The sequence below is a fragment of the Pungitius pungitius genome, chromosome 10 (genome assembly GCF_949316345.1).
Source record: "Pungitius pungitius chromosome 10, fPunPun2.1, whole genome shotgun sequence".
In the NCBI taxonomy this organism is placed as follows: Eukaryota; Metazoa; Chordata; class Actinopteri; order Perciformes; family Gasterosteidae; genus Pungitius; species Pungitius pungitius.
This window is the reverse complement of record NC_084909.1, coordinates 2,658,344-2,795,870: the sequence shown is the minus strand read 5'-3', so window position 1 is coordinate 2,795,870 and position 137,527 is coordinate 2,658,344. Positions and strand designations below refer to the sequence as shown.

The 137,527-nt window shown below is 42.2% G+C and overlaps 18 protein-coding genes and 2 long non-coding RNA genes across 21 annotated transcripts; 14 read left to right on the top strand and 6 right to left on the bottom strand.

The window, feature by feature from the left end:
- Window positions 1–1,526: 1,526 nt before the first annotated feature.
- Window positions 1,527–2,847, top strand: LOC119229098 (trace amine-associated receptor 13c-like). Its single transcript, XM_037489232.2, has 2 exons — window positions 1,527–1,699; window positions 2,028–2,847. Exons 1-2 carry the CDS (start codon window positions 1,527–1,529, stop codon window positions 2,845–2,847), a joined length of 993 nt encoding a protein of 330 aa, XP_037345129.2.
- A 2,049-nt stretch (window positions 2,848–4,896) lies between these two features.
- LOC119228871 (trace amine-associated receptor 13c-like) lies at window positions 4,897–6,105 on the bottom strand. Its single transcript, XM_037488850.2, has 2 exons — window positions 5,936–6,105; window positions 4,897–5,710 (listed from the first exon to the last, which is right to left on the bottom strand). The coding sequence occupies exons 1-2, from the start codon at window positions 6,103–6,105 to the stop codon at window positions 4,897–4,899; spliced, it is 984 nt and encodes a 327-aa protein (XP_037344747.2).
- Window positions 6,106–13,319: 7,214 nt separating this feature from the next.
- LOC119228867 (trace amine-associated receptor 13c-like) lies at window positions 13,320–14,380 on the top strand. The gene is made up of 2 exons (XM_037488841.2): window positions 13,320–13,405; window positions 13,576–14,380. Exons 1-2 carry the CDS (start codon window positions 13,320–13,322, stop codon window positions 14,378–14,380), a joined length of 891 nt encoding a protein of 296 aa, XP_037344738.2.
- A 15,625-nt stretch (window positions 14,381–30,005) lies between these two features.
- LOC119228849 (trace amine-associated receptor 13c-like) lies at window positions 30,006–31,090 on the top strand (the record flags this gene model as incomplete). Its single annotated transcript, XM_062565230.1, has 2 exons — window positions 30,006–30,148; window positions 30,286–31,090. Coding segments are annotated over 2 exons (948 nt in total), but the record flags the coding sequence as incomplete, so codon positions are not given.
- A 4,521-nt stretch (window positions 31,091–35,611) lies between these two features.
- On the top strand, window positions 35,612–36,696 carry LOC119228863 (trace amine-associated receptor 13c-like; the record flags this gene model as incomplete). The annotated part of the gene is made up of 2 exons (XM_037488836.2): window positions 35,612–35,754; window positions 35,892–36,696. Coding segments are annotated over 2 exons (948 nt in total), but the record flags the coding sequence as incomplete, so codon positions are not given.
- Window positions 36,697–39,113: 2,417 nt separating this feature from the next.
- On the bottom strand, window positions 39,114–39,862 carry LOC119228894 (uncharacterized). The gene is made up of 3 exons (XR_009957026.1): window positions 39,639–39,862; window positions 39,429–39,483; window positions 39,114–39,191 (listed from the first exon to the last, which is right to left on the bottom strand). It is a non-coding gene; the product is annotated as an uncharacterized LOC119228894 (long non-coding RNA).
- A 3,234-nt stretch (window positions 39,863–43,096) lies between these two features.
- On the top strand, window positions 43,097–44,439 carry LOC134132842 (uncharacterized). Of its 2 annotated transcripts, XR_009957035.1 has the most exons (4): window positions 43,097–43,424; window positions 43,505–43,666; window positions 43,913–44,115; window positions 44,241–44,439. It is a non-coding gene; the product is annotated as an uncharacterized LOC134132842 (long non-coding RNA). The 2 variants fall into 2 exon arrangements; XR_009957034.1 differs by having other exon boundaries at window positions 43,097–43,666.
- Window positions 44,440–55,553: 11,114 nt separating this feature from the next.
- Window positions 55,554–56,698, top strand: LOC134132795 (trace amine-associated receptor 13c-like; the record flags this gene model as incomplete). The annotated part of the gene is made up of 2 exons (XM_062564886.1): window positions 55,554–55,699; window positions 55,882–56,698. Coding segments are annotated over 2 exons (963 nt in total), but the record flags the coding sequence as incomplete, so codon positions are not given.
- An 8,142-nt stretch (window positions 56,699–64,840) lies between these two features.
- On the bottom strand, window positions 64,841–65,931 carry LOC119228847 (trace amine-associated receptor 13c-like; the record flags this gene model as incomplete). Its single annotated transcript, XM_037488812.2, has 2 exons — window positions 64,841–65,642; window positions 65,792–65,931. Coding segments are annotated over 2 exons (942 nt in total), but the record flags the coding sequence as incomplete, so codon positions are not given.
- A 1,845-nt stretch (window positions 65,932–67,776) lies between these two features.
- Window positions 67,777–68,890, top strand: LOC119229064 (trace amine-associated receptor 13c-like; the record flags this gene model as incomplete). The annotated part of the gene is made up of 2 exons (XM_037489173.2): window positions 67,777–67,916; window positions 68,086–68,890. Coding segments are annotated over 2 exons (945 nt in total), but the record flags the coding sequence as incomplete, so codon positions are not given.
- Window positions 68,891–76,350: 7,460 nt separating this feature from the next.
- On the bottom strand, window positions 76,351–77,436 carry LOC119229056 (trace amine-associated receptor 13c-like). The gene is made up of 2 exons (XM_037489163.2): window positions 77,264–77,436; window positions 76,351–77,152 (listed from the first exon to the last, which is right to left on the bottom strand). Exons 1-2 carry the CDS (start codon window positions 77,434–77,436, stop codon window positions 76,351–76,353), a joined length of 975 nt encoding a protein of 324 aa, XP_037345060.2.
- A 1,311-nt stretch (window positions 77,437–78,747) lies between these two features.
- On the top strand, window positions 78,748–79,868 carry LOC119229323 (trace amine-associated receptor 13c-like; the record flags this gene model as incomplete). The annotated part of the gene is made up of 2 exons (XM_037489602.2): window positions 78,748–78,890; window positions 79,064–79,868. Coding segments are annotated over 2 exons (948 nt in total), but the record flags the coding sequence as incomplete, so codon positions are not given.
- A 3,535-nt stretch (window positions 79,869–83,403) lies between these two features.
- On the top strand, window positions 83,404–84,554 carry LOC119229103 (trace amine-associated receptor 13c-like). The gene is made up of 2 exons (XM_037489238.2): window positions 83,404–83,576; window positions 83,750–84,554. Exons 1-2 carry the CDS (start codon window positions 83,404–83,406, stop codon window positions 84,552–84,554), a joined length of 978 nt encoding a protein of 325 aa, XP_037345135.2.
- Window positions 84,555–88,523: 3,969 nt separating this feature from the next.
- Window positions 88,524–89,642, top strand: LOC119229006 (trace amine-associated receptor 13c-like). The gene is made up of 2 exons (XM_037489080.2): window positions 88,524–88,696; window positions 88,838–89,642. Exons 1-2 carry the CDS (start codon window positions 88,524–88,526, stop codon window positions 89,640–89,642), a joined length of 978 nt encoding a protein of 325 aa, XP_037344977.2.
- A 4,526-nt stretch (window positions 89,643–94,168) lies between these two features.
- On the top strand, window positions 94,169–95,367 carry LOC119228839 (trace amine-associated receptor 13c-like). Its single transcript, XM_037488796.2, has 2 exons — window positions 94,169–94,377; window positions 94,548–95,367. Exons 1-2 carry the CDS (start codon window positions 94,169–94,171, stop codon window positions 95,365–95,367), a joined length of 1,029 nt encoding a protein of 342 aa, XP_037344693.2.
- An 8,516-nt stretch (window positions 95,368–103,883) lies between these two features.
- On the top strand, window positions 103,884–105,059 carry LOC119229182 (trace amine-associated receptor 13c-like). Its single transcript, XM_037489365.1, has 2 exons — window positions 103,884–104,056; window positions 104,243–105,059. The coding sequence occupies exons 1-2, from the start codon at window positions 103,884–103,886 to the stop codon at window positions 105,057–105,059; spliced, it is 990 nt and encodes a 329-aa protein (XP_037345262.1).
- Window positions 105,060–109,696: 4,637 nt separating this feature from the next.
- LOC119229013 (trace amine-associated receptor 13c-like) lies at window positions 109,697–110,794 on the top strand. Its single transcript, XM_037489088.2, has 2 exons — window positions 109,697–109,869; window positions 109,990–110,794. Exons 1-2 carry the CDS (start codon window positions 109,697–109,699, stop codon window positions 110,792–110,794), a joined length of 978 nt encoding a protein of 325 aa, XP_037344985.2.
- A 1,967-nt stretch (window positions 110,795–112,761) lies between these two features.
- LOC134132808 (protein FAM133A-like) lies at window positions 112,762–114,317 on the bottom strand. Its single transcript, XM_062564961.1, has 3 exons — window positions 114,198–114,317; window positions 113,712–113,900; window positions 112,762–113,052 (listed from the first exon to the last, which is right to left on the bottom strand). Coding segments are annotated over exons 1-3 (405 nt in total). The 5' UTR covers window positions 114,199–114,317; the 3' UTR covers window positions 112,762–112,837.
- A 15,660-nt stretch (window positions 114,318–129,977) lies between these two features.
- On the bottom strand, window positions 129,978–131,087 carry LOC134132781 (trace amine-associated receptor 13c-like; the record flags this gene model as incomplete). Its single annotated transcript, XM_062564808.1, has 2 exons — window positions 129,978–130,782; window positions 130,942–131,087. Coding segments are annotated over 2 exons (951 nt in total), but the record flags the coding sequence as incomplete, so codon positions are not given.
- A 4,162-nt stretch (window positions 131,088–135,249) lies between these two features.
- Window positions 135,250–136,425, top strand: LOC134132792 (trace amine-associated receptor 13c-like). Its single transcript, XM_062564875.1, has 2 exons — window positions 135,250–135,422; window positions 135,609–136,425. The coding sequence occupies exons 1-2, from the start codon at window positions 135,250–135,252 to the stop codon at window positions 136,423–136,425; spliced, it is 990 nt and encodes a 329-aa protein (XP_062420859.1).
- The last annotated feature ends 1,102 nt before the right edge of the window (window positions 136,426–137,527 follow it).

Below are 137,527 nucleotides of genomic sequence, written 5' to 3'. Positions count from 1 at the left end.
AACATGGCTGCGTTCACCAGCGTCAAACTGACAAATGACTGCAAAGGTTTCCCGCATGCTCACTGCATCACGGGAATGGCAGGTGTTAGATGGTAATCAAAAGTCAGGGCATGCATGAAAAAAATAAGTTGTTATTTTTTCAGGCAGAGGAAGCTGAGGGAGGGTGTGGGAGGAGGTGGGAGGAACACACACACGCAGGACTTGTGTTCTTTATTTTGGTGAATTTTGTGGTGGTAGTGACATTAGTGACGTTGCTTCAGTGCGTTGTTTCATGGACACACACTAGCTGTGTGTGGGGGGGGGGAGAACAAAGCCAACGGGTGTTTTATGTAATCTAGTCCTGATGGGAGCACTGAGGCATACTGTAGTAACTTGCACAAAAGGAGCCCCCCCCCCCCCCCCCCCACCACCACGCAGAGCTGAGGGTTGGACCGTTGATCATTCATTTAGATGTAGATTCTGCCATCTGCTGGCAGTCATCAGAAATGAGAGCCGGGGAGCTCTTCATTAATCAGGAAGAGGCCGAATGTTTTTTATTATAATAACCAAAACATGTGCGTGGAATTACAGTCCAAGAGGTATATTTGTGTTAACAGTTGTAAATGCAGAAACTCAAGATTGCCTGTCTTGAATATATACGTGTGTTGAACTGCACTATTCTTTCATTGATCTTCTTTCTCAGAAGCTCATTGGACGATATTTCACAACGACCCGCTGATGAAAAGGTTCTTCTTTCAGAGTAATGCATTTATGATGCATTTCCTGAATGTAACTCAAACATTTTGTTTATTCATGCCACACTCCTCCAGCTGTAACCATCATCACGTCTAATCGGCTAATAGCCAATCACAGCCCCCTCTCTCTCTCTTGCTTCATGAGGTTCAGTTCATGTGACCCCCCCCCCTCCCCCCCCTCCTCACAGATCCTTTCCCAACCAATGCGGTTACGAACCGTCCTGCTGGCAAAGCCCAGCCTCCAGCCTGTTTATCTCAGAGTTCACTTTACATAGCAAATGGTTGAAATGGAGTTCATTGTTTCATTCTGGCTCGTTCTCATGTACCCGGGTGGGAAGGGGCGGGGTACCCAGTGACCCCCCCCCCCCGCCCCCGTTTTGGCTGCTTGGCTATTCCGGGGAGCGCTGTAAGAGCACAGCCAAGTATAACTGCATTTCCACAAGTCCCAATCAATGCATCATATTTCTATGTGAGGCTGATCCTGTATGAACGGACATTAACGTATACATACATGCATATTTTTTGATTGTGCTTCACAATGAAAGAGAGAGAGGGGCCTGGACTAGTGGTGCAGGAAGCTATGGTTTCAGGTTCTTTGAGCGAGACAGGAACTCCTCCCCCCCCTCGTCCATCGGACTCTCTTCCTAACTGGCTCTGAATGTTCTTGTTGTTCCTTGGTCATGGGAATAGAGGGAGGAGCCAGATCCGATCGGCTTTATGACTGAGGACTCCGGTCAGAAAGCATGCGAGAGCTCAGCAGCCTCTCGCCCACTTCCCTCTCCCTCTCTGATGATGGAGACACTCGAAGGGGCTGAACTCTGCTTTCCACAACTGCTCAACACCTCCTGCAGGAAGCCCGCCCGGCACGCCGCCGAGGCCGGGTTCCTTTACGTCCTTCTGTCTTGCATGTCTCTGCTCACTGTGATTCTCAACCTGCTGGTCATCATCTCCATCTCCCACTTCAGGCACGCAGATAAACTCACAGTCATATCGTAACATATTAGCAACATTAGTTGGGATGATGATGCACGGTTGAGATCATTTTGTTTTGTCCATCAATAACTGCTTTGAGGATATATGGTCTAGATGTATTATGATGATCCCTCCCATGTCAGATATCATAGTTATACTTATACTTGATAACACGGTTACAAATATAACCAGTATTACAAATATTGATAGAAATGTTTGATTCTTTGACTTGTCATGCTCTCAGCGATTACAATGTTCTTATGACTTCCATGACTGCTTCGTATGACCCCGATGTTGGATGATGTCGTTGCTCCTCTGCAGGCAGCTCCACAGCCCCACCAACCTGCTCCTCCTCTCCCTGGCCGTCTCCGACCTCCTCGTGGGCCTCCTGCTGATGCCGGCTCAAGTCCTCCTTTTAGGGGGCTGCTGGTTGTTGGGGAGCGTGATGTGTGGACTGTTTTACTATGCCTCTTTCATCCTCACGTCGGCCTCGGTGGGAAACATGGTGCTCATTTCCATCGACCGATACGTGGCCATTTGTGACCCCATGTGTTACCCCACCAAAGTCACCCACAGACGAGTCCAGCTCTGCATTTGCCTGTGTTGGTTTTCCTCTGTTTTCTATAATGGCGTGATCCTGATAGAGTTCCTCAAGCACCCAGATAGTTTCAAGTCCTGCCACGGAGAGTGTGTGGTCGTAATAGACTTCGTCACAGGAGCTGTGGATGTCTGGGTGACCTTTGTGGGCCCCGTTTGGGTCATCGCGGTCCTATACGTCAGGGTGTTTGTGGCGGCTGTGTCTCAGGCTCGAGCCATGAGGTCTCACGCTGCCGCTGTCTCACTCCAGGGTTCGGCTGGTGTCACCGCCAGGAGATCTGAGAGGAAAGCAGCCAGGACCCTCGGCGTGGTCGTGGTGGCGTTTGTGATCTGTTTCTGTCCTTATTTTTATCCCTCCTTTGCAAGCAAAGAGATGTCAACCAGTACGGGGTTTTCTATTTTCGGGGTGTGGCTGCTCTATTGTAACTCTTGTCTAAATCCAGTAGTGTATGCTTTCTTCTACCCCTGGTTCAGGAGATCCATCAAACGCATTGTCACCCTCCAGATACTGCAGCGTGACTCCTGTGATGCCAAAGTAATGTAGTTATAGATGAAGAGGGAGAGGAATGTAAAAAGATGTTTGTTGTCTTTTCTCCACCACTTAGAGCTGAGAGAACAACACGAAAAAGCAACTTGGTAACAATAACTGACCTAAGCTTGATTTTAATCAGAGAACCTTTGTCAGAGGTTTTGACCTACTAACGAGCAGAGGTTTTTGTTCATGTCTTTGTCTTTAACAACTTGATACCAAGAAATGTATGGATTTTTCTCTGAAAACACCCTGAACTTGAATGTGAAAAAAAAGTTTTTTCTCCCTTGATGTTGTTAAAGTGGCCTCAGCTTGGATGTGGATGTATATTTTGCTCATTATACAAGGGACCTATTTGCTTTAAGATGCCACCATCCTTAAATCCTGTTGCAAACACTTGATTACCAAGTCATCAAGCACCATTAAAGTTATATACACACTACAAAAATGAACAACAATAAAGCACATAGTTTTAATTGATAACGTCAATTGTGTATTGATTGAAATGATTATCACCTAATATGCAGTGACAGATTATTTTTTCAGGCAGAGGAAGCTGAGGGAGGGTGTGGGAGGAGGTGGGAGGAGGTGGATGGGCCCAACACACACACACGCAGGACTTGTGTTCTTTATTTTGGTGAATTTTGTGGTGGTAGTGACATTAGTGACGTTGCTTCAGTGCGTATTTTCATGGACACACACTAGCTGTGTGTGTGGGGGGGGAAGAACAAAGCCAACGGGTGTTTTATGTAATCTAGTCCTGATGGGAGCACTGAGGCATACTGTAGTAACTTGCACAAAAGGAGCCCCCCCCTTCCCCCCCCTCACGCAGAGCTGAGGGTTGGACTGTTGATCATTCATTTAGGTGTAGATTCTGCCATCTGCTGGCAGTCATCAGAATCACACCAGTGTTGGAAATGAGAGCCGGGGAGGCCGAATGTTTTTTATACCACACACCTAATATGCAGTCACAGATCAATTTGCAGACACGTTGAGTTGTTTTTATTATTGACATCATTTGATTTATTTATTTCGACTTTATTGTAACTCCTGTCTAAATACAATGATGCATTGATGATGCACTAAACTGTATCGTCACACTTTAGACACTGCAGCGTGTGACGGCAAAATAACATCAGCCAAAATCAGAAGAAAAGAGTCAAGAGTCGGTTCCTCAGCCGTATTTTAGCACATGAACCTGCGGGATTTCAAAAAAATTGGTAGATAAAGAACAATTTTTATTCTTCTTTTTATCACTAAGGTAGAAACTTTGTCAATGTCCCGATCAAGAAAACTTTCATGTGAACATTATGATAAAACTAAATAATATAGAACAAACAATCTTTATTTGTCTCTATGTTACTGAAGTTGCTCAAACATTCTACTGTACATTTGACTCCCTGCTACTGACTCACTATTTTACCCGACATTTATGAAAATTTGTGGTACAAACAGTCAAGACGGCTCAGTAGATTAATAAATCCTGTTTAAATGTCATTTCACTTTTGGGGAGTTTATGAACAAGCAAATTGATTCCTCCCTCAGATAAGGACATTTTGAGCTGTAACTTTAACGGTTTGACAGCTTCAGGAGGAGATTTCATGGATCGAGGCTCAGGCACGATGCATACGCTCTGATAAGGTCCCATCCGTGACAACGGTTCCTTTAACAGTCCTAACAACACACGGTACACGGTACACAGTACGCGGATGGATTAGGAGGCACCTTTCGTCTTCTTATAGCAAGCGACCAACGACGATTGTGTCATCCATTTGAAAATAAACCAAACTTAAACACAAAAGGATAAAATGATCCTTTTTATCTTACATTTCACATCTTTCACATAACTGTGACTATGTCCATGTTCAAAGGGTTATGGCCAAAGCATTTGAATCACAATCTACATGAACTCACAGACACATATTTGCTAATCAGCAGGTATGACTATTGACAGCAGATTATTAGACCAACAGGTTGACACCCGAACCTCGATGATCAATAACACCCCCCCCCGCCTGTTACACATCTCTAATAAAGAACGACTCTGTGTAAAGTCTCAGTACACTATAGCACGTTGGCATCACAGGAGCCGGGCTTCAGAATCTGCAGTGTCGTGATGAGCTGAATGGATTTTCTGAACCAGGGGTAGAAAAAGGCGTAGATGACGGGGTTCAGACAGGAGTTAAAATGCGCCAGCCAGATGTCAAATGCAGCGGAAGAGGCGTCGATTGAGGTGTCTTTGCCTGCCAGCGCGGGGTAATAGTAGGGGCAGAAACAGAACAAAAAGACAATCACAACCAAACCCAGGGTTCCGGCGGCTTTCATCTCTTTTTTCTTCGCCGTCACGGCCCGTCGGGCCGTCGGAGCCGCAACGCGGGGCCGCATGGCTCGGGCCTGAGACAAAGCCGCCACGAACACTCTCAGATACAGAACTATGATGCAAAGGATGGGAATGATGAACGTGAACACGAGGTCGGCTACTCCCGCAGCATAATTAATGACGACCACGCACTCCCCCAAACAGGAGTTGGAGCGGCCCGGTTTCTCCAGGTGATCGTGTAAAAGGAAAAACCTGAAGATAGCAGACGAAATCCAGCCGAAACAAACGTAGTTCTGCACTCTTCTCGTGGTCACTTTGGTCGGGTAATGCAGCGGGTCACAAATAGCTATGTAGCGGTCAGCTGATATGAGCACCATATTGGCTACTGATGCCGAGGTGATAACGTAGTCTACGAGATAATACGCCGTGCACAGAATGTCACCCAGAAACCAGCAGGCTTCTATGTAGAGGATTTCCACCGGCATCAGGAGGAGGCCCACGAGGAGGTCCGAGACAGCCAGGGAGAGGATGAGGAGGTTGGTGGGGCTGTGGAGCTGCCTGCAGAGGAGGAACGACATGGCTGAACATACTGTAATCATACGGCCAAAACATGCAAAGCTCCTGTAAACACGTTGAAGCAATGTGTGCAAATGCAAAAGGAAAATAGAAAAATTGCATCCATCACTACTTGTGAATGACAACCACAATATATCTCCAGTGTCTCAACTTTCCCGTTCAAGATAACAATTTCATCTCATTCGTCAGGTTGATCAATGTATGGACCTAAAGTGGCAGATGGAGATGATGACCAGCAGGTTGAGGACGACAGTGATCAGTGAGATGGAAGAAAGCAGCACATAGATCAGCATGGCCTCAGTGTGTGGATGAGTAGGCTTCTTGCAGGAGGAGTTGAGCTGTGGAAAGCAGAGGAAATCTCCTGGCAGGGTCTCCATCGGTGGAAAAGAGAAGCTGTTGAGGCGTGGCAGCTTTTCTGGACTAGCGTCTATCAACCCCCTGCCCCTCGCTCCCACTCGAGTCTTTATGGGACTGGGGACTAATGTCCCCTGTCGCTAAATGACGACATCGCGCCGTTTCATATTTTCTCCTATTATCCAAGTCAATACTTTTTGGGGGTTAATTCTTGAAAAACAGTGCTAACTGGAAATCCACAATGACCTGCAGACATTTTACATAAAACGAGAAGGGGAAGAACACTGAAATGCTTTGTGGAAGTGAGGGCATGTCCGCTGAGTGTTCATCACTACGACACTTCACAATACTCAGTGACTCGATGAATTGTGTAAGATGTGGTTAGAGTTGATGATGATATCTGTAGTGATGACAACATGAACTGGTTGGACAAAGCCCTTTACTACACCAAAGTCCACTTGCTTTTCCTGCCCTCATGTTAGCATGTGGGGGGCCTGCAGGTGTAATGGCAAAAATATATGTAACCCTTCTAAATGCTTCATTGTATGACTAGAGATGGCGAGGCCATGGGAAGTGTCTCACACTGAGGAGATGTCCCCAGTGTCCTGACTGTAGAGCACATGTGTCGAACTCATGGCCCGCGGGCCACATCCGGCCCGTGAATGACTTATCTTTGGCCCGCATGATTTGCTGTTAGAGCTAGTACATCGCACGCGTCACCATAATGCTACAAATCCCACAACGCACACATTCATGCCTCACAGTCTGAATTACATACCGCTTGTGTCAACTTTCGTTGTGTCGCTTTTACCGTAAAAAAACCATACCAACAACTTTTTACTCCGTTCATTTTTTTTGCGGTTTTTCCCATAAAATGAAAATACGAAGTGTAGCCGTGAAACCGGAAGTACGTAGATTCTCACAGTAAGAATCGACGCAACCGTCTGTAATGACAGCGGTTACCGCTGCTCTTGGCTCTGATATTTATTGTCCACGTATTGTGTTGCTTCAGTGAGCAGAGCAGAGGCAGTTTGAGGAGATCGCAGAGTAAACGGTCCGCCACTGGAGCGCATACGTCCCGACGTCAGCGAACCGTTGTTCTGTTTGTTTTACCTTCCATGCAAAAAGCTCTCTCCGTTTTTAACTACCATCTCGTTCTCTCCATCTGAGTGACTGGTGTCCTGTCAGAGGTTAAAGCACGCCTGAAAGAAACAAAGTCGCATTAACTGCAATAAAATATTTGATTGCGTTAATCTCGGCCACAATAAACGCATTGAATTAACGCGTTAAACTTTTACAGCCCTAATTTTGACCAATGATCTGCCTCGAGTAATTTAGAATGTCAACATTGTAACACCATCTATAGAGCTGCTTCAAACAAAGATGCATCATCTGGAATCATGTTATATAGAGAGTTTCTAACTGGGTGAGAGTGAACACCGAAAATTGACAAAACTAAAGGTATTGAGTTTGGTCCTCGTAGTGTTTTGAGTGGTGAGACACAGTGTCAGATGAACATGTCGTGGTCACATCACTGAGACTAAACTGGAAGAGGGGCTATGAGGTAAAACACTCATTTCACATCGTCTATCAAAACTTTTACAACTCAGAGCAAAAACATTTCTATCCCACCAAACGTTTGATACTAAAATTCAGAGGAATAAATGATATTTTCACAACAAAGATGTTAGTCCTCTATGCTTTTACGTAAGAATGCACGCTCATTGTGTTTAATGTCACTGCTTTATTTATTCTATGATGTCAGATATGTCTAAAAAAGTCCTTTGTGTTTCTCACAATTACAATAACATTATGTTTTATGGAGTTTTGGTTGATCAGGTCCTCTGAGGGGTTGCATCACAACTATTTCATCATGGAAGAAGAAACTTTGTCAGCCAAACAAGAGCAACTTTTGTTCAATGGGGATGGTTGGTCTGTTGTGCAACGATTGCATCATGTTTTAATATTACATTCTTTGGTCTCACAGCAACATGTAAAGGGCAACATGCCGAAAGCTGTGAGGCCCAGTGGGTCTCAATCACGGTGTGTGTGTGTGTGTGTGTGTGTGTGTGTGTGTGCATGTGTGTCGTCCATAACAACGAAAACAAACTCTAAAGTTTTGTACCGATACTTTCCAAGAGCATGAAAGGATCATGTGAGCATTGATTACACTTATTTTAAGCTCCAGAACTATCAAAAATAAGATAAGACGATAAGATAATACCAGCAATTAATTGTATTCATGATCTTAAATCAAGCATGAAAACCTTTAAGGACATAATGGAGCTACAACTGTGTATGACAAGAAAAACTCTAGGCAACAGAGGCCTCTGGGTTCCTCAACATTCTGCTCACCACAGAACTCATGAACACTGCAGAGCATGTCCTTACAGAAGGCCTGAAGGACAGCAGCTGCAAATGCACATAGAGAAAAAGAAGTTAATATTGGGGAAGAGTAGAGGTTCACCTCGGATGGCTACCAGTCAATCTGACACAGAGGCACACACCTATGGCCAATTTAGAATCACCAATCAACCTAAACCCCACAATATGTCTTTGGAATGTGGCAGGAAGCCAGAGCACCGGGGGTGGACCCACGCAGACACGGGGAGAACATGCACACTCCACACAGGGAGGCCACTGGGTGTAGCCGGACCCAGGACCTCCTTGCTGTGTGACCACCACACCACCGTGCCGCCTGAAACATAATGCGAGGTAATGAAACTAAGCCTCACAGCAGCCCGTCTTTATCCTTCAGCTCCCCATCGTAACATTGCTGTGGTGGTAGCAGGCCCTGCCGTGGGCCTCCAGGATCTGGCACCTGAGACCAGGATCTTGCACAAAGTGTTTGTGCAGTCAGCTGTGAAGGGCTTCAGGTTGATGAGCTTTTTGCCAGCGCTGAGGGGAGCCTGCTGCAGGAGAGTACACCAGTTGGTCTATGTCACTACATTACATTACATGTCACAAGCTGACGCTTTTATCCAAAGCGACTTACATTGCATTATAACCCTTGCATCATATTTTTCCTGGGGAGCAAATAGGGGTTAGGGGTCTTGCTCAGGGACACTTCCACATGGCGCAAGTGGCAGCCGGGATTCAAACCGCCAACCTTGCGGCTCCCAGAACATCACACTACTCCATGCGCCACCATCACCCTACATATTATACATATTCTGGGTTCATTCCTGAAAACCAATACCAGTCTGTTTGCCCAAAAGGTGTAAATCCACAACAAGCTGGACACATTATACATAGGATTACCAAGCAAGGGAAAAGGCACTGAAATGCTTTGCAGAAATAAGGGGATGACCACTGTTTGTTACTACAATATACAAAATACACAAAGTGATTGGAGGATCTGTTCACACATGAACACATGAAGAAAGGGAGGTGCAAAAAGGTGTGGAAAGCCAAGACAATATCTGAAAACTATTAGTAATTACAAAGCAATCCAGACCTTTGTCAGTGCAAATTAATATAAATAATAAATAATATTTTCACAACAAAGATGTTAGGCCTCTAAGGTTGTACATGAGATTGCACGCTCATTGTGTTTAATGTGACTGAAAGTAAAAAGTTAACTGCTTTGCTTTATTTATTCTATGAAGTCAGCTATGTCAGCTGTTCAGTGCAGGTCTCCATATGAAACATTCACCAACTAAAAAAGTTCTTTGTGTTGCTCACAATTACAATAACATTATGTTTTATGGAGTTTTGGTTGATCAGGTCCTCTGAGGGGTTGCATCACAACTATTTCATCATGGAAGAAGAAACTTTGTCAGCCAAACAAGAGCAACTTTTGTTCAATGGGGATGGTTGGTCTGTTGTGCAACGATTGCATCATGTTTTAATATTACATTCTTTGGTCTCACAGTGACCTCTCTGATTGCACTGTCAGCATGTGACACTAATGAGAGCAGGTGTGAAAGTTGCCTTGGCTGCAGAAGTACACAGCAACATGTAAAGGGCTACATGCTGAAAGCTGTGAGGCCCAGTGGGTCTCAATCACACTGTGTGTGTGTGTGTGTGCGCGCGCATCGTCCATAACAACGAAAACAAACTCTAAAGTTTTGTAAAGTAAACAGATACTTTTCAAACTGCAACAAACAGCCATAAACATGCAGATAGACATGCCATCGTCTCCTTTCATATTTGATTAAGAGCTTGAAAGGATCATGTGAGCATTGATTACACTCCAGCGTAGGGCTGTACGGTTTACCGGTATAAGATCTCTTTCCGGTGTGATAGTCTAAGCTCTTTCATAGTGCTCATTTAGGGAGTTACTACCTTGTCCTGGTTGAGGAGTGCAAGGTCAGAGGGTAAAGCAGAAAGTGCCAACCAGACAGACACAGATACTAAAAACTGCAAGATCTGATGACCATATTTTCTCTGTTGATACCAATATAATTGAGTGTTAGAAGGTATGGGGGGGACTGGGCATTCCGGCGCACAGGCATTACTCTGTCTGGGCCAGACTGTAAGGGGGAGTCCGATGCAGGGGGTGGACCCGTTTTTATTAGTCTCGTGGATAAAACAAAACATAAATGCCTATGAACTGTAGGTGTTTCTACCAAAACGTATGAACTCAATCTCTCTTAACAAAGGAAAACAAAAAGGCCAAGTGTTCTAAAACAAGGCAAGACAAGACAAGACAAGACAAGACAAAACAAGGCGAAAAGACTACTGTGGCTGTGGGAAGGCTTGGGTGGACAAGATGTCGTACACTCAGGCACAAGACAAAGGGAAATGCAGACTATAAGACACATTAGGGCAATGGGAAACAGGTGGACACAATCAGGAATCAGGGGAGACGATTTGACTGGTGACATGAGGAAGGGCAAGTGACCTGAAACGAGAGGAAGGTTACTGCTTTCAAAATAAAACATGAAGACAAGTCCCCAACTTGACCTCACCCTGTGACATACTCTGCCCAACCCGCAACTCCTTTTTGGCAATGCTAGTAGACTTTATCAGTCTTGGAAGGTGTAGAAGGAGAAGTAGTTAGACATTCCCAGTCCTTTGCTTTCTACCGTCTGATCAGCAGGGTTGGGGCAGCTATTCAAAAGACAGAAAAGCCGACATAAAAACAGGGGGTCTGATCAGAAAGAGCATTTCTGTGTCCAAACTTTTGATGATGAGGTCTGTTAGGAATTTAAGTAGAAGTGCACCCCTAGCGGTGAGAAGTATGTTACATGTAACAATGTTTAGTATAGAATTGTAGTTTGTGTGATGTTAGATAGTAGATATTACAATTGGATGTTAAATGAAGTGAATGTATTATAGTCAATAACAATTTAAAGTCTGTACACATTAACATCCTGTCATGATGTAATGTTAAAACCTGGATTACCTTATGGATTTCTCCTACCTTTCCCCAGAGAGGGTTTTTGGTAGGAGTTTTTCTCCTGTCAGGTAATAGTTAAGCAATTGGATGCAAGACAGCTGAATGAGGCAATGTGTGGCACCAGATAAACTGTGATAAACCATTAAGTACTGTGATCTTATATGTTGTGTTGTAACTGAAGTGTACTAGTTATAAGATGAAGACAAACTATGTATATGATGTTATTTTCACTCTTTGAGGCATAAAGCCGAGATGTGTTTAAATAGAATGAATTGTAATGTGAGGGAGAGAGAGACAGAGAGGGGGATCCAGAGTCACACGTGGCAGTTCACACCTTGATGTGAAAAGGCTGGACCAGGAGGAGATACATTGAAGGAGCCAATGACATTCAAATACACCCAGAAGACCACCCCCCCCCCCCCCCCGGGAGCTTCAAATCATCAAACCGGGAGAAGAACAGGCAGATTCTTCCTGCAGCCTGAGGAGTCACTTTTGACTTGGCCGGGGAAATCTCTATTTCGCGAAATATATCACTATTCACATTGTTTTTCACTTTATAATTGTAGGCCTTACTCTTTGTTTAGTTATTAAATACTTTTTGATTTTTAAAACCCGAGCTAGTTGACTTTTGATTCACCGTATCCTGCCAGGACCAGAACAAAGGGAAGCTGGTCTCCCCTTCGGCCTTCAGAACCCAACAGGTCATATCCCAAGCTTACCCTTGGTGAAGGCTGATCAGTGGCCAAGCAGGAGTCAGTCACCAGAACAAACAATTTTTCATCAAGCCATTCCATCTTTTAAAATTACACAGCTAAACTTTAACAATGTAAAGAATGAAGCTAACTTAGTAGGCTAAACTTCAGAAAGTTAAGCTCCGACAGTGCAAAATGTGCTTGTAGGTACTTGTAGACCTAGGCTTGGTCCTCCAACAACCGCAAAGGCTGAACCAAAAGGTCTCTGACATGGGACGATCTGGCCTATTGGGGGGACTTCCTGATTGCGTCATCAGCATTCCCTCCACTGCTGCCGTTCCCCAGCAACCTACTGAGCTTAACAATAAGAGCATCAAACCCGAAAAAATATGTCAATACACACACATGGTCACACAGGTGACAACTAATACGCTAATACGAAATACAGTTTGGAGTTTAACACCAGTCATGTGGGAGACATTGCAAACATGTGGAAGAAGGTGCTATGGTCAGATGTGACCACATTTGGTCATTTTAACATCAGGTTTAAAAATCTAGTTAGGCGCATTTGCATACCATGATTTACTTTTTTGTAGAGCATGCCGAAGAGGACCTGTGTGCCAACTTTCAAGTTAATCGGACACGGGGGGCGGAAACTGGCCTAGTGTGAATTTCTAGAGGCCGCTATAGAGACATATCTTTAAACCCAAACATGAGACCCAAAAATTATCAATATTTTTAACAGTCTAGATATCCATGCCAAATTTAACAATTTTTTGAACATGATAAAGGCCGCAAAAAGGGCCGCGGTTTGTGAGAAAAATAATAATAATAATAATAATTCCTTGAAATACAATAGGTTCCTCTACGACTAGTCGTAGCGATTACCCTGAAAAGAAAAATGATTACAGAGAAAGTAAAAGTAATAAAAAATCCCTGCAATAACACTTAAACATGCCCAGAAACTAATGTTCTTCCATCTCAGTAGAGAAATAAACAACAGCAGAAGGGATGAAGTAGGAGGGGTGGACCCAAAGTAAAGAGACAAATCAGTTGTAAGACGAGAAGCTTTGGCCAGTCAGCTGAAGCTGTTCTGCAGCTTCTCCTCTCAGTGATGGAAACCTTGGTGGGAACTGAACTTTGCTTTCCACAACTCATCAACACCTCCTGCAGAAAGCCAACTCGTCCTCACTTAGAAGGAATGTTGGTTTACATTTTGTTGTCCTCCATCTCTCTGCTCACTGTAGCTCTCAACCTGCTGGTCATCATCTCCATCTCCCACTTCAAGTAGTGACATATTTTTTTATATTTGTAAAACTGATTGAAACAAATGTTGATTAATCACAAATTTGTGAATTATTCTAGTTTATTTTTTGCATTGTGGATTTTTATCTGACAAATCCTATCTGACTAATTGATAAATGTTCATATGAAAATCAATGTTTGTTTCCCTCCAGGCAGCTCCAGACCCCCACCAACCTCCTCCTCCTCTCTCTGGCCGTCTCAGATTTCTTCGTGGGCCTCTTAATGATCTTTCAAATAATGTTAATAGACGGCTGCTGGTTATTCAGTGATCTCATGTGTTCTCTTTGGTTATATATATCATCCAATATTATCTCTTCCTCAGTAGGAACCATGGTGCTCATATCAGTGGATCGATATGTGGCTATTTGTTATCCTCTGCATTACTTCACCAAAGTCAAACCAAAAACAGTTATAGTCTGTTGTTGTCTGTGTTGGATGTTTGCTGCTTTATTTTACAGTTTGCTGATGAAGAATAATCTGCAACATCCAGGCAGGTATAACTCCTGCATAGGAGAGTGTGTTGTTGAAATGAACTACATCGTTATTCTTTTTGATCTGATTGTTACATTCCTTTTTCCCATTACTCTTATTGTCATTCTATATAGTAGAATATTTGGGGTGGCTGTGTATCAGGCTCGTGCCATGCGGTCTCACATTACAGTTGTGACAATGAAAGTAACTGTTAAAAAGTCTGAAATGAAAGCAGCCAGGAATCTTGGTGTTGTTGTAGTTGTGTTTCTGATATGCATTTGCCCATATTATTGTTTGGCTCTTACATCCCAAAATAACTTTTACACAGCTTCATCTGTAAAAATTGTAATATGGTTGTTTAATTTTAACTCCTGTCTCAACCCTCTGATCTATGCCATTCTCTACCCCTGGTTCAGAAAATCAATTAAGGTCATTGTTACACTTCAGATACTGAACCCTGGTTCCTGTTGGACCAACATGCTTTAGAGAAATGCTGCATGGGTCAAACATTTAAACCTGAAGAGAAGGTGCAGAATTTTATGTATAGTGCAAACCAATTAATATTTCCTTTTTCACCTCAATTTATTGCGCCAAAGTTGGAAAAAGAGCATTTTTTTCTCAGGTCGCTTGGCAGACCCACAATAACCTGGTGCAGCTGGGTTGTACAACACTATCCATTTCCCCTTGTTACCCTTCAGCTTCTTTGCTTCACTATGAATTGATTCACTGTTAAATGTGCAAGCACAAATCGATGATCTGAAACATTTTTCACATGTCCTTAAAGTCAAAATTTTGAAGAAGCCATGACATCTTTGTTGATTCCTGCATTGACAGACTTCTTGTGTGTGCTGTGAAAAGATTCAGTCACATAACAATAGAGTGTGTGCTGATTTGTTTTGGGTGTTTGAGACGGTCTTTTTCTAACAAACCATTTATTTGTGTATAAATATCCACATCCCCTATTTCTCTTCTTGTCTCTCTCTTCATACTATGAAGGGGGATCAGCACCCTAAGACCAAGACTGAGAGAATTACCAGTCAACCTTTATATAAAAAAATTAATAAAATCTAATGGAGAGCTATAAAGGAGGCTTTTTTTTCTTCAAACATTTATTAAATGTAGCTGTATTTGATTGATTTTTCCAATTTTAGTGCATTAGAAGTGAGACAGTTTACCTCACATCTAGTGAGTGGCCCAGTCCTTTGTATATTTTTCTTCAAGCGGTGCTCGGGAAAAAAAGTTTTAGTTGATGATGATATCTGTAGTGATGACAACATGAACTGATTGGACAAAGCCCTTTACTACATCAAAGTCCACTTGCTTTCTATCTTATTAGCCTGTTAAAACAACGGGAGACGGCCTGGGCCATATTCCTCCAGACTGAAGATTTGGGTTTCCATAAAGAAGTCCTCATGCCCTTTGGACTACTCTACCTTAATGATCTGCCTCTCATAATTAAGAAAATATAAAAGACCAACATGCAGGGGTCCCAAACCACTAGGCCGATCCATTTGGTACCAGCTGGAGGTACAAGTAATTCTCTCTTAATTATGTGCACTCGTTCTTCTTTCCCAAGCTATTTTTTTCATGTTTACAATCGTCCACTCACTGCGTATGGCAGTTTCACCCACTAGCAGACAGAGAGCACGCGACATCAAGGCTGGTGACACCTTCTTTCCAATAGGGCTCTCAGTTGCAGGCTGTCAATCATCAGCTTAGGTGCTAAACGTTGAGCCTGATGAGGATCCTGCTTCCAAGGGTCTGCACCTAACCATCAAGGCTCTGTCGCCCTCGGCTGGCATGGCTGCTGTTTACTTTCGTTTAAGTTGAAGTTCGTGCCACACATGATGAAATCTATAACCATTGTAATATGGTTGTTTTATTTTAACTCCTGTCTCAACCCTCTGATCTATGCCATTCTCTACCCCTGGTTCAGAAAGTCAATTAAGGTCATGGTAACACTTCAGATACTAAAGCCTGGTTCCTATCGGACCAACCTGCTTTAGAGACACGCTGCATGGGTCGGAATTTCAAATTAGCCCCAACAGATTGTGAAAAATTTCATTTATAGTGCAAATCAACTAATATTTCCCCTTTCCCTCAATTCATTGATTTATTGAATTGGCAGACCTACAATAACCTGGTGCAGCTGTATTTTACGACACTATCCAATGGCTGGTGACACCTTCTTTCCAATAGGGCTCTCAGTTGCAGGCTGTCAATCATCAGCTTTGTGGAATGAATAAAAAATCCCTGCAAATACACTTAAACATGCCAGAAACGATTGTTCTTCAATCTCCATGGAGAAAGAAACAACAGCAGAGGTGATGAGGTAGGAGGGGTGGACCCAAAGTAAAGAGACAAATCAGTTGTAAGACAAGAAGCTTTGGCCAGTCAGCTGAAGCTGTTCTGCAGCTTCTCCTCTCAGTGATGGAAACCTTGGTGGGAACTGAACTTTGCTTTCCACAACTCATCAACACCTCCTGCAGAAAGCTTACTCGTCCTCACTTAGAAGCAATGTTGATTTACATTTTGTTGTCCTCCATCACTCTGCTCACTGTAGCTCTCAACCTGCTGGTCATCATCTCCATCTCCCACTTCAAGTAGTGACATATCTCCTTCATTTGTGAAATGAATCAAGTGTTGCTTAATCACATCTTTGGGAATTTTCTATGTATTTGTATCTGACCAATTAATGACTAAATATTGATATCAAATATAAAAAATGATTTCCCTGCAGGCAGCTCCAGACCTCCACCAACCTCATCCTCCTCTCTCTGGCCGTCTCAGATTTCTTCGTGGGCCTCTTCATGATCTTTCAAATATTGATGATAGGTGGCTGCTGGTTTCTCGGTGATCTCATGTGTTCTCTTTGGTTGATTCTAGCATCCATTATTCTCTCGTCCTCAGTAGGAACCATGGTGCTCATATCAGTGGATCGATATGTGGCTATTTGTTATCCACTGCATTACTTCACCAAAGTCAAACCAAAAAGAGTTCAAGTCTGTGTTTGTCTGTGTTGGATGTTTGCTGCTTTATATAACTGTTTGGTGATGAAGAATAACCTGCAACATCCAGGCAGGTATAACTCCTGCATAGGAGAGTGTGTTCTTGACATTGACTACATCGCTAATTTTTTTGATCTAATTGTTTCATTCCTTTTTCCTATTACTGTTATTATCATTCTATATATTAGAATATTTGGGGTGGCTGTGTATCAGGCTCGTGCCATGCGGTCTCACATTGCAGTTGTGACAATGAAAGTAACCGTTAAAAAGTCTGAAATGAAAGCAGCCAGGAATCTTGGTGTTGTTGTAGTTGTGTTTCTGATATGCGTTTTCCCATATTATTGTTTTGTTCTTGTTAGGGCTCGACCTGCCAGAGAGTCGCACACCTGACGCCGCTCTGCTCATCGCCACAGCTGCAGCTCGTCAGCTCATCCCACAGGGAGGTTAAGAAGCAGATCTGCCAGTGGCTCGCTGTGAGTTCGTGCTCTGTGTTTCCCCAGAGAGGGTTGATTGTTCTTCCCCTGTGCTCCTCTTGGAAACCCTTCCGGAATTCCCTACGCAGAGTTTTTGTTTTCCCTGTGAGTATCGTGTGAGTTTTCATTTTTTGATTGGACTAAGAGCGCCCACGGACTAGAGAGGTTTTTTGGAGTTGCCTTTTTTTTGTTTTTTCTCCCCCCTGCCAATTAAGGAGGCAGTTCTCGTTTTTTGATTTGTTTCTCGTATTTGGTTAATTTGTGAAATAAACTACGCCGTTTTCCGGCTAAACCTAAGCTGTGTCTGGTGTCGTGCACTTGGGGTCAGAGACAATCCATAACAGTACGAACTCACCATGATGACCCCAGCCGACACAGACCGTGGCAGTTTAGAGGCTGCCCTGGAGAGACAGCTTCAGCTGACGGACAATCATACTCACCAGCTGGAGGCGGCCGCCATTGCCGTGCAGAACCTCCAGGCCCAGGTCCAGCCCCTTCAAGCTTCGGTGGAGAGCCTGACTCAGCATCAGGTGGCGTCGGCGGCCCAGCAAGCCGAGATTCTAATACAGCTACGGGCATTGACGGCGGCTCTCACCACCCAGCCGCCGAACCAGCCTCCGCCGGTGAGGGCAGTGATCCCGCCCCCGGGGGATCCCCTCCCAAGTAGCCCTGCGGAACCTGCCTCGTTACCCTGGGAACCCTGCCTTTCCAGCCCACACCCGTTCGGGGGTGACTTCGAGACTTGTGCCACCTTCATAATGCAGTGTGAGTTGGTGTTTACTCACCAACCCAGCCGCTACACCTCCGACGCTGCCCGAGTCGCATATGTGACGAACCTGCTTACCGGCCGGGCCGCCCAGTGGGCTGCCGCTTCCTGGTCCATGGGTGCCAGTTTCCGTCACTCCTACAGGGAGTTCGTGGCCGAGCTCCGCAAGATGTTCCACCATCCAGTAAGGGGTAAGGACCCCGGCGCCCGGTTGGCCAGCATCCAACAAGGCAGCGGCTCGGTGGCGGACTACTCAGTGGATTTTAGACTGGCCGCTGCAGAAAGCGGGTGGAACGACCCAGCCCTTCGGGTTGCCTTCCGAAGGGGACTCTGCGAGGCAGTGAAGGACCAGCTAGCTACACGGGAGGAGCCCGCCTCCCTCGACGACCTCGTCAGTCTCGCCATCCGCATCGATGGACGCCTTAATGAGAGAAGGCGGGAGCGAGTTCCCCGGGGACCCCTCCCTATCCCCCACATCTTCAGCACACGGGAGAGGAACCCGGTCGCCCATTCGACTTCCCCCAGTCCCGTCCGGCCTTCCACGTCACAGACAGCGACCGAGGAGGAGCCCATGCAGCTGGGACGCACGCGCATCAGCCCAGCCGAACGGGAGGCCCGATTCAAGGGAGGGCTGTGTCTCTACTGTGGCCAGAAGGGGCATCGCATCAGCGGCTGTCCCACACGGCCAAAAGATTAGGCTCACCAGGACCCCGGGAGATCCTAGTGAGCCGCCTTTCGTGTTCCCGTAGTCCTGCATCACCTAACCGGCGGGTTAGCGTCACCCTGGCTTGGGCAGATCAACGGATTACGGTAGGGGCCCTCCTCGATTCAGGGGCGGATGACTGTTTCCTGGATTTGGGTTTCGCTGTCCAGGCTAACATTCCAGTGAGGACACTGGAGAAGCCTTTGGAGGCCTTTGCACTGGACGACCGTCATCTAGCCCGCATCACCCAATGCTCCCACCCAGTCTCCCTCACTGTGGCGGGTAACCATGTAGAGACCCGCCAATTCTACCTCATCCAGTCCCCGTTGGCCCCAGTGATTCTCGGGTACCCCTGGTTCGTGCAGCACGAGCCACACATTGCCTGGTCCTCTGGGACTATTCTGGAGTGGAGCGCCTCCTGTCACGCCCAGTGCCTCCAGGCAGCTCCAAGTCCGTCACCCCGCCCGACTCCCCGTGCCCCTTCCCCGGACCTTTCCGCTGTCCCTCGGGAATATCATGATCTGGGAGAGGTTTTTAGCAAGTCTCGGGCTCAGTCTCTACCTCCACATAGGCCATACGACTGTGCAATCGACCTCCGCCCAGGGGCCCCCCTTCCCAGCAGTCGGTTGTACAGCCTGTCCATTCCTGAAAAGGCCGCCATGGATGATTACATCTCGGAGTCAGTGGCAGCAGGGCTCATTCGGCCTTCATCCTCCCCGGTGGCAGCGGGGTTCTTCTTTGTGAAGAAGAAGGATGGGGGTCTCCGACCCTGCATTGACTATCGCCAACTAAATGACATTACGGTCAAGAACCGGTACCCCCTCCCCCTCATGAGCTCCACCCTCGAGCCCCTGACCCAGGCTGCCATCTTTTCCAAGCTGGATCTCCGGAGCGCCTACCACCTGGTCCGGATCAGAGAGGGGGACGAGTGGAAGACCGCCTTCAAGACACCCCGAGGTCATTACGAATACCGCGTAATGCCATTCGGCCTTACCAACGCCCCGGGGGTTTTTCAGGCGCTCATGAACGACGTGCTCCGCGACATGCTGGATGAGTTCGTGGTTGTGTACCTCGATGACGTCCTGGTGTTCTCCAGGACTCTCGAGGAGCATGTCCAGCACGTTCGTCGGGTGCTCAAGCGTCTCCTCCAGAACAGACTCTTTGTCAAGGCGGAGAAGTGCCGTTTCCACTCCGCCTCTGTCGACTACTTGGGTTTCATTGTGGAGAGAGGGCAGACGCGGGCCGACCCCCGCAAGATCCAGGCGGTGGTAGACTGGCCGAGCCCTACGTCGCGAAAGAAGTTGCAGAGCTTTCTGGGATTTGCTAACTTCTACAGAAGGTTCATACGGAACTACAGCGTCGTGGCAGAACCCCTCACCAGGCTGACCTCCTCTTCCCAGCCGTTCATCTGGTCCCCGGCCGCCGACGCCGCTTTTCGGTCACTCAAGAGGAGGTTCACTAGCGCCCCAGTGCTGCTCCATCCCGACCCAAAGCGACAGTTCATTGTTGAGGTGGACGCCTCGGACACCGGGCTGGGGGCAGTCCTTTCCCAACGGGCGGTGGGAGATCAGAAGGTGCACCCCTGCGCGTTCTTCTCCCGGCGTTTTCTTCCCGCGGAGATGAACTACGACATCGGTAATCGGGAGTTGCTGGCAGTAGTAGCTGCTCTGGGGGAGTGGCGCCATTGGCTGGAGGGGGCAGAGCAGCCATTTACCATTTGGACAGACCACAAGAACCTGACATTCATCCGGGCGGCCAGGCGTCTCAATGGGCGACAGGCTCGTTGGGCCGGTTTCCTCAGTCGGTTCAATTTCTCCCTGACCTATCGTCCCGGTTCCCGCAACATCAAAGCGGATGCCCTGTCCCGACTACATCAGGGGGGGGGACTGGCCACCGAGGAGTCGGCACCCATCGTCCCCGAGACCCGGGTGATCGGCATGGTGGCCTGGGGCATCGAGACTGTCGTGAGGGGGGCGCTGCGCTCCCACCCTGCACCGAGTGGCGTACCCCCACGTAGGCTTTTCGTCCCGGAATCTGTCAGGCCCCGGGTACTTCAGTGGGGCCACGCCAGCCAGTTTGCCTGTCATCCCGGGGTCCACCGCACCTTCACCTTCCTAGCTCGACGTTTCTGGTGGCCCACAATGAGGAACGAGGTGAGGGACTTTGTGTTGGCCTGCCCCGTTTGTGCCCGCAGCAAGGCCTCTCACCAGGCACCTGCCGGGCTGCTGCAACCCCTCCCTGTTCCTAGCCGTCCCTGGTCCCACGTGGCCTTGGACTTTGTGTCTGGATTACCGGCCTCCCAGGGTAGGACGGTGATATTAACAATAGTAGATCGGTTCAGTAAGGGGGTGCACCTGGTGGCCCTCCCCAAACTCCCTTCGGCGTCAGAGACGGCGGACCTCCTGATGAGCCATGTGTTCCGGCTCCATGGCCTCCCCCAGGATGTGCTCTCGGACAGAGGACCTCAGTTCATATCCCAGGTATGGCGGGCATTCTTCAAGGGGTTGGGCGCCTCTGTCAGTCTCTCTTCTGGTTATCACCCACAGACTAACGGGCAGACGGAGAGGATGAACCAGTGTGTGGAGACGGCACTCCGCTGTGTGGCTGCCAAGAACCCGTCCTCCTGGAGTCGGTTCCTCCCATGGGTTGAGTACTCGATTAACTCCCTTGTCAGCTCTGCCACAGGTCTCTCCCCTTTCGAGGTGTCGCTGGGGTACCAGCCACCGCTGTTTTCGGCACAACAACCTGAGGTGGCAGTTCCGTCGGTACAGACTCATCTGGACAGATGTCGTCGCATCTGGGGAGTCGCCAGAGCCGCTCTACTCCAAGCGGCTGAACGTAGTAGCCGGGGGGCCAACCGTCGCCGGAACCCAGCGCCAACATACCACCCCGGGCAGAGAGTTTGGCTGTCCGCCAAGGATCTTCCCCTGCAGTCAACCGCCAAGAAGCTGGACCCCCGTTTCGTGGGCCCCTTTGAGGTCACGAAGGTGCTCAGTCCTGCCGCAGTGAAGCTGAAACTACCGGCTTCTATGCGGATCCATCCTGTGTTCCACGTATCAAGGATTAAGCCCGTCGCCTGCAGTCCTCTGATGCCTCCTGCCCCGGACCCACCTCCACCCACAATCGTGGATGGACACCCTCAGTGGAGGGTTCGCCGACTGTTGGACGTTCGGCGTCGGGGGCGAGGGTACCAGTTCCTGGTGGACTGGAAGGGCTATGGCCCGGAGCACCGTAGCTGGGTATCTCGCCGGCTCATCATGGACCCGGGGCTTCTGACCGCCTTTTATCGAGCCCATCCCGAGAAGCCTGGCAAGTCGCCGGGTGGCTCCCTTGGAGGGGGGGGTAGTGTTAGGGCTCGACCTGCCAGAGAGTCGCACACCTGACGCCGCTCTGCTCATCGCCACAGCTGCAGCTCGTCAGCTCATCCCACAGGGAGGTTAAGAAGCAGATCTGCCAGTGGCTCGCTGTGAGTTCGTGCTCTGTGTTTCCCCAGAGAGGGTTGATTGTTCTTCCCCTGTGCTCCTCTTGGAAACCCTTCCGGAATTCCCTACGCAGAGTTTTTGTTTTCCCTGTGAGTATCGTGTGAGTTTTCATTTTTTGATTGGACTAAGAGCGCCCACGGACTAGAGAGGTTTTTTGGAGTTGCCTTTTTTTTGTTTTTTCTCCCCCCTGCCAATTAAGGAGGCAGTTCTCGTTTTTTGATTTGTTTCTCGTATTTGGTTAATTTGTGAAATAAACTACGCCGTTTTCCGGCTAAACCTAAGCTGTGTCTGGTGTCGTGCACTTGGGGTCAGAGACAATCCATAACAGTTCTCACGTCCCAAAATAACGTGTACACAGTTTCATCTGCAACCATTGTATTATCGTTGTTTCATTTTAACTCTTGTCTCAACCCTCTGATCTATGCCATTCTCTACCCCTGGTTCAGAAAGTCAATTAAGGTCATTGTTACACTTCAGATACTGAAGCCCGGTTCCTGTCGGACCAACATGCTTTAAAGACACGCTGCATGGGTCGGAATTTCAAATTAGCCCCAACAGATTGTGAAAAATTTCATTTATAGTGCAAATCAACTAATATTTCCCCTTTCCCTCAATTCTTTGATTTATTGAATTGGCAGACCTACAATAACCTGGTGCAGCTGTATTTTACGACACTATCCACTCTGGTACTTCCCTGTGTTACCCTTATGCTTCTTTGCTTCATTATGAACTGATGTAAAAAGTGCTAGCACATGTAGAGCCTAAAAAAAATAAGTCATGATTTTTTAACCCCGAATTTTGAAGTAGCTATGACATCTTTGTTGATTCCTACATTGACCGACTTTGTTTGTGTGTGCTGTGAAAAGCACTTCTTGTCCCTCTCTCTATACAATGAAGGGGGATCAGCACCCTAAGAGAGACGGAATTACCTGCCAACCTTATATAAAAATTAAATAAAAATCTACTAATGGAGAGCTATGCAGGAGGCTTTTTTTCTTCAAACATGTTCAATTATCAAACGTAATGTACTTGCATTTGATTGATTTTTCCAATATTAGTGCATTAGATGTGAGACAGTTTACCTCACATCTAGTGTGTGGCCCAGTCCTTTTTTCTATGTGTGGTCCTCCGGGTAAAAAAGTTTGGTTAGTTTTAGATGATGATATCTGTAGTGATGACAACATGAACTGGTTGGACAAAGCCCTTTACTACATCAAAGTCCACTTGCTTTTCCTGTCCTCATGTTAGCATGTGGGGGCCTGCAGGTCACTCAGTGTCGGTTGGTGGGTTGAACGACTTCCTCATGAGGCCATGTTAGACCGCTGCCTTTGTTCAGCTGGATAGATGAAAATAATATGAGTTAATTAACCTCGATCAACTCACACCTTATTAACCTGTTCAAATAAAGGGATACGGCCTGGGCCTCCAGTTTAGTCTCAACGCTGTGAATTTGCTCAGACAGGTCTTTTCCTTCCAAAGACTGAATCTTAGAAATGAGTGATCCCTTTAGAAAGCGTGTGTGCCGCTCATGGTAGATGTTGGAAGTAGCCTAGCAGCTAGCTTAGCCTGGCAGCTACCAACATGTTCCGGGCACTATCAGTCCTAAAGTGGTCCGTTTGCCACTGGTCCTCCTTTCTGTGTGACATGTGGAGGAATGCCTCCGCAGTTTTTCTCTTTGTTTTACCTTCAATGCAAAAAGCTCTCTCCATTTTTAACCACCATCTTGTTCTCTCCATTTAAGTGACTGGAGCACGCGGTGGTGTTCTGTCAGGGGCTAAAGCACACCTGAAATAAACAAAGTTGCATTAACTGCAATAAAATATTTGAGAGTGAACACTGAACATTGACAAAACTAAAGGTATTGAGTTTGGTCCTCATAGTGTTTTGAGTGGTGAGACACAGCGTCAGATGAACATGTCGTGGTCACATCACTGAGACCAAACTGGAAGAGGGGCTATGAGGTAAAACACTCATTTCACATCGTCTATCAAAACTTGTACTTGGAAATACAACTCAGAGCAAAAACATTTCTATCCCACCAAACGTTTGATACTAAAATTCAGAGGAATAAATGATATTTTCACAACAAAGATGTTAGTCCTCTATGCTTTTACGTAAGAATGCACACTCATTGTGTTTAATGTCACTGCTTTATTTATTCTATGATGTCAGATATGTCTAAAAAAGTTCTTTGTGTTGCTCACAATTACAATAACATTATGTTTTATGGAGTTTTGGTTGATCAGGTCCTCTGAGGGGTTGCATCACAACTATTTCATCATGGAAGAAGAAACTTTGTCAGCCAAACAAGAGCAACTTTTGTTCAATAGGGATGGTTGGTCTGTTGTGCAACGATTGCATCATGTTTTAATATTACATTCTTTGGTCTCACAGCAACATGTAAAGGGCAACATGCCGAAAGCTGTGAGGCCCAGTGGGTCTCAATCACGCTGTGTGTGTGTGTGTGTGTGTGCATGTGTGTCGTCCATAACAACGAAAACAAACTCTAAAGTTTTGTACCGATACTTTCCAAGAGCATGAAAGGATCATGTGAGCATTGATTACACTTATTTTAAGCTCCAGAACTATCAAAAATAAGATAAGATGATAAGATAATACCAGCAATTAATTGTATTCATGATCTTAAATCAAGCATGAAAACCTTTAAGGACATAATGGAGCTACAACTGTGTATGACAAGAAAAACTCTAGGCAACAGAGGCCTCTGGGTTCCTCAACATTCTGCTCACCACAGAACTCATGAACACTGCAGAGCATTTCCTTACAGAAGGCCTGAAGGACAGCAGCTGCAAATGCACATAGAGAAAAAGAAGTTAATATTGGGGAAGAGTAGAGGTTCACCCTGGATGGCTACCAGTCAATCTGACACAGAGGCACACACCTATGGCCAATTTAGAATCACCAATAAACCTAAACCCCACAATATGTCTTTGGAATGTGGCAGGAAGCAAGAGTACCAGGTGGTGGACCCACACAGACACGGGGAGAACATGCACACTCCACACAGGGAGGCCACTGGGTGTAGCCGGACCCAGGACCTCCTTGCTGTGTGACCACCACACCACCGTGCCGCCTGAAACATAATGCGAGGTAATGAAACCAAGCCTCAAAGCAGCCCGTCTTTATCTTTCAGCTCCCCATCGTAACATTGCTGTGGTGGTAGCAGGCCCTGCCGTGGGCCTCCAGGATCTGGCACCTGAGACCAGGATCTTGCACAAAGTGTTTGTGCAGTCAGCTGTGAAGGGCTTCAGGTTGATGAGCTTTTTGCCAGCGCTGAGGGGAGCCTGCTGCAGGAGAGTACACCAGTTGGTCTATGTCACTACATTACATTACATGTCACAAGCTGACGCTTTTATCCAAAGCGACTTACATTGCATTATAACCCTTGCATCATATTTTTCTTGTGGAGCAAATAGGGGTTAGGGGTCTTGCTCAGGGACACTTCCACATGGCGCAAGTGGCAGCCGGGATTCAAACCGCCAACCTTGCGGCTCCCAGCACATCACACTACTCCATGCGCCACCATTACCCTACATATTATACATATTCTGGGTTCATTCCTGAAAACCAATACCAGTCTGTTTGCCCAAAAGGTGTAAATCCACAACAAGCTGGACACATTATACATAGGATTACCAAGCAAGGGAAAAGGCACTGAAATGCTTTGCAGAAATAAGAGGATGACCACTGTTTGTTACTACAATATACAAAATACACAAAGTGATTTGAGGATCTGTTCATATACAGCGGCTGAAATGAGTATTGAACACGTCACCTTTTTACTCACAAAGAAATTCAGAAATAAAGTTATGTGTAATAATGTAAAATGACACAGGGAAAAAGTATTAAACACATGAAGAAAGGGATGTGCAAAATGGTGTGAAAGGCCAAGACAATATCTGAAAACTATCAGTAATTGCTATCCAGACCCTTGTCAGTGCAAATTAATATAAATAATAAATAATATTTTCACAACAAAGATGTTAGGCCTTTATGGTTGTACGTGAGATTGCACGCACATTGTGTTTAATGTCACTGAAAGTAAAAAGTTAACTGCTTTGCCTTATTTATTCTATGAAGTCAGATATGTCAGCTGTTAAGTGCAGGTGTCCATATGAAACATTCACCAACTAAAAAAGTTCTTTGTGTTGCTCACAATTACAATAACAATATGTTTTATGGAGTTTTGGTTGATCAGGTCCTCTGAGGGGTTGCATCACAACTATTTCATCATGGAAGAAGAAACTTTGTCAGCCAAACAAGAGCAACTTTTGTTCAATGGGGATGGTTGGTCTTTTGTGCAACGATTGCATCATGTTTTAATATTACATTCTTTGGTTTCACAGTGACCTCTCTGATTGCACTGTCAGCATGTGACACTAATGAGAGCAGGTGTGAAAGTTGCCTTGGCTGCAGAAGTACACAGCAACATGTAAAGGGCTACATGCTGAAAGCTGTGAGGCCCAGTGGGTCTCAATCACACTGTGTGTGTGTGTGTGTGCGCGCGCATCGTCCATAACAACGAAAACAAACTCTAAAGTTTTGTAAAGTAAACAGATACTTTTCAAACTGCAACAAACAGCCATAAACATGCAGATAGACATGCCATCGTCTCCTTTCATATTTGATTAAGAGCTTGAAAGGATCATGTGAGCATTGATTACACTCCAGCGTAGGGCTGTACGGTTTACCGGTATAAGATCTCTTTCCGGTGTGATAGTCAAAGCTCTTTCATAGTGCTCATTTAGGGAGTCACAGCCTTGTCCTGGTTGAGGAGTGCAAGGTCAGAGGGTAAAGCAGAAAGTGCCAACCAGACAGACACAGATACTAAAAACTGCAAGATCTGATGACCATATTTTTTCTGTTGATACCAATATAATTGAGTGTTAGAAGGTATGGGGGGGACTGGGCATTCCGGCGCAGAGGCATTACTCTGTCTGGGCCAGACTGTAAGGGGGAGTCCGACGCAGGGGGTGGACCCGTTTTTATTAGTCTCGTGGATAAAACAAAACATAAATGCCTATGAACTGTAGGTGTTTCTACCAAAATGTATGAACTCGAAATCTCTCTTAACAAAGGAAAACAAAAAGGCCAAGTGTTCTAAAACAAGGCAAGACAAGACAAGACAAGACAAGACAAAACAAGACAAGGCGAAAAGACTACTGTGGCTGTGTGAAGGCTTGGGTGGACAAGATGTCGTACACTCAGGCACAAGACAAAGGGAAATGCAGACTATAAGACACATGAGGGCAATGGGAAACAGGTGGACACAATCAGGAATCAGGGGAGACGATTCGACTGGTGACATGAGGAAGGGCAAGTGACCTGAAACGAGAGGAAGGTTACTGCTTTCAAAATAAAACATGAAGACAAGTCCCCAACTTGACTTCACCCTGTGACATACTCTACCCAACCCGCAACTCCTTTTTGGCAATGCTAGTAGACTTCATCAGTCTTGGAAGGTGTAGAAGGAGAAGTAGTTAGACATTCCCAGTCCTTTGCTTTCTACCGTCTGATCAGCAGGGTTGGGGCAGCTATTCAAAAGACAGAAAAGCCGACATAAAAACAGGGGGTCTGATCAGAAAGAGCATTTCTGTGTCCAAACTTTTGATGATGAGCTCTGTTAGAAATTTAAGTAGAAGTGCACCCCTAGCGGTGAGAAGTATGTTACATGTAACAATGTTTAGTATAGAATTGTAGTTTGTGTGATGTTAGATAGTAGATATTACAATTGGATGTTAAATGAAGTAAATGTATTATAGTCAATAACAATTTAAAGTCATATAAATCATCTAAATACTGTACACATTAACATCCTGTCATGATGTAATGTTAAAACCTGGATTACCTTATGGATTTCTCCTACCTTTCCCCAGAGAGGGTTTTTGGTAGGAGTTTTTCTCCTGTCAGGTAATAGTTAAGCAATTGGATGCAAGACAGCTGAATGAGGCAATGTGTGGCACCAGATAAACTGTGATAAACCATTAAGTACTGTGATCTTATATGTTGTGTTGTAACTGAAGTGTACTAGTTATAAGATGAAGACAAACTATGTATATGATGTTATTTTCACTCTTTGAGGCATAAAGCCGAGATGTGTTTAAATAGAATGAATTGGAATGTGAGGGAGAGATGAGACAGAGAGGGGCATCCAGAGTCACACGTGGCAGTTCACACCTTGATGATGGACCAGGAGGAGATACATTGAAGGAGCCAATGACATTCAAATACACCCAGAAGACCACCCCCCCCGGGAGCTTCAAATCATCGAACCGGGAGAAGAACAGGCAGATTTATCCTGCAGCCTGAGGAGTCACTTTTGACTTGGCCGGGGAAATCTCTATTTCGCGAAATATATCACTATTCACATTGTTTTTCACTTTGTAATTGTAGGCCTTACTCTTTGTTTAGTTATTAAATACTTTTTGATTTTTAAAACCCGAGCTAGTTGAAATTTGATTCACCGTATCCTGCCAGGACCAGAACAAAGGGAAGCTGGTCTCCCCTTCGGCCTTCAGAACCCAACAGGTCATATCCCAAGCTTACCCTTGGTGAAGGCTGATCAGTGGCCCAGCAGGAGTCAGTCACCAGAACAAACAATTTTTCATCAAGCCCTTCCATCTTTTAAAATTACACAGCTAAACTTTAACAATGTAAAGAATGAAGCTAACTTAGTAGGCTAAACTTCAGAAAGTTAAGCTCCGACAGTGCAAAATGTGCTTGTAGGTACTTGTAGACCTAGGCTTGGTCCTCCAACAACCGCAAAGGCTGAACCAAAAGGTCTCTGACATGGGACGATCTGGCCTATTGGGGGGACTTCCTGATTGCGTCATCAGCATTCCCTCCACTGCTGCCGTTCCCCAGCAACCTACTGAGCTTAACAATAAGAGCATCAAACCCGAAAAAATATGTCAATACACACACATGGTCACACAGGTGACAACTAATACGCTAATACGAAATACAGTTTGGAGTTTAACACCAGTCATGTGGGAGACATTGCAAACATGTGGAAGAAGGTGCTATGGTCAGATGTGACCACATTTGGTCATTTTAACATCAGGTTTAAAAATCTAGTTAGGCGCATTTGCATACCATGATTTACTTTTTTGTAGAGCATGCCGAAGAGGACCTGTGTGCCAACTTTCAAGTTAATCGGACACGTGGGGCGGAAACTGGCCTAGTGTGAATTTCTAGAGGGCGCTATAGAGACATTTCTTTAAACCCAAACATGAGACCCAAAAATTATCAATATTTTTAACAGTCTAGATATCCATGCCAAATTTAACAACTTTTTGAACACGATAAAGGTCGCAAAAAGGGCCGCGGTTTGTGAGAAAAATAATAATAATAATTCCTTGAAATATAAATAGGTTCCTCTACGACTAGTCGTAGCGATTACCCTCAAAAGAAAAATGATTACAGAGAAAGTAAAAGTAATAAAAAATCCCTGCAAAAACACTTAAACATGCCCAGAAACTAATGTTCTTCCATCTCAGTAGAGAAATTAACAACAGCCGAGGTGATGCAGTAGGAGGGGTGGACCCAAAGTAAAGAGACAAATCAGTTGTAAGACAAGAAGCTTTGGCCAGTCAGCTGAAGCTGTTCTGCAGCTTCTCCTCTCAGTGATGGAAACCTTGGTGGGAACTGAACTTTGCTTTCCACAACTCATCAACACCTCCTGCAGAAAGCTAACTCGTCCTCACTTAGAAGCAATGTTGATTTACATTTTGTTGTCCTCCATTTCTCTGCTCACTATAGCTCTCAACCTGCTGGTCATCATCTCCATCTCCCATTTCAAGTAGTGAAATATCTCCTTTATTTGTGAAATGAATCAAGTGTTGCTTAATCACATCTTTGGGAATTTTGTATGTATTTGTATCTGACCAATTAATGACTAAATATTGATATGAAATATAAAAAATGATTTCCCTGCAGGCAGCTCCAGACCTCCACCAACCTCCTCCTCCTCTCTCTGGCCATCTCAGATTTCTTCGTGGGTCTCTTAATGATCTTTCAAATAATGATATTAGACGGCTGCTGGTTGCTCGGTGATCTCATGTGTTCTCTTTGGTTGATTATATCATCTACTATTATCTGTTCCTCAATAGGAACCATGGTGCTCATATCAGTGGATCGATATGTGGCTATTTGTTATCCTCTGCATTACTTCACCAAAGTCAAACCAAAAACAGTTCAAGTCTGTGTTTGTCTGTGTTGGATGTTTGCTGCTTTTTATAACTGTGTGTTGATGAAGAATAACCTGCAATATCCAGGCAGGTATAACTCCTGCATAGGAGAGTGTGTTCTTGACATTGACTACATCACTAATTTTTTTGATCTGATCGTTTCATTCCTTTTTCCCATTACCGTTATTATCATTCTATATATTAGAATATTTGGGGTGGCTGTGTATCAGGCTCGTGCCATGCGGTCTCACATTGCAGTTGTGACAATGAAAGTAACTGTTAAAAAGTCTGAAATGAAAGCAGCCAGGAATCTTGGTGTTGTAGTAGTTGTGTTTCTGATATGCATTTGCCCTTATTACTTTTTCACTCTTACATCACAAAATAACTTGTACACAACTTCATCTGTAACCATTGTAATGTGGTTGGTCCAGTTTAACTCCTGTCTCAACCCTCTGATCTATGCCATTCTCTACCCCTGGTTCAGAAAATCAATTAAGGTCATTGTTACACTTCAGATACTGAAGCCTGGTTCCTGTCGGGCCAACATGCTTTAGAGACACACTGCATGGGTCAAAAATGTAAACCTTCAGCCTGAAGAGAAGGTGCAGAATTTATTTCATGCAATCAATTAATATTTACATTTTCACCTCAATTTTTTGCATCAAAGTTGGAAAAAGAGGATTTTTTTTCCTCATGTCGCTTGGCAGACCCACATTAACCTGGTGCAGCTGGGTTGTACAACACTATCCATTTATCTTTGTTACCCTTCAGCTTCTTTGCTTCACTATGAACTGATTCACTGTTAAATGTGCAAGCACAAATCGACCATCTAAAACTTTTTTCGCATGTCCTTAAAGTCATGATTTTGAAGTAGCCAATAAATCTGTTGATTCCTGCATTGACAGACCTTGTTTGTGTGTGCTTTAAAAAGAGTCAGTCACATAACAAGTGTGTGCTGATTTGTTTTGGGTGTTTTAGACGGTCTTTCTCTAACAAACCATTTATTTGTGTATAAATATCCACTATTTCTCTTCTTGTCTCTCTCTTCATACAATGAAGGGGGATCAGCACCCTAAGACTAAGAGATTGACCTGCCAACCTGTATATAAAAAAATAAATAAAAATCTACCAATGGAGAGCTATGCAGGAGGCTTTTTTTCTTCAAATATGTTCAATTATCAAACATATTGTACTTGCATTTGATTGATTTTTCCAATATTAGTGCATTAGATGTGAGACAGTTTACCTCACATCTAGTGTGTGGCCCAGTCCTTTTTTCTATGTGTGGTCCTCCGGGTAAAAAAGTTTGGTTAGTTTTAGATGATGATATCTGTAGTGATGACAACATGAACTGGTTGGACAAAGCCCTTTACTACATCAAAGTCCACTTGCTTTTCCTGCCCTCATGTTAGCATGTGGGGGCCTGCAGGTCACTCAGTGTCGGTTGCTGGGTTGAACGACTTCCTCATGAGGCCATGTTAGACCGCTGCCTTTGTTCAGCTGGATAGATGAAAATAATATGAGTTAATTAACCTTGATCAACTCACATCTTATTAACCTGTTCAAATAAAGGGATACGGCCTGGGCCTCCAGTTTAGTCTCAACGCTGTGAATTTGCTCAGACAGGTCTTTTCCTTCCAAAGACTGAATCTTAGAAATGAGTGATCCCTTTAGAAAGCGTGTGTGCCGCTCATGGTAGATGTTGGAAGTAGCCTAGCAGCTAGCGTAGCCTGGCAGCTACCAACATGTTCCGGGCACTATCAGTCCTAAAGTGGTCCGTTGCCACTGGTCCTCCCTTCTGTGTGACATGTGGAGGAATTATTCCGCAGTTTTTCTCTTTGTTTTACCTTCAATGCAAAAAGCTCTCTCCATTTTTAACCACCATCTTGTTCTCTCCATCTAAGTGACTGGAGCACGCGGTGGTGTCCTGTCAGGGGCCAAAGCACACCTGAAATAAACAAAGTTGCATTAACTGCAATAAAATATTTCATTGCTTTAATCGTCCACAATAAACGCATTGATTCACTTTTAAAGCCCTAATTTTAATCAATGATCTGCCTCGAGTAATTTAGAATGTCAACATTGTAACACCATCTATAGAGCTGCTTCAAACAAAGATGCATCATCTGGAATCATGTTATATAGAGAGTGTCTAACTGGGTGAGAGTGAACACTGAACATTGACAAAACTAAAGGTATTGAGTTTGGTCCTCGTAGTGTTTTGAGTGGTGAGACACAGCGTCAGATGAACATGTCGTGGTCACATCACTGAGACCAAACTGGAAGAGGGGCTATGAGGTAAAACACTCATTTCACATAGTCTATCAAAACTTTTACTTGGAAATACAACTCAGAGCAAAAACATTTCTATCCCACCAAACGTTTGATACTAAAATTCAGAGGAATAAATGATATTTTCACAACAAAGATGTTAGTCCTCTATGCTTTAACGTAAGAATGCACGCTCATTGTGTTTAACGTCACTGCTTTATTTATTCTATGATGTCAGATATGTCTAAAAAAGTTCTTTGTGTTGCTCACAATTACAATTACAATATGTTTTATGGAGTTTTGGTTGATCAGGTCCTCTGAGGGGTTGCATCACAACTATTTCATCATGGAAGAAGAAACTTTGTCAGCCAAACAAGAGCAACTTTTGTTCAATGGGGATGGTTGGTCTGTTGTGCAACGATTGCATCATGTTTTAATATTACATTCTTTGGTCTCACAGTGACCTCTCTGATTGCACTGTCAGCATGTGACACTAATGAGAGCAGGTGTGAAAGTTGCCTTGGCTGCAGAGGTACACAGCAACATGTAAAGGGCTACATGCTGAAAGCTGTGAGGCCCAGTGGGTCTCAATCACAGTGTGTGTGTGTGTGTGTGTGTCGTCCATAACAATGAAAACAAACTCTAACGTTTTGTAAAGTAAACATACTTTTCAAACTGCAACAAACATCCATAATCATGCAGATAGACATGCCATCGTCTCCTTTCATATTTGATTAAGAGCTTGAAAGGATCATGTGAGCATTGATTACACTCCAGCGTAGGGCTGTACGGTTTACCGGTATAAGATCTCTTTCCGGTGTGATAGTCAAAGCTCTTTTGTAGTGCTCATTTAGGGAGTCACTGCCTTGTCCTGGTTGAGGAGTGCAAGGTCAGAGGGCAAAGCAGAAAGTGCCAACCAGGCAGACACAGACACTAAAAACTGCAAGATCTGATGACCATATTTTTTCTGTTGATACCAATATAATTGAGTGTTAGAAGGTATGGGGGGGACTGGGCATTCCGGCGCACAGGCATTACTCTGTCAGGGCCAGACTGTAAGGGGGAGTCCGACGCAGGGGGTGGACCCGTTTTTATTAGTCTCGTGGATAAAACAAAACATAAATGCCTATGAACTGTAGGTGTTTCTACCAAAACGTATGAACTCGAAATCTCTCTTAACAAAGGAAAACAAAAAGGCCAAGTGTTCTAAAACAAGACAAGACAAGACAAGACAAGACAAGACAAAACAAGGCGAAAAGACTACTGTGGCTGTGGGAAGGCTTGGGTGGACAAGATGTCGTACACTCAGGCACAAGACAAAGGGAAATGCAGACTATAAGACACATGAGGGCAATGGGAAACAGGTGGACACAATCAGGAATCAGGGGAGACGATTCGACTGGTGACATGAGGAAGGGCAAGTGACCAGAAACGAGAGGAAGGTTTCTGCTTTCAAAATAAAACATGAAGACAAGTCCCCAACTTGACTTCACCCTGTGACATACTCTGCCCAACCCACAACTCCTTTTTGGCAATGCTAGTAGACTTCATCAGTCTTGGAAGGTGTAGAAGGAGAAGTAGTTAGACATTTCCAGTCCTTTGCTTTCTACCGTCTGATCAGCAGGGTTGGGGCAGCTATTCAAAAGACAGAAAAGCCGACATAAAAACAGGGGGTCTGATCAGAAAGAGCATTTCTGTGTCCAAACTTTTGATGATGAGTTCATATCCCAAGCTTACCCTTGGTGAAGGCTGATCAGTGGCCCAGCAGGAGTCATTCTAAGAACAAACCATTTTTTATCAAGCCCTTCCATCTTTTAAAATTACATAGCTAAACTTTAACAATGTAAAGATTGAAGCTAACTTAGTAGGCTAAACTTCAGAAAGTTCCAAAAGTTCCGCCAGTGAAAAATGTGCTTGTAGGTACTTGTAGACCTAGGCTTGGTCCTCCAACAACCGCAAAGGCTGAAGCAAAAGGTCTCTGACATGCGACGATCTGGCCTATTGGGGGGACTTCCTGGTTGCGTCATCAGCATTCCCTCCACTGCTGCCGTTGGCCAGCAACCTACTGACCTACAACCTACAACTAATATGCTAATACGAAATACAGTTTGGAGTTTAACACCAGTCATGTGGGAGACATTGCAAACATGTGGAAGAAGGTGCTATGGTCAGATGTGACCACATTTGGTCATTTTAAGATCAGGTTTAAAAATCTAGTTAGGCGCATTTGCATACCATTATTTACTTTTTTGCATGCCGAAGAGGACCTGTTTGCCAACTTTCAAGTTAATCGGACACGGGGGGCGGAAACTGGCCTAGTGTGAATTTCTAGAGGGCACTATAGAGACATTTCTTTAAACCCAAACATGAGACCCAAAAATTATCAATATTTTTAACAGTCCAGATATCTATGCCAAATTTAACAACTTTTTGAATACGATAAAGGCCCCAAAAAGGGCCGCGGTTTGTCGGAAAAATAATTATAATAATATTATTAATAATTCCTTGAAATACAATAGGTTCCTCTACGACTAGTCGTAGCGATTACCCTCAAAAGAAAAATGATTACAGAGAAAGTAAAAGTAATAAAAAATCCCTGCAAAAACACTTAAACATGCCCAGAAACTAATGTTCTTCCATCTCAGTAGAGAAAAAAACAACATCAGAGGTGATGAAGTAGGAGGGGTGGACCCAAAGTAAAGAGACCAATCAGTTGTAAGACAAGAAGCTTTGGCCAGTCAGCTGAAGCTGTTCTGCAGCTTCTCCTCTCAGTGATGGAAACCTTGGTGGGAACTGAACTTTGCTTTCCACAACTCATCAACACCTCCTGCAGAAAGCTAATTCGTCCTCACTTAGAAGCAATGTTGATTTACATTTTGTTGTCCTCCATTTCTCTGCTCACTATAGCTCTCAACCTGCTGGTCATCATCTCCATCTCACATTTCAAGTAGTGAAATATCTCCTTTATTTGTGAAATGAATCAAGTGTTGCTTAATTACATCTTTGGGAATTTTGTATGTATTTGTATCTGACCAATTAATGACTAAATATTGATATGAAATATAAAAAAATATTTCCCTGCAGGCAGCTCCAGACCCCCACCAACCTCCTCCTCCTCTCTCTGGCCATCTCAGATTTCTTCGTAGGCCTCTTCATGATCTTTCAAATAATGATATTAGACGGCTGCTGGTTGCTCAGTGATCTCATGTGTTCTCTTTGGTTGATTCTAGCATCTACTATTATCTGTTCCTCAATAGGAACCATGGTGCTTATATCAGTGGATCGATATGTGGCTATTTGTTATCCTCTGCATTACTCCACCAAAGTCAAACCAAAAACAGTTCAAGTCTGTGTTTGTCTGTGTTGGATGTTTGCTGCTTTTTATAACTGTGTGTTGATGAAGAATAACCTGCAACAACCAGGCAGGTATAACTCCTGCATAGGAGAGTGTGTTCTTGACATTGACTACATCGCTAATTTTTTTGATCTAATTGTTTCATTCCTTTTTCCCATTACCGTTATTATCATTCTATATATTAGAATATTTGGGGTGGCTGTGTATCAGGCTCGTGCCATGCGGTCTCACATTGCAGTTGTGACAATGAAAGTAACCGTTAAAAAGTCTGAAATGAAAGCAGCCAGGAATCTTGGTGTTGTTGTAGTTGTGTTTCTGATATGCGTTTTCCCATATTATTGTTTTGTTCTCACGTCCCAAAATAACGTGTACACAGTTTCATCTGCAACCATTGTATTATGGTTGTTTCATTTTAACTCCTGTCTCAACCCTCTGATCTATGCCATTCTCTACCCCTGGTTCAGAAAGTCAATTAAGGTCATTTTTACACTTCAGATACTGAAGCCTGGTTCCTATCGGACCAACATGCCTTAGAGACACGCTGCATGGGTCGGAATTTCAAATTAGCCTCAACAGATTGTGAAAAATTTCATTTATAGTGCAAATCAACTAATATTTCCCCTTTCCCTCAATTTATTGATTTATTGAATTGGCAGACCTAAAATAACCTGGTGCAGCTGTATTTTACGACACTATCCACTCTGGTACTTCCCTGTGTTACCCTTATGCTTCTTTGCTTCATTATGAACCGATGTAAAAAAGTGCTAGCACATGTAGAGCCTAAAAAAAATAAGTCATGATTTTTTAACCCCAAATTTTGAAGTAGCTATGACATCTTTGTTGATTCCTACATTGACAGACTTAGTTTGTGTGTGCTGTGAAAACCACTTCTTGTCCCTCTCTCTATACAATGAAGGGGGATCAGCACCCTAAGAGAGACGGAATTACCTGCCAACCTTATATAAAAATTAAATAAAAATCTACTAATGGAGAGCTATGCAGGAGGCTTTTTTTCTTCAAACATGTTCAATTATCAAACGTAATGTACTTGCATTTGATTGATTTTTCCAATATTAGTGCATTAGATGTGAGACAGTTTACCTCACATCTAGTGTGTGGCCCAGTCCTTTTTTATATGTGTGGTCCTCCGGGTAAAAACGTTTGGTTAGTTTTAGTTGATGATGATATCTGTAGTGATGACAACATGAACTGGTTGAACAAAGCCCTTTACTACATCAAAGTCCACTTGCTTTTCCTGTCCTCATGTTAGCATGTGGGGGCCTGCAGGTCACTCAGTGTCGGTTGCTGGGTTGAACGACTTCCTCATGAGGCCATGTTAGACCGCTGGCTTGGTTCAGCTGGATAGATGAAAATAATTTGAGTTAATTAACCTCGATCAACTCACACCTTATTAACCTGTTCAAATAAAGGGATACGGCCTGGGCCTCCAGTTTAGTCTCAACGCTGTGAATTTGCTCAGACAGGTCTTTTCCTTCCAAAGACTGAATCTTAGAAATGAATGATCCCTTTAGAAAGCGTGTGTGCCGCTCATGGTAGATGTTGGAAGTAGCCTAGCAGCTAGCTTAGCCTGGCAGCTACCAACATGTTCCGGGCACTATCAGTCTTAAAGTGGTCCGTTTGCCACTGGTCCTCCCTTCTGTGTGACATGTGGACGAATTCTTCCGCAGTTTTTCTCTTTGTTTTACCTTCAATGCAAAAAGCTCTCTCCATTTTTAACCACCATCTTGTTCTCTCCATCTAAGTGACTGGAGCACGCGGTGGTGTTCTGTCAGGGGCTAAAGCACACCTGTAATAAACAAAGGTGCATTAACTGCGATAAAATATTTGATTGCGTTAATCTCTGCCACAAACAACGCATTGATTCACTTTTACAGCCCTAATTTTAATCAATGATCCGCCTCGAGTAATTTAGAATGTCAACATTGTAACACCATCTATAGAGCTGCTTCAAACAAAGATGCATCATCTGAAATCTATCTAAACTTTTACTTGGAAATACAACTCGGAGCAAAAACATTTCTATCCCACCAACCGTTAAATACTAAAAGGAATAAATTATATTTTCACAACAAAGATGTTAGGCCTCTATGGTATGTAAGAATGCGCGCTCTTTGTGTTTAATGTCACTGAAAGTAAAAACTGAACTGCTTTGCTTTATTTATTCTATGATGTCAGATATGTCAGCTATTAAGTGCATGTCTCCATATGAAACATTCACCAACTAAAAAAGTCCTTTGTGTTTCTCACAATTACACTAACATTATGTTTTACGGAATTTTGGTTGATCAGGTCCATGGAGGGGTTGCATCACAAATATTTCATCATGTAGGAAGAAAAAACCCTCAAAACTCATTTCATTTTCCAATATATTCATATTCTTTAAAAGGTAGATAAAGCATATGCATGTTTGCCACAGAACAAAAGTTGTAAACTTTTCATTCTAACTTTAAATGCAGGATCTGGCAACGAGCAAGTCTAGTTATGACTTCTTTAGTTCTGCCAATCACAACAGTACTCTACAACAATGTGGTCGGGATTTAACACATCTTCAAATCGATCAGTTAGTGCAGTGGTCCCCAAATTTGGGGGTGATGTGGAACTGCAGGGGGGGAGCTTTATGGGAGTTTTTTCTCCTGTCAGGTATTAGATGAGCAACTGGAAGCAAGACAGCCGAGTGAGGCAAAGTATTGCACCACATAAACTGTGATAAGCCATGAAGAACTGTGATCTTATATGTTGTGTTGTAATTGAAGTGTACTAGTTATAAGATGAAGACAAACGATGTATGCTATATTCACTCATTGAGGCATAAAGCCAGATTTTTCTACATAGAGTGCATTGGAATGTGAGGGAGAGATAAGACAGAGAGGTTTCAGGTCACTGCAGAAGATTCACACTTGGATGTGAAGAGGATGAACCAGGAGGAGACATGTTACGCCTGCTCCCTAGAAGGGAGGGGACTGCTGACACGCCGCTGTTCAAGGTCCAAGTGTGTCACCAACCAGGGCCTGTGGGGGTCGTGGTGCAAGCAGGACACAAACCGTTTTTACCGTGTATTGGTTATTTATTTGGTTTCTACTTACACGGATTACAGGGAGAAGGGCTGGACAAGACCAAAACAACGAAACAAACAAAAATACACAGGCTTGGTCCTATCTACTAGTGCTGTAGCTTTAGCACGCTAACCAAAAATACAGGAGGTGGTCTGCCCAGGTCTAAGCTAGTGTTTCTAGACAGAGACTCACTGCGGGTGATGTATGCCCATGGGCCTCTAGTCTAGCCACAACGGCTCCCTTCCCCCTGGGATAAAAAGGAAAACAAAAAGAACACGGTCATTACTACAGAAAAAAATGGATCTAATATATATGAAGAACAGATACAAGAAAAAAGAACTAAAACACCCACAGAACAGTAAATTCCAAACCACACTGACAAAAACAACTTTCTGACCATACAATAGTACATGTCGAGGCAGAGCCAGAGAGCGAGCGCCCAGGGGCCTCAAGACTGTGGCTTTTTGAGCTCCAACCAGGTGCAGCCACTAACGATCCTGGGTCCGCAGCCAATCAGGGGGGGGGTGGTAAATCCTGTCAATTAAGAGGAGACACACACACACAAGCAACTTCAACAACAAATGCACATACACACATACAAGGCCCTGCTGTGGAACACAGGGCCGTAACACGCCCCCCCCCCCCCCCCACAACAGCTGCAAAACCCCGGTTTGTACATGTACAGTACAATTTTCCGCTTTACCCTCACTGGTAAGCCCGGGATAGAGTGTCAGCTACCACGTTTGCAGACCCCTTTACGTGTGATATGGCCAAGTTGTACCCCTGCACGATCAGAGCCCACCGCAACAGGCGGCGGTTCTGGTTGTACATTTGCCTAAGAAAGGTAAGAGGGTTATGGTCAGTGAAGACCATAACAGGGACGTTACTTGAGCCAACGTAGACTTCGAAGAACTGGAGTGCCAAAAGTAAGGCAAACGTCTCTTGCTCAATTGTCGAATACCGTTTTTGACACGGGCTGAACTTTTTGGAAAAGAAGCTAATTGGACGATCCACACCATCGTCACCCTCCTGTAGTAGGACTCTACCTGCCCCCACGATACAGGCATCAATTTCTAGTTTAAACGGTTTGTCGAAGTTCGGGGCAGCTAAAACCGGAGCGTTGCATAGAAATGCTTTCGCTGACTCAAACGTGGAGGTACACTCTGGTGACCACTTGAAAGTTACTTTCGGGCTCAGCAAGGATGTCAGGGGGGATACTACGGTTGAGAAGTTCCTAGAGAATGTTCTGTAGTATCCCACCATTCCCAGAAAACGTCCCAGCTGCCGGCGAGTGTTCGGAGTGGGAAAGTTAGCTATTGCCTCAACCTTGCTAGCAATGGGGCGCACTTGTCCACGTCCCACCTGCTTCCCAAGATAAGTCACCGTTGCTTTTCCGAATTCGCACTTTGCTAGATTGAGCGTCAATGAAGCGCCCTCTAGCCGCTGGAATACTGACCGCAGCGTGGCAAGATGTTCAACCCAGGTGCGTGAATGGATCACCAAGTCGTCAAGGTAAGCTGTGCAATTCGGGAGGTCTTTAAACACAATGTTAACTAGGCGTTGGAACGTGGCGGGTGCATTACACATCCCAAATGGCATGACTGTGTATTGCACAAAGTTGTCTGGTGTCACAAAGGCCAATATATTAGACGCTCTTTGGGTTAAAGGCACCTGCCAGTAACCTTTAAGCAAGTCCAGTTTACTCACGTATGCTGCGGAGCCAATGCGATCGATGCAATCCTCCAAGCGGGGTAATGGAAACGAATCCGGCACAGTCACAGAGTTGATTTTGCGGTAGTCTGTACACAAGCGGGACGTACCGTCTGGCTTGGGGACTAGTATGCACGGAGAACTCCACGGGCTGTAGCTGGGTTTTGTCATTCCATTCTGCAACAAGTAATCCACTTCACTCTTCATTATTTCTCTCTTATGTGTGTTAACCCGATACGGGTGCTGGCGAATAGGTCGAGTGTTTCCAACGTCTACGTCGTGCTCCAAAACAGAGGAAGGAATGTATTAGTGCGGTGAGTTCTTCAGTTTGTCTCTGGTCTAAATGTCCCATTAGGGACGGTAGTTTTTGTAGCAATTCCGGGTTGTTGAGTCGTTTAAACTGTTGTAATGTATTGCGTGTTACTAACCCATCCTCGTCGTTTTCCTTCCAGTCCCCCTCAGGTATGGGCACCACTAGTGCTGCGCTGGTGAATGTGGGCAGAACCGGTCCTTGGGGAGACACGTCAGGAACGTCACGTTTACGGTAAGACTTGAGCATGTTGATATGACACAGACGGGAGGAGCGTCTGCGGTCCGGGGTTTTAATTATATAGTTAGTGTCACTTATTTTTTTTTCGACAATATAAGGCCCAGTAAACCTGGCCGAGAGAGACGAACCAGGTACGGGTAGGAGAACGAGTACCTGCTCCCCTGGCACAAAAGAGCGGTCCTTTGTCTTTCTGTCATACTGCACCTTCATGCGTTCCTGAGAGGTAGAGAGGGACTCTCTGGCCACTGAGCACGCCATATGCAGCCTCTCCCGCATCTCACTAACATAGTCCAGCACATTTCGAGGGGTGCTACTGGACACTTCAGATAACAAGTGCTCCTTCAGAACTTTCATCGGACCTCGTGGCGTATGACCGAAAACCAGATCAGCGGGACTGAATCCTAATGATTCCTGGATGGTCTCTCTGACAGCGAACAGAACAAAAGGGGACTCCCTCGTCCCAACTAGTATTTGTCTCCACACAGTATTTTCTTAGCATCGTCTTCAAGGTCTGGTGCCAGCGCTCTAGAGCCCCCTGGCTCTCTGGATGGTACGCGCTGGAGACCTGATGTGTGATAGACAGATTCTTCATTGTAGCAGCGAACAATTTGGACATGAAGTTAGTACCTTGGTCAGTTTGGACCACTTTCGGGAGTCCAAATGTGGAGAAGAACTTCACCAGGGCTTTAATGATGGTTTTGGTTGTTATTGTTCGGAGGGGGATGGCTTCTGGGTACCATGTAGCACTGCACATAATAGTGAGAAGGTACTGGTTACCTGCTCGTGTCTTCGGTAGTGGGCCCACACAGTCCACTATCACTCGGTCGAACGGTTCTCCAATCACAGGAATTGGATGAAGTGGCACGGGAGGAACAGGTTGGTTCACCTTTCCTATTAGTTGGCACACATGACAGGTTCTGCAGTATTTGACAACATCAGATTTTCAACCTGGCCAGAAAAAGTACCTGAGAATTCGGTTGTATGTTTTTGTTATCCCTAGATGTCCTGCCCATCCAGGATCATGAGCCAACGACAGTATCTGCGGTCGTAGCGGCGAAGGAACAACTACCTGCTGAACAACATCCCAGTCCTCACCGGTTTTGTGTGCTGTCCAACTGCGCATTAGAACTCCCTCCTTTACTGAATAGGCAGCACCCTGCAGGCCTGTTTCTCCAGGGGCCTCTATTGCATCAAAACACTTCCTCAGACTGGTATCCGCTTTCTGCCACTCAATTAGCTTTTCCACTGCTAAGGATGGGAGAACGTCCTGTAACTGACTGGCGCAGACATCTTCCCTCATTGTAGGCAGAGTGGCCTGTACCTCAGGCTTTGGTTCCTCACCCCTAACCTGCTCAAAGACAGAATCCAACAAATCCACCACCTCCCCTTCCCTCCTGGACTGTGCTCTTGTTAGGACACAAGCCGGGAAAACATGTGGAAACTGTTTAACAATAAACACATCTGCATCTTTTGTTTCAGGTGTTTCTATTACCTCTAGGACCGGAGATACCCTACCCCCAGCGTTACCCAGCAACAGAGTTACCCCCTCCACCGGTAACTTGGGCACGACGCCAACCCGGAAACGTCCTAAAATGAGCTCTGACTTTAAGTGTAACCAGTGTAACGGTACACAGATGGGGTTAGTTTCAATCCCACACAGGAGAACATTAGATCCACAGTAATTAAGGTCAGACCAGGGCAACGCGTCTTTACAGATTACGGATTGTGCTGCACCGGTGTCTCGTAAGATTTTGACTAAAGTGTGGTCCTCTGGTTCTCCAGTGATAGAAACACTCCTAACTGACACAAATGGAGCATACCTAGGATCCGGCTCAGCTCCAACCATCTTGTCCGCAGCAACAGCGTCTAGGCGAGGAGTAGACTGGATAAGACCGACACTTTTCTTGCTGCGGGGTGGTGACTGAGAGGTCTTTGCTTTCAGAACCGCACAATCTGAAATCAAGTGGCCCACTTCATGACAGTAAAAACACTCTCTTTTTTCTGTAAGTCTTCTGGCGGGGTCAAGTGAAGACCGGCGTGCCCAAGACGTCGATGGGACGACAGTATGAGATCCACTAAACACAGTTTTGTGGGTCAGAGCATATTCGTCCGCCATAACAGCGGCCTGGGTCAACTTCTCTACCTTCCGCTCATTCAAGTACACCACTAGGTGCTCAGATAAGTGGTTCTTGAATTCTTCTAATAAAACAAGCTCTTTCAGATCCAACAAAGTTGTTACCTTGCTCGCTGCACACCAGCGCTCAAATAGAGACTCCTTGTCCCTAGCAAACTCCACAAATGTACGACTCCCCACTTTCTTGTGAGACCTGAAGCGTTGCCTATAGGCTTCAGGTACTAACTCGTAGGCTCTAAGTACCGTTGCTTTAACCACATCATACTGCAAACTGTCTTCCAGGGAAAGCGCTGCGACCACTTCCTGGCCCTTCCCAGACAGCTTGCACTGCAGGAGAAGAGGCCACACCTCCTTTGGCCACTGCAGAGCGACGGCTACACGCTCAAATGCTACGAAGTAGCGGTCTACTTCGGTCTCCCTAAACGGTGGAACCATCGGAACGTTTTGGCTCACCTTAAATGGAGGTGGCTCACGTGGCCCTGAGGGTGAGACCCCTACACCTGCCTCGAGCTCCATTTGCCTAATTTTTTATTCTGACCTCCTTGTCTGCTTCTATTTTTCTGAGTTCCAACTCAAAATCATATCTTTTTCTCTCTTCTCTGTCTTTCAGTTCTGCCTGAAGATGTGCCATCTGTTTACGCAGCTTGTCTACCTCCCCTACCTCAGATCCACCTGCCACTGGGGAAAACGGAAGAAACTTTGGCAGCGTCCAAGGAGCTGGAGCCTCTTTACGCTCCCCACTGTCCATCGGCGGTGTGGGAGAGGAGACTCCTGCGGTCCCTTCCTCGGCACCCTCTACGGGATCCTCCTCGTCCAGGGACATGGCGCCTGCCTCTTCTAGATCCAATAAATAATGCTTGATTTGTTCTACGATCTCAGCCTTTAAAGCTTGTTCACTGATACGTAGCTTGTAGTGCTCAGCTATTTTTTTTAGCTCTTCCTTGCGCATTCTCGTTAGGAGACCTAAAGTAGGGTTCTCCAAGAACGTTGCTAGGGTGAGGGTAGCCATCTGTACACAATAAAAAATTGTACCTCAGTAACACCACCTAACTAACCAGTACCCAGTCCAACTACACGAGTCTGCTTACACCACGCCGTACATGCCCCAATTATTGACCACAGAAAGATCCTCTCAGCAGCAGCGGGCCAACAGAGATCCCGGACGAGCCCCCACTGTTACGCCTGCTCCCTAGAAGGGAGGGGACTGCTGACATGCCGCTGTTCAAGGTCCAAGTGTGTCACCAACCAGGGCCTGTGGGGGTCGTGGTGCAAGCACGACACAAACCGTTTTTACCGTGTATTGGTTATTTATTTGGTTTCTACTTACACGGATTACAGGGAGAAGGGCTGGACAAGACCAAAACAACGAAACAAACAAAAATACACAGGCTTGGTCCTATCTACTAGTGCTGTAGCTTTAGCACGCTAACCAAAAATACAGGAGGTGGTCTGCCCAGGTCTAAGCTAGTGTTTCTAGACAGAGACTCACTGCAGGTGATGTATGCCCATGGGCCTCTAGTCTAGCCACAACGGCTCCCTTCCCCCTGGGACGAAAAGGAAAACAAAAAGAACACGGTCATTAGTACAGAAAAAAATGGATCTAATATATATGAAGAACAGATACAAGAAAAAAGAACTAAAACACCCACAGAACAGTAAATTCCAAACCACACTGACAAAAACAACTTTCTGACCATACAATAGTACATGTCGAGGCAGAGCCAGAGAGCGAGCGCCCAGGGGCCTCAAGACTGTGGCCTTTTGAGCTCCAACCAGGTGCAGCCACTAACGATCCTGGGTCCGCAGCCAATCAGGGGGGGGGGTGGTAAATCCTGTCAATTAAGAGGAGACACACACACACAAGCAACTTCAACAACAAATGCACATACACACATACAAGTTGTTACGGCCCTGTGTTCCACAGCAGGGCCGTAACAAGACACTTTGAAGAAGAAGCCAATGGCATTCAAATGCAACTCAAGACGGCCCCCCGGGAGTTTTCAAAATACCAAACTGAGAGAAGAACTGTTATAGCTCTCCTGCAGCCGCTTTGATAAGTCACCTTTGACCTGGTCAGAGAGCTATTTCGCGAAATATTACTATTCACATTGTATTTCACTTTGTAAGTTGTATTCCTTGTCACTTTGTTTAGTTATTAAATACTTTATGATTTTTTAAATTCGAGCCAGGTGACTCTTTTGATTCATCGTAGTGTGATCTCCCTCGAGGGGCTTTCAGAACCCAACACCACTTGCACACCTTGAACAAATGCAATTGCAAACAAGTTGTAAAGCTTATATGTTTGCCACCTAAGATATAAAAATCAAAGAAAAAGACATGGATTCTGTTGAGCCCGTTTGCCAGTCAGAATCTCCATGGAAACCTAGGAAGATAACCAAATCCAAGCCATGCTTGGCTGTCAATTCCTCTACAAGATGTTAATGGGGCTGGCTTCAGCACATATTTTTTCTTGAGCCCAAAAGGCCTCAACTCAATCTGGAAGTGTTTAGTTTTGGGAGTTTGACCTTTGTATGTATGGCATTTCTTTGGAGATAAGAAAACTTCTGCTATAAAAGGAAGAGACTGCAGCCCCTGTAGATACGCATATCTACTGTTCCGTTCCCAAAAACCCATACAAAAAATACTATGGAAATCAATGGGGTCCATCAACTGTCTGATTACCGACATTCTTCAAAATATCTTTCTTTTTGTTTAGCAGAATAAAGAAATTCATACAGGTTTGAAACAACTTGGGGGTGAGTAAATGATGACAACATTTTCATTTTTGGGTGAACTATCCCTTTAAAGAGCAAAAACCCCTCTTTAATATGACACCAAACAACATTTACCTCTAATTGTTGAGATACTTTCCATAAAAAACCTATATAACAAATTACTCACACAAAACGTCCTGATAATGTATATATATATATATAGCATTTTGAGTATTCACTTGCCCTAATATTGCCGTAATATTGCATATTGATGATATTTGAAATCCAGAAGAAACATTAGAAAATTTCTAGTTAGTTGAATATACAGAAGAAGCGCCGTCGACGGCCGTTATGAGGTTTAAATGTTTACATTAGAATATCCCAAGTTGCAATTGAATAAGTGAACTCTCAACTCTGCTAGCTACAAAAACAGTGCAAAATAGCTAATGCAGTGTTATTTGACTTTAGCTGAGTGGCCATTGCAGTAACTTTTAAGTGACAATTTGACAAATGACAACCTGACAAATGACAACCTGACACTCAGACTTTATAATAGCAACAACCGACAATGATTATGTTTGTTGCCTTATTATAATATTCATTCATTTAGGTAACTGTTAAATCGTCATTATCTTGGTTGTGGCCCAGCCAGGCCCACACACACTATCCTTATGCACCCGCCCTGATTAACACTCCCTCCCTGTTCATGTAGCTACTTGCTTGCTTACCGTTTCAATGACACTCTCCTGCTCACTCTGCGCCTCCTGGACTTAACTGTCAGACTCAGACACCTGCTGCACCTTCTCTGCTGCCTGTGAGCCTCAAGCACCGCTATCGCTAAGCTAGTCACCTCTCCTCCTCCATGTGCTATGTGCACCTGCTGTTTCTGCAACATGCCGTCAGGTACTGTAGTAGCACTAAACATGTCGGTTTTGTTTCTCCATCCTAATCCACAGATTTTACATTACATGTTATTTAGCTGAGGCTTTCATCCAAAACGACTTACATTGCATTATAACCCATGCATTACTTTTTTGCCTGGGGAGCAATTAGGGGTTAGGCGTCTTGCTCAGGGACACTTCGACATGGCACATGGTGCAGCCGGGGTTCGAACCACCAACCTTGTGGCTTTATGGGCTGGTCGAAAGCAAAAAAAAAAAAAATTGTATAGGCCTATCGACCGGCCCCCAAGTGCGTCGGACCACCAGGCATTTTCCTGGTATGCCAGATTACCAGTCCAGCCCTGACCAAAAGGTCTCTGACATGGGACAATCTGGCCTATTGGGGGACTTCCTGGTTGCGTCATCAGCATTACCTCCAATGCTGTCGTTGCCCAGCAACCTGCTGAGCTTAACAATGAGAGCATTAAAACCCGAAAAAATAAAGTAACAGTAAAATGTCATGTGTTGAAACTATATTAAAAATACATTTAGCAAGTAGTCAATATGTGTTTTTAAAACAAGGAATGAGATATCTGGGCAAAATATATGCCTTTCCTGCACGTCCTCTAAGGCCGAGTCGAAGAAGCAGTTAGCCTGTCAAGAATGTGTAAAGGTTCACAATATTAAGAATAAAAAGAAAAATTAATTAATAAAAAACCCTGCAAATACACTTAAACATGCACGGAAACTATTATTCTTCAATCTCAGTAGAGAAAAAACAACAGCAGAGGTGATGAAGTAGGAGGGGTGGACCCAAAGTAAAGAGACCAATCAGTTGTAAGACGAGAAGCTTTGGCCAGTCAGCTGAAGCTGTTCTTCAGCTTCTCCTCTCAGTGATGGAAACCTTGGTGGGAACTGAACTTTGCTTTCCACAACTCATCAACACCTCCTGCAGAAAGCTAACTCGTCCTCACTTAGAAGGAATGTTGATTTACATGTTGTTGTCTTTCATCTCTCTGCTCACTGTAGCTCTAAACCTGCTGGTCATCATCTCCATCTCCCACTTCAAGTAGTGAAATATTCTATTTATTTGTGAAACTGATTGAAACACGTGTTGGTTAATCACAAATTTGTGAAATTTACTGATTTAATTTTTAATATATTGTGTATCTACATTTGACCAATTTATGACTTAAATATTAATGCAAATATCAATATTTGTTTCCCTCCAGGCAGCTTCAGACCCCCACCAACCTCCTCCTCCTCTCTCTGGCCTTCTCAGATTTCTTCGTGGGCCTCTTCATGACCTTTCAAATAATGATAATAGACGGCTGCTGGTTGCTCAGTGATCTCATGTGTTCTCTTTGGTTATGTATATCATCCATTATTCTCTCATCCTCAGTAGGAACCATGGTGCTCATATCAGTGGATCGATATGTGGCTATTTGTTATCCTCTGCATTACTTCACCAAAATCAAACCAAAGAGAGTTCAAGTCTGTGTTTGTCTGTGTTGGATGTTTGCTGCTTTATTTAACAGTCTGGTGCTGAAGAATAACCTGCAACATCCAGGCAGGTATAACTCCTGCATAGGAGAGTGTGTCTTTGAAATTAACAACCTCGCTAATCTTTTTGATCTGATTATTACATTCCTTTTTCCCATTACTCTTATTATCATTCTATATATTAGAATATTTGGGGTGGCTGTGTATCAGGCTCGTGCCATGCGGTCTCACATTGCAGTTGTGACAATGAAAGTAACCGTTAAAAAGTCTGAAATGAAAGCAGCCAGGAATCTTGGTGTTGTTGTAGTTGTGTTTCTGACATGCATTAGTCCACTGTATTGTTTCTCTCTTACATCCCAAAATAACTTGTACACAACTTCATCTATAACCATTGTAATATGGTTGTTTTATTTTAACTCCTGTCTCAACCCTCTGATCTATGCCATTCTCTACCCCTGGTTCAGAAAATCAATTAAGGTCATTGTTAAGCTTCAGATACTGAAGCCTGGTTCCTGTCGGACCAACATGCTTTAGAGATATGTTGCATGGGTCGAAAATTTAAACTGGCCCGAAGAGAAGGTGCAGAATTTTATTAATGCAATCAATTAATATTTCCGTTTTCACCTCAATTTAATGCGCCAAAGTCCGAAAAAGAGCAACTTTAGTCTCAGGTCGCTTGGCAGACCCACAATAACCTGGTGCAGCTGGGTTGTACAACACTATCCATTTCCCCTTGTTACCCTTTAGATTCTATGCTTCACTATGAACTGATTCACTGTTAAATGTGCAAGCACAAATCGATCATCTGAAAAATGGGAAAAAACTTTTTTGGCATGTCATTAAAGTCATGATTTTGAAGTAGCTATGACCTCTTTGTTGATTCTTGCTTTGACAGACTTTGTGTGTGCTGATTTGTTTCGGGTGTTTGAGACTGTCTTTCTTTAACAAACCATTTATTTGTGTATAAAGCTTGAAATATCCACATCCCCTATTTCTCTTCTTGTCTCTCTCTTCATACAATGAAGGGGGATCAGCACCCTAAGACTAAGAGAATTACAAGTCAACCTTAATATAAAAAAATAAATAAAATCTAAGGGAGAGCTATGAAGGAAGGCTTATTTCCTTCAAACATGTTACATTATCAAATGTAATGTATTATCAAATGTACCTGCATTTGATTGATTTTTTCAATTTTAGTGCATTAGATGTGAGACAGTTTACCTCACATCTAGTGTGTGGCCCAGTCCTTTTGTGTAAAAAAGTTTGGTTAGTTTTAGTTGATGATGATATCTGTAGTGATGAGAACATGAACTGGTTGGACAAAGCCCTTTACTACATCAAAGTCCACTTGCTTTTCCTGCCCTCATGTTAGCATGTGGGGGCCTGCAGGTCACTCAGTGTCGGTTGGTGGGTTGAACGACTTCCTCATGAGGCCATGTTAGACCGCTGCCTTGGTTCAGCTGGATAGATGAAAATAATTTGAGTTAATTAACATCAACTCACACCTTATTAGCCTGTTAAAACAACGGGAGACGGCCTGGGCCATATTCCTCCTGACTGAAGATTTGGGTTCCATAAAGAAGTCCTCATGCCCTTTGCACTACTCTACCTTAATGATCTGCCTCTCATAATTAAGAAAATTAAAAAGACCAACATGGTAATAAAACACACTGTATAGCAGGGGTCCCAAACCTCTAGGCCGATCCATTTGGTACCTTCTGGAGGTACAAGTAATTCTCTCTTAATTATGTGCACTCGTTCTTCTTTCCCAAGCTATTTTTTTCATGTTTACAATCGTCCACTCACTGCGTATGGCAGTTTCACCCACTAGCAGACAGAGAGCACGCGACATCAAGGCTGGTGACACCTTCTTTCCAATAGGGCTCTCAGTTGCAGGCTGTCAATCATTAGCTTAGGTGCTAAACACTGAGCCTGGTGAGGATTCTGCTTCCAAGTGCCACACATGATGAAATATATAACCATTGTAATATGGTTGTTTTATTTTAACTCCTGTCTCAACCCTCTGATCTATGCCATTCTCTACCCCTGGTTCAGAAAATCAATTAAGGTCATTGTTAAGCTTCAGATACTGAAGCCTGGTCCCTGTTGTTGGGACAATCAATTTGAACAAAGTGGAAAACATTAAAGGACAAGGACATTTACGTTAACCATGTGAGAAACATTACGAAGATTTACGGAGACAACAAAGTTCCAATGAGCTACTCTTGTTTGTCTTTGTCTTTGTTAATTGTAGCAAGTTGCAGTCAACTTAGATCAAATTAAATTTAACCTGGCAAAAAAATTGTGTTATATACATATGAAATGCTCACATGCACATAAGTTAAACATTTATACTCATCTATCTGAAACACTCTTGCATGCAATTGAGAAGGTGTTGTATATATTGAACACTTAGGCATGCACAACTGAATCTCTTGCATGTGATTAAAGATTTAAAAAAAGTTTAGATACTTATGCAGGTGTTTCTCATTTACTTGTGTATAGTATTCAAATATGTATCCATACGTTTCAGTTATATGTATGTATGCTCTTACATGAGGATGTGCAAGTGTTTCACATAAATTCATACCAGTCATCTCACTAGTGAATGTAAGAGTATCTCACTAGTTTGGGGGTGTATGTCCCAGCCAAAGGCCTCCCTACACCCCCGGAATCAAGCTCACTGCGATCAGGTGTGCCAGGAGACATACCTGGACCTCCTCATCAAGGGGGGTAGAAAAAACTAGGCAGGAGGAGTAGTAATGAGGGTTCTTTTCGAGCAAGGACCTCTGTAAGCCAGATAGGAGCCCGGCTGGTGTGAACCTAGCAAAAAAGAAACGAGAAAAGGCTGAACCAAAAGGTCTCTGACATGGGACGATCGGGCCTATGGGGGGACTTCCTGCTTGCTTAACAATAAGCGCATTAAAACAATAAGCGCATTAAAACCCCCAAAATGATAAACTACAGTAAAATATGTCAATACACACTCATCGACCTCCTTCAGCTTGATGCTTCTTCCTGGCTCCATGAAACGCAACTAAATGTACAGTTAGTTCATAATCACGCCACAAAAGAACAGGAGCAAAGGAAGTTCAGTTTCTTTGTGAATTTATTCTGTAACGTTATTGACTTAGTGTTATTTCAGCTTAATAACTTGTCTGCTTGAGCTCACTTTAATCCATTTCTGTGTCACAGCGGCAACCTCTGAAGTGTGAATGTGAAGTCATTGAAGTGACTTTTCACAAATAACTACAGGATTAAGCGTGACGACGAACGAAAAAACACGACATCGGTTACCAACGTCACGTGACTTAAGTGATTCCATAAAGATGTGATGTTATTATAAAATGTAAATGGGTAGATATTCGAGTGAATTCTATTACTTAACATTACATTTACAAGTAAACTCCTCCACGCTGTCGGATAACCCGCCTCCGTCCTGAACAAATTTGTTTTTTCTCATTGCTTAAGCACATTTTTTGTAACTATTGGCTATTTTTGCAAAACTCTACACAAAAATAAGAATTTTGTATCAAACAGTAAACACAAGCCATCATCTACTGAACACACAATGTGCCAACTACACACTGATGGTATGAATACAAAATGGTATTCATTTTGCTTTCTCTGTGTACAGATGTCAATTTGAGGTCATATTTTTGTCATAGTGTCATGTAAACATAAAAGGATCCAAACTTCAAGTATTGGTGTTTATTCACACTCATCAAAACCAAGACAAAGTCAGAACACAAAATAGTTATTTCACCAAAAAAAATGAAAAGACTCATCGACCTCCTTCAGCTTGATGCTTCTTCCTGGCTCCATGAAACGCAACTAAATGTACAGTTAGTTCATAATCACGCCACAAAAGAACAGGAGCAAAGGAAGTTCAGTTTCTTTGTGAATTTATTCTGTAACGTTATTGACTTAGTGTTATTTCAGCTTAATAACTTGTCTGCTTGAGCTCACTTTAATCCATTTCTGTGTCACAGCGGCAACCTCTGAAGTGTGAATGTGAAGTCATTGAAGTGACTTTTCACAAATAACTACAGGATTAAGCGTGACGACGAACGAAAAAACACGACATCGGTTACCAACGTCACGTGACTTAAGTGATTCCATAAAGATGTGATGTTATTATAAAATGTAAATGGGTAGATATTCGAGTGAATTCTATTACTTAACATTACATTTACAAGTAAACTCCTCCACGCTGTCGGATAACCCGCCTCCGTCCTGAACAAATTTGTTTTTTCTCATTGCTTAAGCACATTTTTTGTAACTATTGGCTATTTTTGCAAAACTCTACACAAAAATAAGAATTTTGTATCAAACAGTAAACACAAGCCATCATCTACTGAACACACAATGTGCCAACTACACACTGATGGTATGAATACAAAATGGTATTCATTTTGCTTTCTCTGTGTACAGATGTCAATTTGAGGTCATATTTTTGTCATAGTGTCATGTAAACATAAAAGGATCCAAACTTCAAGTATTGGTGTTTATTCACACTCATCAAAACCAAGACAAAGTCAGAACACAAAATAGTTATTTCACCAAAAAAAATGAAAAGACAATCAGCCTAAATCATGTCGTCTTTCTGGGTTCGGCCACAACATTTCGTCCACGTGGTATTGCAATATCCTCCACCAGGGAAAATATCTCCTTGAATGCCGTATCCAGGCCTGACATGATGCCTGGTCAATGTCTCCACATGCCTCCTCCATTGCCTGTAAAAGGGCTACCTGTTGATGAGGATGACGGTCGTACACCTTCTAGCGCCAGGCAGAGAAGAACTCCTCAATGGGATTTAAGAATGGAGAGTATGGAGGGAGATTGAGTGCCATGAAGAATGGGTGGTCTGCCATGAAGAATGGGTGGTCTGTAAACCAGTTGCGGACCAAAGCAGCCCTATGGAAACTAAAGTTGTCCCATATGATGACATATCGGGTATGCTCTGGTCTCTGAACATTGAACATGTCATGTAAGATGTCCAGCAATGCAATAATGTGTGCAGTGTTGTATGGGCCTATGGTTGCATGATAGTGAACAACACCATTTTGGCTTATAGCTGCACACATGGTTATGTTACCACCACGTTGTCCTGGGACATTGATGATGGCACGGTGTCCAATAATGTTCCTGTCATGTCTCCTGGTTTTACCGAGGTTAAAACCGACCTCATCTACAAAAAGTAGCTCATGTCCCATGGCATCTGCTTCTAGTTCCATCACTCTCTGGATAAGACAAAACAGATGCAACACATCAGGCCCATGCACAGCACTACAGTATGCACTTCCAAATTCAGAACCAATGACAGTATAGCTCACCTGCACATAGTCATTTGCAGTTCCTTTACACGTTTTGTGTTTCTCTCGAAAGGAACTCTGTAAATTTGCTTCATTCTTATTCTGTGGCGCGCAAGTACACAACTTGTTAGTGTATTTCGCGCAGTCTTATTGCATTATTGGCAATGACCATGTTCACTATATGGGTCTCTTGCATTCTTCCTCTGCCCCCAACATCTGGACATCTAGCAATTCTGTAAAGTAACAATTTCAGTATTTTTGCATGTATGGTACTGTTGTGGTTCTCATTAGAGTATGGCAGTGCTACAAAGTACTTACAGATTCTCCTTTCGAAATGATGCTTGCCACAGTGTAGCGGCTCAAATTAGGCTGAACCCATTGGACAGCTTACCTCAGGGTCATCCCATGGTTGATGACATGGTCCACTATTGTAGCTCTGATGTTATCAGTTATTCTATTTCTTACTCTTCTTACCCTTCCTCTTTCCCCTCCTTGTCCTCTTCCTCTAACTTCCTCTAACTCTCTCGCTTCTTCAACTCCACTTCCTCTTCCTCCAACTACTTCACCTCCTCGGCTTCCTCTGATTCTCACTCTTCTCACTCTTACTGTTCGTTCCATTGTACTCCACACAGACAGCTCACCTATGGCTTATTTATAGTGCTTAGGCTGATTGCAAAGTGAACTAATTATCTAAAACAGTTTTCACATGTGAAAGTGTGCTAGACAGTTGGCAAAATAGTGTTAATGATAGCCAAACATGTGTATAATTTTGCAAGGAGTGTGTTGTAAATTTGGTAATTGAGTGTAAGCAGTGAGTTGTGTTTAAAGTTCTGCAATAAGAGTGTTGTGCAGTGAATAGTGCCTACAGTTTTGCAAAGTGTGTGTGTTACAAAATTGCAGACTGAGTGCAAAGCAATGTTTGTGCTTTTAGTTTGGCAAACTCAGTGAGTTATTTAGTTATACATATTAATAGTTTTAGAAATTGTGCTACAAGAATCACGATTAGCGCTTTAAAAAAAACTGTAAATCCTCTTCGGCCCGCAATGCATGCTGGGATATGCGGGGCCGCAAAGCATAGATCAGATGTGTCCTCCAAATCGGCTCCTGGGGGTCTATGTTCCACGAACGCGTTCGGCTGACGGATTGGGACAGGCGAGTCGCCGCCGACTCGCAGACGTGCTTTTCCTACACGTCGTCTATGGCCTGATCGAAGAAGGAGTTAGCTTGTCAAGAATGTGTAAAGGTTCACAATATTAAGAATAAAAAGAAAAATAATTACAGAGAAAGTAAAAGTAATAAAAGATCCCTGAAAATACACTTAAACATGCCAGAAACTATTGTTCTTCAATCTCCATGGAGAAAGAAACAACAGCAGAGGTGATGAAGTAGGAGGGGTGGACCCAAAGTAAAGAGACCAATCAGTTGTAAGACAAGAAGCTTTGGCCAGTCAGCTGAAGCTGTTCTGCAGCTTCTCCTCTCAGTGATGGAAACCTTGGTGGGAACTGAACTTTGCTTTCCACAACTCATCAACACCTCCTGCAGAAAGCCAATTCGTCCTCACTTAGAAGCAATGTTGATTTACATTTTATTGTCCTCCATCTCTCTGCTCACTGTGACTCTCAACCTGCTGGTCATCATCTCCATCTCCCACTTCAAGTATTCAGATATTTCAATTCAATTAATTAGGCCGGTAAATCAGAAGGAATGGTGGATGAAATGGTAGACTCAATGAAAATAAGTTGTGTTTTATTAATTGCTTTTTTCTCTTAACATTTCTCTTATAAACATTTGCTGTTAACAAAAATGATCTTGTTGAGCTTGTTTTCTTATCTCCAAAGACAGCTCCACACAAACACAAACCTCCTCCTCTTCTCTCTGGCCGTCTCAGACTTCTTCGTGGGCCTCATCGTGTTCTTTCAAATTGTGCTTATAGAAGGCTGCTGGATTCTAGGTGACCTCATGTGTATCCTTTATACTTTCCTGGACTTTGTAATTACTTCTGCCTCAGTAGGAACCATGGTGCTCATATCAGTTGACCGATATGTGGCTATTTGTGAGCCTCTGCATTATGCCAACAAAGTCACACAAAAAAGAGTTAAGATCTGTGTGTGTCTGTGTTGGACATGTTCTGCTTTCCTTCACACTGTGCTGCTTAAAGAAAACCTTGAAGAACCAGGCAGGTATAACTCCTGCTTTGGAGAGTGTGTCATTGTGATTAACTACATTGCTGGACGTGTGAATGTTTTTTTGAGTTTTATTGGTCCTGTCACTGTCATCATAGTTCTGTATATGAGAGTCTTTGTGGTGGCTGTGACTCAGGCTCGTGCCATGAGGTCTCATGCTGCAGCTTTACCTCTAAGATTGTCATTGACCATAACTCCTAAAAAATCTGAAATGAAAGCTGCCAGGACTCTTGGTGTCGTTATTGTCGTCTTTCTATTGTGCCTCAGTCCATTTTATTGTGTTTCACTCTCAGGCCAGGACACCTTGCTCAATGCCTCATCTTCTACAATCGTAATATGTCTGTTTTATTTCAACTCGTGTCTTAACCCTTTGATCTATGCCTTTTTTTACCCCTGGTTTAGAAAATCTATGAAGCTTATTGTATCTCTTGAGATACTGCAGCCTGGCTCATGTGAGAGAAACCTGCTGTAGAGACACTGCATGCTGAGAGAAAGTAGACAAGAAAATGTACTGTCAAGAAAATGTACTTGGTCATGTCAATGAGAACGTATTAACAGATGCAAATGTCTTGACCAATGAACATGCAAATCGTGTTTGTGACATTGTGTACTGCTTAAGGGAGACAGTGAACCAACTTAGAAATCTTCTAATAAAATTACTCATGTGTGGGACTAACATACAATAAATAAGTTCAAGGACGTTTTGACCAATATAGAAATGCTATTTTCTGTTTTTTGCTTTGATCAGGTCGTTAATGGCATTGTGTGACTGCAGCTTGAGACATTTAAGGGCAGGGACAGACTGGGGGGAGAAAGTAACCCAGGAGTTACTATTAGATCGGCCCACTTAGTGCACGTCTCGTTGCCCACTCAGTGTTTTGCATTGAGTCAGTGGCCTGGTTGGAAAAAAAACATGCACCTAACATTATTTTATAATTACAAAGAAACTAACTCATATTTTTTTTCATAACAATTGGATCCACCAATTTGCCTGTATTGACACATGAAAATAATTGATACTGGCTATTGTAACACTACAAGGAGGTAGTTTTCTCAATGGATATGCTTAACTGTGAGATGTTTTAGATGACTATATGTATAGCTACAGAGCCTACAGAACCTTAAGGAATGAATGTCAGCAGAGAAAGACCACACAATAAAGGAACTGGAATCAGAGGGTAGAATTAGTATGAACTATCCTGTAGAAATGCACAGAAAATACAATGGAGTGTGAACATCAGCGTTATCAGTTGGTGTTTCATCCTGGGTGTGTAAAAAAGGGGGAAACGTCAGACACAAAGTGACGGCCCACCAATCACAATGACACACTAAGCCCTCTAAAGTCCACCCCGAACCAAACGTTTCCGGGTAGATTGTAAATGGACTCCAGCTGTCTGACAGCTCATAATTGGGTTAGCAATCCCGGACTTTTATTTTTAACTATAAATTATCTCTACGTTTTATTACAAGGAAAAGTAATGTATACAGATATCAGTAGTGGTCTTTCTGTGTCCTGAGCATTTTCAATCTAAAGAGGGGGCCTGTATTGTTTTCAAAACATTACAGGCATCTGTATCAGTGTCTCACTATGAGCCGGTTTTCAAATACAAATATTTGATACAGCCTGTTGTTAGTTTTAATATAAGTTCTTGAGATAAAATGATGTGTTTCCCAATGCTGGAGATGACCATGTGTTTCGATGTTGGCCTTCATCCCTCCACCAGACATAGACAGATTTTTCTGAGTACAGTGTCCTCGAATCTAAGATTACCGTGGATGGTAGTCTTGATGTTGTGGCCTCTTATTTTTTAAGCTGTTTTTAGCTCTAAGCTCACTGGTTTCCTTCACCAGGATAAAACCTTCAGAACACTGAAGCAAGCTTTCAACTTAACTCTGAAGAGTACCTAGCCCGTTAACCCTAGTGCTTCCAGGTTTGGACCACAGCGGTCGGTCTGCCTGCCACATTGGTAGCCAGCACGAGGCCACTAAATTAAATATCATCATTAAATAACATCTCTCAAAGTTGTCTTTCTCATGTGAACCTACACAATAACAAAGAATTGTAAACTGGCTTTGTGAATGTTTTTAAAAGAACCTTTTTGTATAAATAGGAACAGATCTCGGACTCACACTTTCTTTTTTTTCCCCACCAACGTCCACCCTTTTTGAAGTATTTGGAATGTCTAAATTAACTAAAATATTTTAATATTATATAGGAATTCCTCCATGTGTCAAACAGAACGGGGATGAGTGTAAAACGGACCACGTTACGCACTGAGGCTAAGCTAACTACCCTGCACTGTACATGGTCTGAAGAGTACCACCACTGTTGCCCTACTTGACAGTGGTTGGCATAAGGAGTGAGAATGGTATTTAATACTATTAATAAATTTATCATTTATCTTTTGACTTTTTCTTGTCTCTATTTCTACCAGGCTGCAACCACTAGATTTTGAATCAAAGGTTGCTCCCACCGTCTTGTTTGGCAGTATGAGTTTTAATTATTTTAATTCATTGTAATTTCACCCTTTTAACAGTGGGCTTTCTACAAATTGATAACATTTTGATCTGTCTTTATTAATATAAAACAATATTACAATATACGTATGATATATTCTCTTATTTCATCTTGTTTGGCATTTGTTTGTTGCAAAAAAGTATGTTTGTTTACAGTTTTTACTGTACAAGAAGTTAATTTAAAAGTGATTGCAATTTTTACATTTAAAAGAGTTAAATGTTGAATTTTAATAAAAATTCAACATTTACAATTTTGTTGACGCTATGAGCTGTATTTTTCGTGACAGAAAGCATTACGCAACTCAGGTTTTCTAAACTAAATCTGCCACGTGGTTAGTTTCTTTCCTTCTCTTTTTCGTTAACACACACACACATTCATTTGTAAAGAGAAGGCAATGAGTCTGACATCTGAATGCCAACGCTAATGCCAATAATAAATCATTTCAAATAATGAAAGTGAACCAACACTAAAATGAAGCCACTTTTCAGGGCCAATATAAGACCATGAAGAGTGTTTGTTAGAGGAAGACCGTCTCAAACACACTAAATTGTTATGTGACTGACTATTGGGAGGTTTCAGAGCACACATAAAAAAGTGTATCAATGCAGGAATCAATAAAGATATCAGAGGATTGTTCAAATTTTTATATTTTGGTCAAAAAATCATAACTTGTATAAGATGCTTTTATTAAGGAATCAGTTGATCCTAACAACTTTATTTGAAATAAAATACAATGAGATTTATATTTCTTTAGAGATGCAATACATTCATCATGTATTAAATGGATTTATTCCCTTTGGTCATTCCGGTCTGAAGTTGTTGCCATACAACAATTGTCGCAAAATCGATTCCATTTCCATTTTTTTTTTTACATTATGCAGATGTTTGTTTCTTTTTTAAGGTTCTACATGTGCTTGCACTTTCCACATTGAATCCGTTCATGATGAAAAAAAAAGGAGAGACAACAAAGCTGCACCAGGTTATTGCCGAAAGAAAGAAACTTGATAATTTGCCAACTCCGTCTAAATGAATTAAGGTGAAAAGAAAAATCTTGATTAATTTGCCCCATGAATGGAATTCAATTCTCAAACTTAACCCCAATGCAGCGTGTCTCTAAAGCACGTTGGTCCGACAGGAACCAGGCTTCAGTATCTGAAGTGTAACAATGAACTTAATTGATTTTCTAAACCAGGGGTAGAGAGTGGCATAGATCAGAGGGTTGAGAAAGGAGTTAAAATTAAACCACCATACTAGAATGGTTACAGATAACGATGTGTAAAAGTTATTTTGGGATGTAAGAGTGAAACAATAATATGGGAAAATGCATATTAGAAACACAACTACAACAACACCAAGATTCCTAGCTGCTTTCATTTCAGACTTTTTAGTGGTTATTTTTGTTGTCACAACTGCAATGTGAGACCGCATGGCACGAGCCTGATACACAGCCACCCCAAATATTCTAATATATAGAATGATAATAACAGTAATGGGAAAAAGGATTGAAACAATTAGATCAATAAGATTATAGATGTAGTTCACTTCAAAGACACACTCTCCTATGCAGGAGTTATACCTGCCTGGATGTTGCAGGTTATTCTTCATCAGCAAACTGTAAAATAAAGCAGCAAACATCCAACACAGAGAAACACAAACTTGAACTCTTTTTGGTTGGATTTTGGTGAAGTAATGCAGAGGATAACAAATAGCCACATATCGATCCACTGATATGAGCACCCTGGTTCCTATTGAGGCCGAGGTAATAATGGATGATAGAACCAACCAAAGAGAACACATGAGATCACCGAGGAACCAGCAGCCATCCATTATCAATATTTGAAAGATCATGAAGAGGCCCACGAAGAAATCTGAGACGGCCAGAGAGAGAAGGAGGAGGTTGGTGGGGGTGTGGAGCTGCCTGGAAGGGAAACAATTTGCTATTTGCATTAATATGTAAGTCATCAATCGGTCAAATACAAATTCACAATTCAAGAAAGAGTAAGTTTGTGATTAAGCAACACTTGTTTCAATCTACCAGTTTCAGAAATAAATGAAATATGTCACTACTTGAAGTGAGAGATGGAGATGATGACCAGCAGGTTGAGAGCTACAGTGAGCAGAGAGATGAAAGACAACAAAATGTAAATCAACATTCCTTCTAAGTGAGGACGAGTTGACTTTCTGCAGGAGGTGTTGATGAGTTGTGGAAAGCAAAGCTCAGTTCCCACCAAGGTTTCCATCACTGAGAGGAGAAGCTGAAGAACAGCTTCAGCCGACTGGCCAAAGATTCTTGTCTTACAACTGATTTGTCTCTTCACTTTGGGTCCACCCCTCCTACTGCATCACCTCTGCTGTTGTTTCTTTCTCCATGGAGAACAATAGTTTTCATGCTCATCTTCCTTTCCGCTGGAGATGACTATGATGAATTCTGATGTCGACCTTGTTGTTATAATATGTGTGATACTGTTACAATTGTTTGTTTGTGTTTTATTAGATATTAGTTTTTATATTAGCCTAATAACTGCATTATGAATATTTTATATACCTATCAGGAACTGATGTAAATGACGCTGGATGCTGGCTAGCTGCCGCTCGTCTTGACACTTTGTCTGTGCTTTGTTTGTGGCTGTCTGATTCATATGGATTTGATAGCCTGCGTTGAAGTAGCTCTCATGCAAGTTATCACATCATTAAGTCTTTTGGACAAGAAGAAACTCTGTCCGCATGTCTCCAACGACAGGAAGCAGCTAATGTGCTTGCTAGCTGAGGCGTGAGATGAAGCTAGAGAGGATGAGGACTCCTTTTGTTATCGACCAATCGCGCGGGACTTTTTGTGCGGTGAACAGACCTGGGTTGGTCTCTGCTGGCCAGCACTGCACCAGGTTGACCTCCATTCTCCAGGTGAACAGGCTGGTGGCCCATCCAGGCTTCCACTCGCTCCTCACCGGACTGCTGGCGTCTTTCCGCTGGCATGCTGTGTATGATCTTGTGGACGATGAGCTCTTGGTAGCAGGCTGACGCTAGCTTAATGCTAGCACTCCCCTACCGCATGTCCGATGTATGTTCCTGTTTGTGTGCTTTTTAATAGTCATTATTTCAACTTTTTAAGTCATAATTTCGACTTTCTAACCCTTTTTTTCCATAGAATTGAGAGTTGCACAGAGACATAAACCCACACTCAAACTAAATGGATGTTTAAGTGTGGGTCAAAGCTTTGATGTGAGCACCTAATACAAGTGGTCAGTTCCACAGAAGTCTGGCCGAGAACAGGCTGCTCTCTGCGGCGTGAGATGAGGCTGGCCACCCGGTGCTGGGGGCGTCAGGTGATTCCGTTAACTACACCTCACATCTCCGACACCCTCCATGGAATTTTTTACGATGGCTGAATGTTAACAAACCGACCGCAGAAATGTTGCTTAAACACCGAATTTGTCGCCTGAAAACGTCCTAAAATGACATTCCGTCTCTTGAATATGGTAGTATTTATAAACTTGGACGGGCGAGGCCGGACTTCAAGGCATATGAAGGAAGGGCGTATGATTGGCGCATTGCGCTGTTCAAAATAAGCGCTCTTTGCTTTTGCCTTCCGGTGTAACTGAGATGTTTTCCGGTGTAACTGAGATTCTCTCACACTGTATTCTGAGATTCTCTCACATTGTATAGTGAGATGCTCTCATGTTGTATAGTGAGATTATCTCAGGGTGAGAGTGTCTCAATAGTGTGTGTGAGAAGCTGCATAGGTCGAAAATTTAAAAACTGGCCCGAAAAGAAAGTGCAGAATTTTATTTATACTGCAAATCAATTAATAGTTCCTTTTTCACCTCAATTTATTGCGATGAAGTTGGAAAAAGAGATTTTTTTTCCTCAGGTTGCTTGGCAGACCCACAATAACCTTGTGCAGCTGGGTTGTACAACACTATCCATTTGTGTAGGCCTCTGTGGCTATGTAAGAATGTGTGTACTGAAATGATCAACTTTTTATGTTTAGTTCCTTCAAATATATTTAGTTTCTTAGTTGTTATAAGAGATTTGGATGCAAATCTAATGCATTCAGGGCCAGGTTTAACATCCTGGCAGGAAAAAATAGATCTTAATTCTCCCACTTACCACAAAAGTGGGAGAGTGGATATACTGTATGTATTCTATTAAACTTCCAAAAGTTAAGCCCACTTAAAGTGGAGGTGAAGAGTTGTTTAAGCTCAGGGCTGTTTGACAGACGAACGGCCGGTAGAGATGTCTTGCGGACTGCTCAGTTTTCTAGTGATGGCAGCCAGAGTTTCCTCGGCTGAATGAGAGAGTCCGTTACAGTAGTCTTCTCAAAACACGTCTAAAATAAGAAACCCAGTGCAGGGTTCTCAAGGCTCACCGGTTTACACGCCACATCTTGAGAAGGCAACACAAACCCAGTTGTCCTGCTAAGGTCAAGGTTGAAAGCAAGCATGTTGGGAGGGAAAACACAAAATATAAAAACTGGTGAAGTTCGGGAGTGAAAAGGTTTTGGGGGTCTCTTTTTTAGCAATTTCATAATGGAAAGGACAAGGAAATTTCCTTTGGCCATGTAAAAAATTGCAACTAAACAGACGAACACAACTAAGTTCCTCTCCAATGAGCTACTCTTTTTTCTTTGACTTCAGTGCATGAAGAGCTGAAGATTTGGTGACTGTACATATACATTTTATGTAGACTTGATTTGCATATTTACAGTTGAAATGATTGTAAATCTAGTTCAAATTAATTGCAGCAAACCGTAGTCAACTTTAATCAAATTAAACTTAATTTCCCAACAACGAATATTGTGGCTAACGAAATAGCTGTGGCGTTAGTAAGTTTGGAAAACCACTTGCCAAAGTGGCTGGTGAGCAAATATGTCAAGCCCTGTAACATTTTGCATACGTACATATATATGTATATAAGGTCGCTACCTGCAGTCAGTTAGACACAAGAGAGCAAGACGGTAGCTCAAGATGAAGAGAGCTTTTTGCATTGGAAGTACAACAAACAGAGGCGCGACATACAAACCTTGTGGTGAATGTCATCAATTCAGAACCCCTAGGAATCAACCACGTTACAGTTGTGTTATGAGGTTTGCAAAACTGAAGCTGTCAGTACAGCTTCCGTCTACAGGATCGGTGGTGGCCACGCCCCTCCCCATGGAATGATGCGCATGGCAAAATTGCTTCTTCTCTCCTTAACATCTCGTTAAAATTGTATTCATTTAAAATAAATCTTTTGGGAGGGGATTCTGCTGTGCAGAACTTGACATCACGGCCCTTTGATTATCCCAGTTTAGCATGGAGTCCAATCGCCAAAGATTGTACACTATTTCAATGTTATACATGTGTAATAAATGTTTCTCAATTCGGACCTCTCCTGACTTACAGGCGTTCAGTCTCAGCTGGGGAGTGTCTGTGTGTCTATGGTGAGATGCATTTTCATGAAGTGTCTTCCCGCTGTTGCAGCAGGATGGCGACGATGACGAGCGGAGCATCTTAACGCTGATTGGCGTTGATTGAATTTTGGCCAAAAAGCTAAAAAAAGCTACCAAATTCATAAATACATGAAAAACGATTCATTCGATTTGCTTTTTTGTGTCCCCCGCGCTGCAATTTATGGTTGTATTTGCTTCTGTTAGTTATTATAATTTTGAGTTATCCTTTTTGAATTTGAACCTTGAGCCATTGTTCGTGGCTCGAACAGTAGTGGTGTCTAGCAGACCAGGGTGTTCTGGAGGTATAATTTAAGTTAATTTAATTGTGTATTGAATGTGTTCATTTACACAAAGTCACGTAATACAAAATCAAAACTATTCCATTTTCATGGTTCTTTCACATTCTACAGATGCCTGCCATAATGTTATGTGATTGGGCTTTCCACATTAAAGAGGTTCATAATAAAGGATAGAAGCTGCAGGGTAACAAGGGGACATTTCAGAGGGGATTGTGTTGTATAATAAGTCATTGTAGTTCTGCCCAGGACCCTGAGAAAGAAAATCAATCTTATGTCATCTGTGGCACACAGTGAAATTAAGGTAATTAGGGAAAATTCACACCATGAATAAACTTCTCCATATGCTACTCACACGCATGCAGCTAGTCTCTAAAGCATGTTGGTCCGATAGGAACCAGGTTTCAGTATCTTAAGTGTAACAATGACCTTAATTGATTTTCTGAACCAGGGGTAGAGAATGGCATAGATCAGAGGGTTGAGAGAAGAGTTAAACTGAAACAACCATAATACAATGGTTACAGATGTTGTGGTAAAGATATTTTGGGATGTAAGAGTGAAACAATAAAATGGACAAATGCATATCAGAAACACAACTACAACAACACCAAGATTCCTGGCTGCTTTCATTTCAGACTTTTTAGCATTTACTTTCATTGTCACAACTGTAATGTGAGACCGCATGGCACGAGCCTGATACACAGCCACCACAAATATTCTAATATATAGAATGATAATAACAGTAATGGGGAAAAGGAATGAAACAATCAGATCAAAAAGATTAGCAATGTAGTTCATTTCATTGACACACTCTCCTATGCAGGAGTTATATCTGCCTGGTTGTTGCAGGTTATCCTTCATCAGCAAACTGTTAAATAAAGCAGCAAACATCCAACACAGACAAACACAGACTTGAACGCTTTTTGGTTTGACTTTGGTGAAGTAATGCAGAGGATAACAAATAGCCACATATCGATCCACTGATATGAGCACCATGGTTCCTATTGAGGACGAGGTCGTAATGGATGCTAGAGACAACCAAAGAGAACACATGAGATCACCGAGCAACCAGCAGCCGTCTATCATCATTATTTGAAAGATCATAATGAGGCCGACAAAGAAATCTGAGACGGCCAGAGAAAGGAGGAGGAGGTTGGTGGGGGTCTGGAGTTGCCTGCAGAGAAATAGATATAGATATTTGCATCATTATGTAATTTATCAATCGGTCAAATGTAAATACACAATACAACAAAAGAAATTTAGTGAAAAAGCAAAATTTGTTTCAAGCTACCAAATGCATGAATACATGAAATATTTCCCTACATGAAGTGGGAGATGGAGATGATGACCAGCAGGTTGAGAGCTACAGTGAGCAGAGAGATGGAGGACAACAACATATAAATCAACATTGCTTCTAAGTGAGGACGAGTCAGCTTTCTGCAGGAGGTGTTGATGAGTTGTGGAAAGCAAAGTTCAGTTCCCACCAAGGTTTCCATCACTGAGAGGAGAAGCTGCAGAACAGCTTCAGCTGACTGGCCAAAGCTTCTTGTCTTATAACTGATTTGTCTCTTTACTTTGGGTCCACCCCTCCTACTTCATCACCTCAGCTGTTGTTTATTTCTCCATGGAGATTGAAGAACAATAGTTTCTGCGACCATCTTCCTTCCCGCTGGAGATGACTATGATGTGTTTTGATGTTGACCTTTAGCCCTCCACCAAATGTCCTGTTGCCACATCTAACCGTTCTGAAGTCAAACATGCTGCCCGCCGTGAGAGGAAAGTCTTTATTTTAGGTTTCACACCTATATTGTCTAAGTGCAAGTCAGTGTCATGTGGAGGTAGTTATCTGTTTTTTTAGCTAGTTCTTGAGCTGGAGACTATAGTTTTGTTGTAAAGTTTGCAAACTTTGTGCAGAGCAAATATTTATGTTTTGAGACTCCAGTCAGAGACAAAGTTTCCACAAGTGACAGAACTCTACTGCTACGTTCACACCAAAAACAAAGCAAATTATTCGCCCCATTCGATTCCATGTGAAGGCAATACACCGACGCGACTTGTCGCATCTGAGGCAAATTTTAAACGGGTGGCGCAAAAGACGCGAAAAAGCGAAAAGGAGCAAAATATTTGCACGTCATGTTGCTTGGCAACAGAAACAGAATATAATACAGTAAACACGTGAAACAAAAAATGAATTTACAACACACGCAATAAGTACGCACTGATCCCGGGAAACCACTTAATTTTTTTTAAATCTGAAGACCGTAGAGTAGGGGTGGCCACACTTTTTCTGCTTGTTAGCTACTTTTCAATCGACCGAGTCATGGTGTTGTGCCCCCAGCCCCCCTCCTCCTGTTGGCCTGTTCCATCGCCCGACTACCCCAACACCCCACCCGCCAACGTTAGCCATGCTGGGATAAGCTGGGCCGCAAAGGATAGATCAGATGTGTCCTCCAAATCGGCTCGGCTGCGGTGTCCTCCTGTGTCCAATGACCTGCACCTTCTCAGTGTATTCAAACCATGTGTGTCTCTTGTCGGTCCATGTAGGTAACTGGCCACGTTTGAGATTCAATTGGTAATTAAAGTATTTTTGGGCCTTAAGCCTGCGTTTAAGTCCTGCTTCCGCCACCCTGTCGTGACACTGCAACAGAGGCCCCTCTGCTTGTACTCAAAGTGTCCTCCCTCAGGCTAAGACAGAAACAATGGCCACGTTTTGTAATCATTTCTAATCAGGTGACATCTAATACGCTAACTTTAATAAATGGGAGTGTTGGCAGTGAGGTGGCAGACTCATTGTATTCTTTACGTGAAAAGGCCTTAAGCCTATGGAGCAGTGGTGGCTGGTCCATGAAGGGAAATGGGGGCGTGGCCCCACCATAAGCCCCAAAAATGAAATAATAAAAATAATAACATTTTGCAAGTAGTCAATATGTGTTTTTAAAAGATGGAATAAGATAACTGAGCAAAATATATGCTTTTTCTCCACGTCGTCTAAGGCCGAATCGAAGAAGGAGTTAGCCTGTGAAGAATGTGTAAAGGTTCACAATATTAAGAATAAAAAGAAAAATAATTACAGAGAAAGTAAAACTAATAAAAAATCCCTGCAAATAAACTGAACATGCATGGAAACTATTGTTCTTCAATCTCAGTAGAGAAAAAACTAACACCAGAGGTGATGAGGTAGGAGGGGTGGACCCAAAGTAAAGAGACCAATCAGCTGTAAGACAAGAAGCTTTGGCCAGTCAGCTGAAACTGTTCTGCAGCTTCTCCTCTCAGTGATGGAAACCTTGGTGGGAACTGAACTTTGCTTTCCACAACTCATCAACACCTCCTGCAGGAAGCTAATTCGTCCTCACTTAGAAGCAACGTTGATTTACATTTTGTTGTCCTCCATCTCTCTGCTCACTGTAGCTCTCAACCTGCTGGTCATTATCTCTATCTCCCACTTCAAGTAGTGAAATATTCTATTTATTTGTGAAACTGATTGAAACACGTGTTAGTTAATCACAAATTTTGTGAATTTTGCTAGTTTTTTTTCAATTTTTTAAAATTGTGTACTTTTATCTAACCAATTGATGACATGAATGTTTATATGAATATCTATATCTGTTTCCCTCCAGGCAGCTCCACACCCCCACCAACCTTCTCCTCCTCTCTCTGGCCGTCTCAGATTTCTTCGTCGGCCTCTTCATGATCTTTCGAATAATGATAATAGACGGCTGCTGGTTGCTCGGTGATCTCATGTGTTCTCTTTGGTTAATAATATCATCCATTATTATCGGTTCCTCAATAGGAACCATGGTGCTCATATCAGTGGATCGATATGTGGCTATTTGTTATCCTCTGCATTACTTTACCAAAATCCAACCAAAAAGCATTCAAGTCTGTGTTTGTCTGTGTTGGATGTTTGCTGCTTTATATAACAGTTTGCTACTGAAGAATAACCTGCAACAACCAGGCAGGTATAACTCCTGCATAGGAGAGTGTGTTGTTGACATTGACTACATCGTTAATCTTTTAGATCTAATTGTTTCATTCCTTTTTCCCATCACTGTTATTATCATTCTATATATTAGAATATTTGGGGTGGCTGTGTATCAGGCTCGTGCCATGCGGTCTCACATTGCAGTTGTGACAACGAAAGTAATCGTTAAAAAGTCTGAAATGAAAGCAGCCAGGAATCTTGGTGTTGTTGTAGTTGTGTTTCTGATATGCGTTTGTCCATATTTTTGCTTCACTCTTACATCCCAAAATAACGTGTACACAACTTCATCTGTAACTATAGTTATATGGTTGTTTTATTTTAACTCCTGTCTCAACCCTCTGATCTATGCCATTCTCTACCCCTGGTTCAGAAAATCAATTAAGGTCATTTTTACACTTGAGATACTGAAGCCTGGTTCCTGTCGGACCAACATGCTTTAGAGACACGCTGCATGGGTCCAAAATTTAAATTAGCCTGAACAGAATGTGCAGGATTTTATTTATAGTGCAAATAAAATAATATTTCCCCTTTCACCTCCATTTATTTATTCATTGAGTTGAAAAAATGCAATTTTCTTTCTCAGGTCGCTTGGCAGACCTACAATAACCTGGTGCAGCTGGGTTGTACAACACTATCCATTTCCCTTTGGTACCCTTCAGTTTCTATGCTTGACTATGAACTGATTCACTGTTAAATGTGCAAGCACAAATCGATCATCTGAAAAATGGGAAAAAACATTTTTGGCATGTCATTAAAGATTTTGAAGTAGATATGACATCTAATTCCTGCATTGACAGACTTTGACTGTGTGTGCTGTGAAAAGAGTCAGTCACATAACAATAGAGTGTGTGCTGATTTGTTTTGGGTGTTTGTGACGGTCTTTCTCTAAGAAACCATTTATTTGTGTATAAAGCTTGAAATATCCACATCCCCTATTTCTCTTCTTGTCTCTCTCTTTATAAGGACAATGAAGGGGGATCAGCACCCTAAGAGAGACTGAGACTGCCAACCTTTAAAAAAAATTAAATAAAGAACTACTAATGGAGAGCTATGAAGGAGGCTTTTCTTATTCAAACATGTTCAATTATCAAACGTAATGTACCTGCATTTGATTGATTTTTCCAATATTATTGCATTAGATTAGTTTACCTCACATCTAGTGTGTGGCCCAATTCTTTTTTTCCATGTTAGTTTTAGTTGATGATGATATCTGTAGTGATGAGAACATGAACTGGTTGGAAAAAGCCCTTTACTACAAAGCCCACTTGCTTTTTCCGCCCTCATGTTAGCATGTGGGGGCCTGCAGGTCACTCTGTGTTGGTTGCTGGGTTGAACGACTTCCTCATGAGACCATGTTAGACCGCTGCCTTGGTTCAGCTGGATAGATGAAAATAATTTGAGTTATGATGTGAGTTGATCGAGGTTAATTATTAGCCTGTTTAAACAAAGGGATACGGCCTGGGCCATATTCCTCCTGACTGAAGATTTGGGTTCCATGAAGAAGTCCTCATGCCCTTTGCTCTACTCTACTAACCAATGATCTGCCTCTCATAAATCAAAAAGAAAATTAAAAAGACCAAGATAGTAAAAAACACACTGTATAGAAGAGGTCCCAAACCACTAGGCCAAGCCATTTGGTACCTGCTGGAGGTAAAAGTTATTCTCTCTTAATTATGTGCACTCGTTCTTCTTTCCCAAGCTATTTTTTCATTTTTACAATCGTCCACCCACTGCGTTTGGCAGTTTCACCCACTAGCAGACAGAGAGCACGCGACATCAAGGCTGGTGACACCTTCTTTCCAATAGGGGTCTCAGTTGCAGGCTGTCAATCATCAGCTTAGGTGCTAAACACTGAGCCTAAACATGTGTCTGCACCTAAACATCAAGGCTCTGTCGTCCTCGGCCGGCGTGGCTTCTGTTTACTTTCGTTTAAGTTGAATTTTGTGCCACACATGTTGAAATGGCGGATATCGACACATCATGTTGCATAGCAACAGAAACAGAATATAATACAGTAAACACGTGAAATCTTTATTGCACGTATCGTTTCCCCTCTCGGCCACCGTACGTTTGTTACTGAGCAACATAGACGCACACGTGGGAGCTTTTGATGAAAACTTGAGACTTGCTCAGTGGAAGGAAAGGATATTGCGGCACATAGTAGGTATAGGAATACCTGTAGTCGGTGAAGTCAAACAACGTAGCTATTACACTTTTTTTTGGAGACTGGGTTGTGTTTTAAACTGAGGACGAGTTGGCTTTCTGCAGGAGGTCTTGATGATTTGTGGAAAGCAAAGTTCAGTTTCCACCAACGTTTCCAGCACTGAGAGGAGAAGCTGCAGCTTCAGCTGACTGGCCAAAGCTTCTTGCCAAACCTCTGCTGTTGTTTTTTTCTCCCATGGAGATTGTAGAACAATAGTTTCTGTGCCCATCTTCCTTCCCACTGGAGATGACTATGATGTGTTTTGATGTTGACCTTTGGCCTTCCACCAAATGTCCTGCTGCCACATTTAACTGTTTTGAAGTCAAACATTTTGCATGCCGTGAGAGGAAAGTCTTTATTTTAGGTTTAACACCTATTTGGAATAAGTGCAAGTCAGTGTCATGTGGAGTTAGCTATCTGTTTCTTTAGCTAGTTATTGAGCTGGAGACTATGGTGTTGTTATAAAGTTTGCAAACTTTGTGCAGAGCAAATATTCATGTTTTGAAGCTCCAGTCAGAGACAAGGTCAGGAGCCATATTTTCCCTCGCACAAAAAGTTTCCACAAGTGACAAAACTCTACTGCTACGTTCACACCAAAAGCAAAGCAAATTATTCGCCCTATTAGATTCCATGTGAAGGCAATACACCGACGCGACTTGTCGCATCTGAGGCAAATTTTAAACGGGGGGCGCAAAAGACGCAAAAAAGCGAAAAGGAGCAAAATGTTTCAACCTCAAATTTGCCTGACACTGTCTTGCGAAAGCTAATCGGTGTTTAGATGCTCCGCTTGTCATGGCCGCCGTCCTGCTGTCACAGCGTAGACACTTTATGAAACTGCCTTAACCGGAGACACACAGGCAGCTTAGACTGAATGCTTGTAAGTTAGTCCTTGTCCAACCGAGAGACGTTGGCACCAAGCCGACAAAACAGGTCATTAGAAGCAACGTGGGAAGCACTTCCTGGAGGAGTCTGTGAAATTGAAGCTGTGCGCGTCGACTGTTGATGCCCCAAACCCAAACACAACCCCTTTTGCAGTTGTTTGTGTAATTCACACAACAAATAAAGAGCACACATATTGGTTATTTATTTATATGGTGGATAGCGGAAACGATAACTGTTTCTATAGAAAAAAAGCAGAAGAGATAAGCTACGCCGTAAATCGGGTATTTTGCTTCCTTTGCGCCTGAAAGGCGTGGCGGTGGTGTGGTGGTTAGCACTGTCGCCTCACAGCAAGGTCTTAGGTCATCTGGACTCCACCCAGTGGCCTTTCTGTTTGGAGTCTGCATGTTCTTCCTGTGTCTGCGTGGGTTCTCTTCGGTACTCCGGCTTCTAAATTGCCCCTAGGTGTGTAGATGTGAGTGAGGATGGTTGTTTGTCTCTGTGTTAGCCCTGCGATTGGCTGGGATACACTCCAGCCCCCCCGCGACCCTGTGTGCAGGATAAGTGGTTTGAAGATGGATGGATGGATGGATGGACTTGTGTAAATTACACAAATGTCAGGACTGCAAAAGGTGTTGGTTCATCAACACACCGTCGCCGCACACAGCTTGAATTTTACCGGCTCTTCCAGGAAGTGCGTCCGAATGGATGCGCCGGTTTGATGACCTGTTGTGTCGGCTCGGTGCAAGCGTTTCTCGGTTAGACACAAACTAACTTTCAGGCCTTCAGTCTCAGCTGCTTGTGTGGCTCCGGTGAGCTGCTGTAACAGTCAAAAATAAAGACGTCACTCTGTAGCTTGTCTTCAACAAAAAACGTTATTCCACCTAGTGTTCTGGCGGTGGATTGCTTTGCAACACGCGCAAGCCTTTTTGAACCATGCATTGAGAGGAGTACGTCAACACAACTGCCAAGTAAAGACGCAGACGCAGAACCATGCACCAGCCTTTAGTGCTGTGATCAGACCTCGGCAGCTGTCCTCAATCACCTCACCTATTAGCGCTTCATGCTTAAGGAGCCCCATGTTCTTTCCTCAACCACATTTTAAAAAACTGGAGCATTTCATCTGGACTGGAACAAATTGCCCACGGATTCGCTGTTAATAACAGCGCTTCCATGTCCAAAAAAAATAACTTATTTGGCCAAAAATGAATAAAGATCTGTCCTGAGGAATGTAGCTTTGGCTTCGTTGTGTTGTGTAATGCTGTCTTTCATCGCAAAGCATGATGGAATTGTTTCTAAAGACGTGAAGGTGATGTGCAGGGAAACGCAGTTTGGTCCTATCTTTGTTCTTCGGTCCTGCCTCTGCTCTCCCGGGTTGGGACATTTGCAGTCTGTCTGTCATGCAGTCATGCCACATCCCCTGACCCGAAACCCTCACATTGGCACAAGAAAAAATTAGATGGGCGAAAAAAAGGAAAGGAAGATAACGGCAGAGGAGGATCCCACTTCCAAGATGGAATTACTGCAATGGATGTTGTGTGTACCAAATGAACAATGTAAAAGATGTACAATACGTTCAATTACGGAAATGATTCAAATATACTGTACATGTTCAGGTATTGAACTCCTCATATGCGTTCATTACTGCGTAATATTTTCCCATATACCTAAGTTCCACGGACACTATGGGATTCTCGTGAACGTCCCCATGCACACTTCTTATCCTCATCTGCGACGCCTCCACCAATGCCCCTGGCCAAACCATCTGGCCCAGCACCGTGATCAGCTGGGCCGGTATTCCTTGCTGGCGCTCGTGGTCTGCCATCGTCCGTCCCCCGCCAAGTTGGGCGCCACTGTCACACTGTGGGTGTTTAGGGGCTCCGGAATAATGCAGCAGACAACTCAGTGCGGGTTCAATCTTATTTTATTTATTATTTTTAGTATCGCCGGGCTTCTCACACGGGTGCCGTACCCCTCGCTCATGCAGCCCTCACTCGCCGCCTCACTGGGTCATATATGGGGACACAAACAGTTGTTATTTCCAAAACATTGCCTCAGAGACACTCCCCCCTGCAGCCGAGCCAAAACCACGCCCAGCACCACACTGACATGAATCAATAAGACTTGACTTGAATAAGATTGACTTTGTTGAACCAGGTACCAGCAAAGGGGCCTGGATCTGTTACCATATGCAAATACCAATGTGGGAAGCTACTGGTAACTAGTGAAGTAGCAAAAGAGCGAATCAGTGTGTGAACTTAGGTTAAAGACCAGGCGAGCTGTTGCATTCTGGATTAGTTGCAGAGGTTGGATGGTGCTGCCAGGTAGACCTGCTAGGAGAGAATCACCAGAGACTTGTGATTGAGAAGGGGACGCCAAGGTTCAGACACGGATCTTACCGTATGTCTGGTCGTTGAGATTGGATGAGAAATGGGAGAGAGCAGAGCCTGACTCAGTTCCTGAAGCGAGGAAATAATATTTTAGGATGTGGGGGCAGAAGAGAGACCTCCATGTAGTTGTTAACTTCAGATGGTATGATGCTGGGTTTCTTCAGGTAACTGAAGGTCAACTCTTCCTGCAGGAAGGCCATGCGTGGTATAAATATACTAGGGCTGTCAAATGATTAAAAACGTTAATCAAATTAATCAGAATTTTCAGTGGATTAATCAGGATTAATCACTATTTGCAATTACACCTTAATCCTAACCATTTTTTTTTTCTGAAATGCATACCAAAGATAAATAACAGGACACAGATAAATAATTATCATTATTATTATCATCATTATTATTTTTTACATAAATAAATGTTATTGATATTTGACTTGGTTTAATTCAATACAGAAAATAATCAAATCAATGTTATTTGATAAGTTACAGACTGATTTCCCTGCATGGCTCTAGAAGGGTCTCAAGCCTCTGCAGTTTATCCCACTCTGCTGCGGTCGGGAAAAAGGAGTTTGTGCTGCTGATGGTCCAGGGCTGCGATGACCAGACATGTCAACCCTCCCGATATTTCCGGGAGACTCTCGAATTTCAAAGCCCCTCCCGAAAATCTCCCGGACCGACCTTTCTCCTGAATTTCTCCCAATATCCACCGGACAATAATAAAAGTTACACCTTGAAGTCGAGCGGCAATAGGAACGGAAAAAGATGAGACTGGCGCTGCAAGGAAAACCGCTAGCACCCCCCCCCCCCCCCCGTCGATTGCCAGCATCTCCCCACGTTGAAACATTTTGCTATTGTGTTGGTCAAATGATCTGAGGTTGATTTTGTTAATGGCCTGCGAACATTCAGCGTGGACTGGCGCAAACGACTTGCTGAACCTGACGGCCTGACATATACATAGGAAGAGGTACTTTCCTGACCTGAATATGTTGTCACACTGCGCATGTGTGAAATGTGTTAAAAAAATTGACTAAATTAACAACAAAAAACTAATTAACATCGTTAACGCGCTATTTTTGACAGCCCTAAAATATACATATATATATTAGGGCTGTCAATAAAAACAAGCCGAGTGCCGTTATCGAATGATAAAGAACACTCCAAGTGAGAAGAAACATGTGTAGTCCATGCGTCACTGTCATCCCCCAAGGTTAGGGTTAGGCCTTCTGACAGAGGCACGTTGTGTTTCTGTGTTGATTTGTTTTGTGCTGATGGCATGCAGAAACACAACTACAACAACACCAAGATTTCTGGCTGCTTTCATAATTTTAGATTTTTTAACAGTTACTTTCATTGTCACAACTGCAACGTGAGACCTCATGGCACGAGCCTGATACACAGCCACCCCAAATATTCTAATATATAGAATGATAATAACAGTAATGGGAACAATCCGATCAATAACATAAGCAATGTAGTTAATGCCAATGAAACACCGTACTAAGCAAGAGTTATACCTGCCTAGATGTTTCATGTTATTCTTCAGCAGCACACTGTGAAATAAAGCAGCAAAAATTTAAGTCATTAATCAGTCGGTTATGATTACACAACACAAGAAAAAGCAACACATGTTTCATTCTTCCAGATTCACAAATAAATTAAACATTTCACATCTTAACGTGGGAGTTGGAGCTGATGACAAGCAGGTTGAGAGCTGGATTATTATTTTCATTGTCTGCTATTATCAAATTTGTTTTCTTGTTCTTTTGTCTAACTTCATAACATCACTGATTGCATGTTGTATAACATAACCTCACTGCGATTTTATTTCTTTACTGTAGTATTTTCACACTGAAAAATGAAACATGTTTGTGTTATACTCTAAATCCTTCTGACTTAACCTATGGCTAAGCCAGAAAAAATTCAACACCTTTTTGTGGACCTGAAAAAGAAAATGATACCAAATGGTTTGGATTCTTTTTGTAAACAGAAAAATTAGAATATGAAACTTATGAAATGACATATTCACAACTTTAAATCAGAATATAATGAATAGGCCTATCGCAAATCAACTAATTCACCTACCATAGTATAAGCATTAACTATTTCCTATTGCTTTGTTCTCTATAGTGGATATAAGAAAAATAATTCACAATTGAAATGTCTGGAGAATCATACTTACTTTTTATTAAAAGAAAGAACGTGTGTACATACTATTGCATTATGATGTTTCACATTTTAAAGATGGTTGCCTCGATTTTAAGGTTGCCCATGTATTTTCACTTGACACATCAAATAGGTTCATAACGAGGGATAGAAGCTGCAGGGTAACATAAAATATATTAACATGAAATAAGCGAAAAAGTGAAATGTAGTAATAATTTTGCATATGCGATTCAGAAGGTTTATAATGATCCCATGCTGCGTGTCTCTAAAGCAGGTTGGTCCGATAGGAACCAGGCTTGAGAATCTGAAGTGTAAAAATGACCTTAATTGATTTTCTGAACCAGGGGTAGAGAATGGCATAGATCAGAGGGTTGAGACAGGAGTTAAACTGAGCCAACCAAATGAAAATGGTTACAGATGAAGCTGTGTATGAGTTGTTTTGGGATGTTAGAATGAAACAGTAAAATGGGCAAATGCATGTTAGAAACACAACTACAACAACACCAAGATTCCTGGCTGCTTTCATTTCAGACATTTTAGCATTTACATTTGTTGTCACAACTGCAACGTGAGACCGCATGGCACGAGCCTGATACACAGCCACTCCAAATATTCTAATATATAGAATGACAATAACAGTAATAGGAAAAATGAATGTAACAATTAGATCAAAAAGGTTAGCGATGTAGTTCATTTCAATCACACACTCTCCTATGCAGGAGTTATACCTGCCTGTATGTTGCAGTGTATCCTTTAGCAGAAGACCGTTAAATAAAACAGCAAACATCCAACACAGACAAACACAGACTTGAACTCTTTTTGGTTTGACTTTGGTGAAGTAATGCAGAGGATAACAAATAGCCACATATCGATCCACTGATATGAGGACCATGGTTCCTACTGAGGACAAAAAAATACTGGATGAAAGAATCAACCAAAGAGAACACATAAGATCACTAAGCAACCAGCAGCCGTCTATTATTATTTGAAAGATTATGAAGAGGCCCACGAACAAATCTGAGACTGCCAGAGAGAGAAGGAGGAGGTTGGTGGGCGTCTGGAGCTGCCTGGAAGGAAACAAACATTGTAAGTTGTTTAAACGTTAACAATAATCGATCAGATATGAATACACAATACAAATAAAAGATCAAGCAGCACAAAAAATGAAATTTCACTACTTGAAGTGGGAGATGGAGATGATGACCAGCAGGTTGAGAGCTACAGTGAGCAGAGAGATGGAGGACAACAACATGTAAATCAACATTGCTTCTAAGTGAGGACGAGTTTGCTTTCTGCAGGAGGTGTTGATGAGTTGTGGAAAGCAAAGTTCAGTTCCCACCAAGGTTTCCATCACTGAGAGGAGAAGCTGCAGAACAGCTTCAGCTGACTGGTCAAAGCTTCTTGACTAAACGGATTTGTCTCTTCACTTTGGGTCCACCCCTCCTACTTCATCACTGTGACGGAGCGCCCGTCACTGGCTGCATATGCATATGCATATGCACACACACACACACACACACACGCCACCAAACAGTTTAAAACACGACAAGCAGGTATAGTGATTGCCTGCAATTGTTGGGCTCTGAAGGCCGAAGGGGAGACCAGCTTCCCTTTGTACTCGTCCAGGCAGGATACGGTGAATCAAAAGTCAGACTAGCTCGGGTTTTAAAAATCAAAAAGTATTTAATAACTAAACAAAGAGTAAGGCCTACAATTACAAAGTGAAAAACAATGTGAATAGTGATATATTTCGCGAAATAGAGATTTCCCCGGCCAAGTCAAAAGTGACTCATCAGGCTGCAGGATAAATCTGCCTGTTCTTCTCTCGGTTCGATGATTTGAAGCTCCCGGGGGGGGGGGTTGTCTTCTGGGTGTATTTGAATGTCATTGGCTCCTTCAATGTATCTCCTCCTGGTTCAGCCTTTTCACATCAAGGTGTGAACTGCCACGTGTGACTCTGGATCCCCCTCTCTGTCTCTCTCTCTCACTGTCCAATTCATTCTATTTAAACACATCTCGGCTTTATGCCTCAAAGAGTGAAAATAACATCATATACATAGTATGTCTTCATCTTATAACTAGTACACTTCAATTACAACACAACCTATCGGACGAAGCCTTCTTCGCGGCGGCCGTCCTAAGACCAGTCCGGCCGCGAGAGGGCCCGGCGTGTCGCGCCATGGCCCAGCCTCGAGGGGGTGCACGCAGCGGAACGCTTTCCTGCTGCGCCAGGTGGTGCGGGGACCCTTAGTCCAAGTTGTGAATAGCATTTTTATTTGCCAAGGATCTTGTCTTACCATGGGGTGAAATTCATAGATTTCTGTCAACTCTGTCACAAATACGGACCCTGACCTCTTCTATCTGGAGCCTCTTGCATAATATTGACAAACTCAAAACATGAATATTAGCTCTGAAAAAGGTTTGCATACCTCACAACTCAACCAATGTCTCCAGTTAAAGAATTTGCAGGAAGATGAGCATGAAACTATTGTTCTTCAATCTCTGTGGAGAAAAAAAACAGCAGAGGTGATGAAGTAGAAGGGGTGGACCCAAAGTGAAGAAACAAATCAGTTGTAAGACAAGAAGCTTTGGCCAGTCAGCTGAAGCTGTTCTGCTGCTTCTCCTCTCAGTGATGGAAACCTTGGTGGGAACTGAACTTTGCTTTCCACAACTCATCAACACCTCCTGCAGAAAGCCAACTCGTCCTCACTTAGAAGCAACGATGATTTACATTCTGCTGTCTTTCATCACTCTGCTCACTGTAGCTCTCAACCTGCTGGTCATTATCTCCATCTCCCACTTCAAGTAGTGAAATATTTAATTTATTATAAAGTTTGGCTTGATTACAAACTTGCGAATTCCACTAATTTGTGTATTTATATCTGAGCAATTGATGCCATAGATATTGTGTGTTATGGTTTTGCATTTTTAATTGTCCGATTGTTGAAATTTTGATACAAATATCTGTTTCCCTCTAGGCAGCTCCAGAACCCCCCCAACCTCCTCCTCCTCTCTCTGGCCGTCTCAGATTTCTTCGTGGGCCTTATCATGATCTTTCGAATAATGATGATAGACGGATGCTGGTTGCTCGGTGATCTCATGTGTTCTCTTTGGTTGATTCTTTCATCCATTATTATCTCGTCCTCATTTGGAACCATGGTGCTCATATCAGTGGATCGATATGTGGCTATTTGTTATCCTCTGCATTACTTCACCAAAGTCAAACCAAAAAGTGTTCAAGTCTGTGTTTGTCTGTGTTGGATGTTTTCTGCTTTATTTAACAGTGTGCTGATGAAGGATAACCTGGAACAACTAGGCAGGTACAAGTCCTGCATAGGAGAGTGTGTGATTGGAATGAGCGACATCGCTTATCTTATTGATCTAATTGTTTCATTTCTTTTTCCCATTTTTGTTATTATCATTCTATATATTAGAATATTTGTGGTGGCTGTGTATCAGGCGCGTGCCATGCGGTCTCACATTGCAGTTGGGACAATGAAAGTAACCGTTAAAAAGTCTGAAATGAAAGCAGCCAGGAATCTTGGTGTTGTTGTAGTTGTGTTTCTGATATGCATTTGCCCATATTATTGTTTCGCTCTTACATCCCAAAATAACTTGTACACAGCTTCATCTGTAACCACTGTAATATGGTTGTTTCATTTTAACTCCTGTCTCAACCCTCTGATCTATGCCATTCTCTACCCCTGGTTCAGAAAATCAATTAAGGTCATTGTTACACTTCAGATACTGAAGCCTGGTTCCTATCGGACCAACATGCTTTAGAGACACGCTACATGGGTCAAAATTTAAACCTTCAGTCTGAACAGCATGTGCAGAATATATTTAGGGTGCAAATTCAAGATTTCCCTCATCAACTCAATTCATTTTGCCAGAGTTGGTATTGTACAACCCTATCCCCTTTTGTGTTTCCCCTTGTTACCCTGCCATTTCTATCCTTTATCATGAACCTATTCGATGTGAAAAGTGCAAGCACATGTAGAACCTTAAAAACAAGGCAATCATCTGCAAAATCTTAAACACATCAAAACGGAATAGATTTTTGAATTATGATACGTTTCTTTTAATCTAATGACTTAAATCCTAAATGGCAAATATCCAGACTGAATAAATACTCAAATAAATATATTGTAATAAAAGTGAAAAAAGTATTCATTTTTCACTTTATTTCACTGCAATTAAGGTTTTCAGAATTAACCGATATCTTCATAATATCATGTTATGTAAGTCTTGATCTTTTAACAAAAATATGAATTTTGAAGAAGCTACGCTATCTTTATGGCATTGACAGATTTTGTGTGCGGGCTGTGAAAACTCCCAAGAGTCGGTCACATAACCATTGAGTGTGTGCTGGCTTGTTTTGTGTGTTTGAGACGGTCTTCCTCTAACAAACACTCGGGCCTTCATTTCAGTATTGGCTCATTTTCATTACAGATTAACGGAGTTGTGTGAAGACAGCAGTAATAATTGGCAACAACGTTCGCAGTGAGATGGCAGACCCATTGCATTCTTTCTACACAATAATGTATGTGTGTAAATGCAGAGAAGGAATGAAACTAATATTGTAGGAGGCAGATTTTACATAACTCAGTGGATCTAAAACCTTTTCTTCTTATATTATATTATTATTATTATTATTCATCTTATTAATGTTCACTTCTCACAGCCTCAACAATATTATAAATTTTGATATTTCATTTAATTAAAAAATTGACTCATCCATCTAGGCTTTTACAAATAATATAAATATTGCAATAGTTTAAAAAAATGGTTAAATCTGAAGTCCCTCACTGACTTAACAATCTATATTTATCTAATATTACAATACATTCAATGATCACACCGTTGACCTAAAGTTTCATGTGCATCAGGAATCTGAACTCAGGAAACATTTATTACCAAAATTTGTCAGACATACAAGGAATTGGACTTGGCGGTTGACACATAACAGCAGATAGACAATAGACAACAAGACAGATGACGGCATAGTGTGAGAAATACAATGTAATGCATAGGGTTAGTTTTTAAAATAAAGTAATGATGGCCGTGTAGAAGGGCACAGTCATTGTCTTTGGCAGGTTGACATATAACAAGCATAATAACTTCATCATCTAATAGCCAATACATTCTAATCATAACACATCTAAAATCAACACATTTGCCTCACAGGGCTGTCCTAGAACTTTTGCTTATAAAAGGCATGACAGCAGAAAAACCCTCAAAGAAAATATGAAAGAAATCCATCAGGGAAGTTTTAAGCGTCTTTCTGCCAGGTTTTAACTGTACATTATGGTTGGATGTCATGTATGCAGTAATTAAATGACTTATCTAAAATGTATTTAATTCATATTGCAGTTAATATATTCTACAAACTAATATCTAATAACACACAACACTATCACATATCATTTGCACCACTAGGCGTTCTCCCATTCTTAAATCCATAACAAGGGCCAAAGGTCAACATCAAAACAGATCATAGTCATCTCTAGGGGAGGTGGCGGCTGGTGGATTTTTTGTATGATTCAATGCAAGAAAAAGGTATGAAACATGCATTATTACTTGGCAGTTAAATATTTAATATTTATTCCAACAGTTTAGCATGATAAGGACATCCTATTGAAAAATATTCAGAAAATGATAAAATTGCCATATTGTAACTATTATAAATATATTTACATAAAATCTATTAGAACATGTATACATTGAGATGAACCTAGTTTGTCGGGCAAACATCCGATCAGTGTGTTGAGGAAAGACCAGCTCAAACTTCACACAATTGTCCCGTGGGCTGGCTGGTGCAGGTAGAGGCAGGACTCAGACGCACAAGTCCAACAAAGAGTTTTTTTTAATTAATCAAAATCCATAAGAATATGGCCAAAACGCAGACAGGGACCAGGAACACTCACCAACAACAACAAGACACAAGACACACAGAGCTTAAACACACAAGGGAGGTGCAGGTGATTGGACAGCGGTGGAAACAACAATGGACACTGCAGACAATCACCGGGGAAGACAGGACAATGCAGGAAGTGAAGTTACCCCAGGGAAACAAGAGACACGAGGATACAAACTAAAACAGGAAGAAAACCCAAACCGTGACAATAAAGAATTATCCTGGTTGTGTGGCCTCACCGTAGTCCTGTGCGCGTTTAGCTAACTCGCTAGCTAAACATTCCGATGTATCTATGACTTATGGGGCGCCGTTTGTAAAATGTTGCACATTCTAAAATCCTGCACAGTTTTCGTACATTTAGCGTTATCATATGAATAAAAAAAAAAAAATGCAGCAGATGTTCCGATCGACGGGGTGGGAAACAGCCGCGGTGCGCGGTACCCCTGCTCTATAGCAAGAGCTAATTCATACGGCAGCCATCTTGGCTTGCTGCATGAATTACCGTAAATATTGTAATTGTCAGTCGTCATGTCTAACCTAAAGTCAACATGTAGATTTACATTTAGATTTAACATTTAGATTTAGATTTAACATTTAGATTTACATTTAAAATTTACTTTTAGATTTAACATTTAGATTTAGATTTAACATTTATATATAACATTTAACATTTAGATTTAGATTTAACATTTACATTTGGCATTTACATTTACATTTAACATTTATATATAACATTTAACATTTACATTTAACATTTATTATTTACCAACTTTGTGTTACTGCCAAACATTGTACTTGGAAAAGTTGTTGCATGTATTTACATGATTTTGTCTCTAAATGTTTAAAAAAGTGACATGTGAATATTGTCCTGCTTTTTTTATTCATATGATAACGCTAAAAGTACGAAAACTGCGCAGGATTTTAGAACGTGCAACATTTTACAAACGGCGCCCCATAATGACTTAGACATTATATTTATATTTATGTATTTTAGGACGCTGAAATATGATGTCACTCATTAACTTTATTAGTGATTTTGAGACACAGCCTGCAGACAAGCAGGACGTGTTTTTTGCGCAGATATCTTAATTTACAAAAATTACCGGGTATATAATCCACGTTTTAACAACAAGTACACAAATATTGGCTATTAGTAGAATGTACTGTATTGTCCCACATCGTGTTGCAATGCCCCATTGCCCTATGGACCAGCAGCCACTGTGACCAGTGGAAAGGAAAATGAGAACAGAAACTATTGTTCTTCAATCTCCATGGAGAAAGAAACAACATCAGAGGTGATGAAGTAGGAGGGGTGGACCCAAAGTAAAGAGACAAATCAGTTGTAAGACAAGAAGCTTTGGCCAGTCAGCTGAAGCTGTTCTGCAGCTTCTCCTCTCAGTGATGGAAACCTTGGTGGGAACTGAACTTTGCTTTCCACAACTCATCAACACCTCCTGCAGAAAGCCAATTCGTCTTCACTTAGAAGCAATGTTGATTTACATGTTGTTGTCCTCCATCTCTCTGCTCACTGTAGCGCTCAACCTGCTGGTCATCATCTCCATCTCCCATTTCAAGTAGTGACATATTTCATTTATTTGTGAAACTGGCAGATTTATGTGTGTGCTCAAGTGTAGCTCAATCACAATCTTTTAAAATTTGCAGATTCATTTTTTCTTTTTTGTTTTGTTTATCTGACTGATTGATAACATAAATACTGATGCAAACATTAATATTTGTTACCCTCCAGGCAGCTCCAGACCCCCACCAACATCCTCCTCCTCTCTCTGGCTGTCTCAGATTTTTTCGTGGGTCTCATTATGATCTTTCAAATAATGTTAATAGACGGCTGCTGGTTGCTCGGTGATCTCATGTGTTCTCTTTGGTTAATAATATCACCCATTACCATATCGTCCTCAGTAGGAACCATGGTGCTCATATCAGTGGATCGATATGTGGCTATTTGTTATCCTCTGCATTATTTCACCAAAGTCAAACCAAAACGAGTTCAAGTCTGTGTTTGTCTGTGTTGGATGTTTTCTGCTTTATTTTACAGTCTGCTGCTGAAGAATAATCTGCAACATCCAGGCAGGTATAACTCCTGCATAGGAGAGTGTGTCTTTGAAATTAACTACATCGCTATTCTTTTTGATCTAATTGTTTCATTCATTGTTCCCATTACTGTTATTGTCATTCTATATATTAGAATATTTGGGGTGGCTGTGTATCAGGCTCGTGCCATGCGGTCTCACATTGCAGTTGCGACAACAAAAGTAAAAGCTAAAAAGTCTGAAATGAAAGCAGCCAGGACTCTTGGGGTTGTTGTAGTTGTGTTTCTGATATGCATTTGCCCATATTATTGTGTCACCCTTACATCTCAAGATAACTTGTACACAACTTCATCTGTAACCATTGTGATGTGGTTGGTTCATTTTAACTCCTGTCTTAACCCTCTGATCTATGCCATTCTCTATCCCTGGTTCAGAAAATCAATTAAGGTCATTGTTACACTTGAGATACTGAAGCCTGGTTCCTGTCGGACAAACCTGCTTTAGAGACATGCTTGAATGGGTCTAAATCGAACCCTTTAGCCTGAACATCAATATGCAGAGTTTTATTTATGGTGCAAATGAATCAAGATTTCCCTTTTCATCTCAATTAATTTTGCCAGAGTTAGCAAAAGAGCAGTTTTCTTTGTTTTGTACAGCTGTATTGTACTACACACTCCCCTCTGGTGTTACCCGGCCTTTCTATGAACCTATTTAAAGTGCAAGCACATGTATATTAATGAGGCAAGTATCTGCAAAATGTAAATAAAAAACAAGCTTTTAAACTCTGTGACTAAATGTGAATAACATTTCAATGGTGTATTATTATGACAATAACATCTATAGAAAAAAACGCAAGAGAAAATACTTAATGCTTAAAATACAGTTGATGAATTAGATTTACTGTAGGCCTCTTCATTTTTTTTCAATAGTTGTGAATATGTGATATTTATATTTACAAATAACAGCGAAACAAATTGGTATCGATTACTAGAAGAATCTCTTAGAAAATCTTTGAATCTTAAATTGCCGAGAAGGTTTTCACATATAGATCATTTTACTTTGGTGATTGTGTCAGCCTATTGGGAATGGATGGGTGAATGTAATGATGAGTTTCTGGTTTGCAGTGACTAGTGTGAGATTTATTGTTTTCTGTGGTCTTGTGTGTTCACTGTGTATTGCATCTTCTCTGTGTGCACAGTGTGAGTTGCATGGACTACTGTTCCCGACACAGACTTCCAATTGGGCTAGCAGATCACTATTGCTTTCACCCGGACTAATTACCTGGACAATTATTAACCAACCTATCGAGGGTTAAAGAGGAGTATAAAAAAGGCGGAAATGTCAGACACAGAGGGTTGACAGGAACAGCAAGTACTGGAGGAACGGGGGCAGACAAATCGAAAGGGGCTGCAACGGGCAGATTACGGCAGCGGCAATGAGACGGTGGTAATCAAAACTAACTGAGCTGCAACAGTCACCAAGAGCCACACTCGTTGGATTGTCGATACATTAAATCTCGGAGTACAAGAGTTACTGATTAACCAACAGTACTACACCGACACCCAACGGTACTACGAGATTGCATGCAAATCCTACCGAGTCGTAACCACTCCTTTTGTTCTGGCGTACGTGACCAACTGTTCACGTAGGCCGGGACTAACGTTAGTAGGGAAGTCCTTCAAAGTGAGGGGCCACCAGTCACGATGACACACTGAGCCCTTTACAGTCCACCCCGAACTGAACGTAGCCAGAGAGACTTTAAATGGACACAAGCTGTGTGACAGCTGGTAATCAGATTTTTCCTGGTGGACGTGCAACCCATTAGAGGACTGTTATTTTAAAATATAAATATTATAATGTTTCTACATTTTATAACAAAGAAAAGTAATTTTTACATATATTACTAGTGGTCTTTCTGTGTCCTGACCATTTCCAATCTAAAGAGGGGGCCTGTATTGTTTTCAAAACAATGTGCAACTGGTGCAAAACTGTTAAATTAGTCCAGGTATCTCATACTGATAAAATACTTTCCATCTGTATCAGTGATATGAGCCTTTTTTTAAATACAAATATTTTCAAATTAGGGTTGCAGACTTGATACAGTCTTCATTTTATTTCTTGAAATAAAATTGGGTTTCACAGTTCCATTATTAACCTGTTATTCTTATTTACAACATGCTATTGCTAGGAAACATCATCCACAAATACAATGTAGTGATGGTCAGGGATGCGCCTCATCACCAATCTTGTTTTTGGTTTTCATGGACAGGATATCGAGGCATAGTCGGGGGGGAGGAGGGTATACAGTTTGGGAGGCTGTGGATTTCATCGCTGCTTTTTGCAGATGTGGTCCTGATGGCATGTTCTGTCTATGGCCTCCAACTCTTACTGGTTCGGTTCGGTATTGCACTTGCTTTACCGCTCCGCTGTGACAAAAAGAGAGCTGACCCGGAAGGCAAATCTCTTGATCTACTGGTCAATCTTCATTCCTACCCTCACCTATGGTCATGAAACATGGGTCATGACCGAAAGAACTAGGTCATGAGTAAAAGCAGCCGAAATGGGTTTCTTCAGGAGAGTGGCTGGCATCTCCCTTAGAGATACAGTGAAAAGCCCAGCCATTCATGAGGAGCTCGGAGTAAAGCTGTCACTTCTTTGTGTTGAAAGGAGCCAGTTGAGGTTGTTTGGGCATCTGGTAAGGATGCATCCTGGCCGCCTCCGGCCCCGGATATGCGGTTGAAGATGGATAAAGCGCTTTATGTTAAGACGTGAGAATTCGGTTAACAGCGGTTGTTTAATCAATGCACTTGTTTCATCCAAGTTCCAATGCTCACCAAAGTGGCTAACATTGTTTTCCTTACAGGGTTCGGATGGTCGGAGGGAAACAACAGTTTACTCTTTGTTATCTTAAACTTTGTAAATTGTATTCCTTATCACTTTGTTTAGTTATTAAATAGTTCATGATTTTTAAAATTCGAGCCAGATGACTTTTTATTCATCATAGTATGATCTCCCTCGAGGGGCTTCCAGAACCCAACACACCTCAGTAGAACACTATAAAATTTGAACAAATACAATTACAAACAAGAATGTTCCGAAAGCTCCGCCACTGCAAAATGTGCTTGTAGGTGCTTGTAGACCTAGGCTTGGTCCTGCGCGTGCATCGTCCATAACAACGAAAAGAAACTAAAGTTTTGGAAAGTAAACAGATACTTTTCAAACTGCAACAAACATCCATAAACATGCAGATAGACATGCCAGCTGGCATAAAAACAGGGGGTCTGATCAGAAAGAGCATTTCTGTGTCCAAACTTTTGATGACGAAGTCATATCCCAAGCTTACCCTTGGTGAAGGCTGATCAGTGGCCCAGCAGGAGTCAGTCACCAGAACAAACAATTTTTCATCAATTCAATTTAATTCAATTCATTTTATTTTGTATAGCCCAAAATCGCAAATTACAAATTTGCCTCAGAGGGCTTTACAGTCTGTACACATGCAACATCCTCTGTCCCGAAACCCTCACATCGGCACAGGAAAAACTCCCTAAAATATGAAAAAACCCTTCAATGGGGAAAAAAGGGAAGAAACCTTAGGGAGAACGTCAGAGGAGGGATCCCTCTCCCGGGATGGACAGACTGCAATGGATGTCATGTGTACAGAATCAACAATGTAAAAGATGTACAATAAATTCAATTTCTCTAACTGAAATGATACAAGTAATTGCAAGTAGCAGAACAGGTGTACGGCAGGACCACTGCAGGGACAACATCCATCAGATAGAACCACCATCCACAGAGGCTTCTGTGGGGAGGGAGAGCAGAAAGATGTTGGTTTGTGATGACAGTAATATGAATCATATTTAAAGTAATGATGATGGCAGCAGCAGGTGTCAGCAGAGCCATGAGCCAGGAGTCAGAACCGGGGTCCGCACGAAACTATGATCCAGGGAGACAAGCCCTTCCATCTTTTAAAATTACACAGCTAAACTTTAACAATGTAAAGATTGAAGCTAACTTAGTAGGCTAAACTTCAGAAAGTTAAGCTCCGCCAGTGCAAGATGTGCTTGTAGGTACTTGTAGACCTAGGCTTGGTCCTCCAACAACCGCAAAGGCTGAACCAAAAGTTCTCTGACATGGGACGGTCTGGCCTATGGGGGGACTTCCTGCTTGGGTCATCAGCATTACCTCCACTGCTGCCGTTGGCCAGCAACCTACTGAGCTTAACAATAAGAGCATTAAACCCGAAAAAATAATAAAATACAGAGAAATAATTACAGAGAAAGCAAAAGACATAAAAATCCCTGCAAATACACTTAAACATGAACGGAAACTATTGTTCTTGAATCTCCATGGAGAAAAAACCAACAGTAGAGGTAATGATGTAGGAGGGGTGGACCCAAAGTAAAGAGACAAATCAGTTATAAGACAAGAAGCTTTGGCCAGTCAGCTGTTCTGCAGCTTCTCCTCTCAGTGATGGAAACCTTGGTGGGAACTGAACTTTGCTTTCCACAACTCATCAACACCTCCTGCAGAAAGCCAACTCGACCTCACTTTGAAACAATGTTGATTTATATGTTGTTGTCCTCCATCTCTCTGCTCACTGTAGCTCTCAACCTGCTGGTCATCATCTCCATCTCCCACTTCAAGTAGTGACATATTTCATTTATTCGTGAAATAAAGAAAGTGTTGCTTGATCACTACTTTGCTAATTCCTTTTTCTTGTATTTTGTATTTTTAACTGACAATGAATTACTTAAATATTAATATCATTATTTGTTTCCCTCCAGAAAGCTTCAGACCCCCACCAACCTCCTTCTCCTCTCTCTGGCCGTCTCAGATTTCTTCGTGGGCCTCTTAATGATCTTTCAAATAATGATGATAGACGGCTGCTGGTTGCTCAGTGATCTCATGTGTTCTCTTTGGTTGATTCTATCATCTATTATTATCGGGTCTTCAATAGGAACCATGGTGCTCATATCAGTGGATCGATATGTGGCTATTTGTTATCCTCTGCATTACTTCACCAAAGTCAAACCAAATCTAGTTCAAGTCTGTGTTTGTCTGTGTTGGATGTTTGCTGCTTTATATAACTGTGTGCTGCTGAAGAATAACCTGCAACATCCAGGCAGGTATAACTCCTGCATAGGAGAGTGTGTTCTTGACATTGAATACGTCGCTATTTTTTTTAATCTGATTTTTACATTCATTTTTCCTATTACTTTTATCATCATTCTATATATTAGAATATTTGTGGTGGCTGTGTATCAGGCTCGTGCCATGCGGTCTCACATTGCTGCTGTGACAATGAAAGTAACTGTTAAAAAGTGTGAAATGAAAGCAGCCAGGAATCTTGGTGTTGTTGTAGTTGTGTTTCTGATATGCAATTGCCCTTATTATTGTTTCATTCTTACATCCCAAAATAATGTAGACACAGCTTCATCTGTAAGCATTGTAATATGGTTGTTTTATTTTAACTCCTGTCCTAACCCTCTGATCTATGCCATTATCTACCCCTGGTTCAGAAAATCAATTAACTTCATTACTACACTTCAGATACTGAAGCCTGGTTCCTGTCGGACCAACGTGCTTTAGAGACACGCTGCATTGGTCTATATTCCAAATTAGAGAGTTGGAAAAAGAGCTTTTTTTCCCTCATGTCTCTTGGCAGACCCACAATAACCTGGTGCAGCTGGGTTGTAGAACACTATCCATTTCCCCTTGTTACCCTTCAGCTTCTATGCTTCACTATGTACTGGTTCAATTCAAGTTCAAGCACAGATCGAGCATTTGAAAAATGCGAAAAAACATTTTTTGCGTGTCATGCATGTCATGATTTTTAAACATGATTCCTGCATTGACAGTCTTTTTTTGTGTTTTGTGAAAAAAAAGACTAAGAGAATGACCTGCTATCCCTTTTGAAAAAATAAAACAAATCTACTAATGGAGCTATGAAGGAAGCTTTTTTTCATCCAAAATGTTCAATTGTCAAACGTAATGTACTTGCATTTGATTGATTTTTCCAATATTAGTGCATTAGAAGTGAGACAGTTTACCTCACATCTAGTGAGTGCCCTAGTCCTTCGTATATTTTTCTGAATGTGACCCTCGGGTAAAAAAGTTTTCGTTAATGATATCTGTAGTGATGACAACATGAACTAGTTGGACAAAACACTTTACTACATCAAAGTCCACTTGCTTTTCCTGCCCTCATTAGCATGTGGGGGGCCTTCAGGTCACTTTGTGTCGGCTTGAACTTGAATTGAACGACTCATGGGCTGAATTCCTCCTGACTGAGGAGTGGGGTTCCATGAAGAAGTTCTCCAGCCCTTTGCACTACTCTACTTTAACCAATGAGCTGCCTCTCGCAATTAAGAAGCCGAGCGATTTGGTACTTGGCGGAGATAGTAATTCTCTCTTAATTACGTGCACTCATCCCTCTTTTGCAAGCGTCACCACATCTGTCAGTCGGTCTTTTTGACTTTTTATGCCTCAGAGTTTGGCCCACAGTGTCAGATGAACATTTCTTGGTCCAAATTCAAAGCACTGACACTAAACCGGAAACGCTATGAGATAAAACATGTAACTCAAAACTGAGAATGCACGCTCACTGTATTCAATGTCACTGAATAAAACTTTTGATTTCATGTCGTCAGATCTGTCAGCTCTTCAGTGTTTTTCTCACAATTACAATATTACATTTTGTGGAATTTCAGGTCCAAATATTTAATCAACAAAGTGTCTTTGTGACCAAAAGAACCAACTTATTTTGTTCAATTCACTTCATTTTATTTTGAAAAGCCCAAAATCGCAAATTACAAATTTGCCTCAGAAGGCTTAACAGTCTGGACACTTGCAACATCCTCTGTCACGAAACCCTCACATCGGCAAAGGAAAAACTCCCCAAAAAGGGAAAAAACCTCAGGGAGAACGTCAGAGGAGAAATCCCCCTCCCGGGATGGACAGACTGCAATGGATTTGTAAAAGATGTATACATCTGTTACGTTCCCCGTGCACTGCAGGGGTGTTGCTTATTGTTTGATTACACCTTGATTGGTTTCCTGTGAATTGCCCCTCCTCTAGGTCGCTGTGACTGGCGGATCGGCCGTCAGTGGGGCGGAGGACGAGGGCCAATCAGGAGACGGAGCCGCTGCTTAAGAGGAACGGCGGGCTCATTCTCTGGTTCTTCCTCTCAGTATCGCTGACACCCAGGGCCGCCGGTTGTGGGCTGCTCTCCGGCACACCGATTGCTGTGCATGTCAGACTGTGTTTTTGGATAAGTGTTTTTGTTTCATCCGCGGCATCAGCTGCAAAGCCACGCCGGGGGAAGAACGGTAGGTTAGTATATCGCGATATACATCCTGCCCGTAGTTGTCCTGTGTATAGACACACTAGGTTAGAGGTGAGCGCCACCCCCTGTATTTCTGTTATTAGATAGGAGGTGTAGGCGCCGAGTGCGCGAAGACTCTGTTTTCTTTCGACCTTTTTCTTTGGATAGGGGTAGGTCGAGGTAGGGGTGTTTTGGTTATACTTGGTTCTCTCAGTTGGCGCCGCCTACGTTCTTTCCCCCAATGTATTTAGGTAGGGGTGCTTATCCCCCTCTGTTTTTTTTTGTTGTTTGCCCCGTGCATAGTGCACAGTGCCTAGTGCCCGAGCATCTGGGAATCAACTGGGTCCGTGGAAAAACAATAAAACCCCAGTTTTCTTTTCTTTCACAAAGTGCCTGCATTGTCTCCTTTCATCTCCCTCTCCCCCGTGATACATCGACAATTTTAGTGCTACGGTTATCCCTAGACCGCCAGTTATCGTAACAACATCCAATTCCTCTAACAAAGATGATACAAGGAATTGCAAGTAGCAGAACAAGTGTACGGCAGGACCCCTGAAGGGACAACCACCATCAGGTCGATGGTGGTTGTGGACAGAGGCTTCTGTGGGGAGGGAGAGCAGAAAGATGTTGGTTTTTGTGATGACAGTAATATGAACCATATTTAAAGTAATGGCAGCAGCAGGTCTCAGCAGAGCCATGCCAGGAGTCAGAACCAGGGTCCGCACGGAACTATGATCCACGGAGACCTGCTAGGCGAGGAAGCACAAAAAACTCCCGGAAATAAGTGGAATTAGTGATGTACATTAATAAAACATGGATGATTGTAGAAGGAGAGAGTGAGAGTGAGAGAGGGGCTTGGTGTTTCCTAAGAAGTTCCCCGGCAGTCTAGGCCTAGAGCAGCTTGACTAAGGGCTGGTCCAGGCTAACATAAGCCAGCCCTAACTATGAGGTATCAAAGAGGAACGTTTTAAGCTTTATCTTAAATGAGCTGACCGAGTCTGCTCCCCAAAGTGGAAGCTGGTTTAAGTTTATGCGGTGTTTTCTGATAATGTCGCCCGATGGGAATGGTTGGTCTATTATGCAACGATTGTATCAGTTATAAATCTTTCTTCTCACAGTAACACCTCCGGAGGACGGTAGAGTAGAGTTTTCAATCGACGAGTCATGGTTATGAGCCCCCCAACCCTCCTCCCGTTGGCCGGTTCCATTGCACGACTACCCCACCACCCACTTGCCCCTGTTGGCTGTAAGCACAAAACAAATCCATATACAACGCACCTTTCATCTGTCTTAACAAGTGTTAATAGTTTGTTTAGGCCTCTGTGGCTATGTAAGAATGTGTGTACCGAAATGATCCCTTTTTATGCTATCACATACTTCGGCTGTTTAATTCATTCAAATATATTTTGTTTCTTAAAATTGTTTTCAGAGATATGGATGACCACATCATTTAAATTAAGATCATGTCAAGTGTTCATTTGTCAAGTTTTAAAAGAAATCAAGTCACAAAAGTTTAGTTGCTAACTGGAGGGCCACGGTCCGGATCCGGACCCAGAAGCTGTCCCATCCGGACACGAGAGAGGTAGCGGCAAATTACACATAAAATGACGGTAGGAAGACAAGAAAGATACAAGTGGGACGGAGAAAGAGACGGGTGAGACAAATGAGGAACAAATAGCGGTTTATAAAAAGAGAGAAGTGGACAGCGAAAGTAAAGTATTTAATTCATAATGGACGGACTCTGGTTTCTGTTCATACTTCCCACTGCAGCACTAAACCAGTGTCTCATGTGCTCAGAACCTGTTGAAACGTCATCATGAGGCGAAATGAGCTCCTCCACGCGAGGAGGAGAACGGCCCTGATGCATTCAGGTACACGTTTAACATCCTGGCAGGAAAAACTAGATCTTTCATATTCTATCAAATGCCAAAAAATGAGGCCTTCAATCAGAGATTTCTGTTTCACCGTTGTCTTTATTTGTTACATCAATCACATTCACACATAAGCCTTTGTGCTCGTTTACGTAGAGCTGCCATCAATTGGAGGTAATCGATCCCAACCAGTCAATGCAGTGGCCGTGCGTCATTACACTGATTAATTTCACATTTTGAAATTCTTTACTTGTTTTCTTTTTCTTCTTAAGGCTAACTGCGGCTATTGCACAAAACCCGGATAAGGGATTTATCCAGGACTTGGTTGCACAAAAGCAAGATGAATTAAACCCGGCCAAGTAACCATGGGGATTTATTCTTTGAAGCTAGCCTGCTCCAGACCAGGCTAAGATTAATCCTGCAGCCTCATGTGTTAAATCAGATGCCGCTCTGATCCCAAAACAAAATTATTTAACAGGCATTTTGTTGTTTTCTGAATGTGTTCTGATTTATTTTTATTAACATGCATCACTGTCACCAGTTTGGTTTTGAACTCTACTATTGCAGTTGTTTAGATCAGTGGTCCGCAACTTTTACCTCACGGACCATTTCGTGCAATAGCCCTCTGTTTACATTGACCTAAGGGTATCACTGAGTAATCAAAATAACAGTTAGATTTTGCGCTATCTGTGATTAGCTCGGTGGCGATCGCCGTATTAAGATCAGAAACACCGCAAACTTTCGCCACCCAACAGAAAAGACTGGTAAAGTAAGGGAAATAAGGAGATGAAAGTAGGATGAATGAAGAAGCCTAATGAAGACGAAACAGTAAGTAAAAAGTTTGTTCCTTCCTCCTAAGAAGGAGTTGTCTCCAGAGAAGAAGGGATGTGGAGGAAGAAAACGGCTTCATCAGTGGCATGATGAGCACAGCAGCATCGTGTCTCCTCTCTCAGAGAATGAAAAGTCTTGATGAAGATGAACTTTGCTTTCCTCATCTCCTCAACTCCTCCTGCAGGAAGACCATGCGTCCTCACTTTGTATCTATGCTTACTTATATTTTGTTGTCGTCCATCTCTCTGCTCACTGTGACTCTCAACCTGCTGATCATCATCTCCATCTCCCACTTCAGGTATTGTGATATTTTATCAATTTATTAAGCTAATAGAAAGAAATAGTTATTAGACTTGAATGGAAAAAGTCATTGGAGTCATTATGTCTTAATTGGTCTTATCTCTTGATTTGACAATTTCTGCTAACAATATGTATATATGATGAGTTTGTTTTCTTTCTAACCCTAAGGCAGCTCCAGAAACCCACCAACCTCCTCCTCATCTCTCTGGCCGTCTCAGACTTCTTCGTGGGCCTCATCGTGTTCTTTCAAATTGTGCTTATAGAAGGCTGCTGGTTTCTAGGTGACCTCATGTGTATCCTTTATACTTTCCTGGACTTTGTAATTACTTCTGCCTCAGTAGGAACCATGGTGCTCATATCAGTTGACCGATATGTGGCTATTTGTGAGCCTCTGCATTATGCCAACAAAGTCACACAAAAAAGAGTTAAGATCTGTGTGTGTCTGTGTTGGACATGTTCTGCTTTCCTTCAGACGCTTCTGCTGAAAAATAACTTTGAAGAACCAGGGAGGTATAACTCCTGCTTTGGAGAGTGTGTCATTGTGATTAACTACATTGCTGGACGTGCAAATCTTTTTTTTACTTTTATTGGACCCGTCACTGTCATCATAGTTCTGTATATGAGAGTCTTTGTGGTGGCTGTGACTCAGGCTCGTGCCATGAGGTCTCATGTTGCAGCTCTACCTCTTTCAAAGTTTCAAATGACCATAACTGCTAAAAAATCAGAAATGAAAGCAGCCAGGACTCTTGGTGTCGTTATTGTTGTCTTTCTATTGTGCCTCTGTCCATATTATTGTGTTTCACTCTCAGGCCAGGACACCTTGCTCAATGCCTCATCTTCTACAATCGTATTATGTTTGTTTTATTTCAACTCGTGTCTTAACCCTCTGATCTATGCCTTTTTCTACCCCTGGTTTAGAAAATCTATGAAGCTCATTGTAACTCTCAAGATACTGCAGCCTGGCTCATGTGAGAGAAAACTGCTGTAGAGACACTGCATGCTGAGAGGAATGAGACATGAAAATGTAATTGGTCATTGTGATGAGAATTTAATAACAGATAGCCTTCCAGAGAATTGTACAAATACTTTATCATGCAGAATATATTTCTTTACATTCTGTCCTGCTTAAATTAGACAGTGAACCTATTAAAAAGTTACTCCAGGAAATCTGTTGCCTGACCTGTGTGAGACTAAAATGTAATAAAAACTGAAGGATGTTTGACTATTATAGAATTTTTTTTTTTTTTTTTGCCTTCGATTGGGTTTTTACTCTGTGACTGCAATTTAAGATCTTTAGAGGTAATGTTAATAACTTTCCAATTTATACAGAGAAACCTGCCAGTTGTGTTTTCAAGGCTCCGTTCATAGATTTTAACAATGGTTGGTAAACATCATTAGGGTTCTCACTACTAGACTAGCATGGATATCTGGACTGTTAAAAAATGTGATAATTTTTGGGTCTCACGTTTGGGTATAGAGAAATCTTTCTATAGCGCCCTCTAGTTAGTTTTGTTATTTTTGAACGTTTGTAACAGGTAACAAAAACTCTGCTCAGCATCTAAACTCAGCTCGGTTAGCCTGCACAGTGCGAGGTGTGTTAACATTCGTTCTTTCTCATACAAGCTTACACTCCAAATCTAACGTGACTGAAAAAAAACACATTCTAAGTTCCATAGATGACAACCACTATTAATAAATTGAGCAGAAACTATTATGTATGCCTTTATGGATCCTAAAAACAGAAATTAATCATATCATGAATGCACAACATACTTTTAAGTGGACACAGATCAGTTGTTAAATATTAAAGTTTACAAAATAACATACAGCCAAATTTGAAGATTGAGGGCCCCATTTCCACATATGCAAAACCACAGAGGTAACCTTATTTGGTTTATCTGTTAATTAGTATTAAATGTCTCAATGTTAGTAAATCGTATAAATGATTCGGTAAAAGTATAATCTGAAAATATTCACTCGTCTCTCCTGACAGGATTTATTAAGACAATTTATAAAAATGATATCTGCCTTCTATATTCAAACCAAAATGGGAAATTTCAATCACATATATATTTATTAAATACAATGTTATGATACAATGCTTATTTTTGGTGTATATTTCATTCAATTGAGGCTGTAGTTTTCACTGTACAACGCAAATCATATATATTTATATATATTAGGGCTGTCAAAATTATTGCGTTAATCTATGCGATTTTTGTGGCCTAGATTTATGCACTAAAATATTTTAACGCAGTGATTAGAACTTTGTTTACTTCCGGTGTGTGTTACCTAGGAAACGGTGGTTGAAGATGGAGAGATCTTTTTGCATTGGAAGTAAAAACAAAAGAACTTTGCAGAGCAATTCCTTCATGTGTCAAAAAGAAGGGGGATTATTGGCAAACGGACCATTTTAAGCTTGCTGTTGGGCTACTTCCATCTCAACATCTACCCTGCGTGGCACACAGTCTGCAGAGGACCACCGTCCTGGCTACATGCCAGGAGGTTGTTGGCCCTTCAAACACAGCTGTCAAATGTTGGAGAGTTGAGAGCACAGGAAAGTGCACAAAGACAGCAGGAAGAGTCGCTGGAGATGATGAAATGTGTGTAGTGTTTAAAAAAATACAATCAAACAGTGTCTAAAATACATGCTTTCTAAAGTGTTTACTCGTTAAGATTTAGGGCCTCATCTGCGTACATTTGTGTTAAGTACTTGTGCTGTGATACGGCTGAGTGCACACTGATTTTCCCACTGCTGATGCTGTGGCTGCTCCTGAAATGATCCTTATGCCAATAATTGTAATGTAGCGAGCAGTTTAACAACTGCTGCAATGGAATGTGAATGCTGAGTCATCTTTGATTTCTTCCAACAACTAATGTATGGCTGTCATTTTACCAGGAGGCACATGTGAAGAGACCCACATTCTGGTTTACGCCTGCTTTTAAGAGACAGAATTTTTACCACAACATGGAGGCACGCTTTTACAGGCGTTTTTTGTAAATACCGCAGAAGACATAATTAGGTGACTTCATGCATCCCCTTCCATCTCTTTATGGGAAACTCCCACTTTCCCCTTGACTCCCCTGTGAAAGCATATGCATGACATCGAAAACGCAATTTGTAATTTGCCATTTTCAATTCCCGCGAAAATCTGCACTTTTACTTCAGATATACGGCCCCGGACCTTCTCTCTCCAGAACCTCCTGCATTAGATTACCGATTGTGGCGAGTAGGAATCTTTTGGTGTGGAGCGCCTTTTTGGCCCGCTCAACACCCAAACCCAAGGAAGACACCGGCAACGCCACCTGGGGAATTTCACCACGTGAATAGAATTTGACTATAGTTGAGTCACCAAAATACAGAAAGGACACAAGTTTGATTTATGCATGAAGCCAGAGACGTAGTTCCGTTAAAAACCATGATTTTATTTATTACAATTACTAAAACATCAAATATAAAATACTATTTAAAATACCAGGCCTTCCTAATAACTTCAACTTCAACTTTTTATTTATTTGAGCAGTACACATGGTGCTCAAAAGGAGTGGACTGAAGCAAAAGCTTATGAGAGCCCACCCCCAAGTACAATAAAATAAATAAAGTAACAATAATAAAATCAAACAAACAAAAAGTAAAAAATAAAAAAGAACATTTCTGAGCATTTCAAACAGCTACATTTCAAGCATTCATTCATGCTCCCCCTAGTGACAACACATTTCTTCTTGTCTGTATATTTCAAAAGTCTTTTGTTTGTATTTAACTTTGAACAGGTTGATGTTTGGACATCGTTTCAACTCCATCTCCAGTTTATTCCACAATTGTACACCATTAACTGTTGGACTAAAATTTTTCAAAGTTGTGCTATGTTTCTGAATCCTAAAGTTTAATTCATCACGTAATTCATAACAGCCAGTACGTTCTTGGAACCTTCTTTGTATTTGGTTTGGTAACAATTTATACCTTGCTTTGAATAACATCTGTACAGTTTGGAAGTCAACAATGTCACAAAACTTCATGATCTTTGAATTTAAAAATAATGAGTTTGTGTGGTCCAAAAACCCAACTTTATGAATTACTCGGATAGCTCTTTTTTGCAACAATACTACAGGTTTAACTGTGTTTTTATAAGTACTACCCCAAACCACAGTACAATAATATAAGTAGGGCAAAATCAGAGAACAGTATAAGGTATGTAGAGCTTTGATGTTTAAGATGTGCTTTGCTTTTGCTATTACTGAAATGCTTCTGGAAATTTTCGTAGATATATATTTAAAGTGAGATTTCCAAGTAATTCTGTCATCAATAATCACACCAAGGAATTTGATTTTATGCACTTGCTCGATAACAGCACCCTCTATCTGAATTGCTTCCTGAGCATTGGAATTACAGTTGCCAAATATCATGATTTTGCTTTTACTCAGATTTAGAGATAATTTATTTTGTTTGAACCACTTGTTGACACTTTTGAGTTCCCAGTTAACAATCCGACACAGCTGCTGTAAGTCGTCTCCTGATGCAAAAATATTTGTGTCGTCAGCAAACAAGATAAATTTAAGTACTTCAGACGTTTTACAAATATCGTTAATGTACATATTAAACAATTTTGGGCCCAGAATAGAACCTTGAGGTAAACCACAGACAATTTGTCGACAACTCGACTGATAACCACCAATTTTCACACATTGTTTTCTATTTTTTAAGTAACTGGTAACCCACTGTAGAGCTACCCCCCTAATTCCATAATGTTCTAGTTTATTAATTAATATATCATAGTCTATTGTATCAAATGCTTTACTCAGGTCAATAAATAACCCTATTGCACATTTCTTGTTATCTACAGCATTAGTTATTTCTTCAGTTATATCAAAGAGCGTGTGTGAGGTTGAGTGATTGTTCCTAAAACCAAACTGATTGTCCGAGAGTAAATTACACCTTTCAATAAAGCTGTCAAGTCTAGAGTTAAAAACCTTTTCTAAGATTTTAGAGAATTGTGGTAAAAGGGAAACAGGCCTATAGTTTGTAAAGAGATGTTTATCTCCTGCTTTGAACAGAGGAAATACTTTTGCGACTTTCATACTATCCGGAAATTGTCCAGTTTGCAACGATAAGTTACAGATGTAAGTTAACGGCTTAGAGATACTTTCAATAACAGTTTTTAAAGTTTTCATGTCCATGTCATGGTAATCTGTTGAGGTCTTATTTTTACACCCTTTAACAATGTCCAGTATCTCCTTTTCCTCCACAGGACTGAGGAACAAGGACATAGGATTTGTTTCTATCAGTTCACAATTATAGTTTTCAACGTTTGCAATTTTTGCAGCAAGGTTCGGTCCAACATCTACAAAGAATTTATTAAATGTTTCGACTACTTCATTCATATTATTTAAAGTGTTATCCTCATCTTTGAAATATTTTGGATAATTAATCGTTCTTGGTTTATTTCTAATTATACTATTTAAGATGTTCCATAAACGTTTAATATTATTCTTATTAGTATCTAACAACTTATTATAATAATCCTGTTTACATTTTCTAATGATACCTGTCAGTTTATTTTTATATTTCTTATATTTATCCTCAGCTTCTTTTGTTTTGTTATTTATAAAGTTTTTGTAAAGATTATTTTTTTTCTTGCAAGCATTTAGTAAACCTTTAGACATCCATGGTGTTTCTTTACACTTTCTGTTTTTACAATATTTCTTCATTGGGCAGTTTTTTTCGTATACCTTTTGAAATACTCTCGTAAACTCATCATAAGCCATATTCGTGTCATTCTCTCTGTACACAATACTCCAGTCTTGAGCTAAAAGCTCCTTTTTGAATGCATCAACAGTTTTCTCTGTTTTTAACCTTCTAAACCAATACTTGTTTTCCTCTTCATCTTTTACGTATCCATTTTTATGTCACTGTGTCACTCTCTATTTCATTTGAGAAAATGTTATCAATCAAGGTGGCACTATGGGTTGTTATTCTACTCGGTTTGGTTATTAGGGGAAACAGACCTATGCTGAATAAGGTATTTATAAATTCGTCCGTCTTTTTATGTTTATATGGGTTAAACAGATCGATGTTGAGGTCTCCCCCCACAAACATGACTTTATGATTTAATCCTGAAAAGTGCTCCTCCATCCAATTAGAAAAAACATCTATATCAGAGCCAGGTGTTCTATAAATAGAACTCACAATAATATTTTTCTTTTTTTGCCTTGTAATTTCTACAGTAAGGCGTTCAAGTGTATCATCCACCACCATTGTCTTATTCTCCATTACTTTATAACTATAGTTGGAGTCTATAAACATAGCTACGCCCCCACCATGCTTGTTCTTTCTGTTCATACTTACAAATTCATAACCATCAATAGAAAACTCAAATTCTCTGTCATTATTAATCCATGTTTCTGTTATTAGAATGACACTGAATGGTGTGGAAAAATGTTTTAAGAAGCTTTTGATGTGGTCAAAGTTTGCATAGAGGCTTCGACTAATGAAGTGGATTACAGTGAATGCCTTAACGTTCTTAAGTTTACTATTGTAAAGATCCTCTGTATAGTATTGACAGTCATTGGTAGCTCTAGAAAAAAAGTTATTTTCAGGGTCGATGTCGATCTCAGTGTTCTGTAAGTCGTATTGAGAGAATGTAAAATCCTGGGAGTTTGCTTCAGCAATTCTCCTTATTGAAAAGTCCAAGTCGGTGTTTCCTAGAGAACTATATGTATTACTAGAGATGTGAAATTATGTGCTTTTACATACCAAAATCCATACGTTTTTCCCGGTGTTTATACTGGATGTGGTGTACTGCTGCGTGGACGTATAATGAGTTTGTCATATCTCAAGAAGGCGATCTCCCCCCTTTCTTGTGCAGCTCTCAGCTCCGGCATCAGTTCTTTACGTTTTCTTTTTATTAATTCGGTGTAGTCCTCGTTAATGAAGATTTTTGTTCCTTTGAGTCGTTTAGCGCGCTGCAAGATTTCCTCTCGATCCTTCCACCGCAGTAGTCTGGCGATGATGGGTCTCGGCCAGTCTCTCCCGCTGCCCGGTTTCCCTACGCGGTGAGCCCTCTCCACCTCGACCACGTGATGTAGCTGGAACTTCTCCTTCACTTTTTCCTCGGCGTCGGCCCAAGTCTCTCCGGGCGACTCCAACACTCCCTCAAAGACCAGATTGTTTCTGCGGCTCTGTCCCTCCAGATACTCCAGTTTATCCGTGATAATGTGCAAATTGTCACATACTTTATAAAAGTGGGTTTGCAAAGTGTTTGTGCGCTCCGTGAGTTTCAGATTCTGTTCTTTTAAAGTTTCCACCTCACCTTGCGTGAACTGCAGGCTTGTTTTTAGCTCTTGAATGTCCTTTGTCTGTAAATCCAATCGGTTGTTAGTAGATTCCATTATTATTTTTATGAATCCTCTAAAGTTCTCCTGTTGTTGATGGAGCAGATCCTTAAAGATGTCCTTTTGTTTATCCAGTAACTCAGTAATTCGACTCAGGCTTACGTACTCCTCTTCCGTTGTCGCCACATCTCCCTGTAGCTTCGTCTCTGATCTAGTCGGTTTGGGCATTTTTCTTTCCTCTCTCTACAAAAAGTTGTTTGAATGAAATTTCGGCCGTCAATCACCAAAAGGATGATGATTAGTAAAAAAGGTTAACGATTCACCGCACGCTGCCATGAATTATTTGCTTTCCTTTCGTATGCTAAAGAAGCTATTTCCTTAGCCTTCCAGCTATTTCCTTAGCCAGTCTGCCTTCAAAAGAAGCCAGTTATATACTTCTGTGTAAAGAAATGCAGGCTGAAGTTAAACATGTCTAATCTTGTGTCTCTGTCTCATTCCAGTCCTGGTATCTGGGCAACTGAGTGAACTGTGGAGGAAAGGTGATTGTCAAACAGCAATGTCTTGGAGGAAAGGAAACGCTGCTGTCCCCAGGTAAGGGAAGTAAGTTCTGAGTCTTTACCGGTGGAGGGACAGGGTCAATGGGGTGTGGGGTCTCAGGGAAGGATCACCCCAATCACACGTGAACACACAAACACACTGCGGCAAACAAAACTCAAATTAAACCAAACGGGGGGGAAACACAGCACACAGGAGAGAGACACCACTACCTGGGGACACCACTAACTGGGGACACCGACGTCACCACCTTTGACACTCAGCAACTATGGGGGAAGAACCTCCAATTATTGGGAGGGAAAATAAATCAATAAACCAAAAAATAAATAAAAACTTCAATCTCAGGAAAATCTAGCCGGCGTAGGTGTCTTAATGGCCTAGAGCCCTACCACCAAAATAACAAAAATAACCAAGATTAACAGATAATAGAATTTCCACAAAAATGAGTATTTTTATCAGAACTTAACAAATATAAACCAAAACCACTTAAATCATAATTTAACCAATCAACCCATAAACATAAACCCCAATCTCCATACACGTAGTCGCAAGCACGGGCAAACCAAAAAAGGCAAACTATCATCCGTGTCGCACCCACATACAGCCCTGTCGGACACTTTGAGCAATAGATCCTGGCGCTGTGACGCGCGTAGATGACGTTGTAAGCTTGTGTAGCACCAACCCGTTGAACGGGGTTGAAACCGAAGTCAGGTGAGACAAAACAGCAGCATGGCAGGGAAGGGAGGGGCTGGTTCAGATACCAGCGCAATATGAGGTCTGGGAGACCCTGCTAGGCCCGCTGGGCCCAGAAGCTGACTGTATATAAGTGGTATAGTAATGGACAGATGGGCTGAAACCCAACTCGTGAAGGGTCAAACCGAGGCCACGCACATAATTAATGTGAAATTTCTATCTCAGTTCACAAACAAAATAAGTTTAATTTAAACTCCAGGTTTCTAAAGCGGGTTTTCAGAAATGTTCCCACTATCATATCTATTGTGAATAACTGTCCACTGGCTGTGTTTCATATGAACCAAAGCATTCTGAAGTCTTGACCCATTCATTTTAGAAGTTCATATCCTTTAATGGATCCTCTGCTGAAGCACATCTAAACTGTGGTAATGCTCCATTATTGACCCCTTGTTCTTCCTTATCTACACCTGCTATTGCTAGGACACATCATCGATGTACTGTGTTGAAAATGTACGTCACATATTGAAAGAGGGAACAGGGCAATGTTCATCAGTTCTAATGTTTTTTGTCCAAAAGCAAGCCTTGCATGTCCAAGAATAAATAATGTATATGGCCACTGTAAAAAGTTAAATAATAATCTGTCCTGAATAAAGCAGCTTTGACTGTGTTGTTCATTGCTGTTCTCCATCACTGAACACGAGGGAAGTTATAATTGTTTCTAAAGATGTGAAGGAGAAAGAGGGAGGGCAAGGTGATGTACAGGAAAAAGACCGATGAAGACAGATGAAACAGTGAGGCAGAGGTTTGGTTCTTCCCTCTAAGAAATAATTGTCTCCAGAGTATTAAAGAAGGAGGGATGTGGAGGAGGACAAGAGGTTCATCAGTTGCATGATGAGCACAGCAGCATAGTGTCTCCTGTCTCAGAGAATGAAGAGTCTTGAAGAAGATGAACTGTGTTTTCCTCATCTCCTCAACTCCTCCTGCAGGAAGACCATGCGTCCTCACTTTGTATCTATGCTTACTTATATTTTATTGTCCTCCATCTCTCTGCTCACTGTGACTCTCAACCTGCTGGTCATCATCTCCATCTCCTATTTCAAGTACTAGGAGATTTTATCAATGCATTAAGCTTGTAGCTTAGAAGAATTGGTTAATGATTGAACTAATAATCAAAACTAAGACTTCATTGGGAATATGATTTTATGTTATAGTCATTGCTTTTATGTCTAGATATGACAATTGCTGCTAACAATAACAATTAGCTTGTTGTTTTCTTATCTCCTAAGGCAGCTCCACACCCCCACCAACCTCCTCCTCATCTCTCTGGCCGTCTCAGACTTCTTTGTGGGCTTCATTATGTTCTTTCAGATTGTGCTTACAGGTGGCTGCTGGTTTCTAGGTGACCTCATGTGCGTTTTGTATCAGTATCTAGCATATATTATTACTTCTGCCTCAGTGGGAACCATGGTGCTCATATCAGTTGACCGATATGTGGCTATTTGTGAGCCTCTGCATTATGCCAACAAAGTCACACAAAAAAGAGTTAAGGTCTGTGTGTGTCTGTGTTGGACATGTTCTGCTTTTCTTCACTCTCTGTTGCTTAAAGACAACCTTGAAAAACCAGGCAGGAATAACTCCTGCTTTGGAGAGTGTGTCATTGAAATTAACTACATTGGTGGACTCACAGATCTCTTTTTGACTTTTATCTGTCCTGTCACTGTCATCATAGTTCTGTATGTGAGAGTCTTTGTGGTGGCTGTGACTCAGGCTCGTGCCATGAGGTCTCATGCTGCAGAATTACCTCTAAGATTGTCAATGACCATAACTCCTAAAAAATCAGAAATGAAAGCCGCCAAGACTCTTGGTGTCGTTATTGTCGTCTTTCTATTGTGCCTCAGTCCATTTTATTGTGTTTCACTCTCAGGCCAGGACACCTTGCTCAATGCCTCGTCTGCCACGATTGTAATTTGTGTGTTTTATTTCAACTCGTGTCTTAACCCTCTGATCTATGCCTTTTTTTACCCCTGGTTTAGAAAATCTATGAAGCTTATTGTTACTCTTGAGATACTGCAGCCTGGCTCATGTGAGAGAAACCTGCTGTAGAGACACTGCATGCTGAGAGAAAATAGACAAGAAAATGTACGTGGTCATGTTGATGAGAATTTAATAACAGATGTAGAAGTTTTGGTCCTGTGAACTTTGTACGAACACTTGTATGTGCAGATCATATTTCTATTCATTGTGTAGCAGGTCATTTAAACAGTGAACAAACTATTAAAACTACAACTTAAGTTACTCTAGGAAATCTGTTTGAACACTATTTCAAAGCACTTAGAATTCCAGAATAAGTCTCGAGATTTAAAGTTGTCTTTTTCATTATTTGCTCAAAAGGATAAAATTACAACAGCTTCACATGGAAGGAAGCTGTAAGCTTCTCCTCCACAATTTAGAGACACAACATCCTTTTATGGGCCAACCGAAAAGAACAACTGTTTGTCACGGTATGAATAATACAAAAATGGTGCCCTGGAGCCCGAGAGAACCTTGGGGAGAAGTCACAACACATTCTTGGTGAAAAATAAACAAGTCATAGAGAATTACAGAGACTTTATGTCTTTACTTGTCTGCTCTGTCACCTATCTTGAGCCCCAGGTCATAACCGTTGTTGGTTTAGGTTAGAGACTATTTCTTTGATGACAAGATGTCACATAAAATATTCTTGGTTCAGTATATGTGCTGTGTAGTGTATCTTTCCCATTGTTAAACCCCTATCAGCGGTTCATACTTGCCGAACGCTTGCATTAATATTTCCAGCTCAATAGGGGTGACGAATGCCGACCGATTGTTTGTGTTGGTTGCCATGGTAACCCGTTGTATCATGATTCCATTCTTGCTGCCTTCAGCCCACGCACTCAACTCTGAGTCAATTGAACCAACTCTAAACAGCTGTTTTGAAACCCAAAACTCAAAGAGTTTAGGATTTGACTGAGAGTTTGTTGAACCTCCTACTTGAAATGGACACCTGACATTCAGTGCCTTCCGAAGGTTGTGTCAAGCTCAATAGTTTAAGTCAGTCTGTTTTCTAATCCGTTTCCTGTTCCTTTGCCTTCAGTACTTTCAAAAAAGAAGCTACAGTTCAATATATATATATTTTATTGAGATTTCACATTTTGCTATGAATATAGAATGCCCATATCATTTTAATAAAGTATATTTATACATGCTGGCATTGGAAATAAGCAATTTTTTTCAGATAATAGTTTGGATAGTTCTTATTAATTACAGCCCAACAAATAATTTTTACTATTTCCCACTGACATGTTATGTGCCCTTCTTGGCCCTTCAAATGAGACCCTCAATTAAATTCTGAGCAGTTTTTATTATCTGTTCAACATAATTATGAATAATTGACTAAGTCTGTCACAGCCGCTGGGTGTTTGCATGTTATGTGGTCGTCCTGTTCTTGTTTTGCGCCTATGGTGTAGGTCTGTGTGGATGTTTTCCTGGTTGCGATGACAAAAGAGCGTCAAGGCTCCTTGAAAGATTGCCTGGCAGGTTTCACTTTCTTAATATATATGTGTGTTGGGGTTGTATAATTTTTGTTCTCACACAATTCAGCTAACTCTAATGGTAAAATATGAATCATATTAGTCAAGATGACTAACCACTGGGCGGAACAGTGGTGTGGTGGTTAGCACTGTCACCTCACAGCAAGAAGGTCCTGGGTTTGTGGGGAGTCTGCATGTTCTCCCCGTGTCTGCGTGGGTTCTCCCACAGTCCAAAGACATGCTCTGGGGATTAAGTTGATTGGGAACTCTAAAATTGTCTGTAGGTGTGTGAAAGGTTGTTTGCCTCTGTGTTAGCCCTGGAAGGTGTACCCTGTCACTCGTCCAAAGTTGGCTGGGATAGACTCCGGTCCCCTCGCGACCCCTGTGTGCAGGATAAGCAGTTCAAAGGATAGAAGAAGATGCCTAACCGTAATTAGAAGCAAAGCAACACGCTACTGCAGCAAAAGACAGAGAAACGTGGGAGAAAACTGCTGCTCGGGTCAACGCTTCAGTTAATAATTTATGTACACACTAATCATATTCCATAGGTTTTACACTCTGTCAGAATGCACTAAAGCAGGAGGTTCAACAAACTGTCAGTCAAACCCTAAATTTTATTTGTATTGTATTGGAATACACACTCATATTTAATCACAAGAATGGCTGGTAAAAACGGGTCCAAGGGTATTGAACCTATAATGTATTTTATTCAGGTGCATCCTGTGGAACTCCTCTTTAATGGCTCTCACTGGTTTGTGTCCAGGGAACAAACACGTTTAAAAGACGTTTTTCATGGCTCTACACACAGTAGTTTTACTAATATTCTCCACATCACTGGTGTTATGAAGGAAACTGCAAACAAGTAGTTATCTAGAAATGACAATACGGTATATCTCATTGGGGCCACAATATTCTCTTTCGACGTTTAGCACCTTGCAAAGTAAAACCGCTTCTTCGTCAACAGGATGGTCCAGAAAAGGACATGCCATGATCAAGAAAACACTTTAATCTTTAACGTAACAGAGATCATATTTGTTCATATTCAACTAAAATATGTCTTATACAGAGTATGAATGAATGAGGACATGAAAGAGCGCTGTGTCATTGGCTGGCTGCTGTCAGAGGGAGCAGCCTGTGAAAGAAACTCAAGGTTTATTGAAGAAAACCTGCTCCCAACCAGATTAGGTTCACAGGCTCAGTTACCATAGCGACTGATCCTGAGGTTTAGTTACCTCGCCTTCTGAAATAGACCACCCAGAGTTTCCCTCATCGCAGGGTTAACAAACTCTGAGTTTCCACTAAGCCTGCTTTTTGAAACTGACCCCTGGTGTGTTATTTGCCTATTTGGAACTGGTTGGAGGGGGGCAAGGATGATCTTGGAATTCCCGCCTTGTACTCGTTGCCCAGCAACCCGAACAGGTTACGTTCAGGAACGACACAAAACATAAATAAATTATTTGATACGTTGTGTAGATGAAAAAAGGTAGTCCTTGATGTCCGCTTTATCTGGGAGTTAAAGGACACATCCTCGTCAAAGAGAATTCCAAATTTCTTTACGGTGCTGCTGGATACCAGAGCAATTCCATCCAGAGAAACTGTATCACCAGAAAGCTGACTTCAATGGCACTCTGGGCCTATCAAGATAACTTTTTAAGTTTTGATGTCTCCCAGAGTTAAACTAGTTGGGCGGTCTTGTCTGACTTGATCGTCGGATACGATTGAGTGTCTGCATAACAATGAAGTTCATGCAGTGTTTTCTTATAACATTGCCTACAGGAAGCATATACAGGGTAAATGTCATAAAGTCAAACAAATAGTAGAAACTGATAATAGCAGACAATGAAAATGAATCATAGTAGTAATAGTGACAAACGTAAAAATAACAATCTGGCACAAATGCATGAGGTCAAATGGGCCGTGATGCAATGTGTGTGATCACATTAAACCTTGATGCAATGAATCAGATCACAATATATGTCCAATCAAACCCTCTCCACTCCCACTCTGCTTGTATTCAAAGTGCCCTCCAACAGACTAAAACAGAAACAATGGCAACGTTTGTAATCATTTTGTACCCGCACTAATAACTGGAAGTGTTGGCAGTGAGTTTGCAGACTCCTTGCATTCTCTGTGTGAATACGCCTTAAACCAAAACCGGATAAAATAGCAGAATCCTTTGCAGAGTTCTACAAATCTTTAAAAGAATATTACAGATACCTGGTTTTAAGATGCAAAACTCACAAAGTTCCTAAATCCTATAAAGCTAACTGAACTGACAGAATCAGCAGCTAAGGAACTGGATGAGCCTATCAAGGAATGGGAGATCCAGGAGGTGATCTCCATGCTCAAAAATAATTTCAAGCCCAGGACCAGATAGATATATTCATGAATTTTCATGAAAATCTCAAGGTTATTTTATCACCGCTTTTGCTAAAGGCATACCACCATACATCAGAACCGAAAACTATACCACCGACTTGGACCATCTTGGACTGAGGCAACTAGAGTAGTAATAAAGAAGGTAAAGATCCTACCGAGTGCCAATCCTATGTGACCGCCATTTGATGTTTCTTGTTCTTTCTGTGCATTGTACATATCACCTGAATATCATGTGTACCAAGACTACATGCAACTGGAAAGTGGACAAACAAAGTAATGCATGTTGTCATGTTGTTAAAAAAATATAAAGTGAGTATTAAAAAAGGAAAAACTCCAATTATAGTGCAAATCATTTTGCCAATTGTCAAACCTTGCTTTTTTTCCTTTTTCCAGCAATGACTAATGATGATCAGTAAACTGTTTTTGTTTAATATTAGGTTCGTTATAATTCATCACTAACATCATTTCATTTAGTGGCTGCTCACCAACCCCATAGATGTAGGCTGGTATGTGACTTTACTTTCAAATACATTTTTGTTGTCTTTAAATAAATAGAGAATAATTTAACAAATCATCATTAAAAATAATAAAGAAAGTACTTGGTCAAAGGTCAACATCAGAACACACCCATAGTCATCTCCAGCTGGAAGATGCACGGAAACTATTGTTCTTCAATCTCCATGGAGAAAGAAACAATATCAGAGGTGATGAGGTAGGAGGGGTGGACCCAAAGTAAAGAGACAAATCAGTTGTAAGACAAGAAGCTTTGGCCAGTCAGCTGAAGCTGTTGTTCTGCAGCTTCTCCTCTCAGTGATGGAAACCTTGGTGGGAACTGAACTTTGCTTTCCACAACTCATCAACACCTCCTGCAGAAAGCTTACTCGTCCTCACTTTGAAGCAATGTTGATTTACATTTTGTTGTCCTCCATCTCTCTGCTCACTGTAGCTCTCAACCTGCTGGTCATCATCTCCATCTCACATTTCAAGTAGTGACATATTTCATCTATTTGTCAACCTGGTAGATTGAAACCTTGTATTATGTATTTTTATGTGAATAATCAATGACTTGAATGTTTACACCAATATCAATATCTGTTTCCCTCTAGGCAGCTCCACACACCCACCAACCTCCTCCTCCTCTCTCTGGCCGTCTCAGATTTCCTCGTGGGCCTCTTCATGATCTTTCGAATAATTATAATAGATGGCTGCTGGTTGCTCGGTGATCTCATGTGTTCTCTTTGGTTGATTATATCATCTACTATTATCTCGTCCTCAATAGGAACCATGGTGCTCATATCAGTGGATCGATATGTGGCTATTTGTTATCCTCTGCATTACTTCACCAAAGTCAAACCAAAAAGAGTTCAAGTATGTGTTTGTCTGTGTTGGATGTTTGCTGCTTTATATAACTGTGTGTTAATGAAGAATAACCTGCAACAACCAGGCAGGTATAACTCCTGCATAGGAGAGTGTGTTATTGACATTAATTACATTGCTAATCTTTATGATCTAATTGTTTCATTCATTGTTCCCATTACTGTTATTGTCATTCTATACATGAGAATATTTGGGGTGGCTGTGTATCAGGCTCGTGCCATGCGGTCTCACATTACAGTTGTGACAATGAAAGTAACTGTTAATAAGTCTGAAATGAAAGCAGCCAGGAATCTTGGTGTTGTTGTAGTTGTGTTTCTGATATGCGCTTGCCCATTTTATTGTTTTGTTCTTACATCCCAAAATAACATGTACACAGCTTCATCTGTAACCATTGTGATATGGTTGTTTTATTTTAACTCCTGTCTTAACCCTCTGATCTATGCCATTCTCTACCCCTGGTTCAGAAAATCAATTAAGGTCATTGTTACACTTGAGATACTGAAGCCTGGTTCATATCGGACCAACCTGCTTTAGAGACACGCTCCATCGGTCAAAATTCAAACTAGCCTGAACAGGATGTGCAGAATTTTATTTATGGTGCAAATCAATCAATTGATCAATCAAATCAATTATTCCCTTTTCCCCTCAATTTATTGTGCCAGAGTTGGAAAAAGAGCATTATTTTTCTCAGGTCCGCGGGCAGACCTACAATAATCTCGTACTGCTGTATTGTACACTATCCCCTCTGGTATATCCACTTGTTACCTTGCTGCTGCTATGCGAAAAGTCTAAGCACATGTATAGCCTAAAAAACAAAATCGGAATTAAAATGGGATTTAAAATGGAATAGATTTTGCTCAAACATGTCATTTGACAATTGGGTAACACTTTACTTGAATGGGTGTTCATAAGACTGACATAACATTGTCATAACCATGACATGACAGCTGTCATAAATATCAATGAATACTTATGACAGTTGTCGTTAAGTGTCATTCGGTAAGTTATGTCACTTTTGATGCGAAGGTGACATTGTTTGAGATGTCCTTGTTATGACAACTTGACATAAGCCAAGACAACAAAACCTGTCATAAACATGTCATAGCAGACCTAACTGTCAAACTTAAGAAAACGTTTGGTTTCATATCTTAGAGCGACATTAAACCGTCCTATATGGATGGTTTTGACACTCGCTGTCATAAAACCATTACAACTGTGTCATAAATGTTGTTCCTTTCTTTATGATGTCGTTAAGAGTAACTACACTGCCAAATGACCTTATAACAGTGTCACAACTGTTTTCTTTGAATTCAAGTAAAGTGGAACAATTAGATTCTTCAATTAATATGTCATTATATGTTATTACATAGTCAAACCAGTTTATAATTGTGTCATAACTGTTTTCTTTGAATTCAAGTAAAGTGGAACAATTTGAATGTTTCGTTAAAATGTCATTAAGTGTTATTACACTGTCAGATGATATAAATACCTTAACAAAAGCAACAAACAAGTTAAGGTAGTGTTTCCTTTATGTATTGTTTTTGTAACACAAAACATAACACATAGAAAATTTCTACATATATTGTGTATGTATAAACACATTAACTTTAAGTTCAACAGCAAGTTTAAACAGTTTAACAAAATTTAAACATTTGTGTATAAACACATTAACTTTAAGTTCAACAGCAAGTTTAAACCGTTTAACAAAATTTAAACATTTGTGAACAAAATGAAAATTATTAAGTATACTTATACATTATTGGGAGGAGCTTTCCATTTTTTTTGCATGCTGTGATGGTTTCGGCCATCTCCTCGTTTATAGCCCCGCGGCAACGCTCTGCAAGCACACAAATCTTCATTTGATCTTCGTCACCTGTCAGCAGACCTTGGAATGCGTCCCGAAAAGTAATTGCGAGCTCAGCAATTATAGCTGTGCGTGCAATCGTGTTTCGATTCAACGTTCATTTTCGCGAAGGCTTTCTTCATGGGTCCACACTTTTTGAAGATCCGAAGGACATTCTTATAGCGACGGATCACTCCATCTGTTGTGGTTACTTAAGAACACAACAGAAAAACAAACAAAATAGGTCACTTTTTCAGACTTATACTGGCATTGTTGATTTGGCACCCTATAGGTTTTGCAGTACTAGCTGATGAGAAAGGATCCTTCTTACTTTTGCATCCTTCTTCTAGGCTGGTTATATTAGACTTTCCTACCCGACTCTGTGGCTAGCAATATCTGCCTTCACCAGCCTAGAAAGAGGATGCCCAGGAAGTAATGTCCTTTTTTACCTGCCTGTACCAAACATAACCCTATAATGGATAGAGGATGCACAGTGAACTAGGATGGTACAGTAAGTAGATTTATTTCTTATATTTTTCTGTTTCAGAGGTTAAATATCTAACAAATGATTACTAAAATATACCATTAGCGAGACATCAATATATCATCTTTAGTTCCATCTAATTATTATTAACAAAGCCCATGAAAGTAGTTGATTTTCATACAAATGTAATCCATAAAAGGTTAAGCAGCGGTCAACTTTAACTTTATTATAAAGGTGATTATAAAGTCTGTTATAATATCATATCTATATAATATCTCTGCTTACTTCTTGAACGACTGTATGATCCAGAGTGTTTTTTTGACTTCTGGGTCTTTTTCTTGGACTTCTTCTTCCTGGACTTTTTCTTCTCCTCTTCTTCTGAGGATGATAAAAAGCTTGAGTCTGAGGAGGGAGATGTCGATGTTGAAGTCGAAGATGAAGAAGGTTCTGGAGCAGTCTTTCTGCCTGGGGGAAGCAAAGTGGGGGTAGGTGGAGAAGCAAAGATGTTTATAAGTAAACAAACCAAAAAACTAAGAATTTACTTTTTTATGCAGAGTCACTTTTTTGATAGCAGAAAACTGCACAAGTACAAGAAGAGGGTTATAATTACATTAATTATTATTAATTATTATTTTTTTCTTTCTTATTTTTTCTATTGCACTGTAGTTGATTAATTAACACACAGTTTTTTGGGGGGAGCGAAAAGCGATTGCACTCTGGTTATACTCCCAGAGCAATTTACTGGCAGGAAAGCTCAGTTATTTTTTTAGCAGTAACAGTGAGTGAAACAGTTTGTGTGTGTTTTTGTTAACATGTTAGTAGAGCATTAGCTGTAGCATACAGTGATGGCTCTACTCTATTTCAGTGGCTAACATTACTAGCTTGGGCAAAAGTTTAAATAATTTTCTGTGTAGCAATGCAATCACCAGAGACTAATCAGGTCATATAGGAAAAGTTTTGGAAGGGCTTGGGAAAATAGTATTTCCACTCAAATGGACATCTCAGTTGTACCAACAATGCAATTGTATATAATGATATATCCTTACACTCTGCCCAGCCTATTTATATTTTTGGTTCCTTGAACAACAAGTACTGCATGAATGTTAATTGTAGTGTATTTGTACCTTTCCCAGAAGATGCAAGTGTGCTGGGGACTTCCTTAATTTGGGAGAGTAGGAAGTCCTTGTCGGCTTTCAGGTCCTTGTTGGCCTCCTCCAGGTAATTAATGCGCTCCTCAAGGTGTTCAATCTTCTGTCGATCCATCTTGGCTTGTTCCTTCAGTTTGGCCAACTCCAATGCCCCTGTTGGAGCCACTGGAACAGAGGAAGTACTTTAAGTGGATGATTGAGGTTAGTGAATGGTGGTGGTGTACTGCAGTGCAATATTTTGATCTGTGTCCTTATATTTTACAAGTTTCATTAACAGACATTAATTCATTGCACTGCAGTACACCGACCAAATTCCCAGTACTTTTGTGCATATTGTTTATTGAGAAGATAGGCAAAAATGGACATATGTGCCTCAATCAGCCAACTACCATAAATAAAAAGTATATTTCTAGCCATACTGGTGAAAGTAGTAAAAAAAAAACATGAATGAACTAGACTTACTTGTTTTCCTTGGGGAATATTTGATTGGCTTTCTTTTCTTTGGCTGAATAGGGACCTCTTCAAATTCTTGTGACAGGTCCTCCTCCACAGCTTGTAGCAACTTAGGGTTAGCTTCATTATTTTCCTCAGCTTTCCCGCCACGTTTGTTGAAACGGGTATCCATCTAGCTACACTTGAAAACAGCACCGTGTCATAGCAGCTAAGGTTACATTGGTTAAGATAAAATAGCCAACCGTGACATCTTAGTTGTTTAGAAATAGCGACAAGAAAACTGGAGGAAATACTACTAACCTCTAAGCTACTACCATTATAGCCTGTTGGCTGCCTTGTAACAGAGACGTAAGGACGTTGCTTATAAGTACCTAAAGGCTAACTAGCATTAGTTGCTGACTAACTTTACCTAAAACGGCAATGATCATAAACTGTAAACAAAAGACTACCGTCACAGTTATAATGTCAAAAAAATGTTCTTTAAAAATCCAAATTCAATACGCTTTCGCTTACCTGAAATAGTAAACTTTGAGGATACTTCCAGACTCTTGATTAGTGTGTGTTGCACTCCTGGGATGTCCGTCTCTGTCGCGTTGGGATCTACTTATTTGTGCAGTCACGTAAAGTAAACGTTGCGCAATTCCCCTGTAGACACACGTGGGGGCGCTGTTCTGTCTAGTTAATGGAGCATTAAGCGACGAGAAGAAGTCTGCCGTACCGACTTCAAAAAAAGGCGCGGCCGCGGATTAGCTCGGAGACGGGTGACCAGTTGTTGATGCAATGGCACTGGTGGAAGAACTTTTTAAACATACTAGGCGTTCAAATACAGTTAAGAGCAGAAGGAAAATTGTGAAATGGATGCAGAAACGTGGTATCATGATGAGGACGATGAAGTGCGCAAAATGCAACCGTAGCATGCATCTGGTGAAATGCCATGTCAAGGATGGGCTGTGGTGGTAAGCAGAAGCTAACGTTAATTCTACTTTGTTAATTTAAACGGGAACTATGTAAAAGAAGGCACTGAGCTGAGCGTGCGTGCCTGAGATCCCCGCGCACGGTTGGACGGGGTCTGAGGGACTTAATAATATTACTGGGTAATAATATTATCCTTAATTGTTGTTATTAATAAATGCTCTGCTAGTTTCCTGCCGTTTCTATAGCATTAGTGGCGCGTCAGAGATATTGATATACATTATCTCAGCGTAAGACTTGGGAGCCCTGCTTTAGAAACTAATTTTTACAATCGGGGTCACGTAAACATGACGTCATGCGCGCTTTCTTCCGGTCAGTCTTCATGAAAACTTCACGCTTTAGCTCTGCCAGTTGTGCTGTGTGTGGACCAGAGTGAAAACAAACATGCTGACCATGTATCACTTTATACACCAAACACCCTCTGTGGCTGCACTTATTATTAATTTGAATTAATTATTGAATTTTTAGATTCATATTTGTTACACAGTAGGAAAATATATGGCAGTATTTTAGTTGCAGTCTACGGATGTTTCCCTTACTAATCCCAGAGTACAGAGCATTGCAGTAGGCTAGTCTTGAAGAGATAAAAGCATGGACAACCTTGTCCACGTGTCAGCCTTTTTGACTTTTTTCCTTCTTTTTCCTCAGGGTGTGTAAGCATCATAAAAGTTTCCCAAAGTCTGTACGTAATGGCTCAATATTCGCCAAGTCTCACATCCCTCTGACAAAATGGCTTGAGTTCATGAACAGGTACAGTATTAATATATCTAAATAACATATTTAGCAGTGATTTATTTATGTGTAATTCATGTAGAATCATTTTATTAGGAATTCCGTTCCACCAGCCCCTCTAATTTTATTCAAGCCATTTATGTCTTAAATAATAAATCTTAGTTTCATCTTAGCCCAATTTATCAATTATGTTTCTTACTTTTTCCTTTCTTCAGATTTGCCCAAGGTTTGCAGTTGAAGCAACTTGCCATGATCACTGACAGGATAGCAGCAAGCTCCAGGACATTGACAAGAATGGCAAAAGTACTCCGAAAGGTTGTCACATTACATACCAGACTAGTCTCTAACTATATTAGGTATAAAACAGATACATAAGTCACCACTCTAGTCAATTGGATTCTACATTGCTGGAGAATTATTTGGTACACTCAGTGACACATGCAATGCAACTTAATTCCTAAACGTGTGCATACATATTTATCAAATTCCATACTAAGGCATAGTTATACCTCAAGATGCTGATATTTTATTTTCACATTTGAAGGTGTGCATTGCTGCTGTCAAGCGACTGAGGAAAAGATCAATGAGGATTGGTGGTCGTCATCGATTTGTTGTTATTGATGAGAGCAAATTTGCCCACAAACGAAAGGTGGGCTATATATTTGTATGCATCTGTACAAATTTTAGATCAAGATTTTATAAGAAGTAATATTTTATACATTATCCGTCAGTGCACGTGGGAAGGACACACGTTAAGATGTAATACAGTCCAAACCTTATTAAATATTGTGTTTTCTCATTTACTTTTAGTACCATCGTGGCCGATGTGGCAACACTTGGCGCCGTGAACGGCAGTGGGTCTTTGGGATGTTGGAGGTCGACAGGAATTCCAGAAGACCCATTCTGAGACTCGTCAGGGATCGCAGAAGGAAGACACTTATAGGTCATATTAGATGCCATGTCGAACCCAGAACATCCATCCTCAGTGACGAATGGCGTGCCTACAAAGGGCAACTTGCCCAGTATGGGTATGATCATTATTCCGTCTGCCATAAAAACAACTTTGTGGACCGAGAGACAAGTGCTCATACTCAGCATATTGAGCGTGCATGGCAAAGCTACAAGCTGGAAGTATGGCGCCACAGAGGGAATCGTACTCCTGAATCACTCAAGCTTCATCTTAAGATGATAGAGTGGCACCACTGGTTGGGAGTACGCCATTACAATGGTGTGTTGGGCAGACTTTTCCACGATGTGAAAAAACAAGTAAAAAATAAAATCTGACTCTCTACAATGTCTGCTGGTATTTATGCATCTATGTCGTGTCAGACTCATATGTTCTCTCCTGAGCAGATACTTGCTTGTGTGTTACAAAATGTCACTTTGGATAAACATCAGAACCAAATGTTTTGTGTTGGAATACATAAAGGAAACACTACCTCTTGACTTGTTTGTTGCTTTTTTTAAGGTATTAATATCATCTGACAGTGTAATAACACTTAATGACATATTAAGGAAACATTCAAATTGTTCCACTTTACTTGAATTCAAAGAAAACAGTTATGACACAATTATAAACTGGTTTGACTATGTAATAACATATAATGACATATTAATTGAAGAATCTAATTGTTCCACTTTACTTGAATTCAAAGAAAACAGTCGTGACACTGTTATAAAGTCATTTGGCAGTGTAGTTACTCTTAACGACATCTTACAGAAAGGGACAACATTTATGACACAGTTGTAATGGTTTTATGACAGCGAGTGTCAAAACCATCCATATAGGACGGTTTAATGTCGCTCTAAGATATGAAACCAAACGTTTTCTTAAGTTTGACAGTTAGGTCTGCTATGACATGTTTATGACAGGTTTTGTTGTCTTGGCTTATGTCAAGTTGTCATAACAAGGACATCTCAAACAATGTCACCTTTGCATCAAAAGTGACATAACTTACCGAATGACACTTAACGACAACTGTCATAAGTATTCATTGATATTTATGACAGCTGTCATGTCATGGTTATGACAATGTTATGTCAGTCTTATGAACACCCATTCAAGTAAAGTGTTACCGACAATTGTTTTATCCAGAGTAAAGATATTTAATATGTGTTAAATAGATGGTATCAATTTTTTATTACATAAACCACTGCAATCAACCCAAAACCCCAAATTGGAAAAAGCTATGACCTCTGTTGATTCCTGCATTGAAAGACCTTGTTTGTGTGTGCTGTGAAAAGAGTCACCCACATAACAACAGAGTGTGTGCTGGTTTGTTGTGGGTGTTTGACACGGCCTTTATTAAACAAAACCGCCCTCCTTATATTGGCCTGAAAAGGTTCTTTATGTAGCGTGTGTTCATTTTCATTATATTAAATGTGTTGTGTGAACACAGCAGTCATAATTGGCACATTAACAGCGTTGGCTCTCTACACATGTGTGTGTGTGTGTAAATGAGGGAGAGATGAAGAAATATATAAGGAGGCAGATTTTGTTAGTATAATGTAACTCAGTGGTTCTTAAACTCTTTCTGTCCCAAATCAGTTTTTTATTAAAAAATGTTCATGCCCGACCACCCTAACAATATTGTAAATTATTCATTTTTATTGAAATAACACTTTGGAAATGGATAAGATGGAGGAGCCAATTACTGAGATATAAAAATTGCAATTAATTTGAGGTAAACCTGAATGCTCCATCAGAAAAAAACTAGGGCTGTCAAATGATTAAAAATTTTAATCAAATTAATCAGATTTTTCAGTGGATTAATCACTATTTGCAATTACACCTTAATCCTAACCATTTTTTCTTTCTGAAATGCATACCAAAGATAAAAAACACATACATAATTATCATTATTATTATCATCATTATTATTTTTTACATAAATACATGTTATTGATATTTGACTTGGTTTAATTCATTCCAGAAAATAATCAAATCAATGTTATTTGATAAGTTACAGACTGATTTCCCTGCATGGCTCTAGAAGGGTCTCCAGCCTCTGCAGTTTATTCCACTCTGCTGCGGTCGGCAAAACGAGTTTGTGCTGCTGATGGTCCAGGGCTGCGATGACCAGACATGTCAACCCTCCCGATATTTACGGGAGACTACCGAATTGCAAAGCCCCTCCCAAAAATCTCCCGGACCGACCATTCTCCCGAATTTCTCCCGAATTCCACCAGAACAACAATATTGCTCCACCATCCGTCACTGGGCGCGCCGCTTCAGACTGAACAATAATAAAGGTTACACCTTGAAGTCGAGCGCTGCGATTAGAACAGAAAAAGATGAGACTGGCGCTGCAAGGAAAACCGCTAGCCCCCCCCCGATTGCCAGCACCCCCCCACAATGACCGCTAGCACCCGCACCGCTAGCACACTCCCCGGTCCTTTTGAATTGGCAATTAAGGCGATGACGGCCTCTTTATTTCTGCTCACACGCTTGACCATTTCCAGCGTCAAATTCCAACGTGTTGGAACATTTGCTATTGTGTTGGTCAAATGATCTGAGGTTGATTTTGTTAATGGCCTGCGAACATTCAGCGTGGACTGGCGCAAACGACTTGCTGAACCTGACGGCCTGACATATGCCTGCAGGTGGCAGTAATGTGTTGTATAGGATAAATTGCATTCCCTAGAGGAAGAGGTACTTTCCTGACCTGAATAATTGGTCACTGCGCATGCGTGAAATTGATGTAATTACCAACAAACCACTAATTAACGTCGTTAACGCGCTATTTTTGACAGCCCTAAAAAAACAAATTAATTTTATAATACATTCAATTCCTATGACAGAAAATCAAATTCACATATTCCTAGTAGTAAGCTAGGTGTACGGCAGGAGCACTGCAGGGACAACCACCAGTAGATGTAACCACCATCCACAGGAGCCTGTGGGAAGGAAAAGCACAAAAACTTCAGAAAAGGAGCAAGCGGCTACTGTACAGTACAGTTTATGATGACAGTAATATTAATAATAATAACGGCAGCAGTCGTCACCAGACACATTGAAGGATTGCTATCGGTTACTTGTGTCTCATATGTTTTTGCATGTTTCTTTTAAAACAGTTTCTGGGTTAGCTCCAGGGTATACTACCAAAATTCTGAACCCTTTCAGCAGCAACAAAATGTTCAAACGGACAATCAGCATTATTTTCTAATTGATCTCCGTCCACACGGCAACCTATGAAATATCACGTGACCGTTCACCTTCATTGGGCCTTTGCGGGACGGTGCAAACAGGAAGCTGATTTTCTAACCGCTGCTTTGAGTTTAGTTGCAAAAAATTCAGAAGAAAAAGAACAAAAAATAGAAAAAATGTCACGGTTTGGTCTCTCTTCCTGTGTTATTTTGTAGTTTTCATGTCTCTTGTGTTCCTGGGTAACTTCACTTCCTGCCTTGTCCTGTGATTGCCTGATTGATTCCACCTGTGTCCAATCACCTGCACCTCCCTTGTGTATTTAAGCCCTGTGTGCCTGTTGTTCAGTGTCGTGTCATTGTCTATATGTTCCCCGCTGTTGGAGCACGTTATTGGTTTTGTCAGGAATAAAGAGCACTTTTTGATCGAGAACCTCTGCATTTGAGTCCTGCTTCCGCCTGCTTCAGCACCGACCCTGACAGAATGACACGACCAAAGAAGGACTCAGCAGACTCCTGGTACGACTTGGGCCCGGAATACCTGGATGTGAGGAGCCCGTTTTTCCAGCGCAAGACGGACTTCATTTTTGGTCCCAGGAGCTATCAGAAGGCGTGCCTGGAACTAAGGGACCTCCTCAACCCGAGGAAGAGCCCGAGGAGGAGGAGGAAACGAACCCCTCCAGCCCCGGCTCCTGACCCGGTCCAAAGACGCTTGCCCCAGCCCGTTCCTGCGCCGAGACGCCCGTCAGCGCCCGTTCCGGCGCCGAGACGCCCGTCAGCGCCCGTTCCGGCCCCCAGAGTCCAGTCTCCGCCCGTTCCGGCCCCCAGAGTCCAGTCTCCGCCCGTTCCGGCCCCCAGAGTCCAGTCTCCGCCCGTTCCGGCCCCCAGAGTCCAGTCTCCGCCCGTTCCGGCCCCCAGAGTTCAGTCTCCGCCCGTTCCGGCCCCCAGAGTCCAGTCTCCGCCCGTTCCGGCCCCCAGAGTCCAGTCTCCGCCCGTTCCGGCCCCCAGAGTCCAGTCTCCGCCCGTTCCGGCCCCCAGAGTCCAGTCTCCGCCCGTTCCGGCCCCCAGAGTCCAGTCTCCGCCCGTTCCGGCCCCCAGAGTCCAGTCTCCGCCCGTTCCGGCCCCCAGAGTCCAGTCTCCGCCCGTTCCGGCCCCCAGAGTCCAGTCTCCTTCCCCGCCCCCACGGCCCCCGACGATGACCCCTCCCTCCCACCCTCTTGTGACCGCCTGGAAGTCGGTCCTTGAAGGGGGGGTGGGGTCAGGGGTTGGGCCGGAGCCCCAAGCCTCGACGACGCCGGAGCCGCACTGCTCGGCGCCCCCCGCCACGACGTCGCCGCAGCCGCACTGCTCGGCGCCCCCCGCCACGACGACCCCGCAGCCGCACTGCTCGGCGCCCCCCGCCACGACGACGCCGCAGCCGCACTGCTCGGCGCCCCCCGCCGCGACGACGCCGGAGCCGCACTGCTCGGCGCCCCCCGCCGCGACGACGCCGCAGCCGCACAGCTCGGCGCCCCCCTCCGCGACGACGCCGCAGCCGCACAGCTCGGCGCCCCCCGCCGCGACGACGCCGCAGCCGCACAGCTCGGCGCCCCCCGCCACGAGGCACGGCCGCCGCAGCGGTCGGCCCCCCGAGACCCTGAAGCCCGGCCGCCGTAGCGGTCGGCCCCCCGAGACCCGGAAGCCCGGCCGCCGTAGCGGTCGCCCCCCCGAGACCCTGAAGCCCGGTCGCCGTAGCGGTAGACCCCCCGAAGGACCCGACGAGTGGCCGCCATCACCCTGAGTTCCCTGCGCGGTCCAAGATCGTTGGGTTCCCACCCTCCCTCCCCTTGTCTGTGTTTCTCTGGTTCTGTTCCCCTTGAGGACCGTCTGGAATTCGGTCCTTGAGGGGGGGGTTCTGTCACGGTTTGGTCTCTCTTCCTGTGTTATTTTGTAGTTTTCATGTCTCTTGTGTTCCTGGGTAACTTCACTTCCTGCCTTGTCCTGTGATTGCCTGATTGATTCCACCTGTGTCCAGTCACCTGCACCTCCCTTGTGTATTTAAGCCCTGTGTGCCTGTTGTCCAGTGTCGTGTCATTGTCTATATGTTCCCCGCTGTTGGAGCACGTTATTGGTTTTGTCAGGAATAAAGAGCACTTTTTGATCGAGAACCTCTGCATTTGAGTCCTGCTTCCGCCTGCTTCAGCACCGACCCTGACAAAAAAGAGCGTCTTGCACCTACCTGCCTGTTTTGGAGAGTGGGTCATAGTGATTAAAAACATTGCTCGACTTGATGATCATAGTCCATTTCATGAGAGTCTTTGTGGTGGCTGTGACTCAGGCTCGTGCCATGAGGTCTCAAGTTGCAGCTTTAGCTCTCAAATTGTCAATGACCATAACTGCTGAAAAATCTGAAACGAAAGCCGCCAGGACTCTGTTCCTCATACGTGGTTCAACTAAGATGATCAAATGTCCCATTATCCTGGTCAAATTAACGAGATCATTGACACTCCAGGCTCCGCCTCAAAGGCGGATCCGCGCTCCAACCGTCTCGTTAGTTTGAACCCGATGTCAGTTATCAGGATAATCGCGCGTTAGAAGGCGGAAGAGTCGATCACCGAAAAAACAAGGATTTTTTAACAGTACATTGGCAAAAAAAGGTAGAACGTCTTTTTTCTCCAGTGACGAGCAAGACATGATCATGAACCCATATGAGGAGATAATGTTTATTTGAATCATTTCTGCCGTATTAATTGAACATGTTGCACAATATTTGTTCACTCTGTGTGTCCATCCCGTGGAGGGATCCTCCTCTGTCTCTCTAAAGCAGGGGTCACCAACCTTTTTGAACCTGAGGGCTACTTCATGGGTACTGAGTCATACGAAGGGCACCCATTTTGATACACTCTTCTGAAATAACAAATTTGCTCTGTTTGTCTTTAGATATATATTATTAATGATTAATGATACTCATCTATGTGAAGACAGTAATCATTTTTACAAAATAATATTTTACATTTCATGAATACTCTTTTGAACACCATTTTCCGAATTTAAATTCACAACATTTCATGTGAAAACATTTTATTTCACTAGCCAGTGACAAACACTTTTAACAAAGCATTAACCATGTATTGTACCTTGATTGAAAAGGTTATCAATGATGTAATGTTTAAGAAAAATCAATATTTTCAAATACATCTAATCACATTTTGAACTAATGAACAAGTCTGCTGAATTTTTGCAAAATTATATCTGTTACATTTCACTAACACTATTAAATTGAACACAATGTATCCCATTTTTGATTCAGCTTTGCAACTGACACCATTTGGGATCTGTTTCTTTGTTAGTCGGAAGACTGGCATTGCATGCTGTTCACCAGTGTATTGTAGTCTGGTGTGTAACTCTGGTGTGTAAAGTCTTGCAGGTGTGCATCAGTGAGGCGGATTCTGTGTTTGTTCTTGATGGCTATTGTATGGTATTTTGAGAGGCTTTAATTTTGGACTGGTACATCAGAATGTCTTGGTTATCGCCAAGTCACACCCTGGGAATGTGCACTCTCTACCTGAAATGGAATTACTGTGTCACTATTTACGGCCGCAGAGCCAACCACATGGTAACAGGAAGCCACATTTTCTAGTTATATTTATCTCTTTCATTAAATAGGTCCAATATAAAAAGTGAAATGGTGCCAGCACCTCAATAATTCCATGTTGAGATCATGTGCTCAATGGGGTTCTCAAGTTCTTCAGCACCTGGGCGTCCTTCAGGTCATGCGGCTGTAACCGAAAGACTGATCTATCTGCCCAGAGACCGAAAGTGTCCGTTGTTTAGGGGTAGTACGGGTCTTGGCATCGTCGAGTGGGTTGAAGAGGTCCAGTCTTGTATACGTGCTAAGCACCTGCCAGGTGCTGAACAGGCACTCTTCATTTATGACCATCTCGAGGGAGAGGCCAGGGAAGAGATTAAGTACCGCTCTGGGGAGGACAAGGAAGATCCTAGTAAAATTCTAAAAATACTACAAGAATTGTATGGTTGTACTAGATCATATGTGTCTTTGCAGGAAGACTTCTTTTCCAGAAAGCAACAGGAGGGTGAGACATTGCAAGAATTTTCTCACGCACTAATGTGTTTAATGGATCGGGTTGTTAAACGGGCTCCACTTGGGTTTGTGAACAAGGAAGTATTACTCAGGGATCAGTTTGTCGAACACGTGTCCGATTTGTGTTTCCTTCGCAGAGAACTCAAATAGATGGTCCGGGCCCAACCCACTGCCACCTTGTTAGAGGTCCGTGGTGAGGCCATTAGGTGGGAGCAAGAAGGAACGCCGGGATCTTTGAGGGGTAGAAGTAACTCTGTCCCTGCGGCATTTGGGTTCCAACACACAGTACAGGGAGGCCATTTAAATGATCTCAGGGATGGTAAATCTCCTGTTAGTCCTGAGTTGGGTGAAATCAAGGAGATTCTCAGGACTCAGCAAGAGCAGTTAAATCATCTTTCCAAAAGTCTGGCGGCCCTTAACAATGTCCCTAGAACCCAGTTCAATCAACGCGTTAAAACTAATATTTGTAGAAGGTGCCGACAGCCTGGTCACTTTGCTAGAGAATGTAAAGGAGAATATAGACCTGCTTTTCCACCGCCAGCTTCGGCAGCGGCGCACACTCTCTCGAGTGATGGACACTGCCCTCAGAATCTGGGAAACTCTCTCCCCCTGAACTGTTGAGTCAAAGTTCAGGTGGGGGTGCCCCAGGCTCAGAGTCTGCAATAGACGATATTCAGAGTTTGGTGTCTGCTTGCCCAAACGTTACTATGTTCATGGGTGGGGTCTTGGTCCCATGTCTGGTTGATACGGGGTCTCCACCATAACTGAGAGTTTCTTTGTACAGCATTTTGAACCTTGGGGTACAGAAAAACTACATTCTTGCAAATGGCTAAGGCTAAGTGCTGCTAATGGGCTGGCAATACCATATGTAGGCTACCTTGAGTTAGATGTACAGCTTTGTGACAAAGTCATTGCAAAAAGGGGAGTGCTGGTGGTCAAGGATCTCTCAACAAGTCCTCCTAAAGTCCCTGGTGTACTAGGAATGAACATTATCAAGGAGTGTTACTGGGAGCTGTTTGTACAGCATGGGCCAGCTCTGTTTAAATTGCCTTCTGTGTTGCAGGCTCCAACCCCAATTCAACAAGCTTTCCAGCAGTGTCACCAGGTCCTGACCAACACTCCCCCCGATCGTTCAGGTTGTGTAAAAGTAAAGGGAAGAAGGGTGTGGCGAGTCCCGGGGGGTACTATGAAATTGGTGGCAGCTACATGCTCCCAACACCTCCTGGCAGATAATGCTTTGTTTGAACCATCGAGCGCTAGTATGTATAACGAGAGGTACTGTTTACATCCCTGTCGTCAATGTAGGGACCCAGGATGTTGTACTCTACCCCCGCACTGTGTTAGGTACTTTGAGACCAGCTCATTTGGTGAGCTCTCCCAAGGGTCTAGAGGAGAAAGGGATATCTGCTACTGTTTTCACCCAGATTGCTACCAGTTCAGTGCAGGACAAAATTGCTACGATTGATCTAGCTGCACTTAAGGATCGGGAGCAGTGTCAGGTCAGGGCCTTGCTGCAGAAATACTGTGGTGTATTTTCTTCTCATGAAGGAGATATAGGCTGTACTAACCTAATTTCCCATGATATTCGGTTAGCGGATGAGGTACCTATATGTCAGAGATATAGACGCATCCCCCCCTCAGACTATGAGACAGTAAAAACCCATATTCACCAGCTCCTGGAGGCACAGGTTATCCGGGAAAGTAGTAGCCCCTTTGCCTCCCCTATTGTACTGGTCAAGAAAAAGGATGGCAGCCTTCGTCTGTGTGTGGATTATCGGCTCTTGAACAGCAAGACCCACAAGGATGTGTCAGGTGCCCGCTGGTTCTCGACTTTGGTAGACCTAATAGCTTATGCTAGTCGTGGCCTTAAGCCTACAGAGCGTAATATGAGCAACTACAGCTCTATGAAGCTGGAGTTTCTCGCCCTTAAATGGGCTATGGCGGAGAAATTCAGAGATTACCTCTTAGGACAAAAATGTGTTGTATACAAGGATAATAACCCTCTAAGTCATCTATCCACACCCAAACTAGGTGCCACAGAACAGCGTTGGGCTTCGCAACTTGCTTCATTTGACTTTGACATAAAGTATAGGCCTGGTCGAAGTAACCAGAATGCAGATGCCCTCTCCAGGCAACACCCGGTCAACGCATTGGACTGTGCAGCCCCTGGTATTCATGTTCCAGAGTCACTCCGGCAGGCTAGGGGAATAATTCAGGCTGCCCAGTCAACTATCGTCGCCTTTCCCTGCCACACGCCGTCTGACCTACGTGTTTTACAGGAAGCAGACCCAACCATCCAGGAGTTCCTGGGGTTTTGGACCAAAGGGAAGGGCCCCGATGCATCGGAAAGACGCCAGGCCTCCAAGGAAGTGCTTGTACTGGTAAGACAGTGGGACAGGATAGTGGAAAAAGATGGGGTGCTTTATCGCAACGTCTGTCGCCCGGAGGGAGAAGAGGTCTCACAGCTGCTGTTACCCATGTCGCTCAAAGATAAGGTACTATATCAACTGCATAACGAACATGGACATCAAGGTGTAGAGCGTACCACGGATTTGGTCCACCAGCGGTGCTATTGGCCTAGAATGCACCAGGACATTAAACAGTGGTGTCTGGAGTGTGAACGCTGTCAGGTAGCTAAAAACACTCAACCGGCGGCCTGCGCCTACATGGGCCATTTGTTGGCGTCTCGCCCAAATCAAATACTGGCAGTGGATTTTACACTGCTGGAGCCATCAAAGAATGGAATGGAGAATGTCCTCGTTATGACCGATATCTTTTCGAAGTACACTCGGGCAGTACCAACCCACGACCAACGTGCTTCGACAGTGGCCAAAGTGCTGGTTAATGAGTGGTTCTACAAATTCGGTGTGCCAAGTCGTATACACTCTGACCAGGGTAGGAACTTTGAGAGCCAGCTTATCCAACCGCTTTGTGGTATGTATAATATCGAGAAAAGCCACACCACTCCCTACCATCCAACTGGCAATGGCCAATGTGAGCGGTTTAACCGTACCCTACACAACCTTCTACGCACTCTGCCCGTCACAAAGAAGAGAGATTGGTCGTGTTACCTGCCGCAAGTGACCTTCTCATACAATACCACAGCACACCAGTCCACCGGTGAGTCTCCCTTTTTTTTAATGTTTGGGCAAGACCCGCAGTTACCTGTAGATTTCCTTCTGGGCCGAGTCCAAGAACCTGTAACCGGCACCACCCAGGACTGGATTGTGGAACACCAAACCCGGCTACAAGATGCTTTTGAGGGAACGACCAAGCACCTTGAAGCTACAGCTGCTCGTCGTAAGACTCACTACGACAAACGTGTGAGAGACATCCCCCTGCAAGAAGGTCAGTTGGTCTACCTTAAGGATGTTGGTATCAGTGGCCGCCACTAGATCCAAGACATTTGGAGTTCGGTAGAGTACAAGGTGCTGAGGGCCCCGGCAGTCGGCGGATCGGTGTACACCATTGCTCCAGTCAATGACCCTCTAAAGGTAAAACATGTCCATCGTTCATTGATAAAGAATAAATTTGCTCGGGGAACTAACTGTCCTAATAAGGCACCACAGGAGACGAAACCCCTTCTAGTGGAGGAGCCCCTGTTGGATGGTGAATGGTTTATGCTCGTTCCTGGACATGGTGATGCACCCCCTGATGATCCCCCAACTCAGCACTCGCCGGCCGGTCATCAAACAACCCAACCAGAGGCAGTGCCATCTACAAGTTGCCAAAGGGCCAATCCAGTGGCAGACGCTGTGGAGGCCTCCCCGGGCAACAGAGGAGCCACGCTGAGAAGGACCACTCGTACCAATGCTGGGAGGCATCCGAACATGCATCATCTGCCCCTTACAGCAGGTAGTAGGTCAATTGGGGCTACCAACTCTCGGGTGCCTGTGCCTAGACCTTCCCACATGTTCCGGCCATGGTGTTAGTACACAATCGTCGAGCCGACGATTAAAAACTAGGGGGTAGATTGTGGTGGGGTTGAACGCAGCCTTTCGGCTGGCTCCTCCCCAGCCAAACGGCCAATTAAGAGCAGGCCTTTAAAAGCACCTGCCGTCAGGGCCTCAAGCACCTCTTGTGTTGTGCTGCACAGGTATGTTTGGTTGTGTTGGTTTTTAATGTCCCTAAATCCGTATACTAACAAACACCTCTTGTGTTGTGCTGCACAGGGACCCTGCTGTTGTTTTGCTCAATTATATTTGGTAATGTGTTCTCTACTTTGTCATTTCTTTGTTGTACTGTTTGTGTTTTTTTTGCTGTGTTTTGTTTGCCGTGTTAAGTAGACTTAAGTTTTTTTGTTGTTGTAGTTATTAGAATTTACTGTAGTTTTATTGCTTTGTTTTAATAAAACCGTTTACTTAAATATCAACTGGTCTCTGCCTATAGCCCACAGTAACTTATCTGCGTGCCTTGGGTGTTTTCCTATAGCTCGTGGGTCCCCAAGTGGCGTTGTTGACACTTTCCCCTAACCCCCTGTCACATGGGCAGTTTTGGGTTCAGGGTCCATTTTGGTCACATCTGACCTGCACCTCACAGCACCTTCTTCCACATGTTTGCAGTGTCTCCCACATGACTGGTGTTAAACTCCAAACTATATTTCTTATGCAGCTCATCCAGAGTTACATTGGCCTCTTGATTGCTGCTCTATTAAAGACATCACAATCTACTCAGAAAGGATGTCACCTTTGACGTTGTTCATGAAAGACTAAATGAGAAATTAAATTGGGGCAAAGAAAACAGAACAAATGGAACAGTGGTTTCAACTCGAGATATACTTCATCTAAACTGCTCCATATTTCTCAATTCTCATGACATCCTTACCCTCTATACATATTATAATCCAAGCCTGGTGGAAACATGAACTAACACCACTGACTTGCGAACGCCGCAGGCGTCCTCATCCGCATTTCTAACCATCTGGCCAGTGCCCCAAAGTGCAAGGAGTAGCGAGGACCCGTCCAATCTTAATTTAAATTATAATTGAGTCCCGGCCCTAATAATAATAATTCCTTGATATACAATAGGTTCTTCTACGACTAGTCAAAGCGAGAACCCTAATAATTCCATGAAATATAACAGGTTCCTCTATGACTTGTCGTAGCGAGGACCCTAATAATTCCTTGAAATACAATATGGTCCTTGCTACGACTAGTCGTAAAGAGGATCATAAGAACACATGCTAAAATCAAGGCCTGTTTGTTATGAGCAAGACCCTCTCAAACACTAACCAGCACACACTCAATTGTTATGTTACTGACTCTTGGGAGGTTTCACAGCACACACACATAGTCTGTCAAAGACATGAAGATACAGTAGCTTCTTCAAATTTCATATTTTGGTTAAAACATTGTGACAAGATGCTTTTATTGGGAAATTGGTTAATGCCGACAACCTTATTTGCAATGAAATATAATGAGAGATTGATACTTTTGTTCATAGAAACAACATACATCGCAATAAAGTATTTAATCACTCTGGATATTTTTCATTCTGGAATAAAGCCGTAGATTAAAAGAAATGTGTTCCATCAATTGTCACATAATTTGTAAGCATAATCTTTTCCATTTTAAAGTTTTTTTCAGAAATTGTTTTTTTTACCTCGTTTTTAAGGTTCTACATGTGCTAACACACTTTTCACATTAAATACGTTCACAATGAAGGATAGAAAGTGCAGAGCAACAAGGGGGAACAGAGTGGATGGTGTTGTACAATACGAGGACCTGAGAAAGAAAATTGCTCTTTTGCTGACTCACAATTAATTTAGGTGAAAAGGAATATCTTGATAAATTTGCAAATGAAATTCAGAGCACACTGTTGTTCAGGTTAAAGGTTTAAATTTAGACCAATGCAGTGTGTCTCTAAAGCAGGTTGGCCCGACAGGAACCAGGCTTCAGTATCTCAAGTGTAACAATGACCTTAATTGATTTTCTGAACCAGGGGTAGAGAATGGCATAGATCAGAGGGTTTAGACAAGAGTTAAACTGAGTCAACCAAATTACAATGGTTACAGATGAAGGTGTGTACAAGTTATTTTGGGACATGAGAGTGAAACAAAAATATGGACAAATGCATATCAGAAACGCAACTACAACAACACCAAGATTCCTGGCTGCTTTCATTTCAGAATTTTTTAAAGTTACTTTCGTTGTCACAACTGCAATGTGAGACCGCATGGCACGAGCCTGATACACAGCCACCCCAAATATTCTCATATGTAGAATGATAATAACAGTAATGGGCAAAATGAATGAAACAATTAGATCAAAAAGATTAACAACATAGTTAACTTCAAAGACACACTCTCCTATGCAGGAGTTATACCTGCCTGGATGTTGCAGGTTATCCTTCATCAGTAAAGTGTAAAATAATGCAGCAAACATCCAACACAGACAAACACAGACTTGAACTCTATTTGGTTTGACTTTGGTGAAGTAATGCAGAGGATGACAAATAGCCACATATCGATCCACTGATATGAGCACCATGGTTCCCACTGAGGACGAGATAATAATGGATGATAGAATCATCCAAAGAGAACACATGAGATCACCGAGCAACCAGCAGCCATCTCTCATCATTATTTGAAAGATCATGAAGAGGCCCACAAAGAAATCTGAGACGGCCAGAGAGAGGAGGAGGAGGTTGGTGGGGGTGTGGAGCTGCCTGGAGGGAAAGACATTTTGATATTTGTATTATTATTCATGGCTTAATAGGTCAGATATAAATACACAATACAAGAAGAAATAAATCAACAAAGTATACAAGCTTGTGAACACTTGTTTCATTCTACCAGTTTTACAAATAAATGAGATATTTCACTACTTGAAGTGGGAGATGGAGATGATGACCAACAGGTTGAGAGCTACAGTGAGCAGAGTGATGGAGGACAACAAAATATAAATCAACATTCCTTCTAAGTGAGGACGAGTTGGCTTTCTGCAGGAGGTGTTGATGAGTTGTGGAAAGCAAAGTTCAGTTCCCACCAAGGTTTCCATCACTGAGAGGAGAAGCTGCAGAACAGCTTCAGCTGACTGGCCAAAGCTTCTTGTCTTACAACTGATTTGTCTCTTTACTTTGGGTCCACCCCTCCTACTGCATCACCTCTGCTGTTTTTTTTCTTCTGGGGATTGAAGAACAATAGTTTCAGTGCTCATCTTCCTTCCCATAGGAGATGACTACGATGTGTTTTGATGTTGACCTTGGCCCCTCATTAGGGATTTAAGCAGAAAAGCACATTTAGTGGTGGAAATTATAATATCTGTTAGAATTGTAGTTTGTGTCTTATTAGATTTTAGGATGTAGGAGAGCCCTGCAAGACAAATCTATCATTTCAAAAACAATTATCTATTAGATTATGAAGTTATAATGCATGTTAAGTGTACATGAAGAAGCTTTAGGTTAAAGGTGTGATCATTGAATGTATTGTAATATTATGTAAATAGGGATCGGTCTAGTCAGTGAAGAATTTCAGAGAGAGACATTGGCAGGGACCATATTTGTGAAGTTCTAATGTACAAAGAGTTTCTATAAGTGACAGAACTTTCAAAATTCCCCCCCACAGTTAAGACAAGATCCCCGGTAAAAATAAAGAGAAAAAGGCCCCGTGTACCAACGCTTTTGCCCCCACTTCAGGTGTAATTGTTTCGCAACGTGCACGTATAAGCATGGCGAGGCATGAACATACAAACCGCACGGAAGTAAATGCACAAACTGCATGTTGTGGGAACTGAAGAAAACACTGCCTGTGTCTTGCACATGCATTCACAGGAAGGTCATGGGATATTGCCATTTGCCACGGCATGACCCTGGATGTTCCTGAGGACATGGGGGAGCCAGCAGAAGACATTGATGCATTATGATGCTCACAACATGGGATGGCTGAAGGCAGATGTCTGCAGGAAAATATTGTACAGACCACTATTAGGGTTTATTATATCAAAAACACATTTTACAAATACTCAATATTTGTGTTTTTGTCCCAACAGCCGCAACTGGATCTGGGCTGTAGTGACATAGTGTTGGATGTCAGTGTGATAATCAAAAATGTTTTTCTTAGGCAGACACAGATCTGATAAGGATGAGAGTTAGAGACACATCAAGCACTGTTGAACTGATTCTTGAACAGAACTACATTTCCCATAGTGCACCAGCAGCAATCACTGTCATTGTGGAGCACTTGTGTAGATGTCCTCATTTATTTTAAAGCAGACACAGCAGTGAGGAGGAAAAAGCTACTTTACGGTTCGGTCCAAAGACGCCAATGGTCGGTGAGATTTTATTTACTTTTGTTTAAAATGCTGCTTAACTTTAAAGGTATGGTTAACTACTGAGTAGATTGGAGAGAATCATTTCAGCATTAAGTTCATTTTGTGTTAAAGGATTTTGCAAAAAATGTTCATTTTGAGTTTAATTCAAAAGTCTAAGATGTTTAAACCCAGTTAAAACTTCTTTAGAAATGTCTAATTTGAATGTTTAATTTGGAAAAGTACTTTCTGTTCTTTGCATTTTAAAGGTGTAATGTACAAAGAGAGATTCCAATGAGAAGGTGTTGATATATTAAATCATTTTATTGTCTGTTATTTTACAACTTTAAATAAGTCAAATGCTCCCACCCCGGCGCGACACGTCATTGGTTCCTTTTGTCCCGAGGATTCAATTAGAGGCCACGCCCACCTCCACCGGGTATGTCCATATATGGAGACCTGCAATACAGATTTACAATACAGCCACAAGAGGAATGGGACAAGAAAATGTACATCTTCAAAACTGAGAATGCTGTGAACACTGTGTTTAATGTCACTGAATAAAAAAACAAACTGTTCTGATTTCATGTCGTCCGATACGTCAGCTCTTCAGTGTGTTTGTCACAATTACAATATTACATTTTGTGGAATTTCAGGTCCAAATATTTAATCAACAAAGTGTCTTAGCCCAAAGAACAACATCTTTTGTTCAATTTATTTTGTATAGCCCAAAATCTAAAATTACAAATTTGCCTCAGAAGGTTTAACAGTCTGGACACATGCAACATCCTCTGTCCCGAAACCCTCACATCGGCACAGGAAAAACTCCCCAAAAAGGGGAAAAAAACCTTAGGGAGAACATCAGAGGAGGGATCCCTCTCCCGGGATGGACAGACTGCAATGGATGTCATGTGTACAGAATTAACAACGTCAAAGATGTATACATCCAATTCCTCTAACAGAAATGATACAAGTAAATGCAAGTAGCAGAACAAGTGTACGGAAGGACCACTGCAGGGACAACCACCATCAGATCGAACCACCATCCACAGAGGCTTCTGTGGGGAGGGAGAGCAGAAAGATGTTGGTTTATGATGACAGTAATATGAATCATAATTAAAGTAATGGCAGCAGCAGGTGTCAGCAGAGCCATGCCAGGAGTCAGAACCAGGGTCCGGACGGAACTACAATTCACGGAGACCTGCTAGGCGGGTAAGCACAAAAAAAACTACCGGAAAGAAGCGGAATTAGTGATGTACATTAATAAAACGTGGATTATTGTGGAAGGAGAGAGTGAGAGTGAGAGAGGGGCTTGGTGTGTCCTAAGAAATCCCCCGGCAGTCGAAGCCTAGAGCAGCTTGACTAAGGGCCGGTCCAGGCTAACCTGAGCCAACTATGAGGTATCGAAGAGGAACATTTTAAGCTTTATCTTAAATGAGCTGACGAGTCTGCTCCCCAAACTGAAAGTGGAAGCTGGTTTAAGTTTATGCGGTGTTTTCTGATAACGTCGCCCAATGGAAATGGTTGGTCTATTATGCAACGAGTGTATCATGTATCACAGCAAATTACACATAAAATGACGGTAGGAAGACAGATACGAGTGAGACGGAGAAAGAGACGGGTGAGACAAATGAGGAACAAATGGCGCTCTTAAAAAAGAGAGAAGTGGACAGCGAAAGTAAAGCATTTAATCCATAATGGACGGACTCTGGTTTCTGTTTATACTTCCCACTGCAGCACTAAACCAGTGTCTCATGTGCTCAGAACCTGTTGAAACGTCATCATGAGGCGCAATGAGCTCCTCCACGTGAGGAGGAGAACGGCCCTGATGCATTCAGGTACACGTTTAACATCCTGGCAGGAAAAACTAGATCTTTCATATTCTATCAAATGTAAAAAAATGAGGCCTTCAGAGATTTCTGTTTCACCGTTGTCTTTATTTGTTACCTCAATCACATTCACACATAAGCCTTTGTGCTCCTTATGTACAGCTGCGATCAATTGGAGGTAATCGATCCCAACCAGTCAATGCAGTGGCCGTGCGTTATTACATTGACTTTACTTGTTTTCTTTTTCTTCTTAAGGCTAAATCTTTTTAATGAATGAGTAATCACTTTAGGAAGCATGTGTTTTACACAATATTGTTCAATTGTTGTCATCGTGTTCTGGGTCATCTGATAATCATGATGGGTTGTGCGTCGATGTTTATAATTTGTGGTGCCACAGAAGATGTTGATCCGAGGTTGACTACTACCGGCATTTGGGTTTTGGCTCAGAGACCCCCGCCTATTTATGCACGTTTATATACCAACTATATTCCAGGGGGCTATTGCACAAAACCCGGATAAGGGATTTATCCAGGACTTGCTTGCACAAAAGCAGGTTGAATTAAACCCGGCCAAGTAACCATGGGGATTTATTCTTTGAAGCTAGCCTGCTCCACACCAGGCTAAGATTAATCCTGCAGCCTCATGTGTTAAATCAAATGCCGCTCTGATCCCAATCAAACGTGTTTTACAGTAATTTCGTTGTTTTCTGAATGTGTTTTTATTAACATGCATCACTGTCACCAGTTTGGTTTTAAACTCTACTAATGCAGTTGTTTAGATCATTTCAGTCTTTAGCTCGGTGGCGATCACCGTATTAAGACCAGAAACAGCGTAAACCTTCGTCACCAGACAGAAAAGACTGATGAAGTAAGGGAAAAAAGGAGATGAAAGTAGGATGAATGAAAAAGCCTAATGATATGCAGTAAATAAAAAAGTAAAAAGTTTGGTCCTTCCTCCTAAGAAGGAGTTGTCTCCAGAGAAGGAGGGACGTGGAGGAAGAAAAGAGCTTCATCAGTTGCTTGATGAGCACAGCAGCATCGTGTCTCCTCTCTCTGATAATGAAAAGTCTTGATGAAGATGAACTTTGTTATCCTCATCTCCTCAACACCTCCTGCGGGAAGGCTATGCGTCCTCACTTTGTATCTATGCTTACTTATATTTTATTGTCCTCCATCTCTCTGCTCACTGTGACTCTCAACCTGCTGGTCATCATCTCCATCTCCTATTTCAAGTACTAGGAGATTTTATCAATGCATTAAGCTTGTAGCTTAGAAGAATTGGTTAATGATTGAACTAATAATCAAAACTAAGACTTCATTGGGAATATGATTTTATGTTATAGTCATTGCTTTTATGTCTAGATATGACAATTGCTGCTAACAATAACAATTAGCTTGTTGTTTTCTTATCTCCTAAGGCAGCTCCACACCCCCACCAACCTCCTCCTCATCTCTCTGGCCGTCTCAGACTTCTTTGTGGGCTTCATTATGTTCTTTCAGATTGTGCTTACAGGTGGCTGTTGGTTTCTAGGTGACCTCATGTGCGTTCTGTATCAGTATCTAGCATATATTATTACTTCTGCCTCAGTAGGAACCATGGTGCTCATATCAGTTGACCGATATGTGGCTATTTGTGAGCCTCTGCATTATGCCAACAAAGTCACACAAAAAAGAGTTAAGATCTGTGTGTGTCTGTGTTGGACATGTTCTGCAATATATTCGACTCTGCCACTGAAAGACAACCTTGATGAACCAGGCAGGTATAACTCCTGCTTTGGAGAGTGTGTCGTTGTGATTAACTACGTTGGTGGACTCACAGATCTCTTTTTGACTTTTATTGGTCCTGTCACTGTCATCATAGTTCTTTATATGAGAGTCTTTGTGGTGGCTGTGACTCAGGCTCGTGCCATGAGGTCTCATGCTGCAGAATTACCTCTAAGATTGTCAATGACCATAACTCCTAAAAAATCCGAATTGAAAGCCGCCAGGACTCTTGGTGTCGTTATTGTTGTCTTTCTACTGTGCATCTGTCCATACTATTGTGTTGCACTCACAGACCAGGACACCTTGCTCAATGCCTCGTCTGCCACGATTGTAATTTGTGTGTTTTATTTCAACTCGTGTCTTAACCCTTTGATCTATGCCTTTTTCTACCCCTGGTTTAGAAAATCTATGAAGCTTATTGTATCTCTTGAGATACTGCAGCCTGGCTCATGTGAGAGAAACCTGCTGTAGAGACACTGCATGCTGAGAGCATGTACAGGATATACAGGGTAAATGTCATAAAGTTAAACAAATAGTAGAAACTGATAATAGCAGACAATGAAAATGAATCATAGTAGTAATAGTGACAAACGTAAAAATAACAATCCGGCACAAATGCATGAGGTCAAATGGGCCGTGATGCAATGGTTGTGATCACATTAAACCTTGATGCAATGAATCAGATCACAATATATGTCAGGGTTCGAGCTGCTGGTGCGGAGGAAAGCAGGGAAGACTCAGACGCAGGGCCTAAAGGTTTCCAAAGGTGCTCTTTAGTCCCAAATACATGCTCCCACAACATGTAGACTCGACACAACATAGACAAGGGACAACAGGCACACAGGGCTTAAATACACAAGGAGGTGCAGGTGATTGGACACAGGTGGAAACAATCAGGTAATCACAGGACAAGGCAGGAAGTGAAGATAACCAGGGACACAAGAGACATGAAACTACAAAATAAAACAGGAAGAAGAACCAAACCGTGACAATATATGTTCAACCAAACCAAAAATTACAGATACCTGCTTTTAAGATGCAAAACTCACAAATCCTAAATCCTATAAAGCTAACTAAACTGACAGAATCAGCAGCTAAGGAACTAGATGAGTCTATCAAGGAATGGGAGATCCAAGGAGGTGATCTCCATGCTCAAAAATAATTTCAAGCCCAGGACCAGATGGATATATTCATGGATTTTCATGAAAACCTCAAGGTTATTTTATCACCGCTTTTGCTAAAGGCATACCACCATACATCAGAACCGAAAACTATACCACCGACTTGGACCATCTTGGACTGAGGCAACTAGAGTAGTAATAAAGAAGGTAAAGATCCTACCGAGTGCCAATCCTATGTTGTGTCTATTCTTTGTTTTTATTTTTTTTATCCTATTTTCTGTTGGAGTGACCGCCATTTGATGTTTCTTGTTCTTTCTGTGCATTGTACATATCACCTGAATATCATGTGTACCAAGACTACATGCAACTGGAAAGTGGACAGACAAAGTAATGCATGTTGTTAAAAAAATATAAAGTGAGTATTAAAAAAGGAAAAACTCCAATTATAGTGC

Excerpts from the sequence above, each read along its gene's own strand:
- LOC119229098 (XM_037489232.2), top strand. The coding sequence starts at position 1,527 with ATGGAGACACTCGAAGGGGCTGAACTCTGCTTTCCACAACTGCTCAAC. Across the intron at positions 1,700-2,027 it reads ATCTCCATCTCCCACTTCAG|GCAGCTCCACAGCCCCACCA; the intron begins GCACGCAGATAA and ends GCTCCTCTGCAG.
- LOC119228871 (XM_037488850.2), bottom strand. The coding sequence starts at position 6,105 with ATGGAGACCCTGCCAGGAGATTTCCTCTGCTTTCCACAGCTCAACTCC. Across the intron at positions 5,711-5,935 it reads ATCTCCATCTGCCACTTTAG|GCAGCTCCACAGCCCCACCA; the intron begins GTCCATACATTG and ends CCTCCTCTGCAG.
- LOC119228867 (XM_037488841.2), top strand. The coding sequence starts at position 13,320 with ATGTTGGTTTACATTTTGTTGTCCTCCATCTCTCTGCTCACTGTAGCT. Across the intron at positions 13,406-13,575 it reads ATCTCCATCTCCCACTTCAA|GCAGCTCCAGACCCCCACCA; the intron begins GTAGTGACATAT and ends GTTTCCCTCCAG.
- LOC119229056 (XM_037489163.2), bottom strand. The coding sequence starts at position 77,436 with ATGGAAACCTTGGTGGGAACTGAACTTTGCTTTCCACAACTCATCAAC. Across the intron at positions 77,153-77,263 it reads ATCTCCATCTCCCACTTCAA|GCAGCTCCAGACGCCCACCA; the intron begins GTAGTGAAATTT and ends GTTTCCTTCCAG.
- LOC119229103 (XM_037489238.2), top strand. The coding sequence starts at position 83,404 with ATGGAAACCTTGGTGGGAACTGAACTTTGCTTTCCACAACTCATCAAC. Across the intron at positions 83,577-83,749 it reads ATCTCCATCTCCCATTTCAA|GCAGCTCCAGACCCCCACCA; the intron begins GTAGTGACATAT and ends GTTACCCTCCAG.
- LOC119229006 (XM_037489080.2), top strand. The coding sequence starts at position 88,524 with ATGGAAACCTTGGTGGGAACTGAACTTTGCTTTCCACAACTCATCAAC. Across the intron at positions 88,697-88,837 it reads ATCTCCATCTCCCACTTCAA|AAAGCTTCAGACCCCCACCA; the intron begins GTAGTGACATAT and ends GTTTCCCTCCAG.
- LOC119228839 (XM_037488796.2), top strand. The coding sequence starts at position 94,169 with ATGAGCACAGCAGCATCGTGTCTCCTCTCTCAGAGAATGAAAAGTCTT. Across the intron at positions 94,378-94,547 it reads ATCTCCATCTCCCACTTCAG|GCAGCTCCAGAAACCCACCA; the intron begins GTATTGTGATAT and ends TCTAACCCTAAG.
- LOC119229182 (XM_037489365.1), top strand. The coding sequence starts at position 103,884 with ATGAAGAGTCTTGAAGAAGATGAACTGTGTTTTCCTCATCTCCTCAAC. Across the intron at positions 104,057-104,242 it reads ATCTCCATCTCCTATTTCAA|GCAGCTCCACACCCCCACCA; the intron begins GTACTAGGAGAT and ends TTATCTCCTAAG.
- LOC119229013 (XM_037489088.2), top strand. The coding sequence starts at position 109,697 with ATGGAAACCTTGGTGGGAACTGAACTTTGCTTTCCACAACTCATCAAC. Across the intron at positions 109,870-109,989 it reads ATCTCCATCTCACATTTCAA|GCAGCTCCACACACCCACCA; the intron begins GTAGTGACATAT and ends GTTTCCCTCTAG.
- LOC134132808 (XM_062564961.1), bottom strand. Across the intron at positions 113,053-113,711 it reads ACTTGCATCTTCTGGGAAAG|GCAGAAAGACTGCTCCAGAA; the intron begins GTACAAATACAC and ends TGCTTCCCCCAG.
- LOC134132792 (XM_062564875.1), top strand. The coding sequence starts at position 135,250 with ATGAAAAGTCTTGATGAAGATGAACTTTGTTATCCTCATCTCCTCAAC. Across the intron at positions 135,423-135,608 it reads ATCTCCATCTCCTATTTCAA|GCAGCTCCACACCCCCACCA; the intron begins GTACTAGGAGAT and ends TTATCTCCTAAG.